This window comes from Cololabis saira, chromosome 4, assembly GCF_033807715.1.
Source record: "Cololabis saira isolate AMF1-May2022 chromosome 4, fColSai1.1, whole genome shotgun sequence".
NCBI classification, from domain to species: domain Eukaryota; kingdom Metazoa; phylum Chordata; class Actinopteri; order Beloniformes; family Belonidae; genus Cololabis; species Cololabis saira.
Window position 1 is genome coordinate 36,551,522 of NC_084590.1, and position 141,199 is coordinate 36,692,720.

Genomic DNA, 141,199 nt, shown 5'->3' on the forward strand with positions numbered 1-141,199 from the left:
CTCAGAAAAGAAGAGAAAAGAGAAGAAGAAAAGAAGAGAAGAAGAAAATAGAGGCCTCATAGATTCTCTACACCAGGGGTGTCCAAAGTCGGTTCTCGAGGGCCGCAGTCCTGCATGTTTTAGATGTGTCCCTTTTTTTATCAAACCGTGATACAAGGAGCTCGGTCATCAACAGAACTATCCAGACTCTGATGACAAAGGTGGTGACGACCGTTAATTAGAATCAGGTGTGTTGATGCAGGGAAACAACTAAAACATGCAGGACTGCGGCCCTCGAGGACCGACTTTGGACACCCCTGCTCTACACAAATATTTTAAAAAGGGGGTGACGGTGAAGCTGGAATTAATAAAGTCAGCGTAGAGCAAGGTAAGAAACAGTGCAGCCAACATTTACCAACCTTGTAACTTAACCTAACTGGCTAGCTCTAATGTTAACGTCCATTAGCTTGTATAAAAACCTGAAGAGCAGAGGGAGAGGAGAGGAAGAGGAGAAGGAGAGATCCGGGCACAGGGGGGCCCATCTTAGATTATTTTGTCCGGGCCCCGGCAAGACTGTCAGCTGGCCTGACTGTATGTGTGTCTTTTACATCAACCTGCAGAGACTAAAGATGCAAATTAGCCACTGGCTATAATCTAGCATATTTACATGAAAATGTTATTATTAATATGTACTGTCGGTGGTTCTTTTCCTCTAAAAATAAAATACAAATACTTATGGGTGAGCGTGGTAAGAGGAGGTGTGAGATTGGGTGGTTTTTCAAGAGCCTCCCTAGAGCCTACTGCACCCTAATGCGGCCCCTGCGCCCTCTGGTCCATCTATGGAGTGTTACATCATTGGCACAGACTCCCACCTTCCCCAGTGATGACGCAGCCCGTGGAGAGTGTGTGAGGAGGAGGAGGAGGAGGAGGAGGAGGAGGAGAGAGGAGGAAGGCAGGGAGGGTGGGAGAGAGGGAGAGGGAGAGGGAGAGAGGGAGAGGGTGTCCCGTCTGCGCGGATCTCAGACAGACAGCAGGCAACAGCTGCAGCAGTAGGTTCGCGTTGGATTTCACTGCATTGCGATTTGAAATATCAGTCATTTCATCCACAAAACCCCACGCAGAGCAGCTCGACTAAGCAGCCAAATATCATTTGAAGAAAATGGTTGATCGCGAGCAGCTGGTGCAGAAAGCCAGGCTGGCTGAACAAGCTGAGAGGTATGATGATATGGCAGCTGCTATGAAATCGGTAAGTCCACTCAAAAGGAGATAGTAATTAAGATTTGTAAATGTGTGTGTGTGTGTGGTATCACGGCTCCATTTGCGTAAAGGCGCGTTGCGCAATTTCGACTTTGTGAGCTGTAAATCTGCGCTCACTCCCCCTCTGCACTAACAGCACTACAACTGAGAACTATTGTAAAATAATGACAATAATAATTAATGATGTCTTTATCTCACTGTCGCCAGTTAAAGATCAGCTCCCAGTCCCCTTTTTCAGGGCTTGAGTCCAAATCATCAGCTCTTTGGGCGGTGCCTTTCTGTCGCCTCTACCTTTCAATGCAAGGATATTGCAATGTAATGCATGCAGGCCTGACTTCATCTCTCATCTAATAAGAGCCTCGCATCACATTAATGCTCCTGCTCTGTTGCATTAACTGCCTTTTTTTCCTCCTCTTCCACCACCCCACCACCCCTCCCTCCATTATGCTGAATTTATAAGAACCTCTGCTGCTGGGAGCCATGTGAGGTTGCTCGGGAAAAGCAACTGCTGCCTCCTCCACCTCCTCCTCCTCCTCCTCCTCCTCAACCACCTCCTCTCTTTGTCAAATCAATTAACACGATAATAAGACTCCACAAATGTTCATTTTAATGCTACTAAACGAGGCTTCGGGGGCATCATCTTGAGCATGATTGCTTTGGAAAATGCTCCAATAAGAGCTGGCCCTTCCTTTAACACACATGCAGAAGGATCTCTCTCTCTAGAATATTCTTTGTCATACTGCAGTGTCATTTTGATCAGATTTGATCAGATTTTCTACCATTTGACGAGATTTCTCACGCACCAGTATGGCTCCATGTGTGAATGTGCAGTGCGTGTGTGTGTGTGTGTGTGCGCGTGTGTGTGTGTGTGTGTGTGTGTGTGTGTGTGTGTGTGTGTGTGTGTGTGTGTGTGTGTGTGTGTGTGTGTGTGTGTGTGTGTGTGTGTGTGTGTGTGTGTGTGTGTCAGGACAGATGTCCAGCAGTAATTTAAAAATCATTTTAGGGTAACGACCCTGGTTAAATAGTGCAATATGTGATGTGAAGAGGATGACAGGGCTGCCACACATTGTCTTTCTCATTTCTTATTGGCCAGTGCTCAGGAGGGAGCCTTTGTCTTCTTCTCCTCCCTCTCTCTCCTTCTCTCTCTCTCTGGGCTCTCTCTGAGCTCTTAAGACATTTTGCTACTGGATGCACCAGCATGTTAAAAAAAAAGAAGAAGAAGAAGAAAAAACCGCTGTGTCACAGCAGCTCTTACTGGAACCGGCAGCATCCCGAGCCCGCATTAGCTAGGCTGACCATATTTTGATTTTCAAAAAAGAGGACACTCGGCCCGGCCACGAGATAGCCTACTTAAATGATACTCGCAGTTTACTCAAAGTCAAAGATTCGTTATCATTTTAATATATTTAAAGTTTATATGTATGGATATAATATTCAGTTATATTACAAAATAATATCTCTCAAAGACGGAAATTCGGATAGGCTTCTCAGAAGTCACTCAACTTTTTTATTATGTCTAAAATAATAACAGTTACAGTCAGTACTCGAATTGTAAAAAAAAATCAGGGGGGATGGTGGATTTTATCATATGGGGACAGATCATTTGTGCTGATTACAAATAATATAATAAATTACAAATAATAGCAGTGACCAAAACACCTGCAGAAATACTGCAGGAATGACATAGCACCTTCTGTAAGCTTTAAATATCCACTGGGCTTACATCAAATACATCAAAACACAACAATAAAAAACACTTTTCTGAACTTATCAATATGACTCTGTCCTTCACAGGATAAGTAAAATGGATCACTGCAAAAACTCAAAATCTTAACAAGAATATTTGTCTTATTTCTAGTTAAAATGTCTTATTTTAGTTAAAAGAATCTCATTAGACTTAAAGACTTACAAGACTCATCACTGGAAAAAACATCAATTTTCACTTGTTTCAAGTAGGTTTTCACTTAAAATAAGTAGAAAAATCTGCCAGTGGAACAAGATTCTTTTGCTTGTAATGAGAAGATAAATCTTGTCCCACTGGCAGATTTTTCTACTTATTTCAAGTGAAAATGTACTTGAAACAGATGAAAATTGTCAAATAAGTTATTTTTCTGCTGTTATTTTTCTGGTGATGAGTCTAAATGTTGAAATAGCAGTAAAACCACCTCCGTAAACTGATTTATTTATTTATTTATGGTATTGATTTATGGTTCCGCGTTACACCAACGCAGAACCTACGCCGTATGGTACGCGGCGACGCGCACGTACGTTGGGCATCGCCGCGTACCATACGGCGTGGGCTCTGCGTCGATTTAGCGCAGGACCATAAATCAGGCTTTACGAGTGAACGTCTCATGAGGGCGCACACACAAACACACACACACACACAAAAGGAAAACCGGACATTATCATCAATTTATAAAACCCCCCCGGACGCCCCGGACAGGACGTAAAAAGAGGACATGTCCGGGGAAAAGAGGACGTTTGGTCAGCCTAGCATTAGCTCACACCCTGATTAAAATCTCTGCTCCATCGGAGGAACATTTTGTCTCATGTTCCTCGGGAGAGAAGTAGCGAGCTCTGGCGGATCGTGTGTCATCAAGGGTTTCTGGTTGCAGGAGGTGGGATGGTGTGTGAACAGGGAGGGATTCCTTTCCCTTTAAACAATCTGCCATGTCAGTGCGGTCCAGACTGGGCCCTCTTTTTTTTTTTTTTTTTTTTTGCAGGGGTGTGTATGCTCACTCTCTAATCAAAGGGAATCCCTTGCCATCGTGGCCAGAAGGGACTAATGGCAGGCTTTCACCTTCATGTTCCTCATGAAAAATGTATGTGGAGATGCAGCTGCTGGACTCAATGATCTTTCATTTAAGAAGTGACCAGCACATGTCTCCACAAACTGTGGTGACGCATTTACCGACAATGCAAAACCAAAAGATCCTTAGATGGGGTAGTTTGTGAGGGCAGAAATTATTTTCCAAATACCCTGAATAAAGTTCTTGACGGTTATATCGTTGTAATGTCTTTGTAATGTTTAGAAAGGTGCCAAGGAAGTACTTAAAATTACAACTCGACATTAAAATATGTGTTCCTTTTGCGTCCGTACATGTAGCAGCACTCCAGCTGGCACGTGTGAGCGTTGTGATCATTATATTTAGTGTTGGCCTATTTGTTCCCTTTATAAAAAAAAAAGCTAATGAGTCATTGGATCAATAGGAATGCAGCTCATTCGACTGTAAATGTCACACAGTTGTTCCCTGCAGTCAAACGGGGTCATTGGGTGTGTGAGAGTATTAGAGCAGGCATTGTGAAGGCCACTCCGTCTCTATAGGTGGAGCACCCCTCCCCATCCGCTCGTCATGACGTGGCTGGAGCCATCGCTGTGCTCCTCTGACTGAGCAGAGATGGAGAAATCAGAGGAGCAGCTCATGATATCGCACTAGCCCATCGATGAGGAAGCTTTTCACTTACGAAAAGTGACTAAATCTGCTTCACGTCTTGAGTGAGATGGCTTTTTCGAAGTTAAACAAGATTTGTCATCACGGTTATTGATCTGAGCACTTTTCCAATCAAAACCGTGAGTAATATAAGCTTTTTATAGCCCACGCAGCCTCTTTAATGACCATTCGGCTGTCATACCGATGCACCCATGTCTAAAATTAACGGTCCAGCTCAGAGTGATGTCACAGCGTGGGGCTTTAAACAGGTAAAAAGGTCAGTTTGAGCCTGAGAGAAGGTCACTGGGACACGTGAAACGCCGGTGCAGTGATGGTTTTCACTTACACTGCAGCTGCCTCTGAGTGCTCGTGGGAACATCTTAGCTGTCTTCAACCCCCCCCCCCCCCCCAACTAACTTCAATCATATTATTTCGCACTAACTGGCATTAGCTGTACACGTGGCAGCTGGATCTACTGACTCTAAATGAATGGATTGCCATGGAAACTGGATATTACACATTAGATGGGGAATATTGCTCATCTTCTGCTGTTTGACCAGATTATTTCATGAAATATGGATAATGCGCTGTCAAAATGAGTACAGAAACTAATTATTTTCTTTAACTAATGATCTCATCACTCTTTGATAATTTGACTTGTTTAGTTTAGTAACCCTCCAGATAAATGATGCTTTAAATATATTCTCACGGGACGATATTAGTTTATTGGAATCAGTGGAAGAGACTGGAAACAAAAAAGTGGTAGATGAAATGAAGGGATGCTGCAGTTGGTGTTTTTTTTGGAGTCTTAACCAAAAGATTTCTAGTTTCCCAAAAGGAAAAAAAATAAAATCCTTGTGAGAGTTTGTATGTTCTGTAGAAGCAATGTGGCGCTTGTGATTAAACAGTCTGGACTCTCCTTCTTCCAGGTCACAGAGCTGAATGAGGCCCTGTCCAACGAGGAGAGGAACCTCTTGTCCGTAGCCTACAAAAATGTGGTGGGCGCCCGGCGCTCCTCCTGGAGGGTGATCTCCAGCATCGAGCAGAAAACCTCCGCCGACGGCAACGAGAAGAAGATCGAGATGGTGAGGGCCTACCGGGAGAAGATCGAGAAGGAGCTGGAGGCGGTGTGCCAGGACGTGCTCAACCTCCTGGACAACTTCCTGATCAAGAACTGCAGCGAGACGCAGCACGAGAGCAAGGTGTTCTACCTGAAGATGAAAGGCGACTACTACCGGTACCTGGCCGAGGTGGCCACGGGGGAGAAGAGGGCCACGGTGGTGGAGTCGTCGGAGAAGGCCTACAACGAGGCTCACGAGATCAGCAAGGAGCACATGCAGCCCACCCACCCCATCCGCCTGGGCTTAGCTCTCAACTACTCTGTGTTTTACTACGAGATCCAGAACGCCCCGGAGCAGGCCTGTCATCTGGCCAAGACCGCCTTCGATGACGCCATCGCTGAGCTAGACACCCTCAACGAGGACTCCTACAAAGACTCCACTCTCATCATGCAGCTGCTCCGAGACAACTTGACACTGTGGACAAGTGACCAGCAGGATGACGAGGGAGGGGAGGGCAACAATTAAAGATAAACCACACGACGAAAAAAAAATTATGAAGGGCCGGTGGACTTTGGCAGCCGCTTTTGCCGATGATACTACCGCAGCAGCAGTTCTTTATTTTTCCATGTGTTTAAAGAAAAGAATCAAAAGAGAGGTGAAAGTGGAGGTTAAATCTTAGTTTAAATATATATATATAGAAATATATATACAGTTGAAAGGGGCCTCCGTCTTCTTGATTTTCTCTTTGACATTTGCCAAAACCACTGATATGTCAGTCAATCAGCCTGAAGTGGTTGTTGTTGGATTGAAATGGCGGCCTCACACTGGCATAGGAACTGATCTTGTTCTGTCAAGATAAGCTGCTTACTTAGGTTTTTGCGTGATAGGGATGCATTTGAGTCACTCGTGAGAGAAAATGCTTTAATGGGAATGCCTCACAAAACTAGTTTGCATTGGTTCCAGTTGTAGACCATATACGGGAGAGGGCCCTGAACGCCCCTCACGTTACACTCACACTAACAAAGAGAATGTTTTAAAGCAGTAAAGAAAAAAAAAAAGAAAAAAAATCCCCCAAATTTGACGAGATGAATTAGAGAGTAATTAAAAAGGAGACTAGGTAACGCACATTTTACTCCTTTCCCTCTGTCTTAAGCGTATTTGGCATCTTGCAGATAAGTCTGTCGTATGTCACTGGAACCATTGATTCTTTTGGAGGTGAAGATTACAAAAGGCAGAGACTTAAAATAAATAAATAAATAAAAAAATTACAAAAAAAAAGCAGCTTCAGAGTTTGTGGTTTACTTCTGTATTTGTTTTATTAAATGCACTTGCCTACTATACTGTTTCTTCAGTGTAAGATGATGACAACAATTATATCAATTATTCAATATTGTGCATGCTGGTGATGTATTTATATACAGTAGCTTGACTTTATTAACTTATACTGTTGGTGTTAAGTATTCATATGACTGAGAAAAACAGGCTTTGTCTGATGTTGATTTCTAACTTCTAATTTATTTCAATTTGTTTATGGTTTTTGATTTGCTCTACCAAAATGGTGATCGTAAAAATTGACCTGTAATGGGCGTTGCTATAGTGACATGCAAATATATGTATTTAATTTGTTAATTAAAGAAAAAAAAAAAAGACGAAGCTAAAAAAATATATATAACTCACCAGTGCTCACTTAATCTTACCAACTGGTGTTTGTCACATTGAAGTATGATTACGATATATTTTGTTCATTGAACAGTATTTAAGTACTTTTTTCTGTCATGCTATCCGGTTTTAATAATGGTGACGTTTCAAAGCTCAATGTTTCTGTTATGAAGTCACATACATGGACCATAATTTATTTCTGACAATACACCTTTATTTTGTTTGTTTTTATACCTTTTAGCTGTTCCTGAGTGACATAATATCTTGAATGTGAGTCATTATGTAGCAGTTGCACAAGAACCGAAATAATAGCTATGATAATAAAAAAGAACATGTCTAAATTATACGTGCACCATTTCCGTGGTGGTCCAGTGTATTGTTGTATTGTCACCCATGAGTTCATTTGCTATGAAGCGAAAAAAAAAACACAAAAAAACCCACTTCATAGACCGTTTTAAAGCTTCGTTTGGCGAGTGCTTTCTTTTAGTGCCTGTAACATTTACATGCATCATTTGCAAGTTAATCTTTAACAGTAAAAACAAGTGTATCCGCTCGTATTTTAAGTTCCTGGAAGCATGTGCCAGAGATGCAATCATTTCCCTTCAATGGTTCCTCACTTATACGTGTGTCTGCTTTCTGTACGGCACATAGATATGAATATTCAACACCAATGCGCACTAATAGAGTAAACATTTCAATAACGTTTGATTGGTTGGGTAATTCTCCTCTGCAGAACAAACTTTAAACACTACGAAGCTGCTAAAGAGCATAAAAAACTTCTGAATGGATTTATCGTCATCATGCTGCTACTTCTATAGATTACTAATATATTATGGATGGCAGTTTATTTTTCCAAACAGATGGTTGTTTGGAGGCTTTTATTTTACTTTATTTTAGATATGATGGCTTATGAGAGAAACCAAAAGCCTTAAGGTCAGTCCCACAACCTTACTCATGTATGCCAATTATGTCACCATCATGAGTCAACCATGAGCTCACAGTATGTCACAGCTGCTTTGATTTATTTTTAACATTGTGAAGAGTTGACAGTCTCCAAGGCTCGCCAAATAAACAGCATGAAAAGCCAATCAGAGCCTGTAGATGTTCCTTCTCTTTCATTTTCAAGTTTTGTCTGTAGCATTAGTGGAGGTTTTTATTGCTTTTACTGTTTGAATGTTTTTGAGAAAAAAAAACCCAACAAAACAACTCATGTCAGGAGACTTTCATTGCCAAGAGGGCACACATTGTGTTCCTTTATAAATGAATTTAATTTTGTTTTTTCTTATCTGTGGTTTGTGTTTTTTGTTTAAGTTTTCATTATTTTGGACGTTGGTCCTTTTTTTTTCTTTCTGTGTCACGATGACAAGCAGCTACAGTACAAATTATGAGGTAAAAAATACAAAGGATTTGGTTCGAACTTAGGAGCTGACCTTCTGGAAACTAGCAAAAGGGAGCGATAGATGAAAAAAAAAAAACATGTATGCTCTTTTGGTTGCCATCTGTTGCCCATTAAAAGTAATTTTGTTTATCGTTATCGTTTATCGTTATCATTCTATATTTTCATTTCTGTCTGTGATGCAGCCACGTAATGCCGTACTACAACCGACGGGGCTCCTTCCTCCTCATCCTCCAAAGTTTCAACATTTCTGCCCACAAGTTAAAACAGGAAGTCAGCATGACCTTACGTAACTCATTGAGGATCACGTAACTCTGCGTGTGGCGTGTGTGAGTGTTTGCATCCATATAGGTGGGTGTTGTATGTATAGCATGTGCCTGCACTGATGCATGTGTCGAGTGTCTGCGGGTGAATATGTGAGATGGAGTCTGCTGTAGCTGCAGTGCAGAGACGCTACCAGCTGACACAGCTTCCACAGAAAATCTTACACGCGGCTGTTTTAGGGCCGCCTCAATGATTGTCAACTAAATTAGAGTTTAGGTCAACGAGTATCTCTAAAATAGACGAGGAAATTTAAAATCACAGCAGAGAGGGGCTTCCATAAGATAATATCCGCCGTATCATAATCACTAAGTGTCGCCATTACTTCACCTGCTCGATATGTTATCTGGAATGGTTGAGCTTATCTGGGCTGATATGCAAAACTATTGTATTTAAATGTGGGAGTCACACCCCTGCGCTGAGTGATGAGCTGAAGTGACAGGCTGATGGTTCCCCCACCCTCAGACTGCAGCCTCTTGCTGCAGCTTGCTGCACTGAACCTTTCATGAGATGAAATTCTGTGCTTTGAAAGGTCCTCCACGCCAGCCAATAGCTGACAGGCTCACCCTCCACGACCACCAATCCCGTTCCTGTTGCTAGGGCTATAATAAGTATCCCACTATGAGCCCAGCTCCTTGCTGCACTGCTCAGACACCTATTGCATCCTGTAAAAAAAATAAAGAAAGCTCATCGCACACGATGAGGGATGAGGAATCAGAGACAACCTATCCTCACGCTGGGGCTTTAATGCATCGCAACACTTACAGGCGCATTGCCATGATGGTTATTGGGAAACTCTGGTGACATTATACAACCCAAAACACTCAGGGGCCCACTGATGGATGTGTAATTGAATCTCCAGCGGCTACTAATTGAATTCTGTGCTTTTCATGTCAAATTCGTTCGAATTAGAGCAAAGCTAAACAGATATATGTAATAGAGTTATACAGTTTATGCAGTTCACTGTATGTCAAACATACATATATATACAATTAATTCAGATTTTTTCATCGATGTAATCAACGTGCATCCAAGGAGAAAATGATTTTAAAAATGGTTTAATCTACAGGAAGTGGAAAGTTGTTTAGCTTTGCTTCTTTTCCATCTGTATAGTGAATACTCGATCAGATCCTCACATGAGGGAGGCCAGGATGACAACGCACAAATTATCCTTGAGGCATATGTCACCAGCAGCAAGTGCTCTCTAAATCACCTGGACTGAATTTGCGGTTAAGCGTCCGTGCACAGCCCAGTGAAATGAAAGAGCACATACGTCTGATGAAGCATTAAAATTAAATACTGGACGCTGTATATGTATTTCACTTCAGATAGTTTGGTTACTTTGGTGCATTTTGAATTTAATGAACTCTTATCAGCCAATGCTAGCAGCCATGTAGCTCCACAGGAGACGTGTGGGAGACTCATAACGCTGTCTGGCCGGTATAAAGTCCACTAACCGGCCCAGTCTGTGAAGGAACTGGTCATGTTCTGATCATTTTCAGTGCTCTAATATTAGTTCCTGCTAGCTCGCCTCTTGGAAAAGCTTTCCACCCAGCATATCTCCAAAGTCTGTAATCATTTCTGAATGACTCAGCAGAAAATGAAAAAGGCGAGGCTCATCCTGTAAATGTGCAGGTTGGATTCAGGTTTTTCTGATTGATTACATTCTTGGAGGCTTGTTGATGGACAGAGCCACACAACTCCTGCTGCAAGTAAGATATACGTTTGCAGCATATCAGTACATAATCAATGCTACATTTCCTTCATTCCCCATAATAAGGTAAAACTCTGACTGAATCAGAAAATGTCTGCAGCAGCTCAGAAATTGAGTTGAGATGCCGTTACACATTTTGAGTAAACATTGCAAACTTTCCTTTAAGAGATAGTAAATTAAATTGATCAATATTTTGCATGGGATGCATTTATACGAGACAGAGCACAGACGTGTGAGACTCAGCAACTGATCGTTGCATTTGTTTCCACTAAAATACACACTTGCTAGATCCACTGAGATGGGAAACATACTTGGTCTTTACTGCACAGTCCTAAACTTCCACTTTTAAATTGACCACTGAGGCTCTTGCTCTTGTTGATGGGTGATGCCGGGAGGAAATTATGTCATCTATGACATCATAAAGAGCTTATGAAGGAAGCTCTTTTACAACTGTGAAAACAAGTATTTTGTGCACAGTAACAGTTAAATATATATTTACCTTTTTGAGCCTTTGGTCACATTTGCAATGATATTCATCATAATAACATTGTAGATAAATCAAAAACACAGAAAAATAAAACATAGCCACTTTAAACACCACATGTTTTGCATGTCACATACTGAGTAAAAGTAAAACTCAGCCCCTAAGATTTTCACTACAAGATGAGGAAGGATGACATAAGAGAGCTGCCTCATGTTCTCTTCTGCTAATCTGTATGTTGCTTTCATTTCAATAAAAAAAAACCTTGATTAATCTCCTCTATTAAACCTTTGGTCACTATTGAGTATACTTCCAAATGTATGTGGCATCAACATTCAAAAGGTCATTCGTCATCTTCAAAAAAGCAGATTATGCTTAATTTGTGTCCTCCGTGTCCTATCCAGGTGACTGCAGTATCCCCAGCTGTGAGAATCTCTGCATGAATAGATGGGGAGCACTACCACTCATTCATTTCCTTTTTTTTCCCTTTTTCTTTTTTTTTTAATAAGAGACTTGCTGAAAGAGCCTGAAAACAAATCTCGTTCATGACAAGTAACCTGACAAGCCTCATTGCATCATCATGTAGTGACCTGATACCGTGTGCATTCACTAAAATCATCAAAAGTCATTGCTTGAATGGTCCTTTTTGGTAAATCTTGTGAAGATTTTAACAACTTACTTTTAGTAAATGAACAATTAGGTAATTGTATATTATTACAATTATAATACTTGTGCAAGAATAAATATTGCAATCTTACAGAGATTAAATGGCCAGTGGCCAGGTACACAAGCAATCACAGAAATGAAGCATGTGATGGAGGCAGAGCAACAGCCAGACAAATTTCAACAAAAGATAGCAAAAATGGTGTGCAGTGGAGAAGTAATGACAGTGAATGAGTGTTGTCAGTCTTGCAGTAAAAAAAATTAACAAACAACGTATTTATCCAAGTTGCAAGTTGCAATTCTGCAGCCATCTGGATGGTTTGGAATAGTTACCCGTGGACGGTCCTGTATCAGCCCGCCAACGTCCTATTTTAATTGGTTTGGTACGATCGGTACCAGTTTAAGCAGCTTAGAATGTGAGGAGTACCAGAGCCTTTGCAAAGTGAATGGGTAACGCTCCACCTATTCTAAGCCTACATATTTGCTACAGATTCTTTCGTCATTTTAGTTTGAATATTTCTATTTGAATAAAGCAAATGTGAGACCCTCACAAGTGGAGTAGTTTTATTATTTTTCTTGAAAATGTTATGCACTTAAGAGTTAAAAGTATTATTCTGTACATTTATTATTTTTCTTATTCAAATGGTTATTCAGCCAAATAATATTGGTAGTAATTCACTATAGATCACTAGGATGGGAAATGGAACCTTCCTGTGGTGCTGCGTGTTTCAGGTGCTCCCTCTATATGGGTCAGGGCATTTCCGTTTCCTCCTCAGAGGAGTTTTGGAACGCAACGCAAATGGTTCAGTGTTCTTACTGCCTGTGATCTTCACCTCTGTTTTTCAGAGACCGTTAACAGCGAGACACTGACCCAACAATTCAATATTGTGACGTGGTACCCGGCCCAGCTTGGGACCCGTTACACAAACATTGTAACGAGGTCAACTTGACCCTTGACATTATTATATCGGTTTAGAAAGTAACCTGAAATCTGTCGTCAATCTTCATCCAGAGCTTCACCAATACAGCAGTGGAGCCATTTGTCATTACATTTAAACAGGGGCGTCAATTGGGTAAGCCAAGGTATGGCAGCCGCCACACCTTGGCTTCAAGGGAAAATGTAAATGTTTGTTTTTTTAATACATTTATGGAATTACTCTGTGTCTATTTGTATTGATTATTCTATTACTTAATACATATAGAACAACTACAAATGCAAATCAGAACAACCTGATCGATTTCACTAGTTATTATACACTGCAAAAACTCAAAATCTTAACAAGAATATTTATCTTATTTCTAGTTAAAATGTCTAATTTTTAGTAAAAAAAAATCTCATTTCATTTAAGACAAGACTCAAAAACAACCATTTTCACCTGTTTCAAGTAGATTTTCACTTAAAATAAGTAGAAAATTCTGCCAATGGAACAAGATTGTTTTGCTTGTAATGAGAAGATAAATCTTGTCCCACTGGCAGATTTTTCTACTTATTTCAAGTGAAAATTTACTTGAAACAGGTGAACATGGTCAAATAACAAGTAATTTTTCTGGTGATGACTCTTGTTTTAAGTGTAATGAGATTTTTTGACTAAAAATTAGACATTTTAACTAGAAATAAGACAAATATTCCTTTTTTTGAGTTTTTGCAGTGAGTGAGACTGCATTTGAAAAAGTTCCAATTTTCGTGACCACACAGATCAGCTACATAGTAGACTTCTGTGATGAGTATTTGCTGGATGTGTTGATTGATACTCTAGTTAAGTTCTGTGACTCGTAACCTTGCCATACCTTAGCTTCCACTGAATTGACGCCACTGCATTTAAATAAAGATGCAATAGTATCAAATAAACACGGTGGATGATTCTCACTGAAGAATAAAATAACGTAAAGTGTTGTCGTGGTTTTCCTCAGTAAAGGCTTCTTCCACCACTGAAAATCTGCAATATAAAACAATGAAACTGAGACAACTGACTGACGCTGCAGGAAACGTTTGCTGTGTCCTGACTGGTGCAGGGGAGAACATTCTTCCTTACTGCTCAAACCACGAAGATGCAAAGATCCTGTTGTTCGCATTTAGGTCTGGTAAGAACAAGGGCGTTGTTCAAATCTTGCGAAAACATTTGAACCTAAGAGAACCAGTTAGGCTTTTCAGCAACATAGCTGATCCCAAGTACGCAGACAACCGATTCTTCACAGAGAAGCAGCGCCTCAAAAGACCTGTGACAAACATCAGAAGAGCAGCCACAAAAGCAGAGCACTCCAGCTGAGATAGGCTGAGCTGTGAAGCAGAAGAAAGCAGTCTGGTTTAGAGCGTTTTACTACTGGCACTAACAAGCCTTTGACCTCATGCAGATCACGCTCCCGGCAGCAGCTGATGAGCTATTCATCATCAACCAAACCATAAGGCTGTCATGGCTAGTTTTTTCGGGTGCCAGGGCAAAGCTGGGAGCTCTGCGGTCTGTCATCAGCAAGACAACATGCCAAACACTGACTCACAACAATTAACACTTTGCTGAAAGACAACTCGGAGGACGACTGATGATGCTCTGTGGTTGTTAAGGCCAGAAGCTGAGAAGTTGCAGCTCATGACCAATCGGTCATTATTAATGAAACCTTTGGATTACTGTTATATTGATTCACCGTCCCTCCGCGCCAGCGCCTGACACGATTACATTACTGTATATTTCTGAGCAGCTCCCTGCACCGACACTTTGAGCTTCAGAAGTTTATGATTCAACATAGTGTGATCTGCACCTCAAAGATGCAAAGAAGATAATAGCTGCAAGGCTCCAGAAATATCAACCCATTAGAGGCACGAAAGCAGAGAGAAAAAGAGAGATGGAGAATAGGAAGGGACTGAGAATAGAGACGGATCTATAAATAGTTTTCCCTGCAGCCTGAGAGTAGACAGTGAGTAGACCAGAGACATCAATGTGACAGCCTCGCCACTATAGACGCTGTGCCTCCGTATAGATCCTGAGAGTTCACGTCTCCAGTTAAAAGAGCCTGATTCATCAGTTTTACTGCCAGCCAAGCAAACCGATGCAACGGCATGAAATAACATGATTCCACTAATATTCGCTGTTTTCTTGAAGTTTATCCCACGATGATGCGACTATTGTTTCTTGCCGTGTTAAATTATGATAAGATGCAGAAGGCTGCTGACTCTCCCTGGCACAAAGACAGCTGATATGCATGACTGCTTCGAGATGAATTATTCAGACTAACTTTAACACTTTGTATAATTTATCAGAAAGTCCCACAACGTTCAGCCGAAGGTTTTAAAATGCTATTTTAGGGAGCACTTGTCCCAAAACATGCCAGGATACATTGCAACTCTCCATCTGGCTGCTGCACAATAAGCACTGCAGTCTTTTCAGTTTTGCTTCCCGGTTGCTTTTTCTTTCTTTTTTTCTTCTTCTTCTTTTTTAAACCCCAGATGTGATTATTCATAACTACAAAGAGTTGTGTGATGAACAGAAGTTTGTAAAAGGTGAGTCTAAAATAAATTCCTCCACCCTTCCTCCCCGCCCCGTTTCTCTCGGTTACATCACTCTGCATGTTCTTTCAGGGCCTCGCGTTACAGGACAACTGCAGCCGTCAAAAATAACACGCATGCACCGAAAATTCCTCGTTTCCTCATCGGTTTTTGATGTTTTTAACTCTTTAACGACCAAAGGAAGGTGGATGAACTTGTGCTCACTTCCTGCTGCACCTCTCTCTTTCAGTAATTATTTCAGATCCTGCAGGGCTGTGAGCTGTAGCCGAGCAGAGCGAGGATCCTCCAGCGATCTCATCGTCAGAGGAAGTGGCCCGTCTGACCTTTTTGTGTTAAACCATCTCACAGAAGGCTGATTGTGTAAGTGTCTGCGGCGAGGAAGCCAAAAAGCACATCAAATATGCAACCTTTTTCTTTTCAATTAGCACTTCTTGAAATAAACATGTCTTTCTATTTTCAGCATCTGTACCCCAGAAAAGCCATCGCTTCTGTCTACAACAAACGTCCAGCCGGTGCCAGCTGACGCCTCGCCTCGTTTGTGGGTCCGCCGCTAGATATCTGAGCTGGTGACTCATTATGTATGTGGGCACAGGGGATTCCCCACAGTGCAGGAAAGAATTGAGAGGGGAAAAAAACTGAAAAAAGCTGCTCTTACTTTGCAGCTTGGAGGGGATGTACAGTTCAACTGACAGCAGGGCAGTCGACTGAGACGTGGTGAATAACAGGAGCCGGTGACGAGGAGCTGGCTGAGACCGGAGAGGCTCAACACAGTTTTGTGGCTGTAACTGAGGGTTAACGGTTAAAGTAAGGGGTTGGTGTTTAGATAAACACTGAGGCTGAACTCGTTGGCTCTGAACGTGGAAACTGAAGGGAGTCTGGATGTGGGCGCGGACGCTGAAGCAAAGTTTCCTCTGACCACTGATGAAACAATGACACCACAGTTACAGCACCACAATAAAGGCTCTATTATGCATTTGAAAATACATTAGAGGAGAATAGAGGAGAAGAGAATAGAGCAGGATGTCACAGAGCTGTGGGAGTTAAAGAAAAAGAGCAGTCATACAGTGAAGTTACTACTCTGCATGAAAGCTGTATTGTGCTGTTGCATGGCAACTGTTTCCACAGAAATCTTTGCTCAGAAACACTCCTCTTTGAGCGTCACATAACTGCAGCGAGCTGAAAAATGAGCTGACTGCAGGAATATAAATGAAGCATTTTAGCTTGCAGGGGCTAAAGAAATGTCTTTACGGGGACGTAAAGACTAAATTGGTAACGTTTAGGTTTCACATGTTGTTGTATTTCACAATATAAACCTTTTTGTTCTGTCATTGTACTGTCACATGGACCTGCTCAGGGTACAGGTTATTTCTTCACTTTGTATATGAACAGTGATTATTAAAATATGAACTAAAAAGCACAGATCTGCCAGGACCGAGCTCCATCGGGGGTCCAGAGGAGCCTCAGCGAAGTCAGCTAAGCGTCCACTGGCCAGGGATCCAGGTGGCGCCTGGTTGGAGCTCTGGCAGGTCTCGTTTCAGCTCTCACAGTACCCGTTTCAAATGGCATTTTGGGAGTGACATCAGAAATGAGGAGAAGACAGATTCAGTCAGAACCTAGCACGCTAACATTAGTCAGGTTCCGTGCTTAGCATGAGCTAAGAAAGCTGAAATAGCTTGATTGTGGCGACTGATGAAAGGTGGGCCTGTTTCACCCATTTCACCATTTTTGGATTAACGAGAGTTGGGCAAACTCAGTTTCTGCTAATATGAAAATGTGCAGAGTGACGAAAAACAGGCTTAAAACAGACTCTTCAGAAAGCCTTTGCATGACATCACGGGGGTTTTCCAGTTCTTCTTATACAGTCTATGGTTTATGCTGTTGATGGAGAAATTCATAAATTAGTCTGCAGGTACTCTGCTTCAAAGACGTTTACTGGAACTATTTTGTTTGGCCTTCACTGAATATATTCCTTTTATTCCATTTAGTTAGCTGGAGAAATGTCATTAAAAATACTTTGTAATGAACATATTAAAAAAAACTAACATCAACGCAGCTTCTCTGTGTTCCGACTGGCATAGTTTCATTTATATTTTTCTACATACCGTTCCTGACACAACCGTCCACATTTATCCTGGTTTGGGACTCACCGTACGGGCTGGTTGTGTCCATTGCAAGACAATTATTTATTATTTATTATCTATAAATCAAATTAAGTAAAAAATTAAGTAAATACAAGTCCAAGTACAGGGCTTTGCAGGGAAACAACCTAAATCAACATTTTAGCCAAACTAAATCTAGCAAGAAAACAAAAGTGACGGAGGACAGAAGATTATTCCTCAGCAGATGGCCCTCCCACCCCGACACAAGTGTGACCTTCAGGGTGTCTAAATGCCAAAGGTGGCAGATGTTAGCTATTGATTCTCCACTTCATAGCTAGACAGGCACTGTTAACATTCACATGGGACATTGACCACATGGGGCATATTGATCTGCTGTGATGACAAAAGAACTCATTGATAATCCTGGGCTAATCAGCGTGCATGATCAGACACATAATCTGTCACACGTGGGCATCAACTTTCTAAAGCAAACAACTTTGAGTTTCAATTCAGATTTTTAATTTTAAGACACTGATTAAACAACCTTCAGACATTAAAACAGTTCCAGCTCTTCTGGCTAGTTAGCATTATTGAGGAATTACCTTTTTCTCTGATGCTTAAAGATTTAGCTTTAATGTTGAATGATACCTTAAATCAGTGAGACTCAAAAACTACAAATTAGATTTTACTTGAAAATTATCATCTTTCTCCAGCTGAAATGTGGTACACACCGATAATGATTGTCAAATGTTTGTCCGTGGTGGGAATACAGTTGTATCACTTTTATCTTTTAGGATAACGAAAAAAACACCGGACCACCTTCAAATGCATCCTGAGTGTGTCTTGAAATGTGCAAACCTTGTACTGCAGTTAGTCACTTGTGATGGGATTTCCTGGACACATTTCGCAACACAAGGTCTGACCAGTGTCAAAGAAACCAAATAAACTGAAAACGACAGCCGGGGTCTGTGCTGGTGTCTGTGCTGGTGTCTGTGCTGGTGTCTGTGCTACTGTGCTATGGACGGTGTCTGTGCTGGAGCCACTGAAGGTGATTATGCAAAGAAGAATCTGAATATGTGGCAAAACAAACTGCACATCTGCATCAAACAAAGTGTCAATCCGGTTCAATGCAGCAGTACAGGAGATCACTCCTATCGAAGCTGTCACATTTTACATTTGGTCTTTATAGTAACTCTTCAATGGACAGACAGGATTTTTTCCCCCCTTTAAAGTATTATTGAACTAAACTTAACTGAAATTAATGTTACATCAATCTACACTACATTTGACTCTTCCCTTCTAAAAGCGTCCACATCTGTCATCCTTGTACATTTACTTTTAAAAACATGTTTTACTTATTTAGAATTATGCAGAGTTGCAGTCATTTGTATCTCAGTTTTTCATATATATAGGGCTCCGTCTCACACAGTCAGCTATTGTTCCACCTACTATGCCCCCAGAGAAACCTTCAGCCCACTCAACCCAACTGTAGCTCGTCTCCCTGAAGACGACCAAGTGTGAAACCAAGCTGAAACGCGTGCTCATAACCACCACATGCTATCTGAGCCACTAACCCTGTGATGGTGAACAGCAGCCGTACTTCTGCTCAAGGATTTCACATTTTGCATCATCATGCCTCTTCTGTCTCATCCTCAGTAATGAAACGGCTATTTCTGCAGCGTGAATAGGGTAGTTAAGAAAAGAGGGTTCAAACACCATTCACAATGTACAAAATATCCTCACAGAGAACATGTTGCTCTCTATAAACGGTAGTACAACAGAATCCCAAACAAATGATACATAATATTAGGTTTAATATTATTTATTTGTTTTTAGATGTGATTGTATTTGTCAAAGCAGTGTCCCTGCAACTGAAGTCCTGCTCAAAGGCACTTCAACAAAGTTGGAGCTTTTATTTTCTTCCCAATGCTGCCCTCTTCTGGTCTGAAGACTGAAGTGCAGGCATGCAGGAGACGATACAAGAAAGAATATGAGAAATATCATGAACGTATTTTTGATTTAAAAAGGGCTTTAAATACCACTCAAGAATAAATACCATGAGTCTCAAAGAAAATAAACAGACCTGCTGAAAAATAAAATAAGACTAAAACCGTTGTGTTTTATAATCAATTTAGACAAAAACATATTCACAGTCTGGTTAAATGTATAACTTTTTTTAAAACTTTTATTCTTAACTGTTGTAGGAAAATGTAAAAATATCTTCTTCATAATGCATATTTACATTTTTGAATCCATAAAATAAACTATACATTCTATGATGATGTAAATTGCACCAATAATTTCAACTGCAACAGCTTATTAAAACAAAAACAACACAATGACATCTAATCGGATTTTTAAAGAAGTCGTGTGTAGTTAAAGCACTATAGATCTATAATAGTATCTCAATCCCAAATCCTTCTGGAGAAAAGTGGAAAAAAGGGACCGTTGTGAAGTGACCGGAGCAAGCAAGAAGCGAAAGATGAATGAACAAGTGTAGAAAACACATAATACTGCACTACCACTGTCATTTTAGTCTGCACTATCTTGAAATGCTTCGTCTTCGTACAAGTCCTCCAGCTCTCCGTCTCTGCTGCCCTCCCTGCTGGCTTTACTGTGGATGAAAAAGCTTGTTAATGGATTTTAAGGTCTTGTGTAAGTTTGGAGATGAGAGAGAGATGAGGAAAGGGAGAGGGGAGGGGTGACACTGGACTAATGCTGCCATCGAGAGCATGTCCTCGACGACACAGCCTGTCAACTTTCATCCACTCTACCCTCAAGAGGACAAAAGACAGGAAAGCAAAGACAAAGCACTCGATCAGAAAATACTTTTATTTCAGGTGCAGCTTTGTTTTGTCTGTCTCAAATCCTCTAAAGGTTGAACAAACGACTGGTGAGCTGCGCTAAGCACAAAGCATGTGAGCTCAGCCTGCATGCTTTTAGACAATTTACCTCAAGAAAGGATGAGACAGAAGCGAAGACCCCTGTAAGCCCCAAGAACCACTGCAAGAAGGAGATGTGATGTTCAAGCGAGGGTTTATGATCTCTGTTAACCAGCAACAGCTTTTCATTAAATATGTATAAATATGTATTAGTGCCTCTTTGCCTTTGAGTTACACGTGAAAACAGTCTGTAATATTTGCATAGTTACGGTCAAGTTGATCACAATGTTTCTTTTATTCTTTTATCATTATGCAATAAACTGAGCTGCAAGTCTGCTTTTAAACGTTTGCTATTTTACATGAACATGAAGAAGATACGAAAGAATTATTGAACTTATTTTATATGATTTTTTTGACAGTCACATTATAGATTCTAAACATTACTTCTGTTGGTGGGTCAACAAAACTGGCAGTGAGCGCCGCCACTCTATGAAGCCGAACAGCCACATTATGCAAGGGTAAATATAGTATTTTAAAACGTTATAGTTATCATAAAGACAGTTACAGAACCATCTGGGTCTGTATGAGAATGAACTGTAAACGTAAATTTGGTATTTTAAGGCCAAAGACAGTGAAGTGGGAACTTTAACACAATCGAATATATCAATATAAAAACACCTTGCTCTTCTAAGTGAAATGCCAAATGTTTTAAGGCTCATGAGCAGCGACAACAAAACCGTTATCAAATTCCCAGCAGCTGTTTTCAGTTGGACGCCACCTGTGCCAGTGGGATTGTGTGTCAGAGAGAGGGTAGTGAGCGTGCTGCCGGTGGCTGTGAGTGCGGAGGAGGACGTGGCTGCAGCGCCACATCTCCTCACGTGGAGGTGTAATTAGCTGTCCCCCTCACACACCACACCATCTGCTTATTGTGAAACAAACGAGCTTATCCCAACAGGGCCGCTGCTTTTATCTTCTCTGGTTTGTGTTGCTCATTTAAGGACGAAGGCACACAAACGTAAAAGCCTGTTAGGACTCCGAGGTAAATGAATAAATGCAGTATGTGAAAGACACTCCACATGTGGAGTAGGAAGCCGGTCTATTTTTAATATGAGTATCAGCCTGCTGCTTTGCTTTGTTAGATGCCTAATCGCAGAGCTGGCAGCCGGGCAGAGCGAAGCAGACGGGATTTGCAGAGAGGGCCACTTACGTAAGGAGACCTCCAGGGGCGGACATGGACCTCTCTGCTCGTCTGCCCTGAACCTCGAAGGGATTACTGAAAGAGCGCTTCCTCAGCATGGACTTCACAAGAATCTGGAGTGGACAGAGAGAACATAAAGGACCATTCCACTTGAGTCAAAAAAAGGAAAATAAATTAGGCATTGATTGAAAGCGGTTTAAAATATATATATATATATATATATATATATATATATATATATATATATATATATATATATATATATATATATATTAAGATTTCTCCTTGTACTTTAGTGGCATCTCGTAGATCTCGTAGATGATCCCAATCCAGTCGTCGATAGTGGGGGGTTCTACTTTCAACCATTTCCTTGTAAGACATTTCTTACTGGATGCCAACAGTATAGTCAGCAGTTTTTTGTCTTTTCCATTCCACGTTTCGAACATTATGTCACCCAAAAATAACGTTTCACAATTCAATGGCATGGTTACATTAAACATATTCTCCTCATGCATCTGTATCTCCTTCCAAAAAGGTCTTATAACTTGGCAGTCCCAAAAAATATGGAACAGTACATTTTAAAGAAAACCCTGTGAGTAATCCGCTGAAAGAGGAAAATATAAATGATGACATCTGACAGAGGGTTAGGGCCGGTGTCTCCTGGTCGCCGGGTCACAGGCGGGAGACGCCACTCACCACGGTGGAAAGGCTGGGGATGAGTTTGACGCTGTTCTGCACCTCCTCGTCGGTGACCTCCACCTCCGTGCAGTGCTCCTCCTCCAGAGGGAGAAGGTTCAGGCCGTTCTCCGTCACCCACGGGTGGAGCTGCAACCACAGCGCACACTTATAAACGCGTCCGTTATTGGAATGTGACGTAACTGTTCTCAGGCTCACCTTCACTTCAGGGATGGTGATTCTTGTCGTGGGGTCTTTCTCTAGCATCTTTTCAATGAGGTCTTTCAGTTCACTGCTTATCAACGGACTGTTAACGCAACGGAAGGGACGAAACACATGAAGACAAGACTATAAAAAATAACTACGTTTTCAGTCACTTCACACAGTTGATTTAGTTTTCTGCTAATTTAAGTGATTTTGAAATGAAGGACTCATAATGTTATGAGAGTGTTTGCTTCCATCTAGGGCTGGGCGATATGGACCAAAAGTCATATCTCGATATTTTCTAGCTGAATGGCGATACTCGATATATATCTCAATATTTTTTCTGTGCCATAATTGGGGTTTCCCCCAAAGCATTATAGCATAGCATCTCTGTTAGCTTAATTTTTTTCTGAGGCAAACCCTTAAAAAAACAGTCAGTTTTAATACAATGCCTCGTGCCAAATGTCACACAGTACATTTATTAACAGAGGTCTGCACAATATCAAAAATGTATAAAACAAATGAAATAAAAATAAACTGCCTGCATATATAGAATAAAAATGCTTCTTGAATAAAATAAAACAAATATCCCTTTCCTGCATAACAATTAAATTAAAATACACTGTGCAATTAACACAATGTAGACAGTAACAGGAAGACTTTTCCACTGACGTTGACAGTTGTGCAAATAACAAAACATTTGTGCAAATCTCAAATAAAACATTCAAGTCAATTTGTCACAAAATAAGCTATATCAAAATAAAAAAAATAAAAATTATTATTATTATTTTTTTTTAAATCGATATAAACGATATTGTCTCGTACCATATCGCGTTTGAAAATATATCGATATATATTAAAATCTCGATATATCGCCCAGCCCTACTTCCATCCTTGATTCTCATCCTTTTTTTGAATTAATGTCCCCTCACCTCATCTTGTTCCTGTTGCTGCCCTCTCACCCCCATCCCCTCCTTTTGCATCACCACCCTCAAACACGCACACTTGTCCCTTATATCCTCCAGATTTATGAGGAAACTACACACAGTGACCTTTGAGTGGACCCGTGTGACACCTTCCTCCTGGAGCCTCGCCCCGTTCATTTGACCTTTCAAGTGCACCAGGTAGAAGATAACGTGACAGAAACACAACATGTCCCTTAAAGCAGCATCAGCATCCAACCAAACTCTAGGACTGTTGTGATTAACTCAGTGAGCATCAGCACACAGCTGGAGACGCTGAAATGCCTCATCATTACGGTTGTCTGAGTCAGCCATGCGGTGCATGGGCCTTCATTTGATTTATGGCTCAGATTGATTAATGTAGTTCATCAAGATGAGTAGTTATTTATCACCAAGCAGCCACATTTGTATATGTGCAGGTGAAGGATTAAACTCAGATCTAACTTGCTCGATCGTGCACTTGATTTCCGCAATGTTGTTTGATTGTAATTCGATATCAAAGCTTCAAATAGCAGCTGAGCTTTCGTGCATGTAGATTGGTCGTGCAGTGTTGACGTGCTGTCAAAGTCCACTCTTGCCTGTCCGCCGTCACTCTGACAGCTCTCGTTGCTGCTTAAAGGGCTTTGTTCATAGACGTTGCTATGGAAACCCTTTACCAGCAGTGTGTAAGAAGAAGTCAGAGCACCAGCAGCATGAAAATATTAAAATCCTTCGCATAAAGACATTGGAAGAAATTGACAGAAACTTAAAAGTTGTGATGAATAACTGCAACTTACACCCAACATTTATGCTTGAATGCCTCTTTTTTAGCTACTTCATTCACAGCAAAAGGATGGACAAAAAAAAACTGCTTTTACTTTAAATGTAACACTTTCATTACCACAGGCTGAAAAATTAAGTGGACATGGATAAGTTTGATGTAATTTGTGTTCATTTTTTTTTTCCTGTCTCATAATAAATCAAGAGGAGTAAAGTTAATGATTGGACTTCAGTTTGTGAGTTGGCAGACAACGAGAACTACTAAAAATGCTTCTTTGGTCGGAAAAGACGGGACCTGTGACACCACGTAAAACACCTAACCTGTCAAATGTAGCAGAGGCAGTCTGACAGCAAGAGCACGTGTGTCTGTCCATGAAAGTGGCTTACAGGTGTTTACTAATGTTGCACAAGCTGCAAGATGTTTTTTTTGTTTGAATTATGTTAAATGCTCCACATTTGAAATAATTTTGCTTAGCAGTAGGCTACAGCAAATCCCCATCTCCAAAGAGCTGAATGGATACACTTTTATTTGAGCCTAAAACACAGAAACTTTAGAAAGTCAGTGCCTTTTACTTGAGAGAATGTGTAAACCTGGAGACTGCTTACGTGTCTGGAAACTCCACGAGTTTGTTCTTGATCTTGTTGTGCAGAGAAACAATGTACTCATCATAAAAAGGGCACTGCAGAAGGATAAACAAAGTAAAAGGATTCAAACGTTGAATTTCCGTGTTATTCTGGCCTCTAACTACAGGAATCCTGCTGCGATCTCACCGTCCCAAAGACGAAACAGTACAGCGTGACTCCCATGGCCCAAACGTCTAGGGCCTGTGGAGCCAACACACAAACTGTGACATCATAGAAGCAGTATTAAAACAACCCTAAAACCCACGGATGGCTGTGTCACCTTTCCACTGAAGCTCTGCTGGTGTTCGGTCATCGTCTCCGGAGCCATGAAGGCCGGCGTCCCCGCCGTGCTGTACAGGAGGGCGTCCGTCCCCTCAAACTCGTTGCTCACGCCAAAGTCTGCGATCTTGACGTGACCGTCGTCGCCCAGCAGCAGGTTGGAGGGTTTAATGTCTCTGTGGATGATCTTCTGGTAGTGCACTACACAAGAAAGAAGATCAGCTACTGTTAATTCACTAAAAAAAAACACCAAGCTCTGTCAAGATTAAAGGAACATGTAGATTTGACATGCATAATGTTTTCTCTATGAAAAGTCAATTCTAATATTATCTAAAAGCAGAGTCAGTGTAAATGTTTGGGTTTCTTTAAGGTGGCGCTAAGGTGAAAAAAGTTAAAAACACAAACAAATTGACTATAAAACACTTTAAAGGCAAGGTAAGCCATTTTTGCTTGACATGATGTACGTTGATATTTCAGCTCAGGAGGAAAAGCCTCCCAATCATGAACTATCCCACCCTAAAAGTAGCTCTTAACAGGGAGTCCTGCTTATCAAATAACGTGTTTACTGAGTTCCCCTCTTATCCATTCACTTCTGTTTATCCCTATTTGGGTCATAGGGGAAGCATCTTGAGTACTGAGTACATCCAAGATTCATCCCCTAAGGCAGTGGTTCCCAACCTTTTTTCCTTGGAGCCCCCCCTACTTGTGTCTAAGACCAGCCAGGCCCCCTGACCCATACGCACTAGCACCAAAATAGTCTTTAAAGGAGCTTGAGGCCGGATTGAGGCAGGATTTATGAAAAAAATTCGTATACGTTTTAAGTTTTCTAGTAATAATGTCAGATGAAGCTGCAATTCGTGCCCAAATTTCCCGCGCTGTCCTGCGGATGTGACGTCACTTGACGCTGCATGTACGTTCTCCCCATTCTCCCGTGCCGGCTTCACTGTTGGCTGCAGTACCCCCAACGGCCGTCGTGGTGAAGGGTGGCGCTAGAGAGTCTCATTTCTTAAAAGGAGCCTCATGCTCCTTTAATACTATTGAAAAAATGAACATTAATTATCTTTTTTTGATACATTTCTCTTTGGTTTACTCTGTATACATATGACTTTGTTTTTCTCCAATGTCACCAATGTATAAAATACGCACAAAAGGACATAAAAGGACAGAAAAATATTTCTGAAAAATGTTTCTTTTAATATTAGACCAACATTTTTTTTTTTTTTTTTTTTTTTTTTTTTTTTTTATTGATCTTTTTATAGGAAACAACATACAATGAAAACATGGAAATCTGTAGTCAAACACACGCATTATACATTGTCTCCTTTTTTTTTTTTTTTTTTAAAACACACAAAACCTAACTAAGGAACAGAGTCTCTGTAGCGTTAAATAATAAATAAACAGATGAGCAAGAAATGATCAAAGGAGGAAAGTAATGTATGAGCAAAAATGCATACAAAAAACAAATGCAGTGGTGAATGTAGATGCCCATAAGTGATATCCCATTAACTGGAAATAAATAAAACATAAAAAAAAACAAATTAAGGAGATGAAAAGAAAATTAAGGGAGGGGGGGGGTCAGTCGGTGGGTAGAGTCTTCAACGCGGTAAAGTGGTCTATGAAAGATTGCCATTTGCGAACGAATTTAGCTGCGTTGCCTTTTAAAGAGTATCTCACCTTCTCCAATTTAAGAAAAAACATAACATCACTAAGCCAAATAGAAATAGACGGGGACTTGGGGGATTTCCATAGAAGTAAGATACGACGTCTTGCTAAAAGGGATGTGAAAGCCAATACTTCTGACTGTGTGGGGCTGATATGTGAGGAGTCAACAGTGAGTCCGAATATTGCTAAGAGAGGGGCCATAACAACTTTTTTACCCAGAACTTTAGACATGATCACAGAATAATCACTCCAAAATTTCTGTAACCTAGGACAGGAGAAAAACATATGACTTAAATTGCATGGAGAACCCTGGCATCTGTCGCATAGGTCTGCAACATTCGGATATATTTCCGATAATCGGGATTTTGATAGGTGGGCTCTATGCAGCACCTTAAATTGAATAAGTTCAAATCTAGCGCAAGGCGTGCTAGATCGTATGCTACGGATAGCTTTATCCCACAGCTCCCCTGTGAAGTCAAGGCCCAACTCTCGTCCCCAGCCCTCCCGAGCTTTATCTACAGAATGATCATCAAATGTCATACACAGTGCATATATCTTAGATATCAGAGACTTTTGACTGAGTTTCATTGTTAGAAGATCATCCCACGGTTGGTTAGCAGGAAGGGAAGGGAAGCATGGAAACAGAGCAGAGGCGCAGTGTCGAAGCTGGAAGTAGCGAAACAAATGGGAGGCAGGCAAATTGAACTTTGACCTCAGATCTGAAAATGTGGAAAAGATACCATCCTTATATAGATCCCTGAAGTGCTTAATGCCCCGGTTGTACCAAATCATAAAAGTGGTGTCTACTAGTGATGGAGGGAACAGATGATTCTTAGTAACAGGTGTATAGATGGATGGAGAAGCAAATTTAAAGTGGCGCCTAAACTGTGACCAAATCTTAAGGGAGGAAAGCACCACAGGGCTATTTGTAAACTTAGAGGGATTCAATGGTAAAGAGGAGGAGAGTAGGGCCGTTACAGAGGATGAAGAGAGTGACTGAGCCTCCAATCTGCACCATAATAACTCAGGAGACTGAAGCCAATAAATTCGTTTGTGAATATGCGCTGACCAATAGTAAAGCATAAAGTTTGGTAGTGCTAGACCCCCATTAAATTTAAATTTTTGGAGAAGCGAATACCTCACTCTGGGTGTCTTACCGGCCCATAAAAAGTTGGAAACAATTTGGTCAAGTGATTTAAAAAAAGATTTTGGTAGAAATAAAGGAGTGCATTGGAACAAAAAAAGAAATTTAGGCAATACAGTCATTTTCACTGTGTTAATTCTTCCTATCAGTGACAATGGTAGGGAGTTCCACCTCTGTAAGTCCGCCTTCACTCGAGTTACCAGTGAGGAAAAATTAGCGGTGAAAAGAGAGGGCAGAGTGCGGGTCACATTAATCCCTAAGTATCTAAAGCCTGACGGGCTGAGTTTAAAGGGGATATCAGATTGTTTGAGTTGTAAAGCAGAGGAGTTTATGGGGAAGCATTCACACTTGTGAAGATTGACCTTATAGCCGGAGAAGGATCCATAATTCTTCAACAGAGATAATATTGGTGCGATGCTGGTTAAAGGGTCAGATACATATAAAAGGAGGTCGTCTGCATAAAGTGACAATTTAAGTTCCACATTGGACCTAGAGACTCCGCGAAATAGAGGAAGAGTTCTTAAAGCAATTGAAAGTGGTTCGACGGATAGAGCGAATAGCAAAGGGGAGAGAGGGCAGCCCTGTCTCGTGCCACGTGATAATGTAAAATAAGTGGAGTAGTTGTCATTGGTGTGAATGCTGGCCTGAGGGGAAGTGTAAAGAAGTCTAATCCACGATATAAACCTGTGTCCAAATCCGAATTTATGAAGTGTTGCAAAAAGATAGTTAAATTCGACATGATCAAAAGCTTTCTCAGCATCAATTGCGATAACAACTTCAGGGAGTGGAGAAGAATCTTTAGAGAGAATCACATTAAGAAGTGTACGAACATTATAGAAGAGCTGGCGTCCCTTGATGAAACCATTCTGCTCCTCAGATATGATGCTAGGAAGGATCTTATCAAGACGAATTGCTAGTGCTTTGGCTAAAATTTTGACATCTACATTCAGTAAAGACAAGGGCCTATAAGAAGTGCATGATTCAGGGTCCTTGTCCTTCTTCAAAAGGAGGGCAATAGACGCCTGCATTAAAGAGGGAGGCAATGAGCCATGATCAAGGGACTCATTGTACATTGAAAGTAAAAGAGGGGCTAATTTGTCTTTGAATTTTTTGAAAAACTCAGCTCCGAACCCATCGGGACCAGGGGCCTTGTTGCTTTGCGTAGCTTCAATGGCGGCAGCAATTTCTTGCAAGCTGAAAGGAGCATCGAGGCCATTAGCCACATCCAAATTAATAGTAGGGACAGTGATATTATCAAGAAAGGAGGTCATTTCTGCTGTGTCAAGTGGAGATTCTGACTCATAGAGAGAGGAGTAGTATGATTTAAAAATTGTGTTGATGGCGATTGGATCGGTGGTAAGTGTGCCATTAGAATCTCTAATGCTGGGAATCAGTCTCGACGTTGCTTGCCTTTTTAATTGGTGAGCCAATAACCTGCTTGGTTTATCGCCGTGTTCATAATAGTTGGCATGAGCGCGTAATAGGAGCCGTTCAGAATCGGCTGTCGCTATAAGATCGAATTTTGACTGCAAATCAAGCCGTTGTTTCAGTAAACTCGGACTCGGGTTAACTGAGTTTAGTCTGTCTGTGTCCTGAATTTTAGATGTGAGCTCCTGTAATTTAGCCCTGCGGATTTTACTGGCGTATGCTGAATAAGAGATAATCTGTCCTCGCAAATATGCTTTGAGTGATTCCCATACTAGCGAAAAACTGGTAGAATCTGTTTTGTTTAATGCAATGAAATCATCTATTGAAGCAGATATAGAAACATTAAATGCATCGTCGGATAAAAGCAATGGATTAAACCTCCAGGGAGAAGAAAAACGGGGGCGCTCAGACCATGTTATATTCAAAGTTAGAGGGGCGTGATCCGAAATAACAATTGGGTGGTATACGACAGAAGTAACTTTGGGGAGAAGAGAGCCATCAACAAAAAAATAGTCAATACGTGAATATGACTGATGTACTTGTGAAAAAAAAGAGAATTCCTTATCTCCAGGATGTGAGACCCTCCACGGATCAACAAGCCCGTTCTTGACTGTAAAATCGGTAATAGATTTTGACATAGAGGATTGAGTCAAAGTACGAGGATTCGAACGGTCCAAAGAAGGATTAATAACACAATTCAGATCACCGCCCAGTATTGTAATATGCGTATTTAAGAAAGGGAGGTTGCCAAACAGCCTATCCGTAAAATTGGGGTCATCAAAATTAGGGGCATATATATTCACCAACAATACAGGGTTACAGTATAGAGTGCCCGCAACAATAAGATATCTACCATTCTTATCGGATATTGTCCTGGAGACGGAGAAATTGACTCTTTTGTTGATCAAAATTGCTACTCCTCTAGACCTAGAATCAAAATTTGAATGAAAAATATCACCCACCCAAGCTCGTTTGAGTCTGAAATGATCTTTATTTCGCAAATGAGTTTCCTGAAGGAAAGCTATGTCAGTGTCCAGGCGTTTCAAATGTGAAAAAATCTTTGATCGCTTAATTGGATTATTCACACCTTTCACATTCCAGCTAGTGAATGTAATGTTTGATCCAGTATCAGGCTTGCGCAGATTACGATCGTTCATAGGCATTCTCTGAGAGAAAATAAGACCGACTCACCCACCACCAGAGGAGATATAAGGAAAAGAGGTAAAAGGGAAAACCAAAACAAACAAAACTCAGGAGTATATACATACCTACAGAGACAAAAAGCCAACATCCCATAACCCCCGCCCACCCACCCAACGCACATTAGATGATCCCATCCCCAAACGATGGAAACAGCCGTGCTGGCTTCAAAGGAAGCCATTCTCGAAAAGAGATGCTTTCGACTATAAAGCTAAATACAAAAACAAAAACAAAATTAGCTCCTGCAGAGTTAAAACCTTAAAAAAAAAATAAAATAAAATATGAGGCATATGAAACCATCAATCTGAGGCATTCTGACGATCGCTGTCTTGTCAGGGTAACAACAAACGTAAATTAAGGAGATCTTTGGCCTATAGAACAATAATATATACATATATGCACTCACACACCCACACAGACACGCACACACATGCACACAATTTAAGCAAAGACAGGGGTGTGTGCATATTTTCTAATCAAGGCATCATACCATAGAAATGATTAGGCCATCAATTTAAAACGGTGTTGTTCCCATTGATAGTTAGAAGAGAAAAGAAAAAAAAATTAATAAATAAATAAAAAATAAAAAATAAAAAATTACGACATAAAGTCCCATTTTCTGAATTGACTCAGTCACTCACCCCGGGCCAGAGTCCCGCACGGACATCAAGCTGGATAAATCGTCCCAGAAAACTAGCTGGTAGTCACTTTTTTTATTTTCCTGATGAATGCCAGGGCTTCATCTGGCGACGTGAAGTCCCGCTGCTGGCCGTCATGGGTTACACGCAGCCGTGCGGGATACAGCAATCCATACCGGACTCCTTCAATCTCCCGCAGCTGACGGCGCACGTCATTAAAGGCAGCGCGCGCCCGCGCTGTCTTGGCTGTGTGGTCCGGGAACACGGAGATGCTCATACCCCGGACATTGATCTGCTGCCGCTCTCTCGCCTTTCTCAGGATGTCAGCGCAGTCGGTGTAATAATGGAGCCTTGCCACTATTGCGCGGGGCCGCTCCCCGGGCTTCGGTCTCGGCATGAGGGTGCGGTGCGCTCTATCCACCACCGGCTCTGCGTCGAGGGAGAAGGCTTCCGCCAATAGCCTGGAAACACCGGCTGCAGATGAAGAGTCAGGATCCTCCTCCGGGACGCCAATAATCCGTACGTTCTGCCGACGAGACCTTGACTCCAAATCCTCGCATCTGTCCTCCAGCCTCACATATTCTTTCGACAAGTGATCCACTTTTTTCTGGAGAGCAACGATGTCGTCTGAGCAGCTTGAGAGCGAGAGCTCGATCCCAGCGACCGTGGTCGCGAGACCCGCGACGTCCGCCTTCATGGAGGAAATACTGCCAGAAAGATCGGCTTTAAGAGAAAGCAGCTCGGACTTAATGGACGTTAAATTCTCGGTAAGTGCTGCCTGAAGCTCTGACCGAAATATAGCTGCAACATCATTGCGGAGAGCGGAGAGGAGTTCGGTTTTAAGCCGGCTGAACTCCGCAGCTGGAACCTGCGCAGCGCAGGTGCTCTCCGGAGGAGGAGAATCACCGCGGGGCGAGGAGACAGCATGAGCAGCAGGCCGCGGGTTAGCTGGAGGGTTATTCCCCGCTTTAATGGACTTTGGAGGCATTTCCGTGGTAAGTTGTCGAAGTAACCGCGTTGAAAATAATTTAGTTAAAACCAAAGCCGTGGGAGTGATGCAAAAAGTGCCTATAAATGTTGAATTAAAATTAACTCTGCAGGAGCTCCGCTAATCACGTCTCACCCCATGTACAGCTAAGCCGGAAGCCCCTAGACCAACATTTTTTAACATTTTTCCTTTAACAACCTGTCGAAGTAGATTAAATGTTGAATAATGATATAATAATAAGGAATGAAATCATTTCCTGTGTTTGTCACCAGTGTATAAAAAACACAAAAAATATTCAAGACATTCATAAATTATTCCTAACAATGTCTTATGAATGACTCATTCACAAATATAATTTTTACAACTGCATAATTTCAAAGCAGACAAAGTTTCGCGCCCCCCCAAGATCTCTGGCGCCCCCCCAGGGGGGGCCCGGACCCCAGGTTGGGAGACACTGCCCTAAGGTGTCCCACACCAGCTAGAGATATAATCTCTACTGACTCTTGCTTCCCAAGAAATCACTTTGAAACATAAGAATCCACACATATGCAGTCACCGGGTTCATGATTGGATCATTATTTAATTTCTGTCTTTAAAGGATCTTTAAGGATCTCTATTAAAAGGATGAGGCGACTTACAGTATTCTATTCCCAGGACGACGTCTCTGAAGTAGAAGCGAGCCTGCTCCTCCGTTAGAGGGGTTTCTGTGGGCACCTCCATCACCGGCCTGGTCCACATGTGAGGGGCAGCCAACAACATCTGACATCAACACTTCACCGCATCTCATTACAGCTTCACCACTTCCTACGCTTATACACTGATGCAGAAAAACATACCCTTTTGTCATCAATTCGAAGGCTTAAAGACAAAACAATGGGATTTGAATTACACCTATGATGAAACATTATTGCAGCTGCAAACAGACGAGTGATTCCCTACCCATGTGGAGTCCGTCTTCATCAGGATCATCGAGCACCTGTAAGACATTAACTCAGCTGTATTCTAGTTGTATTTTTCTTATTTTATTTGTACAAAAGAAATCATTATTGTACTTGTGAGGGCTTTAAAGATAGATTTCACTTTTCTTTCTTTGCTCTCTTTTTTGCCTGAACTGATGTGATGCTGAGATAACACCAAAACGACCAGTTAGTAACCAGTTCAATCATGCTATGACTTTCCTGAACATGTGTTGAACTATGTCCTAATATTTAAACTTAATGGGCTGAATATTCAAAGCTAGAGTGTAACTGAAATGAATCAGGGTTAGGGAAAATTAAAAAATGAAATAAAAAAGAGGTCTGTTTCTTTGACCTACTCTGGAGCCTTGGGTTTCCACTCTACAGGCCTTCATTTTTCACCAAAACAAAGGAAAAGCTGTTTTTTCTCCCACCGTGTAACAGGTGTGAAGAAGCCCAGCTTCCACGTGCAGAAAACTGTCATTTAGTGTTGTAGTTTCTCTTTAAATTGCAGCAGCTTGAGACAAAGTCCTGGTAGTAGGATATAATGTTGAGCTTCCCATCACCATGGAAATCCCTATCTGCCTATCAGATCTAGCAGCTCAGCAGCAGCTTCCCTGATTTGTAAGACCTGATTTCGTAAACTCCTACAGACGATCATCTCAAACTCTTAAGACCGTAGGAAGACACCAGAGGCTAATTGCTGAGCCGGAAATCGCTTGGTCTCGTTGAACGTGTTGCATGTCCCACTGACCTCCACCAGCTTGACAACGTTATGGTGGTCCAGCTTCTTGAGGATGGCGATCTCCCTGTACACTCGCTCCAGGGGCATCGCCCCTTTGAGCGGCGTGTCCTGGTTTGACCCTGAAGGAGGCGGGCGGCCTGGACGTGCACAACCACACACTCAGCGTTTAAATAGGTACTCGTAATGTGTGGACATTTCACGAGGTTAAATTGTTACTCACGCAAAAATCCACACAGCCTCATCAGCCTCTTTTTTGACACCACTTTCATTGCCTAAAGAAATGGGATCAAGTCAATGACGATTGTAGACACGAACAGACGGTATCAATTTTAAAATAGCGTGAAAGCTTCAACTTACATAGTACTGTTCTGAGTATTCATTATAAGCCAACTTCACCACTCCATATGAACCCTGCAGGTTGGAGATAAAAGATCTTTACACACCATCACTCATGGATAAATGGTTTGCATCACACTGATTGATCACCTTTCCAATCTCCTTATTCATTTTATACTGGTTTAGCTGGACACAGTCCTGCAAAGGTTAAAGGGAAAGTTTAAGTCTCACAAGTATTAAGCTGAATTATGACAACAACTTCCAGTTTAAGACTCCTCACATCAGCGTCTGTGATGGACACGCGCTTGGTCTCAATGGTTCGCTGTCGGGCCATGCGGCTCCCTTTCTCCTGCAGCGATAACTTCCTGTCTGAGAGTGGAGCTCTGCTGCCGCTGCTGGTCCTGGGAGGCCCGGACCTGTAGCCGTTGGGCGGGGTCATGCGGCTGGCGCTCACATCCATGGAGGCCACCATGTCGGACAGCTCACCGTGGTGCTCAGAGTCCGGCTCTGCCCTGCAGACGGGCTCAGCACTCATGGTGGGAGGTCGGGTCGCGGTTCCCTCACAGCTGAACGACCCGCAGGTGACTCGGTGGAAGTGTTGGAGGATGCATCACTGCGCTGAGAGGTGTGGAGACAGGAATGGAAACGAGAACCAAAACTAAATAGGTGCTGATTTGAAGGACCGACAGACAAGAATCCAGATTCAAAACTCCGGAAAAAATGCATGAAATTCATTCTCTGAAGATTCATTTTCTGAAACCAGGATTTTTGTAAAAGCTGACCAATATCCTGGAGGTGAAGTGGATTTGAGTGTCTTCTTTTCCAACATGCTACATAAATTAGTTTCATTGTATGTTTACAGGTTTTCAGGGGTGCTATTGTATTTAATAGCAATTGTGGGGCGGACTGGCCCCACAAGCAATGTCACAGATCTTTATCAAAGCAGACAACTGTGGGACAATGACGAGGAGCATGAGCAACCAAAATTGTAAAATTAGAAGATGCAGGACAACATTTGGTCAGTCATCCCTTTCAGTGCTGGGTACACACCTATGGAATTCTTTACCACCAGAAATAAAATCCCAAACAGAATTAAGGATGTTTAGCGCCAAAGCTAAACATTGGCTTAAGCAGCAGCAGAAATGCGAACATTAACTTCTCTCAAGTCATTGTCAGTACAGTATTTTACTAATGTTTAATGTATTTAACTTGTGCATTTTTTAATCTAAATTTTGGAGCTATGTTCATTTGTTTATGATATCTGTTCCCTGCATTATTCACTGTATTTGTATTATTGTATTTTGTATTCAGTATCTTTTATCCTTCTTTTGCCTGACCAGGGACAAAGACTGCAAATTAGCTGAAGCTAGACGTCTTGTATGCATCACATTTTTCATTCTTTGTGACAATGTTGTATGTATCGTCCCTGTTAAATAACATTAAAATAAAATAAAATAATATTTATTTTTTATGAATATTGTATAAGGTATAGGTCTAGAAGCAACTTCACGGACGATAACAGCTGATCAACCTCATGGATGATGGAAGACATTTCTATTTAAGTGATGACAAACACATTAAATGAGCTGCTAATATTTAATCAGCAGTATTTGCAGCTACTTGCTAGTATTGATTTATTCTTCTAGACTTTTTTTCATTATTAATTATTTTCTTTACTGATTTTAAATAGAGCTCATATCTGGAAATGCATTGTTAGTTATTCAGGCACCAATTCTTATCAATAAAAAAAAAAACGTGTGCATTAAATAAAGTATAAACATAAAGTTTTTCTTTAATGTGAAAAAGTGCACCACCAGAAGCCGACCATGAACTACAAGCAACAGATATTACTTTACACGTGCACATGCTGTAAGACAGAAGGCCCACAGAGACGTCACCGCTCCACCTCATCCGACCTTTAGTCAAACGGCCCACGTGGGCCTGTTATGTATGAAGGCATCGCTCGTGTGCTTGTTTGCTGCTGTGCATCCCAGCCAGTAATCTTATTAGCATACAGCTGCAGCAGAAACACTGATAAGGTGTAAGGACTTTTTTCCTGAGTCTCAGGGAAAGAGCTTGTGTAATTTATAACATTTTTGACATCTTTGCTGTATTAAAGGCCCTTCTAATCCAACTCAATCAACCTCAATCTCAGGACTCTGAATTTACGTTAGGGACAACAGCAATCAGCTATTTAATAAGCAAATATGTTAAGTTAAATGTCTGCTGTAGGAAGGTATAAAGGGGATGTTTAATATGCAGTTTAAACAAGACTCTTTTAGTCACATAGATGGTTAACAGAGCTTTGACTTTTGCCAAATGCAACACAAGTTTGAGAATGAGAAAATGAACAAAAATAAAGGACATAACAGATTTCATCTTATGAGAACAGTCGAGCCTTAGGTAACATTCACCTCCCTATGAGCACAACTCACTCTTCCTACAACACGGTTCAAAGAACTGAAAAGCCTCTTATGTAACTTAGTGGAAGGCTTTAAAAGACTTGTAAATTCACAACATCTTTAAAAAACACTGGACTAGAACATAAGGCTCACACACAGCCTTTGAAAGTACATCCTGTTGCAAAGTGTCAAAAGGTGTTTGTTTAAACACATTTAAGGTTCCAGCATCCAAAAAAAAACAACCAAAAAAATGCTTAATGATTAGCAGAATTGTATTCATTATCCAGCCTCCTATTCACAAAATACACTGTGGATAAAATATGTGAAATAGTTTACTCACACAGAGGAGAAGTGTGGTCTTCAGGGCTGTTCAGGTGAGTGTGCATGTTTTGAGGTGGTGGAGCTCCTCTCAGTCTGCAGGACTTTCACTGAAGAGCGTCCAGGGACATCAGCAGAGCGCGTCTTAGGGATTAACTCTGGCCGCATATAGATGAGAGTTATTCTGAGGATGGCTGGCCAGCTGGCCCTGTTGACGGACGGGACAACACTAGACGGACACACGCGGGTCACAGCGCTACCACACACACTCTTATAAATGTCTTATTATGTCACTTTTTTTTTATCCAGTAGGGGCAACATCATAATTTCTACAAATTGTAGCACATTTATTTTATTCAATAATTAAATAACATTTGAGGCAAAATACATTAAATACATGTATTAACTACAATACAGCCACAAAGAAGTGATTGTTGAGTATCATCATTATAAAAAAAAACAATATTACACAAATTAATTAATTAAAGTATTTTTCAATTGAATTGGATTGAAATTGAACATTTTTGTTGTTATAAGCTTATGCATTGCGAAAAGATATCATATCTGCAATATTATAAGAATAGAGTATTATATTAAATGTGATTGGGGTTTTAAAACATTAAGTCTATGCATGTTATGCATTATGGCCACTTTTAAACCACTTATTGATATTAGCCTGTGGCAAGTATGGGGAAGTTACAGTTCCTTGAGTGACCACTGGGGATCTGACCCCAAGAATAAAACAATCTTTATTGAATCCCACGTTTAAATGCACCACTGTGCAGCAGAAATGTACATATAAAGCATGGTATAAAAGGAAAAACAAACAAACAAAAACAAAAGGAAAAAGAAAGACCATAAAAAGATAATAGGGAGAGAAATTCCCTTATCTGGTCAGATATTCCTACAGGAATTCAACCAGTTCAAACACTTGGAGACACTTACTATACCTGAACTAATCGTAACCAAACTCTTCCAGTGGCAGAAACCTTCTTATTTCCCGCAAATCTCATTCAAATAGTCTTTTTCTGTCTGAAATCATTTGGCCTTTTGAAGTTTGGCTAGATGTTACAGAAGAGTAATAGGGTCAGGCAGGTGAAAAATAAAAATATTTTAGAGGAGGAAGATTTTTTTTTTTCATTGTGCACTTCGAGAAAAAAGTCAAAATGTCGAGAAAAAAAGTCGAAATGCCGAGAAAAAAGTCGAAATGTTGAGAAAAAAAAGTCAAAATTTTGTGAATAAAGTTGAAATGTCGAGAAAAAAGTCGAAATGCCGAGATTAATGTTGAAATAAAATTTTGAGAAAAAAGTCGAAATGTTGAGAAAAAAGGCGAAATTTCGACTTTATATTTAATATATATATATTTTTTTTTTAAAAAGTCTCCTGCCTGGCCCTAATACTCTTCCGTAAGATGTAGTTGATGAGCCACCAAATATTAAAATGGCTAGAAACTAGCATCTTATGGTACCATTATGCAATAACCATATGTGTAATATCAATATGTGCAATAACCATATGTGCAATATCTATGCAATATCTGTCTGTCTACCTCACACTCATTCTACCTGCTTTTTTTGCACTTTTTGTGTACTGCTGCTAACACGTGAGTTTCCCCTTTGAGGGAGTAATAAAGGACTATCTTATCTTATATTAAAATCCTGCGTCTTGATGATGCAGAATCGCGGGGTTTCCGACAGCCTGTGAACGCAGCACTGCAGCTCGTCCCGCGGGATGACGCGCTGGAGCGGCAGACAGGACAGGACAGGACAGGACCAAGGTGGAGGTGGATGCTCGGTGAAGGTGCAGGTAGGTGCTCGGTGAAGGTGGAGGGTCGTCATGTCTCTGCTGGTGCAGCTGCAGCTCGGTGCCTGGAGGACCAGAGAGCTGCGAGAGCTGCTGGAAAACGAGGAGAGAATAAACCACATCATCAGCAGCAGTGAGAAGGTGGGCAAGGATGAAAATGGCAAGGATGCTTGTTGTAAAGTTTAATAATAATTGGTGCATGAAGTTTATATTAAGTGCAAGGACCTTATTTAAGAGCCACAACATAAATAATATTTGTAAAATAAAAAATATTGAGTGTGACTATTTGTATGTCAGTATTGGTTGTGTTTGGTGAAAATGCATCATACCTATGTTACTTGTCCATAAAAGATTTTGGTTAAAAGGTCTCTGGGTTCATGGTCTCTTTACATGTGCTGATTTCCAGCTTCAGGGGCTGCAAGAGACTGCTGACAATTTGCTAGTTTCAAATCAAAAGCTGGCAAAAGCCAGTCTGTCCCAAAAACCCAAACTTAGAGATGCAAAGTTGATACTTGCAACAAAGTACAAGGAGCTGGAAAAACTTAGAAGCCTCATCAACGCCAAACGGGAACAACTTGGTGAGTTTTGGAACAAGATTCTGGTTTAGTTTACACAAACATTCCAATATTTTTTATTCCATTAACATCAAAAAAACATTTGTATATCCTTTTAGCCGAAAAACGCATCCATCATGCTTTGCAGTGCCTCCTGCAGAAGATCAATGATGCAGAGATGGAGAATGAGGTAAGATGATAGCAGGAGGTTTGTGATTATTTGTTTATAAATAGTCTTTCTGTTGCATTAGAGGCTCGACCTTGACCGAGTCAGCCAGTCTGTTTCAGGTTTACATCATCCTGGTGCTGTATCCTAGTTTTAGCCAGGCTTTTTTTATCAGGTGTTTTTAGGTCCACGTTCAGAAAACTGGTGCCAGGGGACCTCACGGTCACTTTAATGACCTCTAGATCAAAGATGCTGCGGCCTGCAAAACAAGCCCAAATTAGCATCCCTACCAGCTTGACAACTGGTATGACATGTTTGAGCTGATGTGCCGTGTGTGGTTTTGTTTCTTCTTTTGACAAATGTGCTGCTGTACATTATGGTCAAACACTACTTTGATCTCATCTGTGCAGAGGAGATTATCACATCCTCATTCTTGTGGTTTGGTCAGATCCAGCTTCTCAAACCTTTTGGGGTACTTTCATGCTCTTTTTCAAGCAAGGATTATAAGGCTTTTGCCAGTAACTCTTCCAAACAAGGCATAACTGTAGTGTCATGATCTTCAAGCTGTGATGAACCTGTTTTGGGTGTACTTTACCTTTCACCCAGTCAGAGTGAAGACAGACTCCATCGGACTCTCCTGTGAACTTAATTGATGTCTTTAATAACCTCCAAGATTGATGGACACAGTAACTATTGCTTCTTGAAGATCATTGCTGAAGTCTTACCTTGTTTGCATTGTATAAAAACATAAATGTTCCAGACCTTTTATTGAGGGACTCACACTTGCTGATGATCTTTTAATGAATTCCATTTGACAAGTGTTTGTTATTTACCCTCAAAATTCAAATTTTAAATTTTTTGTTACCCTTTTAATGAGTAAATAAATCACATTACAGGATCCTAGTTCATGACTACTAGAGTCAGTTGCAATATGCAGATTATTATCTGCTTTTGAAACTCTTGAGCTTGAGGACCTGATAATCCTGATTCACTGAGGTAAGAGGATGTACTTTCTTTTTCACAACTGTAAGTCATTTAGCTGCCTCGGGTAATAAATGTATGACATGTAGCATATAACACATGTTTTCCCACTTAAGAGAGTAACATTCAAAGCAAATGCAGCTTCTGAAATGAACCCTGAGCAGATGTTTGTGTTTCCTCTCACAGACGTTGTTCCAGAGATTTGCAGACAGAAATATTTCCGCAGATTCCTTGGACTCCTTCCTCGGTGCTCGGAGGCTCCACCACATCAGGTTGGTCCTGGTGAAGAAGCTCCAGGAGATACTCAGACACGAGGAAGAGACCACGCTCAGTGATGTTTTCCCGGAGCATTTCTTACTATCCTTCCCAGGACAGATCCACCCGCTCTGCGGCCTCAGTGCAGCCGTCGTCTTACCCGCCTGCTGCCACCCTCCGTTCCTGCTGCCGCTTGGCATCCACGCAAACACTGCTCTGCGTCTTCAGCACTCACCCTTTTGTCCCGATGATGACGATGATGAGTTTCCACGGTCAGGACTGCACAAGCGAGGCCTCAGGTGGCCAGCGAGGCCCGCCCGTCTTCAGCCGCTGACGGTGCAGCAGAGGAGGCATCCACACAAGTAAAGACGGTGGCTCAGATTTGGGCTTATTTCTTTCCAGGTTTTTCTTACGTTAATGCTTCAGCAGTGTATGTCGTGAAAAGATTTTTTTTGTTTTTTTACCGTTTAAACCTCTATTAGTAGACCCATCCTTTATCTAGACCCACTTCTTGCCATTCAGGCTGACGGGGGTCTGCTGGAGCTGATTCCAGCTCTCTTCGGGTGAAAGGCAGGTGTTTATGTTCATAAGGGCTTATAACTGTCATCAATATGTAGTAGTAATGTGAATGTTGAGTGTTTAAAGAGAAAAAATAAAATAAGTATCTGACATTATCTGTTGTTGCAGCAGCAGAGCAGGACACGGTGTGTTTGCTTAACAGTTTCATAAAGGAGACATCAAAATCAATCCCACTTCATTGTTAATAGTGGCTTAATATTTTTATTTTTGGATAATTTATACACAGAGTGACTCAGCTTTGTGGGTATTTATTGGTTTAAAGACTTTCAGCAGCCGGGTCAGGACTGAACACATCAGTGTTTCCTCTGAACTTGAACAGCTCGCTGAAATCCAATCTCTACGGTTGTTTGTTTGCAGAGACTCCTGCCAAGGGCGGAGAAGCATCATCATCAAGCTCTCCTTTACTCTAAACTCTCACTTCCCCCTGTCCGTCCGCACATATCCCTCAGGTTTTTGATAGAAGAGCTGCGGTATTCATCGAATATTCTGCTCTTATGTGTTTTGGCTCCATGGTGGCCCACCTGTGCCTGCCCAGAGGTTACCCAGGGTGCACCTGGGCCCAGTGCAGCTGACCAACTCAACCATGAAGACGCCTCACAGGTGCTGCAGGAGATGATTAGTGATGTGGTGGTTGTTCGCAGGCTTTTGTTACGCCACAGACTTCAGTTACATCTTTGTCAGCGACCTCTTTTGTCCCACAAGACTTAACTTGGGCAATTTTCCTGTCTGTCAGCTGATTGTTTTGTGCTTCTCACCTCAGTTTCACATCCGTGCTTTGTTCAGAGAACAATCTGTTTATTTCAGCCCTGAATAACGTGGAACAAAAAAAAGTGGTCACACAATTTGGGTCCTATCGAGATTGAAAAATCCTTCTCACAGCTGGAGGTGCTTTATCTTCAGATCGCTCCCCTGGAAGGTGTAACGTAAAGACGATTGTAGACATGAGTATCTGTAACTGCACCCGGTCGTGGAGCAGGTTTGGAGTGACAGACCCAGAGGTTCATTGTGAGTGAATCTGGGTCAATGTTTAACTGATCTCTTCCTTTTAAATGATTTTTCTTTTTAGTTATGACACCAAAACGTTGTTTAATTTATGTCACTGATGTGGTTTCTGTCATATTTTAACAGTGCTGTGCTGTGATGCATCTTGACACATAAATCTAAATAAACTCAACACAGACGGCTGAAGGAGAGAACAAAGTTTTATATCTTTATTAAAACTTTTAGTTAAGATCTTTAATGATTTTCCAATAATGTAAGTCAATTGATTATTGACGATGTAACCACAGCTTAGAGCTTGTCACTTGTTTGCATTATATATGATATTACTCTGATGGCGTACAAAGAATTAAAATATGAGTTGGTTTTCATTAAATCTGGATAATCTTAGCTTGTTTGGAAAATGTCAACAGTAAGACAAAAGGTTTTTGATATTTAAGGACCAAATAACCTTTTATTTCAAAATACTGTGTTCAGTAATTGTTTAAGTTTAAGCAGTTTCAGTTCTTGTAAATGTAAACATTGTGAGGGAACTGTTTTATACTGAGTAACAGGAATACAGAAAAAGCAGAAGACTCACAAATGACTGAATTCAGTACATGTGTGAGTAAGAAGGCTCATCTCGTTCTCTGACAGCTGTCACCCACCTTCTTGTAGAGCGGTGAAAGGCTCAGAGAAAACAAAGACGTTCACCTAACCTAACCTCCAGAGTTCTCAGAAACCAACCTGATGGCGACTGTGGGAATCTGTCGATCCTGCAACCCACAGTGCTCACAGGATCTGTTTCAAACGTACAGTAACACACGCCATGCAACATGGGCTGTGTCCGAAATTGCATCCTTCCACCCTAATGAGTAGCAAAAACAGTATGTGAGATTTTTTAGTACGTCCTAAACATTAGAACGTACTCAATAGTATTTGCTATCCATACTCATTCCGGAGAAATGTATTAGTGTGGATTGATGGACACTAGCTAAGCAGAAACTTCCCACAATGCAATGCAGCGGTGTTTGGTTGCTAAGTGATACGTATATGTCATAAGTATAATATTCAGTATAATAATATTATTATATAATATTAATATTATAATATTCGTATATAATAATATTATATAATGTCATCTTGTTTCGGCCAGGATAAATGGGAAAGAGCGGAGCGGTGCTGCTACTGCTGCTGCGACACATCACTTCCTCCCAACGGCAGGAAGTGACGTGTGGGCTCTTAATAGTACGTCCGAATTAATGCAGACTACTGATATTTACTCAAAAGTGTGCCGAACTTAAGTATACTTTTTAGTATATACTGTTTAGTATGGCATTTCGGACGCACCGACGGTCTTTGTTCATGCGCTGTTCATGACTGGAGTTCTTTTGGTGCCATGAACTGGACCTAAAATATTCTACATCATTAAAATAATTTCAATACAACCTGTACTCTTGCACGTCTTTGAACAGATTGTTCTGTTGTCTTTTCAGGGCCTAGAAATAATTGCAGATGATGCTTGATCACCATCTTTGCAGGTTTTAACCTGTTGGACAGTTCTAATAGCAATGTTCGTAGTTTCAGCAGCGATCTCCTTCATGGTTTTGTTTGCTTAATGCAGACCAGCAATGTGACCGCTCTGAAAGTGAGCAATATCTTTTCCACGCACATACACAAGTTGTGTATGTAATTCCCATCTGAGACATTTTTATCACGGAACCTTTCGGACACATAACTTTGATTTTTTCTTTTTTAGTTTAATGCAGGTGGTGATTTTTATTTGGAGTTTGTTTTTCTTTGCTTGGCAGTGCATTTGTACAAAAAATTGTATTATTCATTATTTTAGCCATTCGAAAAAAACATTTTAAATGACTTAAAGAGAGCAATTACTTCAAAATTGCAATGAAAAATAATTTAAAAGTGATACATTTTTATGGTCATGATTATTTGGCCTGTTAAATTTGAAGCCCTGATTGCAAACTAAAAGAGTCTGAACTCAAAACTCAAATAATAAAACCTGCTGCAGTTCCCGACATGTCGGGTGTGGTGATGACACACAACACCTCACCCGCATATTAAACTCTCCCTCAATCAAGTTTCTTTCAATAAATGTTCACTTTCAATGAACTAACAAACAGGAAGCTCCACATGTTCCTGTTAACATTTTTTAACAAGTTTTACTCCTGAGGATGAACGGGTTATGGCCCAACTGTGTTACTGATTAATGCCAAACCAGCTCACACAGGTCTGAGAGGAGACTCCCAGGCCCGCTGAAGTCCTGCAACAGCTCTCTTAAACTGCTCGTAGCTCACAAACATCACAATGTTCCAGGAGCCCAGACGAAGAAACGAGGGCACGAAGCTATAAAAAGAATCAGGTGATCAGATGACAGGTTCTGCATTGCCGGTTGCCGATAACTACCCTACTCACCCCTTGTAGAAAGCCGAGGGTCCCTCCCTAATCAGCATGGTCAAGGCACAGTTCATGGCGCCGCCGTACTGACCCGGTACAGAGTTCATGAAGCGCGTTTTTACCACATCCACGGGAGATGCCACGATTGTGGTGCAGAAGCCCGCTGCGAAGCCTGCCGTGAAGTGACATGGCACGTCGTCTGCAGACAGAGCAGAGCCCGCTTCACTTAAATCCACTCAGACTGTAACATACGTAAAGGGTGAGGTGCACCTACTGTACCCTTCATCAGGCTGTTCTTCAGCAGCAGCTCCTTGATCATGTCATAGGTCACCAGCTCGGAGCAGTTCACGATTGCATTGCGGATTATGTTTGGCAGAGAGCCTGAAAAGACAAAGTTTTCTCTATGTTCACGCAATGAATAAAACAACCTGAAGAACACAGACGGAGACCAGTAAGAGAATCAGAACCGTACCGAACCACTGGAACTCTGAACATAAGAATAACGGTGTGAGCTTTGCTGGGTGTAGATTTATTAGAAAGTGTAAGTAAGGCACAAATATCAGCAACAGAGATCAGTGAGATCATCACCAGTCTTTCACCAAGAATGTTATGAACCAAAGTAAAAGCCAGAGCTTGTGTGACAGGTTGAGAGGTACTGGCTAGAGATAGTCGGGCTCACCTCCACACATAGCTTGGGCTCTGGAACCAGCTCCTTGAAGGGGGCTGGACCCTCCACTAGTCTAGAGTTGCCCAGGGTGAGAGGCGGAGAGCTGGTGTGGGCTTGGTTATAGCTCCCCAGCTCAACCGGTCTCTTACTGTTTTTTGTGCCTACGGGCCGAACGGCAGTGCGGAGTACCCGGCCTTCTTGGAGTCCCTGGGAGGAGTACTGGATAGTGCTCCAACTGGGGACTCCTTTGTTCTACTGGGGGACTTCAACGCTCACGTGGGCAATGACAGTGATACCTGGAGAGGCGTGATTGGGAGGAACGGCCTCCCCGATCTGAACCCGAGTGGTGCTCTGTTATTGGACTTCTGTGCTACTCACAGTTTGTATATAACAAACATCATGTTCGTGCAAAAGGGTGTCCATCCAGGGACACCTTAGGCTGGAGGTCGATGATCGACTTTGTTGTTGTTTCATCTGATCTTCGGCCGCATGTCTTGGACACCCGGATAAAGAGAAGGACCGATCACCACCTGGTGGTGAGTTGGATACGCTGGAGGAGGAGGAAGTTGGACCCAAAAAGTATTGTGAGGTTCTGTTGGGAACTTGTGGCCGAGCCCTCAGTCAGGGACGTTTTCAACTCCCACTTCTGGGACAATTTCCGAGGGAGGCTGGGGACACTGAGTCAGAGTGGACCATGTTCTCTGCCTCCATTGTCGACGCAGCAGCTCGGAGTTGTGGACACAAGGTCTCTGGTGCCTGTCGTGGTGGCAATTCCCAAAGCCAGTGGTGAACTAAGGAAGTAAAGGATGCCGTCAGGCTGAAGAAGGAGTCCTACCGGGCCATGTTGGCCTGTGAGACTCCTGATGCAGTTGACGGGTACCGGCAGGCCAAGCAAGCCACAGCTCAGGCAGTCCTGGAGGCAAAAAACTTGGGTTAGCAAGGAGTTCAGTGAGGCCATGAAGGAAGACTATCGCTCGGCCTGGAAGACATTTTGGCAAACCCTCCGGCGCCTCAGAAAGGGGAAGCAGTACTCTGCCTGTTTACAGTGCAGATGGGGAACTGTTTACCTCGATTGAGGACATTGTTGGGTGTAAGGCCCACTTCCCCAATAGGGGGATCACACTTCTCAGCCTCCCCGGGGAAGTCTACGCCAGGGTACTGGAGAGGAGAACTCGGCCAATAGTCGAAGCTCGGATTCAGGAGGAACAATGTGGCATTCGTCCTGGTTGTGGAACCCTGGACCAGCTCTATACCCTCCACTTGAGGGTTTATGGGAGTTTGCCCAACCAGTTCACATGTGCTTTGCGGATCTGGAGGAGGCATTTGACCGTGTCCCTCATAGTATTCTGTGGGGGGTGCTCTGCGAGTATGGGGTCCGGGTCCCCCTGCTAAAGGCTGTACAGTCTCAGTGCGACCGGAGCAGGACCATTTCCCAGTGCCTGTTGGACTCAGGCAGGGCTGTGCTTTGTCACCAACTCTGTTCATAAGAAGTCTGGACATCTCTGCTTGGACTGCTTCCCCCACGCCCTGCATCCAGATGAGCGTATGAGAATGAATACCATTGTATTTTCAAGATTAACAAGTTACGTAGGTAACTGCAGTTCTGTGAGTCGAAACAGAACACCATTTGACTTTTCTTTACACGAATGAAGATAAAGATTTAAAAAAGCTAAAGATTAAAAAAAGATAAAGATCTTTTAAGTCAGAAAAAACACCCATGAATATCCCTGCATAAAGACACTACAGTTGTAGTATAATATATAAAAATGCACAAATTAGATAATCTTAATGAAGTAATGAATGTTGTTCTGCCAAGGAATGTTTTTGTGATATTTAAACTTTCTGCACACTGAAATTTTAAACGTCTCTATTTAGAAATACCTTTCCAGAGCCCTTTGAAGCCCTCGTCTCTGGCTATGGTCCTGTAGGCCTCAGTTGTGCTGCTGTATCTCTTCACAGAGCCGGCCTCAGGCCGCCCGACCTGAGCCTGGAACCTGACCTTCACCACGTCTGTGGGCTGAGCAAACGCCACCGCCATCGCCCCGGTTGTGCAGCCTGCCAGCATCCGAGTCCCAAGTCCAGCATCTGTCACACAAACATTTATGATACTAGACAATGTTTTAAATAGGAAAAAAACTGAATCAAAGCTTCACAGCCAGCTTTTAGTTTAACTACTAAAAGGTATACAGCAATTATCTCAAGTCTTGTGGATCAGGGTGATAACATGGCCTGCAGGCCAGAAAGTCTCCATGGTTACAAACTTTTAAATCAGTGACATCACAGTAAGAAAAGTGTACCAGATGAGGCATGAACACACATTGTTCAGTGAAAGAGGAATCTGCCCTGTGCCCTACCTACTGGAAGCATTTCAGCAAAACAAGTTCACACTATGCTGAAATCTGTGTTTTTCCAACAAGCACCAGGATTTTTATTCAGAAATACAAATGAGACAATCTGTTTGGAAATTACAGGATCAGGATGAGTTCTTTGGCCAAGCCAGTTGGCCGACGTTCGAATCGGTCTGTTTTCCAACAGGATAACATAACAAAAGTTTTGCAATTGTTTTGGCAAAATATTATCGAATTATGCAGAGGTGGAGCATGGTCTAACTTTGAAGTGACTTTGGATGAACCTGATCCAGAATTGTTTTGTCTTAGAGGTCTTAGAGTTACGCAGTATCAGACTTTTAAAGTGAAAGTGCCTCTCTCTGACACTTGGGGTCAGTATTTCCCATTTTGCTGTGTTTGTTGTGCAACATCTAAACGGGATCAAGAAAGCAATAAGATGGTGAGTTAAAGCAGCACAATGTAACTTTCAGCTTTTGTTGAGTTTGGCAGCTCCTTTGGACAAAAGCGGTAGTGCTTTACCAGTAGTGTGGAAGGGTTCCTACCATGCTCCTCAAAGTTACATAGTGCCAGTGAAGGCGATACAGACCCCTCAGACCATGACAGAGGTGTCATTAAACCTGTTGTAAGTTGATGTACCATCACAATGACTCTGGAAATATTATATTAAGGTGGAAAAGTTACATAGTGCTGCTTTAAAGGAAATAATTGCATCTGCAATGATCATATCTAATAAAGTAGTTGTGATCAGTGACTGAACGAACCCCGTAACACACACCACACTTGCAATTTGCTTTAAAGTTAAATATGAGCTGTAATGGAAGAAAAACACATACTTTCTGATCCACCTGCGTAGAACTGTTTCATGGTGTCGTAGAGGCCGATCCGCACTGAGGCGAAGCTCATCTGTCTCTGCAGACCTGCCACCAGCCCGTTGTACAGACCCTTCGGCCCCTCAGCCTTCACGATGGTGACGATGGTGCCAAACACACCGCTGTATTTTGCCCTCTGGCCTTTCACTAAAGGCCTGGATTCTCCTTGGATCTAAAATAAATTAGCAAAGTATTACAGAAAACAACAACAACTTTGACACAGATTGTAAAGTGAGTCAGGAGTGTGTCAAGAGCAAACATCTGCATGATTTAAAAAAATCTTTTACATTGGCAACACTCACTTTTACAAAGATAGGCCTACTCATGACGGGGCTTTATATGAAATTTAAGGTTTTAACAACAAGAGAAGCCGTTTCAGCTTCAACAATCACACATTAATCACCCATGCAGAAGTTTCTATGGTTACATTTCGTGTTTTATGACTCAATAAGAGCTTGGACAATATTCAGATGAGTTAAAGTTCTTATAACTCTGATTACAAAAAAGACATTTTTGAATAAAAAAAAACATAATTTGATGCCACCTACAAAACAGTACAGGCAAGAATTTAAATTCTGAAATAGGATTTTTTTTAAAGGATGCTGTCTCACCTGCAGTCGGACTTTGGCCGTGTCCAGAGGGAAAGTGACCAGATCAGCCACACAGCCAGCTGTTCCAGCTGAAAAGACCTTGACAGCAGCTGGGGGCGCCAGATCAGAGGTTGCTCCTTCTACCATGTTAAAGATCTTTAAATATCAAGACACTTATAAAAAGAAATACAAAAAAAATAAAAAATGCAATTAACAAAAATATAAAAAAGTTGGCATAAAGTCAGTTTAATGCCAGTGTAAGCTAATGAATCCCACATCAAGTGCCAGGAAACAAAAAGTTTGTCTTTAAAAGATAAATCCTCTCAATCATTATGCATAAAACCTTCCAAATGATCATGTCACCGACTACGACACGTCCTGAAATGACAGTCCAGAACAAAGGCAGTGTTTGACTTGCTACGCAAATACCTGACTGCTGTTTGGTCCACACTCCTCTGCTCTGATGACTATGAATGTCTGCGGTGCCGCCCTGCTGGAAAGAAGGAAAGAAAAAAAAAAAAAAAAAAAGAAGCAGCATATGGTACTGAAATACCCAACGTCTCTTTTATCGCCTGCAGCAATGTGTTCTTTTATTTTACATTCTCATCACGATTCATCAGATTGGAAACATAAATAAGTCATTTCACGGGTTTGACAGACGGATGACTAGTCTCAACAGCTGCTCTAACCTGGAGCTGCAGGGCTGGTTTGATGGAGGATGTTTTCAGATCAGAGGTTGTTTCTGCCAGACTTCAACTGTTTGATAAAAATTAGATTAAAGACTGCCGCTTTCCAATTTTCTTAAAACGTTTTAAAACAATTAATTTCACTTTCTAGCAACCGACAGCAGCTTAAATGTTCAGTAGCAGCAAAACAAAAAAGTCTCCACTCGTAAAAGGATTCAATATTTATTTAGAAAAATACAAAATATGATATTTCATTTACACGATTGTGTTCTGGACCGAGTAACCAGAAGCACAGCTAACTAGACTCATCAAGGTGAGCTGCAAATATTTTTACAATCCTCTCCGTCGCTTTCTTCATGGAGGACGGGGACATGTCGGGACGCTGTCGAGGACCTGTGCGAGGGCGAGCACCGGGATTGTCTGAAGAGCTCCGGCTCTGCAAAGATTCAAAATAAGAGCCACAGCATTAAAACTGCAAAGAGCCTGAGAGTAAATGAGTACAAACTATAAAAACAAGACATTTGCAAAGTTAAAAACAAACACGTTCATATATTTTAGGAGTCTTGCGATAGCTCATGAGCCGCCACTCAAACATAACAAGCCTTTCTTGCTCGAACAGGTGAGCACAGCGATTGCTCAATTGTCTGTGAGCAGTACAGCAAGAACGATCTTTAGATCTGTGACATGCTCCGACAGGTGATACCAGGTGTGTCTGCTGATTCCCCAGCACGTCCTGGGCTAGCGTGATCAACATCACTAGTCGATTTTCTGCCTTATGACCTGGAGTGTTTCCTCTGTTTCCACACCAGTAAAAACATGTAACGTGAGGGCAATTACTGATACCATCATTTTCCTGTCCTTTGCCAAACCTGTTTGACTTTACTTTATGATTCAACATCAAGAGTTCATGTTAGAGGGAAGTGAAAAGTACAAGAGGGGTGGAGGGGAGGGGGTGAGTGTGTATGCAGAACTGGGTATAAATACTTACAGGACTGCTGGGTGACTGAGAGAAAGAAGGAGCTAGGCGAATGACTCTCAACGAGGCCTCCAGTTGGTGAGAGGAGAGGAAAAAGTTCGGGACCTCCACAGGGTTTGAGCTTAATGCAGTACGTTAAAAAAATAACAAGAAGAGGTGTGAAAGAATGGTGGTATCCTACAAGTCAGTAACAAAGATTCATGTGTTGAAATAAAATAGATGTCTGCAACCGAATTTTCTTTTGTCATCATTAGAGATCAAATATTAAATATTCTGAAATATAAACTCCTTTTTTCAAATAAAGCAAAATCACAAAATACAGCTATATAATTTCTTCCATTTTTTTTCTTTTTGAATATATATAAATCCTACCTATAAAACTCCTAAATAATCTTGATTTTCTTCAGCTTAAACTTCATTAATCAAGCATTTTTATCCATTATCATATTAATTCTTCTATTAAAAATTAAATGATCCTTTGAAGGTGTAAAAAGCACACGGCAAACCAAATGTCCTGTAACAGCAGTCTAATCTAAAGCAACAGCCAAGCAAAAATTCAGAGATTAAAAGAGATCTTTTTCCTGATTCCTCCAGAAACAAATGAAACACAGCAAAAACAAATATGACAGAATATAACAAATCCGAAGGATACGGTTGGAGCTGTGCGTCTTCATTGTGCAGGGGACCTGAAGCACTCGTACAGGTGCAGGGCTCAGTTGGGAGTGATGAAGCTGGATCTCCTGATGTTTCGTCGTGACTCTTTGGTGTGTCCGATTGTATGTCATTGTCACCTTGTAGCGTCCTTTCATCATCTCGCTCTGAATCCGACGCGTCTCCTGTTGATCCACCAGAGCTGTGGTGGGGATCAATTTCCTGGTGTTTCCCACCTAATTCCTGAGTTTCCAGACGTAACGCCTGTCTGTTGTTGTCTTCATCCTCACTGCAATCAGACTCCTGTAGTGCCTCCATGCTCTCCACGGAGGCCAGGTCCGGGTCTGATAGGATGCTTGTCCAAGGACTAGTTCTGTCTGTTAATGAGGTCACCTCATTTAGAGGCCTTGGCTTCACCACAGTCTCCTCAAAATCCTCATCGTTCTCTTCACAATCATCAGTTTCCACATCGTGCCTGAAACCAGTTTCTTCTTCATGTTCCTCTTCAGACATGTCAGCGCTGCTGCTTCGTTGGTCCCTCTCCTCCTCGGGCTCCGGGTCAGGCGGGTCTCCAGACATCTCCGTGGGCAGCGATGGGAGAGGAGACACGACCTCCGAGGAAACATCGATCACTTTCTGTGGGCTGGAGATGCTCGCAGGGATGATCTGAAATCCATTGTGTTCTCCTGGAGAGTTTGATGAGCTGTTCTCTGTGGTGGAAGGAATTGTTTCCAAATGTTGTCCTTTTAGACCTAAATTATGATGCAAATGACAAAAAAAGTGTGATTAAAACTCAATCAACAGCAATTGTTTTTGTTGGAAAATAGGATTCTTTGCTTTCTTGTTTGTTAAAAAGAAGAAAAAAAGAAGCAAAACTTAAGCATTCCTTCTTGATGCCGTTTTTTGGTTGTATTGTGTTAGAATACTGAGTTTTAGCTATTTAGCTTTTCCCTTGTGCAAACACATTTTGCTAGAATTTGTTGATTTGTCCCCATTTATGTCTGACACTGTAATCATTAGCAGAAATTTGGTAAAGGAGCTCACCACTGATGATGTCATTGACTTCTCCAACTAACTGGTTGGACTTGAGAAGCAGCTGACTTGTGTCGATCTCTGAGCCCCTCTGTTCCTCCTGTTGGGTGTGACAATCCAGTTCAGTCAAAGACGGGAACGTAGGAGTAGAAAGTTTACGACTGAAGTATCTCTGAATGTTGTCGAGTTCGCTCAGTTTCTTCCTGTAAAAACAAAGATTCACATGAACATTTATTACCTGTAATTTCAGGTGTACAAAGCAAACAACAAACGGTTTAATTAAATACCTGAGTGTTGAGAACAAATATGAGCTGGAGGGATTGATATCACCAGTTGCACTGCTACAAAGAGAGTGAGAGGACACTTGTTCTTGCAGACTCTGATGGTAAAGTCGTACTTTGTCCATGTGCTCTGAATGGCGATCAGTCTCACTGGCCCTGCAACGATTGTTACAGTAACAGGTCCATAAACTGGCAGACTGAATACTTCAACATGTGAGGCGGGAGTAAAATATATGTGAGGTCCAACCTTTCAGAGAACAGCTGCTCTGTGTGGTTGGGGGATGAGATCTTCTGTTCTGTGTATCTGCTAATGTGGGAGGGAAAGCTGTTGTACACGGCTGTGGTTTGGTAGCTGAGAGGAGCCGTCTGGAACAAAGTCTGTTAATCAAAACACACACTGGTTTATCTCTGGTTCTAAAAAGGCATCAAGTTTTAGACAATAGGGGGGGGGGGGGGCAATACTGTGCTAAAACGTTACTTTGAAACACATGTAATAATGCTAGTAAAAGTGAAAGAGAATAAAAATTGAGTTTTTCACAGACACAGATATTGGAGGTTGAAGTCACTAATCCAGATACTCTAGAACATCTATCTTCTTCATTCTCTAACAGCTGGCTCCTCTTGTCACCTGTTTTTGATCGCAAAACCCTCCTCCCCGCTGTCAGGAATTGAACGCATAAACATGTTCATGTTCAGTTTTTTTGCCTATGGGTTTATGCCACTGAATAGAGAGAGGCTGAGTAAAAACCCACCTGGTGCTTTCCTTTGATAAGAAGTGGTCGATCCTCCTGCAGGAGGCAGAACGAGTCGGCACATCTTTTCACAGGTTATTCTAGCGATTGGATTTCCTCAGTTTTCCTCAGATTTCAAAGTAATTTTATTTGCGATTCGTTTCGGTTGACGCCTCTTTTGTAAACGATTTCTAGAGTTTTATCATAGATTACTGCATCCGTGTCACTGATCTACCCAGACATTAAATCTTCAACACAAGCATCAAGCAATTCCTTGATTTCATTGTCATGAATTTTCCTGGCATCTCTTTTTTATTCTGATGAACTACGCTGCTCAGTGTCAGCGATACTCCACACAGCAACTATGCTGACTGCTTCGTTTCAGGCTCGAAATACACACCATTAATCATTAGTATTACCATTAATCATACTAAAAGGCTACAGAGTCATATGCCGTACCTGCTTTAGCCTTTTGGATGCAATAAGATAGACCAACTTGCAAAATTAACGTATGCCCTGTCTCTGAAAGGGTTATAATGCACTGTTTGACATGGTGTGTAAGCTTAAAATTAACAAACTGAAAGAGAATATACTAGGCCTGGGTGATAAACCAAAAATTTACCGTTATTGACATTCACGTTGATGACCGACATCAATTTTCCCAGGTCAGTAAATTTGGTGTTTTGATAAAAGAAAAAAAGAAAAGAAACCTCTTTTTTTTTTTTTTACTGCTTGTGCTGATAGGCTATTTTCATTCCCCTTTAAGACGGTGTGCATAAACACGTGACTCCATCCATCCAGTCTGAAGAAGAAGGGAAACCCAAGAAAAATGCTGATGATTCAAACGAAGAAGCGGCTGACATACCAGGTCTGTTTAGTGTGAGACTCAAGCATTTCAACAAGTTCTGATGCTTTAAACGCCACACATGCCATTTCTCATGCTGAGAAATTAACTTCAGCACCCAGTTACTCCAACAGCTCATCTTACAAACAAGTCACGGGACGCTACTGTGCGCTGAGCTCTCAGCTCAGAGCAGCTGTCGGGAGTTACTGACCAATCAGCCAATCAGAAAACAGAATTTTTAATGTGCATTTATCGTTATCGAGCTAAAACTGCTCAATTTATCGTGATATTGATTTGAGGTCATATCACCCAGCCCTAGAATATATCACTGTCTATCTTAGTGGAGTCAGATGTGGGTAAGGCAGTAAACTGACCTCTTTCTCCTTCTTTCAGTGAGGATATTTTGGATCAACAGCGGTTCATTTAAACTACCTCACCATACTATGACCGTGACTTGAATTGACTGTTCATGTAAACATACTGAATGTAAAAAAAACACTCACCGATGACTTTTGGACAGATTCTTCATTCACAGTTCTTCTGCGCCCACGCAGGTCTTGGACTCCTCTGAGCGGGGTGATGGACACTTTAAGCTGGCCATGACACTGACCACTGAAGTCTGTGATGTTGTACCAACCACACACCGATGGAAGACCACAGAGTAAAGGCGACAGGTCTACAGAGGCAAATCCAATCACCCTCTCCATTTCTGTGGAGGCAAAACAACCAAAGACTGAAGTAATGCATCATAAAGATCAACTCATGGAGTCAAATTGCTTCACTTACCTCCTTTGTGCCAGACTTTAAACACAAGAGATTGCTGTGGATCAACCAGCAGCTCCTTTGAAAGCCTGAAAATATAAAGCAAATACATCCGTCTGATATTTGATGAACTACAGTGCCAGCTTTAATTTGAAGTCAGTTATACAACCGGACCTGCACTCGTGCTGGTGGTCCCAGACAGGACAGTCAGTGTTGGATACAACAGCCGTGGAAACTGGTTCGGCAGAGTCAGCAGTGACATATGAAACGCAGCAACATGGCGCCCCTTCACTGCGATCAGTCAAAGGACAACCTGTCAGAAAAACACACATATATCCTCTTGTTATTTTAACAAGATGTATACAAAAAGAAAAAAAAAACAAATAATAACTCAAAACACATTCACCTTTCAAATTCAGGTGCATGGCCTGTTCCACAGCCACAGTCGAAGGAAAAGAGTCATCCAAACTCATTTCTGTGTGCTGCACAAATGTGATGTCTGGAGTGGTTTGGGGAGATTGTTTCTTGTGTCTGCTTTGTGTGCTTGATTTTCTGGGTGTAGTTGGAGAGAGTTCCGGCTCTGCTGCTTCCACCTCCTCTAAGAAGAGTTCCTCCGGACTGTCAGAGTCCCCCTGGGTGTGTAGTCCAGCAGACACCTCCATGGGAACAGAACCTGCAGTCAGCATGATGTGCACCCTGAGAGCTGCACCTTGTAAATCTGCTGCTGAGCGCATGAACAGCGGGTACACTCCTGCAAAACCACAAAACCTCTTACACACTGCGGAAGGAATTTCAGTAAAGTTGAGGTTATTGTAAGATCACTTTGCTATGAATCAGTTCATACCGCTGAGAGTGAGCTTCTGCTTAGACGTCTTCGCAAGTGAGGACAGATCAACAAAGGCTGAGCCCACCAGGCGGTCCGAGTCACTGGGCCTTCTGGTTTTATTTTTCGAGAAGGCGGCCCACACCTGCACCTCCAGCTTCTCCTCTCGCAGATACCACATTAGAGGGCGAGTGCACCTCAGCTCCACTGTTCTACTTCCTTCAAAACTTACATGGGCCTGGCTATCATCTCCACCGTCTTTGACAGATGGGTGTTTCAGTCGAGAGCAGAAGGCATCCTGGTCGTAGAACTTGTATCTATAGTAGCAGTAGGTGGAGCGCTGGAGCTCCCTCAGGCCAGGTACGAGTAAACAGTGAGTGGGAATCCAAGCCCGGGGAATTGAAAAAGTCACTGAGAGTTTTTCCGAGATTTCTTCCCAGGATTCGTCGTCCTCCTCCTGGCCGATGTCATCGTGAGGAACCTCCCAGCCCAAACTCTGGGCAGCTTTGATGGCCCTTTCCCGATCTGAGTGGTGAGCAAAGCTGATGGAGACTTCGAGGCCCCCAACCAAGATGTGTTGGTGCTGAGAAGGTCTTCCCTCCCGAGTTAAATACAACCCAAACCAGCCAGAAATACCTGGTTTAAAAAAATAAAGAAACATAATGACTTCATCATTTATGGTAAAAACAATATTGTTTATCCAGATGTCACTAAAGATCCTCCATGCCTGTTCTCTTGTGGATGAGATCACCCAAAGGTACTTTCACTGTGCCCAACATCACCTCTTCAGGTCTGGGTAAATGTTCTGCCACAGCAGGGAAAAGAAAATAATATCAAAAACAGTTAAAGAAAAGAAACACAAATAGTGTAATGGAAATAAAAATAAGTAAGCATGCATGTCATCTTTTACTGTGGGGTTGAGTAAATCAAACTAAGGCTGATTAAACCTTTGTAATTGTCTTTGGTCCAGACGGTAAAGACAGCAGACGCCTGGTCCAGCTGCTCTGCCAGGCTGCAGGTTTCTCCGCTGCTCATGTGAAGCTGCAGATCACAAGAAACCTCCATGTGGTGGTCAAATTCAGGGCAGAACGTCCTGGCTGCAGTGCGAGTGCACCTCATCTCACTCTCGGGCAAGAAGGAAAGTTGAACCGTGACGAAAGGGTTCACGCCTTCACCGACGAAGTGCCCGAATCTTTTATCATGTTCTGCTATTGTCCTGAAATAGGGGGAACACAACAGAAATGTTTAAGTGCTATTTATGTGTTAACACATTTATACTGAAAAGAGGAAACAAGAAAAACTTTTGTTTAGAAGAAATTACATTTTGAGATATCCAGTGAAAAATAATGAAGCCAAATGCAATTAAATGTGGTCATTTAAAAAGGAATAATCAGTCGCAGCATCAAATCTAGAAATTAACAATATAAAAACAATATTAAATATAGGAATCATCCCGTATGTCTAGATGCTGTAAAATAAACCAAAGCACACCCTTGCATTATCCTCCTGTCCATAATTTTGGATCCTTAAAAAGATATCTAAGATAACAGATTAAATAGACAAAATACCACTTTTTTTGTGAATTCCACTTTTGTGCTCGATACAAAATTAAAAACAACATGAATCTGTCCAGAAGTCAGAGTAATGCTTTTACCTCGCTGCTGCCTTCAGACCACAGGCTCTGTGCACGTTAACCACGAGCGTCACAACCCGCGAGGCAGCCCCTCTCCCAGCCTGTCCTTCAGTTCTCACAGGCCGGTGCTTATATCGAATGCAAACATCCAGCAGTCCTGAGCAACAAAATAGATGAGAAATAACGTTAAGAAGCTCATTGTGTGTCTATTATCCCGTTAGAAGTGTGTGTGCATGTGTATGAACCTGATGGATGAGGCTGAAATCCTGTGGGATCATCCATTCTGGGAATCAGCGGCAGGGAGAACATTTGAGCCTCGTTAGGATGTTGTCTCTGCATGGTGACCATGGCGCACAGCTTGGAGAGTGGAAGCATTCCTCTGGCGACGAGCTGATCTCTGACATTTGGATAATAATATCTAGAAGATATATATTACAATATTCAATCACACCAGCCCGTCACTACACATATGCCAAGAACAAGTTTGTTCAAAACCAATATCTGTGGTTTTCGTCCCGGTCGTGGAACACTGGACCAGCTCTACACCCTCCACAGGGTGCTTGGGGGTTCATGGGAATTTGCCCAACCAGTCCACATGTGCTTTGTGGATCTGGAGAAGGGATTTGACCGTGTCCCTCATGCCATTCTGTGGGGGGTGCTCAGTGAGTATGGAGTCGGGGGCCCTCTACTAAGGGCTGTCCGGTCTCTGTATGATCGAAGCAGGAGTCTGGTTCGCATTGCCGGCAGTAGATCAGACTTGTTCCCGGTGCATGTTGGACTCCGGCAGGGCTGCCCTTTGTCACCGGTCCTGTTCATCATTTTTATGGACAGGATTTCTAGGCGTAGGATTTCATCTCTGCTTTTTGCAGATGACGTTGTCCTGTTGGCTTCATCGGACCGGGACCTTCAGCATGTGCTGGGGCGGTTTGAAGCCGAGTGCGACGCGGCAGGGATGAGAATCAGCACCTCCAAAACCGAGGCCATGGTTCTCCACCGGGAAAGGGTGGCGTGCCTTCTCCGGGTGGGTGGAGAAGTCCTGCCTCAGGTGGAGGAGTTCAAGTATCTCGGGGTCTTCACGAGTGAGGGAACGATGGAGCGGGAGATTGACGGATCGGTGCAGCGTCCGCAGTTATGCGGTCGATGTACCAGACCGTCGTGGTGAAGAAGGAGCTGAGTCGAAAGGCGAAGCTCTCGATTTACTGGTCAATCTACCCCCTACCTTCACCTATGGTCATGAACTTTGGGTAGTGACCGAAAGGACAAGATCGCAGATACAAGCGGCCGAGATGAGTTTCCTCCGCAGGGTGGCTGGACGCTCCCTTAGAGATAGGGTGAGGAGTTCTGTCACCCGGGAGGAGCTCGGAGTCGAGCCGCTGCTCCATCACATTGAGAGGAGTCAGCTGAGGTGGCTTGGGCATCTGTACCGGATGCCTCCTGGACGCCTCCCTAGGGAGGTGTTCCAGGCATGTCCCTCCTCCCTAGGGAGGTGTTCCAGGCATGTCCCTCCTCCCTAGGGAGGTGTTCCAGGCATGTCCCTCCTCCCTAGGGAGGTGTTCCAGGCATGTCCCTCATCCCTAGGGAGGTGTTCCAGGCATGTCCCTCCAGGAGGAGACCCCGGGGAAGACCCAGGACACGCTGGAGAGACTATGTCTCTCGGCTGGCCTGGGAACGCCTCGGACTCCCCCCGGAAGAGCTGGAGGAAGAGCTGGAGGAAGAGCTGGAGGAAGAGCTGGAGGAAGTGTCCGGGGTGAGGGAAGTCTGGGCATCCCTGTTGAGGCTACTGCCCCCGCGACCCGGGAACGGATAAGCAGTGAAAAATGGATGGATGGATGGATGGAAAACCTTTATCAGTGACTAGTGACTAGTGACTAGACAAGTACTTTAGCACTTCAGTGTTGCATTAAACATTAACACCAAAGATGCATGGTTGTGGCAGTAAGCAAAAACAAATCTCTTTCAAAAGTACTGTACTTCACAAAGCTTCGGGTTTGGCTGAAGACAAAGTAAAACACCCAGTTCAGAACAATATGTATCAGGAAGTCCTATGTTGGAGGGATTTGAAGTTTATAATCAGCATTTTTACTTTGAAATGCAAGATTTCCTTTTTATTTAGGTGAGCCTGAATGAATCAGCTACAAACCTGCACCACACTTCAAACTGGACGCCTCCTCCGCTGCTCAGGCCCTGACTGGACAAAGAGCTCAGCAGGAGCCTCTGGATGGGAATTCCCTCAGGAGCCAGAAGGACGTGAGTCTCAGCATGACCAAAAACCGGGTCAGGAACACAAAGCGTGGTGGTGGTACGAAACGGCTTCAGGTTCACACCTGTTGAAGAAAGGTGATTTACGATGAACAGACACGTCTTGGGTTGAATGTTTTTCTTTGCTCAAACAGAAATGGTCTTACTACTCTCGATGAGGTCTTGGTCCACATTTGCAGCAGCATCCCCCTCCTGACAGGGGAAAGTGTACTGGATGTAGCAGTCGGCCTCCCCCCACACCGTGGACTGTAACGGTGTCAGCCCGCTGACCTTCTCCACTCGAACCATAAACACATGCTCTCTCATAATCTCCACTTGTGGTGTTTTCAACTGAAAGACAAACACAAACTTGTGAAAGGTGGTGAAAGAAAGCAAACACTGCGCTCTTTTTCATGTCTCCTCCGTGAGAAGGAAAAGGACAAAAAAGGCGTGACATTCTTTGCTTTATACACACAGAACACATATAGACATACTGCACCTGTGCTGTTATGTAACATTGCTTTTATGAGAGGAGGGCGAGATACTGAGCCTTTTCAAATGACAAATGACTCTAGAAGATTGTAAATATGTTTGCTAACCATTATATAAACATTTATGATTTTAAATATTACACATCCATAAGTGAAACAGAAAAAAGTTACATGTTTCTCCAGTTTTGCGGTGTATAAATAAAACTGTACTGATGACATTTTTGACTGCAGTGTAACATTTTATAGTAAATAGCTTATCCCTTTTTTCTATGAACAGCTTGGAAAGTGCTTCCTATGACCAAAAATATGTCTGAAAGAGGACAAACAAAATACAAGCTGCAAACATTTAACTCTGACCTTAGTTTGAGAATGTGGCTGAAGATCAAGTAGATGAACTGGTCTGACTAAGTGAGGCAAAGGGTCACACTCTTCATCCCGTGTGCGCTGAAGGGAAACAATCTGCTCTGATCGGCCCATAGCCAAAACAACCCTGAGGTTTCCTCTGCAGCTACCCGAGAACACATCGATGATGGGCATGTAGCAGTCCACCCCTAAAACAGGGTACTGCGCCTGGAGGAGGAGCTGGGTGATCTTTGGATCCCTGGAAAGAAAAAGCACATGTCAGGTCAATTTCACAAGGTTTGCTTAATTTGTGGTGATTGTTGGAAGATCAAAAGGCAAGCAGCATTTCAGGTAAAAGAAAATAATACCAAACATGTGTAGGTGTACCACAGCGCCCCACAGAGGACCATGTATGTCTGATATGCTCAAGAAGTTGAATTTAATAATAACATACAGCTACATTTGCAGGTTTTAGGGCTGTAATACATAAGATATTCATAATGATTTTATTCATCTGTTGAAAGTATTATTAATTATTCATTTGTTAATAACAGAGACGACTTTTTTCCCCAAACATTATAAAACCGATTTCTGTTAAAAAGAAATACAAAACTAGCTCTTTCTGGACTTACTTGAATGAAATGTAGAACTGGTGTAGAGGTAATTTAACCAGGCCGAAGAGCACGTCTTGCCCAGGGCTTCCTGTTTTCTGCCACACTTCAATCACTATCATATTATTCTTCATACGTTCCAAAAGTTTTGATGTTAAAGCCACAGGCGTCACCTAAGTAATAGAGATGGGAAAAAATAATAAGACATTTTGTAAGGTAATTTTTATTTAAACTTTTATAAATAAAAAAAAAAAGGTATAGGTTATCAATGCCAGCAGAATTAAAGCAAACATTATCTGGCTCACAAATAAAACAATACAAGACCCAATGATCAAAAGCGAGATGCTCAGAAAATGAGATATTTTTCATTTAAAGACATTCTGGCAGATTTCTCTGAACTTCTTCATCAATTCAAATAAACTGAATAATACATAAAGTGAGGGGGCTACTAACCTGAACAAAGTTGAAAGTTGGGTTTGTTTGACCCCAGCTGACCACAGATCTCGCTGTCTCATCACACCAAAACAGCTTACAGTTCAAGTACACGTTTGGGGCCTGCAGAGGTCCACAACTGAAGTTTTTCCCATCTGGCACCATGAGTAAAGCATGCAGCAGGACCTCAGGGTCCTCCTCCACTTGTGGCGACGATTTAAGAGGAGATATTGGAATCCCACGATGTGTAGCAGGTGCTTCCGAGGATCTCTGAGGAGTCCAAACTTTCAGCCTTGAACCTTCTAAGCAGCAAGCTGATGACTCCTCCTTTCCAGTGTTAACATATTGAGGTCTAGAGATATTTTCTCTTTCTAGATTGGGTGGGACTATTGAAGGTGATGCATCTCTGCAAGGCAGCTTTTTACTTTTCTCAGGCTGGAAATCTTTGTTGTGTTTTCCAAGTTCAAAAGACACCTGAAAAAAATACCAATAATTCCTTTTCACATTTTATCAGGTCACATTTATTTGTCCTGAGTTAAGAAACGAGAAGAAATTTCACCTTTAGAGGTCCAATTTCCTCTGTTTCCTTGTTGTTCTCCAAGTTCTGGATGGACAAAACAACAGCCTGACTAAGCTGCCTGGTCTGGAGCAAGGAGACCAGAGGGTAAACTGCTGTACCGATGGCAACAGGCTGCAAAAACACAAGCCAAATGTCAATCAAGTGACAGCATTTGAGAATTTTCAGAGGGTATGAAAATGTGAATGATAGTCGCAGTAATATTATTCTCTTATAAAAAACAGAGAAAATGTTTAAATTAAAAATTCGACACTTAACAGTGCAGGGTCTAAATTTAGGGGTCAGAGTCAAATTGTTAATTCTGAACTAAAGAAATTAGTGACCTTTAGTCCACCACCACTTACTTTCTTTTGGTCACTTCTTCGTGAATAAATCTTGAAAATAAGATCAGTTTCCCACCAGTGTTTAATTGCTGCTGTGCTGAAGTGGACAGGAAACGTGGCGATCTGGTGGAACTTCACAGCTAATGAACACAGAGAAGCAAATGCGATTATAAAACTTCAGTAACCACTATCGGAAAAGGTGGATTTCATTCAAACATATTCTAGCAAGTTGTACCTTCTCCTGTGATCTTTCTGGACACAGCTCTGACCACCTCCCCATCTCCAGCATTGCGGTGATCATGCTGATTGGGAGCCAAAGTCGCTGGAAACACGTACTCAACAAAATACGTACTGGAAAGACAGGAGTCAACATGAGAATACATAACTCTTCTATTTCTAGATAAAGTGAACATCATTTTAGAGGTGTTGTCTACCACTTCTTGCTGGTTAGTGGTGGAGGAGGTTTCCCTTTATTAGAAGTATTTCTGGGTGCGGTGGCTGAGCTGCTGGCAGGTACGGTCAGGGAGCTGATGGTCACTTTCAGCAGTCGGATCGAACTCAGCAGAGCCAGCTGCTCCCCACTGAGTGCAGGGTGAATACCAACTTCTGCAGACGGCTGTAGATCTGACGTTGGACTGGACACAGCCAAAACAAGCTTCAAAACTGTTGTCTGTGTTATCACATTGTCTTTAACACTCATATTTGTATCAATAGGAGCACTTTAAAGGGGATTTATGGGGAGCAAATTGCTTTTTGAACCAAACAACATATAGCACTTGTTAAGTCATGTCTGCCTGGACATCGTTCAGTAAGACGTTGAAATGTGCAGCATAATAATAAATCACAGTCACTATCACTATGATCAACATTTCCCTTAAAAACCTTTTTTCCCCATTCAATATTGTAGGCAGGATTAATGTTTACGTACGAGCCCAACACCCGAAACAATCAATACCAAAATGTACTTATAAACTTCGATAAAACACATTCCGCAGTTAACATTAAAGATACGTTATGGGGTTTAAACAACCTTGGGTCTATTATTAGATGACAAGGAGTGTAAATTTTGGCCAGGGATCAGAACGACATGTATGTACTGTAAGTAGTTTTGAGTTAGGACACAATATGTGTTTAGTGTTAGCACAGGGAGAAATAGACAATCTAATGACAGATCTTGTGCTGTTTTAACTCCAGATGTTAATTTAAGTCAACAATCTTAAGGATAGCCTACAAAATGAGGAATGGAACAGAAGTGAGCCTCAGGGTTCATGTAGGTTATGTGAGGGATGAATTATGACATGATTTTATATTACTGCAGCATACATACAGTATCGGCAGTGTAGTGTTTTCCCAATCAGTTTTCAATCTGTTTGGTGACGACAAAAAAGTGAGGTTGCGCTGTAACCTTGTAGTTCTTTGGTCAATGCATGTAACACATTTCTCACTAGGACTTCAGAAATATAAGTCACTTCATCAAAAAGAAAAAAAGGTCATAACACATTTCCTTTAAGTTGAACACACGACTTTTAACATAGATGCCAAATAATAATTTTGCATTTTTTAATGTGACTAAACATAAAGGAAGACAGAAGATTGGACGTCCTACACCCCAAATAGCGCCATGCAAAAACTGCTCTTTAACTTTAGATGGATGTTAAGGCTCTTACCCGTCATTGATCCTGTGTCCAGTGTGGTTTAGCTGTTTCGGTTGATTTTTACTTGGGGACATTGTTCCTAGGACCTCCTCCTCAGCACCATCCAGCCTTGCATCTAGATTCTAAAAAAACTTCAATGAATCTTCTGCCACACCAAAACAGACAAAAATATGTAAGAGACTTATCTACTTACAGGAGCTTTGTAGAACAGATTTTCCAGTAAGCTTTGATCATATAGTGGATCATTGAGCTCGCTATCTGCACACAGACTGCTGTGGCCAGATAGGGATTCAAGGGAGAAACCTTGTACATCCCAGAGAGGTGGTAAAGAAGTTGAAGAGCTGGGGAAAAAAGGCAAAAAAAATATTTTTATTTGCCATTTTCACTGTTTGATCAACTTTAAATATAAATCCAGACACAAGTACCTCCCAAGGAGGAGATCCACAGCTCTCTTGTCCATGTCAGCAGAGTAGCCCAAGCCACAGTCTGTAACTATGGCAACATCATCAGAATGTTTCTGTGATGAATCAGCGTGAAGAATATCTTGAAGAAACAAACCTGAGGTAGAAGGAACCAACCTGCCAACACAAGTATAGAATTAAACAAGAATGTCTGAATTAGGAAATTAAAAAAATAGTTGCTGTAGTTTTTTCTTTTTTTTATTAAACAAACACTGACTTGTTAGTTGGTGGTTGAATGTTGTCCTTTGGGAGAGGCAGAGGAGTATCTTTGAGAGCTGAATCCATGTCACATTTTAACATTGATACTACCATTGCATTTCTGAGTTTGTTTCCACGGTCTAGAATGACTGAAAGAGCAATATATGGGATGTTTTGTCAGAAATAAAAATAAATCTGGATTTTGGGTTAGTTACATGTGTTATATGGTAATCCTGAAACCAACCTGAAATTATGTCATTGTTTGTTTGTCTATGAAATGACTCTTGATCAGAAGAATTCACAACAGCTTGATTGTTAAGAGAGTTGTCTAATGTAGACATCTGATTCCCCGCGGTCTCTTCTTTGTCTTCCTGACCATTTTGGTAACATAAGTGGTCCTTCTCTCTGAAGATATAGAAATAACATAAAGAGTAAGATAACTATTCTCGCAGAGAGAGAACACTGTTGGTATCTGATAAGGACATGACCTCCTAACCTCAGTGTCTTTCCACTCTTCCCAGCTGATTTTTTCCCATTGACTGCTAGATGTGATCTGTGCTGTGAGGTACCAGTCCGTGTGGTGACTTGCAGTCTATCCCTGTTGATATCTATGGCGGGACCTGGACTGCAACTGTCATAGGCTTCTGTCAGAGGCTCCAAATTCAGGGAAACCTAATAAGAGTAAGAAAAATGTTGGAGAAAGGGTTCTCAGGAAATTATCATTTTTGTATTTGTAAGTAATTAAACAGAGCTAACTTTGAATTAAAGTTTCCACTCACCTGAACCTCTCCTAGCTTTTCAGATGTTGGGGATAAAAGAGTGTAAAATCCGTTGACTGGTTGTGACAGAGACACACGGGAGATACCGGCAACCTGAGCCCGAGCAACAGGTAAATGATCTTGTTTTGACAGAACTTCAAGCACCAGAAAGCCCATATCTGTTAAGGTGCAAAGATGTGAAGATTTAATCACTGTCACAACAAAAACTCAAACAAATGCGTAATCTTAATTACCTGTAAGATATGAAGTGAATTGTTTTGGGCCACAGCGAATGGGGAAGCGAGCTGTGGTCTTGATAGTCTTTTGTGAAGGCTGTGATCCATCTCTTGGAAAGAAGTGTGTCCCATTGGATGACTCTCCCCACCATCGTAGCCTGATGAATGTCGGAGGTGGAGGCTTGTGGACTGTCCATATCACCCGGCTTATTGTCACAGACAGGAAACATCTGAGATGGCCTTCAACAAGAGGAGGGAGGCTCGTGGAGGGGGACACATCGCTGGGGACTGAGAGAGTGGGTTACAGTACAAAAACCTTATAGTAGCTCCCCTAGCCGGATTTATCAATATCATTTTTAAGTCGATAATGACCCAGGTATGATTGCAGTAAAAGTGCAACAGAATATTAAGATAAATAAATACATAAAACCTTGATTTACACACAAAGGTTTTTTTAATGGAAAATATAGGCAAGGCAAGTTTATTTGTGTAGCACAATTCAACACAAGGTAATCAAAAGTGCTTTACATAAACATTAAAAGCGGCAAGGCACAATTAAACAGTAAATAACAAATAAAATGAAATAAAATAAGAAAAGAGGTAAAATAATAAAAAGCACAAGTTGTTAAAAAGTATGGGCAGTAGAGTACAGCAGGTAAGTATTTAATTTAAGAATACAGCAATGTGTTTAGCTCTGATACATGAATTGTCATGTATATTTTCCAAAAGCACTGTCCAAGAAAAATGATATATTATATTAATTTACACTTAATTGACCCAGTTAAGTACGTTATTGTCAAAGATTGTCAATAACTCTTAACTGAAACGTATGTAAATTAGAATTACAATTTAAAGAAAATGATTAGTGAGGTCCAATCATTGTCAAAAACACAAAAAAAGGCAATACAAAATAGAAAGGGGAAGATACTATTTACTTAAATCAAGCTCGTAATTTGGAGTCGGATAATAAAGTGACACTGACATCCATCACTAGCACAACATTAGCAGCTAACTAAGCTAAGTTTACCTTTGCTTTTGCTGCTTCCACTTTTGACAATCTTTTGTTTTCTGCTCTTCATCCCTCAGCTCAGTAAATCCAACCTATGAATAACAGCCTGGCTAAAGCAAAGTCTGTGGTACCGCTGGGTTTCATGTTTGTAATTAGTCACCAGTAATAATAATCGGTTTAAAAGCGCTAAACAGACACAAGCAGCAGCGCGGAAAACTGTCTCCCAGCAACAAGAGTCTCTTCCGCCTCCACTGTCAACGCCTGATGCATTCTGGGTAATGGTGTTTTTAGGAGAAAAAACAGGCGTCAAGTTTTAGTAACATTTTTGTGCTTTCTCAATATTGATTGAATAGTATTTATTGCAGTAGAATGCTTTCCATATTTATATAAGTATCTGTGCCTAAAAAAAAATCCATATTTAGTCAAATTATTGCACTAAATTGACAACATTTTACCCATTTGAATAACATATCCATCTCAGCCATGGAAATATTTATGATTAACACTGATGAAAATAGAATGGCTTAATTATATAAAAAAGTGTTGTTTTAAAGTGAGCGATATTTCTGTAATTCAGCATTAATTAAGACCCCATTAGTTTCAGCTAAATGTAATTATTTGTTCATTATATAAGAAAAGGAGACAGATTTTAATACTATTATAATTCTATGTTTTGAGGTATCCAATCAAGATGGATGGGTGGATGGACGGATCTACTCAATACAATGCTTTCGTGGCTGACCACTTGATTTGCTGGTCTAAGCATAAATAGTTCTGGATATTGGAGGATGATCTGAAAATGACTGATCCTCAAAGTAAATTATTAGATGGTAAATGGATGGAAGAAGTTTTATTTCAAAAAGTCACTGAATATACAGAATAATGTTCAGATCTGAAAATTACTGTTGAAAAAATGGCTGAAAAAGGCAACTGAGTGGTGAATTAGCAGGCAGGCAAGTAAATGAGAGTCATGGCAAGTGGTCTGAGAGGAGAAAAGAATAAGTACAGAAGATTAGACCTGCATGAAAAAGCAACAAAAGTTTTATTAGATAGTCTCGGCCTGAATGTTGCGAGACTGGTGACAAATAACACTGAACAATGAGTGGTGAGAAGACCAAGGTAAACATACTGAACAGTGATGCGTCACCGAGTTACAGCTTTGCAAGGCGGGTGAGAGGTAACCAGGAACCACCCAACCCACCGGGAGTGTTTTAGGAAGACATCCAGTGTGTTTGTGAATTGAATTATTTGGAATCACTATGAACTACATCAAATGCTGTTGATTCAATAAACATTGAGTCAACAATGTTACAATAAAATCACAATAGATTTCCGCAGAGGTGTATAATCCAGGTGACATAAAGTAAAAACCCTGCCATGTTTCTGGATCAGCCTGTACATTTAGAACAGGGGTTTTCACTGACCTACCATCTACCTGCAGAGGAGCTGGTTTAGTGATTGGTTGGAACAACTGGTGGATTGGGTTTTTACTTTATGGACCTGGATTATACACCTCTGGATTTCAGTCTTAAATAAGTGTATTTCTGTGCTTGTAAGAACCTCATCAAAGTGATGCAGAGATCAAAACAAGCAAAAACAGTTGACCTATTCTGTAAAGATGAACACAATGATGCAGAGAAACACAATTGCACTCACGAAAATAAAAGGAAATAATATAAATAATTTCAACATTTGATTTAGTTACAAGACAGTACACATTTTAAAAGTAAAAAAAAAACAAAAAAAAAAAACAATCCATGTTCACGCCAGGGATACCCAGCAGTCTTTTACAACACCAGCAGAGGGAAGCACTGTTTTGTCCATAAATAAAACACATCTTGAGAAGGAAATTAAAAAAAAGTCCCTTTTTCTTTTTTTTAATCTATTTGATTTATGTAATCAAATAGTTAGTCAGTCAGTATTCAAAACAAATCTATATCTCCACAGTACACAGACAGCAGGGAAGGGAGGCAGGAAGATTTCAAAATTATTCACACGTTATTAAGTCCACAAAGTTTTATAAAATGTGTTTTTCCATGTGCATAAACAGTGTTTGTCTTTGGCAGTGCCATGAGGAAGACCTGTGATCTCATGTGTCCTTACGATTGGATGGACCACACCTTAGCAAAGCAACAACAGATAGAAGGGAGGCCTGCTGAGACTGTGTCTGAGGAGTGACAAATTCAGTTCTGGGGAACAATAAAGTTTATGTTGGAAGATAGAAGTGTAATACAATGACTCTAGAGCTGCTTTTTTTTTACTTTCTGGTTTGTTACCAACTAGACCACTATCTTGAATTCATATGGTAAAATTGGTCTATTTCTATGGTACTGGCCATTTTTTGCCAAACTAAAATAAACAAACTGTAATGTCAATGCTATATATCTCTAAATAACACTGAAAATAAAATTGTTTCAGAACAGCATGACCTATCTTTCATCAACTCCTTTGGAATAATGAAATAATGAAGTCCTCCTGTTCAGTGGGAGCACAGGAATGTCCAGAGGGGAGCCAGAATCCAGAGATCCTTTCCTTGTTTATATATTAAGTTAGTGTAGAGACCATTTGAGTTAGAAAAGGTATGCCTCTGTAGTCAGTCAAAGGTATTCTACTGAGATTTTTGCTTCTCAAACAGGACATCCCAAAAAGTTATGTCGTCATCTCCTGCTCATATACTACTCATATACTACTGTATATGACCCACTGTCTTATGAGATGGATTATAAACAATTTCAGTTCAGATATCTGAGACATCTGGGAGGTGTTGAATATGTTTGTGGGTTCAGACAGACTCCAAATCACCAGGGAAACGGATGCTTGAAGCTCAGTGTGAAAATGATACTGGTTCATTTGTGCCATGAGTCAGTTACATGAGGAAATGAAGGTTTACCACATTTCTACAGTCAGCTGGGAACCAACAGACAAACTCATATATGTGACTGGTTGGTTAGACTCAGTCTGGGCCTGAGTTTGGAGAAAGTCACCCTGCCAGGCGCACAGAGAAACATGACTCAGATTATAAACTTCTGAAACAAGATAACATCTTTTACCCCGGGGAACACATGCTCTCTATCAGCTTGTGTTCGTCATCCTTTAACGCATTGTAGCATTTAAAAAAAAAAAAGACAGCTTTTCACATTCACTCTCAAAACTATAACATATTGAAGATGGTTTTACACATCTTGTGATTTAATCGAGCATATTATTAATGCATTTCAAAGTTCAGTTGCGAGAGTCATTTCAAATGTGATTTCTTTAACGGCAGACTCTTGAGTGGCCCCTGCACTGGAAAAGGCTCACGTTAGTTTTCAACAAAAGCAGGAGTCTTTCCATTTGCAGGAACTGGCCAGCAGGAGCATTTTGCCGCTAGAGATTGACAAGGAAAATGCCCCACTCCTCCTCTATGTCCATGGCAGCCGCGTTCACCGCGCTTTCCAGGCTTCCTGGGGTCCAGGGCTCCATTCATGAATGTGGATCACTCCCTCGAGCGTCTCAGCTCCTCTGCCTGTGTGCTTACTTTGTAGCTCTTGCTTCCCCTCCACCTGCGAGTGTGCCTCGCAGTGAAAAAGGCTCATATTCTTATGGGCCTGCAGGAACCTGTCAATCTGAAGTCCCGTCTCACTCTTCAGGATTCAGGCTGCAGCGGTGTTGGAACTCTTGGCCGTACTCGTGGATCCACTTGTTTGCCACTGAAACACACAAGCACAGACCAGAAGTATGTGTGAAATGCTTAAAAAAAATAAAAATAAAAGAAATGCATGAATAAAACTCCTTGCATTTGTTTTTTTTACTTTTGAGTCATTCTGTTTTAATAGCCTAAATGCATCTAAATCAAGTTTTGCTATTTAAAAAATGCACCTCCTCCACATGCTTGTCTTGTCTAGTCTAGTTGCCTCCTGATGATTAATATTGCTCCGATATTTTAACTGGCCTGTAGGACACATTTGATGTTCTAAGCCAACAAGCAGCAGATGTTCAGATTCAGCAACGTGCACCACAGAACATGTGGTGAAGCTCGTTAGGATTTCGACCACTTGTTGTGTTGTAGGACCATTATACCTTTTTATCCCTCTCTTGTTAACAGCATCATCACCGTATCCATCGAGTCTTACCCCATTTGTCCCCAATAAGCACCGGGCAGCCGGCGTGCAGGGTTTCTGCATCCCCCCGACCATTTCTGCGGAGGTTCCACCAGAAGATGGCAGCGTTCTGTGACGTGAAAATATGCATCAATTTCTTTGAATAAGCAAGAAAAGATTTTGTTGTAAACAATGATTTCTATTCAACAGGGTGCATTATTGATTAATCTACTTTTTTTTTTCTGTAACTTAATTGCCATGAGAGTCGTTTATTTTTGTCTAGACGTGTAACATTACAAGAACAATAAACTTGAGAGGAATTCATTCCCCTTTTTGACCGAGAAAACTACTGACGGGTTTCATGCAGCACAAGCTCATTGCTCGTACATCTGAGACTCATTTATGTCAACAAGTGACTTCATGAGGATCGTGTTAAAAAGAAAACACAGAGCCAGTGTAGGATGTGCGTGATTTAAGAAACGACTACAAACTAAGATTTAAGGTAGACATGAAGCTAATGAGGTCATTTTCTCCTCTCTTTTCACTCTTCTTTAATCGTCATCTGTCCCATGTGGTTTGGGAAGCATTCATAACATTTATTTGAAACTGCGTTTCTAAGTGCTTCTCATTTATAAGCCCACTGGAGTTTTAAATCGTTTAAGCACCAGAATATAAATGCCACATTCGAGGATATGTCCAGCAGTGAAAAGGACCAACTTCTTAGTGGTTTATCAATGCACACTGGTGATGTAAATGTGTGAAGCTGCAGAGGAAATGAGACCAACCATGCCCTCTGGGGAGGAAAATAAATAAATGAATAAATAAATAAACTGTCTCCCTTTTGTACCTGTCCAGAAATTCAGATTACATCAGCACAAAGTTCAGGCAGGATTCTGAAAATGAACCAAATTAAACCGCCACCAGCAGCAACCAAGCAACGACCTTAAGATTTAATGGAAACACTATCTGCTTTAATGAGGTAAAAGTGTCTCTGCTTTGGGCTGTAATTTTCTAAAGTTTAAGTCCTTTAGGAGACGACGTTAAAGTAGTGAACATTTATGACTGATCAATCATTTCTAAAAATGTGGTTGTGGGTTGCGCTTTGACACGTAAATATAAATTAATGGACGAAAACAGATGTCTTAATCCCTCCGCTGCAGCTCATTTCACCAAAAAGGCTGCCTGTGCATAAACAGACCATACTACAGGTGGTTTACAAAAAATATAAGCGAAAGTCTCACATTTCCTTTTGCTGTGATGCGACCATTACTGCTGCAACACAGACAACATGAAGACAAAAGATGCTTTCTACAGCTTCTTTTTTTTCAAACATTTGCAGGTGTGTTTACCTTGACAACAGGAACACTGAAGTTGGCGTAGATAAAGGCTGTGGACCCGCCTGCCTCGACAGAGCTGAGCTGTGGAAAACAAGACTGTTCAGGGCTGTTTCTCAGCTTTATATGTTCATGTCATGAAAATTAATTCTGGTTTAGAGGTGATTATTGCCAAATTACTGTCAAGTTAATCTCAGTTGAAAATAAAAAACAATGAGATTTGTTACAAAATGAAGATGGATTACATAAATAAGACTACACACTTGGATGAGACCCAAGCGACAAGATACCATGATTTGATTTTAGTTTGCTGCATGAGACAACAATGAAATTAGTTTCTGTCAGAGTTTCTCAGAATGGTTGTTTTGGGCCCTGCAGCACACATGGCAATGACCAAACCTATTTACTTTTAATTTAGACTTTGGAACAGCCAACAGGAATGCGTCCAAGAGCCTCTGGCTGCGGTCCAGCCGAAGCAGGGTCATGAGATTTCACTCACGTAAATCATGAAGGTTGCCACACGATTGCCAGTTTTCAGCTTGAACACGGGGCTGGAAGATGACTGGTTTCATGGAAAAATGAACGGAAAGCAAAGGCTTTTAAATCAGCGACGTGACCTTCATCAACAAGCAATTAACAGTCGAATAACCAGAAAACTATATGGCTTACTGTAGCATGGTCAAAATGAGGTTCATAATGGCCACCAATCCCATAATTCACCACTTGGAGGTACTCTCCATATGGGTGTGTCACATTGAGACCTGTGACGATGGAGATCCTCTGGTCCAGCTTCCCAGCAGTGCAGTTTGCTGAGATCTTCAGCCATGCGCTACAAATGAGACATGCTGGTGAGGAGACAACAATAGTCTGCGAGCATTTCAATGGATTTGAAGCAAGTTTTTACCTTTTACTGATTCGATAGTCTGCTGTCGCTTGTTTCTCCCCAGCTGCCACCACAGATCTCCTTAACTTGAAATCAATGACAGAAAAGAAGCTATATTTGTTATTGTCACAGCAGCAAAGACGAGTTCAAAACAAAGTTCACATTTTACCTTGCAAAGACGAGCAACTAAAGAAATGGATGTGAGAGATATTAATCTCTCACAACGAATAGCAGTTTTGAGTTTCATTACACAACTTATCAAAGTGCACAAGACATTTAAGACTGGAAATCCACCTTTTAGAAGGATTAATGATCTAAGAGTGTCTGCCTCTCTTTATGAGATATTGGCAGTCACCACGCCTTCTGCTGATTTAAGCTCCCACATTAACTGTGTTTTATGCAGAAAACTGGTCATATAACATTAAATGTAATTCATTTTGCATGTGAAACTCTTGATAACATCCAGAGAAACAGCATCTTATGAACAAAAAGGGGAAAAAAGAGATTAATCACTTTAATTGTCAGTGAATTGAAGATCAGGAAAGCCAATAAACTGGCATAACTCTTAACTCAGAACAGATGTGTGATGTTGCGGAGTAATATTAAAACGCTCTGCGATCCAGCAGAGCAAAGTGTAAACTATGCTGCTCAGCACCGCAGGCCTGTTTGCAGTCAGCCCACAAGCTGACATAATGATGAAGCAAGTACAGGGGTTTCCATCTGAACAGAGGATGGAAAACTCTGAACAAAGCCAAAACTTCACACAGGAGTTAAGTAAACCCACCAAATATTCTCTGAAGCCCCAGAGTCAGCTGAATGTGAGCTTTGAGGAAAACACACTGAAGATTGTCTGTTAAGTGACATGTTTAGATGAGGATCGGGATCATTTTACAGCAGATCTCAGATGGATTAAGTTTGAGGATTTCAGCCAAGTTTTCAAGGCAATGTTCCCTTCTCTCCTTTAATGGTTGGATGGAGTCATTAGAGTAGGAAAATACTGGCAGTCAGAGAAGCCCATAACTGAGCAATTTATTCAGCAATATTCCTTATGTATATTGTTTTTATGTAAAACATCTTTATCTCTTATAATATAATATGACATATGCCATCTACATCATTCATGTGTGCAATCAAGGCCTTGTAGCATAATTTTGCCTCCTTTTTAGTCATCTTATTGGAAACTCAAAGTGCATCAGTAATAAATAAGTATAAGGAGACATTCTGTGCTACAGCTCTACTTGAAGCATTTTTATGTGATGATACGATTTTATGTGCATAAAATGTGCTTTCATTACAGTGTTTTATTAAATGAACTCAATGTTCTCAATATTTTTTTTCTTTCTCTCTGACGGATGGAATTGGGCCACATACTTTTTTTGTGGACCTTGGTCATTGGATGCAAAAGTCAAGAAACCAAATACCACAGAGAAATTAATAAAGGCGGATCAGCAACTAAGAACTATTGTTCTGATCTCAGTCAATGAAAATCAGCTGCAGGGTCATTGCCATAAGAGAACTAGCATATTCTGTAAGTCAGTGTCAAAGAGACAGGAGAAATAAAAAAACAGAACAAACAATAACTCTGTGGGCAGCGACGCAGGGATGTATTATGGTTACAATAAACAAAAAAGAATAATCTAATAAACAAAAAAAACAAGGTGTAATTGAACAAGTTTAAAAAACATATGTGAATCCTCTGCTTGAGAGTCACAGTCTAGATGCAGTTTGTAAGAGAACACAATTAAGATCATTAAGTAAAAATAAATAAAACTCGGAAGCAGATTTTCCTCTACATTTGTTCCGTTTCTTGATTTGAACTATAGACTAAAAAATTATTACACAAACCCTGTTTGACATCACCAATAGGTTTCCTCAATAGTGATTCTGTTGCATCATCTCCTAACGGTCAGTGGCTGTCATCCACAGACTCACAGAACCATAGTTACCTACGTAACTTCCATTGAGAAGTCTATTTTGTGGGTCAAATTGGTGGAACTGACTCCAGCCTACTAAATAAAAAATTGGCAAATGGGTGGAACCAACAAGCAGGCTAACCTGGAAGAGCCAAGGGGATATAAGTGGCTCGGCCGGCTGCCTCTGAGCTACAGTCCTTCAGTACAGCCCTTCTCCAATCAGCCCACGCTCATAAAGACATAAGCACCCGAGGCTGCTAAGCCTTGCTAAACCAACTGCCTTTTTCTCCATTCTGTACCGGGTATGTACGTATGTTTACATCCATCATATTAGACATTTTAACATCAGGGTCAATGGAAACTGACTGGAGCCAGCCTCTAGTGGTCCTTTAAGGAACTGCAAGTTTTGAGATCTGAGCATTGGCGCCACTTGATTTGAACAGACTAAAACACACTATCTTGATCTCTGAAGGCATAAACAATGGGAGGCTTCATGTTCAAAATAGTCAATAAAACCTGGGTAAAAAAAACAACAACAAAAAAAAAAAAATGGAAACTTTAACAATGCTGCAGTTGATGGTAAAGTGTGACATGACGGAGACACATGGGTTAGTTCTTCAGGTGATGAGCACTTACTCCGGGTTGGGCGAACCTCTTGATGTCTTCCGCCTCCGTGTCAGTGACAAAGTCGTGGTAAAGGACCACGTAAGGCTGCAGGCTCAGCACCTCCCGTTTAACAGGTAGCAACAGCAGCGCAGGATTGTTGTTGGCGAAGAAGTCGCAGAACAGTCTGGGGTTTTCAAAATGCATCGGCTGTTAGGAGAAACAGGCATTTGAGCTCTATAAACAAGATCAAACACAGTTAATTTTGCCAAATAACATGGCTCTGCCACATTAGCTTAAAAGTTGTAATTTAATTCAGAATCAGAATCGGAATCATGTTTATTTGGCTAGGTTAGGTCAGACAAGACATGCAATTTGACTCGGTTATTTTCGCTCACTCTACAGTAAATAGGTAATTGTGGCTAAAGAGAAGAGATATCACATTAAACTGTGTAAACAACTACTTGAATCAGCGCAAATGACAATGAAACACATGATTGTTTTTACTTCTGGTTATTTTAGTGATGTGGTTTGCAGAGCTGTGTATTGTTGGAGAGCCCAATGAACATCAAAGGATGTAGACTGCTGACATTTCCTGAAATGTTGTTTTTGATGGCTTTATAAGAGAAACAGCACATGAAAAACGTTCAGAGATTTTATAGGAATAGTTTTGATATTTAGTGGGATACTTAGAGAATGTTGTTGGGATTAAAGGGACAGCTCTAAATTGGTTGAAATCAGGCATCTATCTGACAGATACCAGTTTGTTCATGTATGTGAGGCTTCTTCAGTACAGACGAGGGTCTGCTATGGAGTGCCGCAGGGTTTAGTGCTAGGGCCATCTTCTTGTTCAGTTTATACATTCATTATTCATTGCTATGCTGATGATACGCAGGTCTATTTGTTTATGAAGCCAGATGAAACAGAACTGTTAGCTAAACTTCAGGCATGTCTTAGGGACATCAAGGACTGAATGTCCGGAAATGTTTTACTTCTAAATTCCGATGAAACAGAGGTTATTATTTTTGGTCCCAAGCATTTTAAGAAGGGATTAGATTGGGTTGCGATGGCCTCCGGTGCTACTCTGCGAATGATTGGTTTTATTTTTTGATCAGGATTTGTCGTTTAAATAGCATTTTTTTTTTCTATACCTGATTTTTTTACCCATTTTATCACCCAGTGCTCTTACCTAAGTGACAGTCATGGGCACTGTTTGGCTTAAGGTTTTTTCTCCCACTAGGGGAGATTTTACCTGCCATTGTTTATGTAATACTTGCTTCTGATGATTACCTGAGAGCCCTGGGTCTGACAGAGTCTCTCATAAGTTTCTCTGGTCCGTAAATAAGTGGACGTAGGTCTCTCCAGTCCCTCACTGCTGGGTGGATTGGCAGCAACCATCTTCTCATACTTCTCAACATTGTGCAAAACCCGTCCGTTTGTTGGATCTGAGAAGAGACATGTGTAAACAGTCGCAGATTAGTGGTCACCGAGGCATAAATACGGGGCACGAAGAGGGTTTTTCAATAAATTATTTTACCACGATGAAGTAACTCGTGAGACAGATTCAAAGCGTAGGAGACGTTTCCTGTCTGAAACATTGAGAGGACTTTATTTTAGTGCAATTGATCAAACATTTCATGATTGCAATTTTTTGCTGAATTTCACGTCATCCTACTTTAAAGTGCGAAAAAGCGAGATGATCGAGAGCATCTTCTAAAGTTCCCTCGTTCTCAGGGCTCCACTCCCCTCCGGCTCCCCTGAAGAGGCGCACCGACTCCTCCATCCACTGCACTGAGTGGTAATAGTCCTCTTGCTCATAGGCCACCTGTATGTGACAAAACCATTGACAGATCATGGTAAGGGGATGGTTAGACAGAATCTGGCCAGTTTCTTCAGTCATGCCGTTCAGTTGCCATCATTTACGCTGTGGCGGCTGGAGTGTTTGCTTTGGAGAAGTTCTTAGCAATGTTGAAAGGAGAGGTAAAACACACTGGATGACCTAAAACTGATAAGACATTAGACATTGGTGCCCTGAATCATCTATAACTGATGGTCAATAGGTGACATTCCTCTCTCTCTTTTACAACTGGCTGCAGCACTTTCCATTTACACTTGTTTTATTGATTTGTCATTGTCATTGCATTGAACATTGTTCTCTCTCATGCCTCACATCTCTGGACTAATCTCTCAGTGTTTTTCGGTCTTCTCTCTGTCATCTCAGACCCCTAACCAGTTGAGGTAGATGGCCACCCTCCCTGAGCCCGATCCCCTGGGAAGTTTCTTTCTCTTAAAGGAGCTTGAGGCTCCTTTTAAGAAATGAGACTCTCTAGCGCCACCCTTCACCACGACGGCCGTCGGGGGTACTGCAGCCAACAGCGAAGCCGGCACGGGAGAACGGGGAGAACGCACATGCAGCGTCATGTGACGTCACATCCGCAGCCCAGCGCGGGAAATTCGGGACCGAATTGCAGCACATTTTGCAGCACACAGCCTGTTCAAGGCAAAGGAGAGATACACTAGAGGGCTCATTCTTTTGGGTTTGGAACGCTTCATCTGACATTATTACTAGAAAACTTAAAATGTATACGGATTTTTTTCATAAATCCTGCCACAATCCGGCCTCAAGCTCCTTTAAAAGCGACAGGGGACTGGACCAAAGTGAAAATTTGATGCAATCTGTTGGGTTCCTTAGCCAGGCTGAATCCACATGAGATGAATCTGGACTTTATTGGAATGAATTTGATTATACTTGATGTGATAAAGTAGGTAAAAACAAAATAGTGCCCATTACAACAGGGTGCATGGTGTGTGACTCCTCCCTTCACAGATTATACCCTCCAAAAAAGCCCACAAACAAAGGTCTCTGTGTACCAAAACACAGAATGAAACTCACCAATATGCAGATGTATCTGTTCCAACACTGGTTACACTTTATATTACACCCTTTAATTTTGGAGCTGTCAGTCTCTCCAGGGACATGCTGAAAGAGCAATTAACTTTTGAAAAAGTTCATAATCAAAAGGAAAAGGAGCCTGAATGGATGTTATTGTGTTAATGAGATATCCCTCTATTCAAACAGCTTCAAATGTCTCCCCAATGAAACTGAGAAGCTAGACAACATCTGTAATCAAACAAAACCACTATATAAAACCTTCTTAACTACAAACCTTGAAAATTAAGCCTTTCTATTCTCAGAACAACTCAGCAAATCTCAGCTTTCTACAAAAGTTCAGGCCCCATCTGCTGCTATAGTTCCTCACTCCTCCTCCTCACTTCTGCAGCAGGCTATAATGTATTTTCCATGCAAGTGCCCTGCACTTACACATCACTGTATGAAAACAGTGGAATATATTATGGAGAAACCTCGTTTTCCTTCTCTACGGGTAAAGTATTGAATCCATCTTCACCATAAAAGGAATAGCAGGCATGCAATGGGAAGAATCCCACGCTTTCCAGGCTCCCTGTCTGGACTCCCACCACACAGACCAAAATGCAGATCTGAAAAAAATGCATCCAGACCTTTGGAATGGGAAATTAAGCAGAAAGGGAAACTTTACGTTCATAGGTACTTTACTCCTTCTATTTTATGCTATCTCGTATACCTCTCTTGCTAATTGTACTTAACATTTACAGAAGCAGGCACAATCTGGACATCATGCACCATCAGTACTGACTAACAATCCTTTAAACAGTTGCTGGTGCAGCAGCTTTTCCTTCATAACTGCTGCATAAGGCTTCAGATTTTGTGAGGTTTTTGACATGCATGCACTGGGCTTTTGAGGTCTGTCCACTGAAGTCAAGTTTGGCAGACTGTGAGGACAAAATTTGACGAATTTACTTGTTATCTAATTTAATCTATATCTCCTCATACCAGTGACAACTGATTTTTTTCCTTCTTTTTCGGGGGAGGGGGGGCATTAAGAGGGGACGCAAGTCTTAGCTCAGGATCCGGTTGACTAAACTATGAGCTTTATCTAAAGCCTCGGATGTTGATGCATCCTATGTGAGTCATTTGAAGAATGAGTCCTGAGTGAGAAAGGATCCATGATTCACCTTCCCAACCAAGAAGCAGTCATCCCCGGACAGCGAGACGGACACCGCAGGCATGCAGACATCAATCGCCTTGCCATTGGTGACTCTTTGAAAACGACCCCTCACGAGACTGGAGACTTGCAGCGCGTACACATCCTGCAGCCTCATGAGCCCCCTCGCAGCCCCCTGGAGGTCCTCCGCTTGGGGCAGGTCGGCCTCTTCCATCTCATAGCTGAACCTGAGAGCTGAACAGCAGAGAGTCAAAAGATGAAGTGGGGAGTTTGGTGATGACAGCTGAGAGGGGGAGGACGAGGAGTGTGCTCAGATATCATAACCAGATGTATCTTTGAAGGAAAGGAGGCAAACGGCCAACCTTGTACATTCTCTAGAGCCTCGTTGCTGTAGACGACATTCAGCCACTCAGAGCGCAGGCGCTTGATGAGGGTAAAGGCCACCAGTGGGTTCGCCATCGCGGCCGCCGGGCCTTTGTAGAGATCTGTGTGCAGGTCAGACACTTTGGCATAAAAGCTGTGTGAAAGATGAGACTGTGATTGTAAAAATGGACTCAGGCGGTCATCACGAGGAAAGAGGGAGTACAAACAAACCACGATTGGTGCTTAGGCAGAAAACAAACTGGTGAACACTTGATGAAGATTATGATCTCATCTATTTAGCATCAAGTTCAACTGAACATTCAACAATTTGCATTAAGTCAAGGAAGATGAATATGAAATGCAATAAAGCTACTGTTCAAAATAGACAAAAGGGGACTTCCGCATGAAATCAGCTTTACTACACTGAAGGCATTAAACATAATTTACAAGGTTATATTTTTTCTAATAATTACAACCAACTGAGTTCCATTCACAAATCTCCTGGACAGCTTTATGACCACATAAACCAACACATGCTGTTCTCATCCTGTCCATCTAAACTAAAACAGACAGAACTTTTTATTTTATTTTTCACACTATCAAAACTATTTTATGCTATTGATAAGCAAAGGTATTATCCACATCAAAACTGTCTCCAGTGTCACCACCCAGGGGCGTCAATTGGGTATGGCAAGGTACGGCAGCCGCCACCTTGGCTTCAAGGGAAAATGTAAATGTTTGTTTTTTAAATACATTTATGGAATTACTCTGTTTCTATTTGTATTGATTATTCTATTACTTAATACATATAGAATAACTACAAATGCAAATTAGAACGACATGATCGATTTCACTAGTTATTACACTGCAAAAACTCAAAATCTTAACAAGAATATTTGTCTTATTTCTAGTTAAAATGTCTAATTTTTAGTCAAAAAAAATCTCATTACATTTAAGACAAGACTCAAAAACAACTATTTTCACCTGTTTCAAGTAGATTTTCACTTAAAATAAGTGGAAAAATCTGCCAGTGGAACAACATTTTTTTGCTTGTAATGAGAAGATAAATCTTGTCCCACTGGCAGATTTTTCTACTTATTTCAAGTGAAAATGTACTTGAAACAGGTGAAAATGGTCAAATAACAAGTTATTTTTCTGGGGATGACTCTTGTTTTAAGTGTAATGAGATTTTTTGACTAAAAATGAGACATTTTACCTAGAAATAAGACAAATATTCCTGGTAAGATTTTGAGTTTTTGCAGTGAGTGAGACTGCATTTGAAAAAGTTCCAATTTTCTTGACCACACAGATAAGCTCCATAGCAGACTTCTGTGATGAGTATTTGCTGGGCGTGCTGATTGATACTCTAGTTAAGTTCTGTGACTCGTAACCTTGCCATACCTTAGCTTCCACTGAATTGACGCCACTGTCACCACCACTCACCGTCGGATGTCCGCCAGTCTCTCCATCTCGTGGTCGATGTAAGTCCTCAAGTAATCAATCAGTTTCCGTTCAACGTGGATGGCCAGCTTCACATTCAGCAGAGATGTGTACATCTCCCCCACGCACATGGGAATCACGGCTGCAACCACGAACCCCCAAAGAAAGTAAACACATGCTGGACGTTTCATCTCCGAGCACAGCCTTCTCGTTTCTCTGCTCCTCCGCTTTCTGCGTCTCTCTCCCAGCTTTGCCGGCAGCTGCTGCCTCCACTTCGGCTGATCTCAAGCCTAAATTATGGTTCCGCGTTACAGCAACGCAGAGCTTACGGCGTAGGGTACGCGGCCACACACACCGTAGCCTCTGCGTTGGTGTAACGCGGAACCATAAATCAGCCTTCAGATCGGCGTTTCTCCCCCTGTTCACGGGGCAGACCTGCAGTCCGGATTCATCGGACAATTAGTTTGTCTCAACGATACAATACCAGGAAATCATTGGAGCTGCGGTCTGTTTCTGATTTATTAAGCTGCTTTTCATTTTCTTTCTTTCTTTTTTAATATGACAGTCAGGGAAACTCTTGCACGCGTTTTAGTTTTACGTCACTGTTTTCCATTCACAAAGAAACTTGACTGGAATCCAAGGAAATAATATCCCTGCCGCAATTAATGACTCTTGTCCCTAGTATGAATGACGCCAGATTCTCCGATTTTGTTTTTTAAAACCACACTCCAATCCACAAAATTGTCTTAAATTTACGAAAAGAAAAAAAAACAACACTTTTCCAGCCAGCATCTTCATGTGGGATCCCCATCTGGGTTAAAACCGAGCTTTTGGGGTTGAAATGGGCAAGTAGCAAGGGCCACACATGATTTCACTATGCCAGGCCTCAAATAAGAAGCCTATGAAGGCCAATGAGGGATGCAAGTGAGCTAAACTGAGTTTGAGGTAAAAATGGGTGAAACTGGGGGCGTTCCACTTTAACCAGCTGCACCTAAAACACTCAGAATTCACATGGACCAAGACAGTCAGGGCCACCATGGAGCATACAACAAACCCACTTGGGACCCATATGTGCAGCCCAGTTACTAGAGACTGACTGATCTGATCCGACATCAGTATCAAGTCCAATACTGATGTATTTCACTGATCAGTTATCAGGATCATGACATCAATCAGAAACAGTGGATTGGGGTAGCTTTATTTGACCAATGTAAAGTCCTCATAAAATAATGGCTGAGTTAAATTTTGAAAAACTGATCTGAAAGGTTTATTATTTATTTGATGTTCCTTTGTGGTATGCCATCATTTGAACTCGTGTAAAAAAAAAACCCATAAACGAGCAACCTTTTCGGTTTAACCTCTGTTTCATGCAAACAAGGTCACTCTATGGTATAATTTAAGAATGTGTTTTAATTTATATTTCTATTTAAATACGGTATATGACTGCGTGAAAACGCTTCGCTTCAATAAAATAAAAGTAAAAATGCTTCTATTTGAAGTTTGGATTCACAGCGACATCTGCTGTCAACATTTGTGAACAACAAGTGCAGCCTGGACGTCACATCTTCAGCTTGTAAAACAAAACAAAAAAAAATAACAAAAAAAAAATAGACCCAAGAAGATATTTAAAGTCAATCAATCTGTAGTAGTAACACTGCAAAAATAAAATGCACAAGCTTATAAATGTGCATAAATGTTGGGGTCTGTGGGTGTTTGTTTGGATGTTTAGAGCAGCCTTTCTCAACCGGGGTGTCGCGGCACCCTGGGGTGTCGTCTGACTGTTTCAGGGGTGTCGTTAAAAAATTACCTATTCTGACATTTCATATATAAATACCATATTTCCGCGACCATACGGTGCGCTGTGTGGAAAGGCATACCCTCAGTTTTGTGTGTCATTTCTGTATTTAAAACACACACACGGCGCACTGACCGAAAAAGGCGCCGTCTACACACACGGAGCGCCACAGAACACACACACACGGTCGGACATCCCTCCTCGTCTTACAGTTCACGCCAGCGAGAACTTGTCCGGGCATTTAGCTTGTTACTCTCCCACTTTCTTTTTTCGCCTCCTCCGATAAAACTTTTATTTTCTTGGGTTTTTCCGCTGCTTCGGCCATGACACCAGCTTCTGCTGAGCTCTGCGCTCCACGCCCCGCCCAGCTTTGGTCTCCACTACGAATCGGGAAGGAGGGGGAAGTGACGTATGCCGTAAAGCAGTCAAAGCCGTAAAAATGTGTACCGTATTTTCACGACCATTCGGCGCACCGTGTGCAAAGGCGCACCCTCAGTTTTGTGTGTAATTTTTGGTTTTAAAACACACATACGGCGCACCGACCCAAAAGGCGCCGTCTACAGACATGGAGCTGCACACACGCGCGCCACAAAACACACACACGCGCTGCAGAACACACACACAAGCACACGTGTGCTTATTTAAAAATAGAGCTGGAGTAAAACTTTGTTTGATTGTACTTTATTTCAGTTTTTACATTAATCGAAGTCTCATCCTCTGTTTCTGCATTAAAGAGCTCCGCTAAATCAGCTGTGCCAGTCCGAATTTCCTTGCTGTCAGAGTCACTATCCGTGCCGTGCGGCGCCTCGGAAATGCCGGCTTTTGCGAAAGCTCGCAAAATAGTCCCAGCAGACACGTTAGCCCACGCATCAACAATCCATCTGCAAACTGTGGCATAACTTGCCCGGCGCTGCCTTCCACTCTTGGTGAAACTGTGTTCCCCCTCAGTCATCCATCGCTCCCACGCCGCTCGCAGTCTTAAGGCTGATTTATGGTTCTGCGTTACACCAACGCAGAGCCTACGCCGGAGGGTGCGCGTCACCGCGTACCTTCCGGCGTAGGCTACGCCGGAAGGTACGGCGTAGGCTCTGCGTCGATTTAACGCGGAACCATAAGGCTTCACATTGAACGGCCGGTTCTCACCGACGTCCAGCGGTTGGAATTCCTTCGTCAGACCTCCCGGAATAACAGCAAGCACAGCGTTCATATTTTTCACTTCTTTTTTTACATTGTCTGTGAGATGGGCGCGCGTAGAGTCACAGATCAGCAGCGATGGTGATGTGTGGAAAAAACCACTGGGTCGCCGCACATAGACCTGCATCAGCCACTCTATCATCATCCCTTCATCCATCCAGCCCTTTTCATTTGCCTTTATAATGACTCCGGCTGGAAAAGTCTCTTTAGGCAAAGTCTTTCTTTTAAAAATCACCATAGTTTCTGTCCATCAGCGTGGCAACCAAGCACAACAGTGAACGATGACTTCTCATACCCCGTTGTGCGGATCACCACCGTACGAAAAGAAGTTTAGGCCTACTCTGGTGCAGTTATCGTGTTCAAGTTATTGATACAAAATAAACCGGACTTATGCATTTACAGTCAGAGTGATGCAGTGTGGTTTTTAATTATATTTCATTCTGGGGTGTCGTGAGATTTTATTCACTTTTGAAAGGTGTCATGACTGAAAAAAGGTTGAGAAAGGCTGGTTTAGAGGTTGAAAGCAGCCCACATTGTAAATTTTTATTTATATATGAATTTCCCTGTGATGGACTGGCGACCTGTCCAGGATGTATCCTTGCCTCTCTGCCTCTCGCCTGAAATTAGCTGGGATAGGCTCCAGCAGACCCCCGTGACCCTGCAAAGGATAAAGCAGGTATAGAAAATGGATGGATGGATGATATATGAATTGTCAAGGCATCTGGAAAATATTTTTAAAAAGAGGTGATTTTTTTCCTTAGATTAGTGTTTCCTTATGTTAAAATTTGGGAGATGAAGATGTATAAAATAATAAAAAAAGAAAAGAATAAAAAGATGATGATGCTGAGAACTCTGTTATAAAGTTTATCTACAAAGTCAAGTATTTCATCGCATACTGCAGAGACTCTAAACTGTGCTGTTTGTGCCATTTTAGACTTGCTGATTCCCCTTTTGTGATATTTTATTTGGATTTGTAAACATATATATCTCATCTTCATGACAAAAAGCATGCGTTTTCTTATTGTTACACAATTCTTGTCAATTAAGTAACCCACAGGGCTGCACTTTGACAAGTTCCACAACTATTAAAGTAAGCTGTCAAGCAAACAACCAAAATATACAGAAAAGGAGGCTTAGTAATTGATTTGGATGTCCAAAAGCATTTGGTGATTCAGTTTTACAGCTAAGGAGTGCTGTGTCACCGTTCACCACGTTCACTGGCAGAATGAGACGATGAGCTCCAGAGCAGCTGTCAGACTGCATTTATACTAAATCTACTGACACGATTGAGGTTTTCTTTTTCCTCCTTTTTTCAGTCCTCTTGGCAGGCCTGCAGCCTCTGTCTGGTTTATGTTTAACAGACGCGACCCAGTAAAACTTTCATATGTGCATAAAGGAAAGAGTTAAAAATAACAACTTCACAGTGGCAGAAAGAAGTTGCATCAGTTCTTGTTCATTCTCAGTGATCTTGTTATTTTCAAAGAATAATGCAAAACAAATTGTTTTAGAGATGAAAGAGAAAAGCTAACTAACAGAGTTTCAGCTGGTTGCACTAGATTCTACTCAAGAAATGCAATTTAACACCTGTTTGATGAAAAAATTAAAAGAGAATCAATTGAAGCAATATTAACATTTATGTGGAAGAGGAACAACGAAGATCAACAATGTCTTCTGAAATCTGTTACATTAATGAAATGATGAACTTTGGACATTTTTGGAGGGTGGGGGGTCCATCGATCAAATCTTCTACAGCTGCCATTTGGAGGGGATATATTGATGGCCAGAATAAGCAAGAGGAATAATGGTGTGCTTGATAACAATTAGGAACTTAGAATTTTAGGCAACACAAATAAATACATTTTGAAAAAGAACCGGAAAGTTTCTCAACTTTATCAGCCAACACAGCACAATCCTATTTTTGTTGGTCTTAATCTAGTAAAAAAAACAAGAAAAGGGCCGTTCTGCACCTTTTAAATATGTATTTCTTCAATTAAGAGGCAAACATATCTGGTGAGGTTGTTAATAGAAAAGAAAACTTGCTGGCAGTTAGTGTTTTTCACATTTTTTAACCTCCTGCCACACCTCTGAGACATGTAAGATCATGAATTCAGCATAACCAGAAGATTTGAGTTAATCTATTTTTGAGACCTGAACACCTTGAGTTATCTTTTGACACTTGCAGATAATGGTTCAGTAAAAGCGTAATCACCAGGCAACATATGGTTTGACTTTTATTGAGCAACAGGTGAGGTTTTTTCCAATCTGGCCTCTGAGACTCTGGTCTCTGAAGCCGTAGATGAGCGGGCTGAGGACGCGTGGGACAAGGATGAAACAGAAGTAGTTAAAAAATGCTATGTCTGAAGGTAGCCATTTTATGTGCTCATCCATGAAACTTTCAGTGAAGGGGTGAGTGAAGGCCAACATGCACAGCAGCAGCTGAAAGCCGTGGAGAAGCACCGTGCGCATGGCTTTTCTCACAGACTGTCTGTCCTGCCGCAGCTTCCTGGTTTCCAGCAGGATCCTCACATACGTGAAGAGGATGATGACTCCCACCACTGCAAAAAAGAGCATATTCACAGCAGCTCTGACCAGGGCCTGGATCGGGGATGAGTGGACAACAGCAGTTTTGCAAACCAAAGGAGTAGTGAGGACATCCACGGCAGGGTTTTGTTTCCCAATTGGATACTCAATGATGGGGAAAATGAAGCTGATGAACCACAGAGACATGATAATTATCCAAATACGGTCTGAGCGCCAGGCGGTCGGGCACTGCAGGGGATACAGGATGGCAACATAACGCTCCAGTGACATTGTGGCCAGGATCAAGGTTGTATTTTGGAAAGTGGCAGTGGAAACAATCAGTAGGGGGACACAGTACACAATGGGGAATCTAATGTCACCCATCACGCAGAGAAAGAGCAGCACAGATGACAGGATCTGCAGGGTATCGTTGATCAGCATGTGTGCAAACAGGATGTAACGTGAAGTGTCCATGAACTGCCTGTGCGAGGCGAAGATCTGCAGCATTACCGCGATGCAGCAGAGGTAGATGCAGAAGAAGGGGATCACCACACACACCTTGATGATCACAGACAGGCTGTTTGGAGATGTTGCATTGACAGGGAGCTCAGACAGGTTTAGCATTTTTTTAATTTCTGAACTGGAGCGCACCTGTTTAAGAAAAACACAACTTAAATATGAATTTACACACACATACAAGATGAACACACAAAAGCAGTTAGTACAGTTAGAACATTGATTTTTTTCCTCACCTGTGAAAGGGCAGATATATTTTTAACATCCTAGAAGCATGTCCTCTGTGAGGAACCTTTCAGGAATGAATTTCCTTTTTATCTGACTCATCTGACCACATTTCACTGTGTTTACTCCGACCTGATTCCCCCAGAGGTCTAATGTTATCGTCATCAGCAACAGATTTCAGAGGGGAGGAAGAGGGTGTGAAAACTTTATTTACTTATTTTTATAAGAGTTGCAATTGACCATTGATAATAATAATAATAATAATCAAAAAAGAGGATATTCTGTGTTTATTATTCTGTCGCAGGGATTTTCATGACTTCAGGCTGACAATAGCAACCTCATGGGCCTCCTGTATGTTCATGTAAAGCAATGTAAAGCAATGTAAAGCAAATAAGAACAGGTTTAATATGCTGTAGTTAATGGGTTTGTTAAAGTACACCACAGAGCGACCTGGACATCTCATTACTGGAGCATATTCATTTGATATTACTTTACATATCCATCATCATTCATTTCTTGTAACTTTACAACCACTGCTGACACAGTTTATTAGGAACGTTAATACAAAACTATGACTCAGTAAGACCTGGTGCAGTAATTTTCCTTTAAAAAATTGTTTTCTATAGGGCATTCCAAAGGGAGGATATATGTTTTATGTAATCCTAAAAGTTTTATTGTAAATGCAGAAAGTGCTGGGTTGTTACACTGATAGTGGGATTTAGTAGACACATTACAAAGAAGTTGAAGGCTGAATTAAGTAATTAATACAGGTCAAAAAGACATATTCAAACTTCTACCTGGTATCGTACATGTAGAAAATGTAACTTATGACCCATGAGGGAAGTTACATTCCTCCATAACACTAATGATTTATATAAATATCTGAGTAACAGCTCAGCATATTTCCCCTTAATCTCGATATTACATTTTTTTTCTGGTGTACAACATTGCCAAACCGCTTTCCAAACTAAAAAAAAATTATATTTTATTGTTGTGGACTGATTATTTTTTAGCCTTAATCCTTGAACTTTTATCTTTTTTTTTTTCATTTTAATTAACTATATTGTATGTCAGTGTGCATTGGTCTCCCAGTTTTTATTTTTTTGGTCTCCCAGTTTTTATTTTTTTGTTTATTACGCTTATTTTTCAGTCAAAATGTCAAAGCACTTTGTATTTCATGTATCTGGATGAAAGGTGCTATATAAATAAAATTTGATTGATTGATTGATTGAACTGAAACAGTCACACCGAAACAGACTCGTAAATCCTGATGATTGCATCACCGTATCGCCTTACCCGGATGCACCCATCCCTCTGGAAAAAGGTAAATGTGAACTCCTGAGACCTTTTTAATTGTTCCAGTCTAATCTATACACTCCTGAACAAACAGAAACATTTTGTTTATTGTTGGTTGCCTCATCACTTCCTTTGTGTCAAAACTTGAAGAATTACTGGTAACTATAAATTATTGCTTGTTATAATAGTTCATGCTGTATAATCACATATCTATAATTTCAAATCCATTTAAACATTTTTTTTAGCCCACACTATCAAAAAGAGCCCAATCCCAAAGAAAACCTCTCCAGTTTGCTCTATGTAGGAAACCATTTGTGTAGTACCGATAGAGTCCACGTGCATCTGAATCTGCTGAAGAAGTCTGAAGTGGTTAAATTTACAAGGCTGGTCAGTCTTTGACCTTTTAGGAATGCGATTGAACAGTGGAGCCTATTCTGGCAAGAAATGGGGGTTGTCATATTGATTGCTGGAACTGTATCGACTGTGCTGAGTGGGCTCTTTCAAGAACACTGGGTCAGTGGTTCCAACTTTGCTTCATACAATGCACTTTGAGAACCAATGAGCAAAGCAATTAAGTAGTGTCAGCATTTTAGCTTTAGTTTCATAATTCATGGCATTCAGTGTGGAGACTTTAGAGGGAGTTTGTAAGACTCAAGATGTCTTTAGAGTTGCAGTAAATTCATCACTGTGGGGTAATGGAGCTTAGTCGACAAATTTCCGTCTTCATTCCTAAATTAATACAACAAGTGACACCAAATGAACAATGCCCTCTACACAGTGCTGTTTGAAAGGTATGTCAAACAAATTGAACCAATGATTAGTCAACTGAAGTGGTTTTGTGTCTTACTTTTTTGTCGGTACTAGGGACTCAAATATTTAAGACTTGACTGCAGGAAAAAGCTGACTTTAGAAAACAATGTGTGATATATTCATTTCTGCGAGAGCTCCAACCAGGATTTTCAGGTTTGGCCTTTACAGCTGTTTGGATGTTTGCAGACGTTTGGTTTTGTGAAAAATCTAAACAAACACCTTGAAATCCCTGATGCATCACAAAACAGGTGGTACATTTGGTGTACCACATAATCTTTTTTGACAATGTTCCAGTGTCACACTCTTACACAACACTCAGGTCAGAGATCACAGTGGACATTTGCAGGCATGGTTTTTAGAGGTAAAGATGATGCAATCTATTAAAAGTGTCTGTTTTTAACTAAATAGTAGTGCTGCATTGTATTGAAATAATTGTGCATGTTTCTCTATCTCCTGCACCATTTAAAAGAAAATGTTGACAAAGCCTTTAACAGATGGGCTGATGATTAACATCAAGCTTCTGAGCTCAGTTGGGCAAAGTGAATATTTTTTTATTTGTTTGACAAACAAGTGACGCTGTTGGGAACAGCTCACTGCTTTCCGTCAGCTGTTTGCGTAAGTTTTGCGTCAATGGAAAAGTTCACAGAGTTCACAAAGGTCACCAAAATCTACCAAAAACACTCTCTAACCCACCCAAACTCTACTTATTTTTGGGCTATCAGAATTAATATTTATGCCAAAAACACAAGCTTTGGTGAAATATTAAAGGAAACAGAATAGAGCTGATTAAAAAAAAGCTATTTTCATCCAAAAAAAGAAAAATAATATAAATGTACAGCATGTTCAATAAGAATATGAATAAAGAATAGGAATATGGATTTATTACATTGCAAAAGCATATCCTTATAAAAGTTAATAATGCCTGTCAAAAGAAAATTAGATGACTATTAAGACTTTTTTGATAGATTAAAGAATTCTAAAGAAGGACATTTTTCCTGACCTATTGATAAAGATATTTTTCTTTTTTTTCTTTTTTTTTTTTAAGTTTTTATACCTGATTTTTTTACCCATTTCCTGGGCATTGCTCCTCTCTACCAACCCCAGGAGGGCCTAACTGAGGTCAGGTCTCCTCCTTATCCTGAGGAGTGAGCAGGCCGCTTCTTTTCACCAGACAGGGTGGGGCTTCTCCAGCTGGACGTAGCGCATGGAAGGATGACGTTATTCCGGCCAGATCCTCCCCACCCCATCTGGCGCCCCGGCTGGCCAGAGGGGCCTTGTACTGTATAGCCCAGGACTGCTGCATGTTTTTGTGAGGGCAGCTCACATTAGCTACCCAAGGGAACACGGGGAGAACATGCAAACTGTGGGGTTGGCGAAAGGCCCTTTCGCCAACCCCACCCAGGGTGTGGGCGCTGAAGTCATGGGGGAACTTAGCATTCAGCGCAGCGTACCCCGGTGGGAATTGAACCACCGATGCTTTGCCGATTCAACACAAAGAATTAAAATATGATACAATGTTAATTTGAATGTATTTGAAATTTTCCAACTTTTTTGGGCCTCCAAAAAGTGTGATATTTTTTAGGGCTCTTTATCAGACTTTTAACAGCTCTAAAGCTGTCAGCTGGTCAGCAGTGTTTTAGAAGTCACTGTGAACAATTAAGACTAGAGTTTGCAGTTTCGCAGGTGCAAAATGTAGGTTTGAAATATATATGCTGGTTGCATATAATAAGCCTTACCCTGTTAAAGCACATCCATTTTTTTCCTTTTTCTTATTCATGTTTCTTTTGCTTTCTCAGAAACCCCTCCCCAGCACAGACATGCACACGCACGCAAAGAGTTGGTCAAACTACAACTGTCCGGCTCTCTTGGCTGCACTTATCAGTGGAACTTTGCAGATAAGGGTAATACGCACATTCGCAGGCACAATAAACAGATCAATGCCGCTTACGTAACGAATGGGGGCTGCCTCCTTACAAATACCCACAGGACGAAACAGTTAGCACTCACTGAGCAGAATCCAAGCTTTCTGGCTTCAAGCAAGATTTCTTCCTTTTATTTCATAGAACCATTGAAATCATCATTGAAATTCATTTTCAACTAGAAAAACCTGCAGTTAGAAGATACTTTCACGCATTTTTTAAATAGGTCCGTCAGTGCACCGGAACTGATTAATTTTCAAAATGCAAGCTGTTCGTCAGTGTTCGAGGTGTGCAAGATGTGCTGTTGGAGGACTTCTGCGAAACCAGACAGATATTTCACTGCTGCAAAGGAGAGAAGGAGCCTGCATCCGCTTCCTGAGGTTAGTTATGAATGGAAAGCATTGATATGAAGTTTACTTGTAAAAAATATAGTTCATCATTGAATTCAATCATTGCTTATTCATGAGTTTGAAACTGTAGTTCTAACTACTTGTCATTTTTCTGCAGCAGTTCTGAGATGAGGAGGCTTGGAGTCCAGAAGGCTGGGGATCAGACAAATCCAACACAGACCAGCTCCGCGTCTTTAAGTGTTGGCCAGGGGATTTGGGTGAGTCTCTTAGCTCTTAACTCAGATCATCTAACAGAGTGCACCAGACCTCTGATATAAAACTAACTGCACCAATGTTGCATCTCCTAGACACCTTGTTCCAAGGAGTTAAATAACAGCTGCTCTCCCCTTTTGTCTTTTTTAAAGCAAGTGGAAAACCTCTCACATAGCTCACTGATCAAGAGGGCCGCCTCGCTGGTGACAGAAAGTTCTGGCACTTTCCTCACGCAGGCCACCTCTGCTCTCACTGATGCCCTTGCAGATTACTCAAAGGTAAGCTTCTGCTTATGTGAAACATTTTGGCATATATGACCATTTTAAATTCATGAGTTTAAATGGCTAAGTAATACATACTGCTAAATTGAGAAATCTGTGCTGAGTGTGTAGAGGGAAAAGACTTTCTGGTTTTCTGCACTGTCCTGATTTTTCTGCCTTCTTCCTGTTTGTCAACAGGCCGTGCACTCACGCATCGCTTTCCAAAGACAATATTTGGCCTCATTGGGGAGAGTGAATCTAGCAGAGGAGGAGTCCCTCCAGCAGGCAATTAGAAGCTGGCGCGCAGAGGTTGGTGTGCTTTCAGAAAAGTTGTTGAGAGTCATTGTTGAAATTACTTCAGGCATCGATCTTCTGACATTTTTCTTCTGTTTCATGTAAAACCCAACCAAACCTGCATTTATAATACTGTGTTTTTGTCCCGTGTTTGTGCTCTGTCAGGCTGCTGAGAGACTGAACCAATGCAAATGTTACGAATCCACATGGAACAATGCTGTCAACCTGTGTAAAATGGCAGCTGATGCAGCTTACAGCTCAGGTGGGTGCAATATGTGGCTCAATTAGTTTACTTCGACTTGCTGAATGTTGCCATTTAACTAAATTTGGAAGATTTACTTGATTCATTTCTCAGGAATTTGACAGTGTGTGCATGCATCTCTGTGTTTGCAGGGGCTCAGAAAGCGTCCATCTCGGCCAGAGCAAACATTCAGATGGCCCAATCGCAACTGGAGGAGGCACGGAAACTGTCAGCAGAGGCTGATAAGAAACTGGCCGAGACTAAAGTAGAAGAGATCCAGAGGATGGCAGAGTATGCTGCTTTCCGAGCAAACAGTGAAGAGCATGAGATGCATGAGGCTTATCTACGAGAGGACTAAAATAATTGTCAATAAATAATGCAAAACAGCTAATGATCCATAAATTAAGATCTGCATTAATCTAATGAGAAGCAAGTCTTATTTTGAAATTAACATTAGAGCGCTGGGTAGCTTGACCGGTACAGAGGCCGCAGTGCTTGTGCTGCTGGCTCGGCTTCAAGTCCGGTCTGTAGCCCTTTGCTCCATGTTTGGCTCTCTTCCCTGTCGGAAAACTGTCAACAATGGTGTCTAGAGCCTAATCTCAAAAACAAATAGCACTTTGGACTTATTTACAGTGTATATATACTTTTTCTTTTTTTTTTCCTCGATATCAGCAAATTGAACTAAGGTATCCTTTGAATATGTTATACCGTAACATTTTTACATTGTTATGGTCACAATATACACGGTTGCCTAAGAAGTTGAAATAAAATATTTGTTTTTGCATCTTCTCATGAAATGATTGCAAATAAAGAGAGGATTAGAAAACAGGAAAGTTTCTGAAAACAAAACTATTTCAACATTATAGCAACAGTGTAGGTTGATGTAAAAAAGCTGTAAAAAAAATACATTTTGTTTTTATAAAACTGTTCTGTATAACTATGTATTACTGCTTTTCACTGTTCACGTAAAAACAAGAAAAAAGAAAAAAATAAACGTGGTAAAAATCAGAAGCATGAGTATTTGTTTTAATATGTTTGTTATGGCTCTATATTCCTGACCATTTTCCACTATGACATTTCCCTGATGATCATCTTCACAAACAAAAAGAGCAAGCTTTCTATATCCATGTTAATCTAATGGCATTAGAAAATAAATGTCAACGAAATCAATACAAAACAGAAAGATGTTAACTGTCCCTGACAAATTCATTACAAAAATTAGGTACTTGAGTAAGATCATCATTTAAAAAAATACAAATAAATAAAAGATAAACAACCATTGATAAGATGGTTCAAGCAACAGTCGATTTTATTTCTTAACATGAATGTTAATGTCATTATCTGAGGTAACATAACACACAAATTCTTACATTTTTTTAAATAATGATCAAGAAACAATGATGTTTCAATAGTCATTCATTTTAGGAAAACTAAATGTTAATATTAATAATATATTAGTTTAACATCACAATATCAGAAACCAAAAGCAAAACATGAACATGTGTGAGCATGTGGAGGTTCTGTCATGAGTTTGTGGTAAAGACATACACAGGAAACGGGTTGGTTGAAATTAAGGACATTTAAAATTTTAAAAACTAAACCAAAGCACTTCTGCATAAATACTTTAGAGTTATGTTTTTATATGTCAGTACTGAAAGGCCTGCACGTTACATTCGTTGTTTCAATGCTGCAATGACAATAAAGAAATCTGAATCTGAATCTGAGTTTATCTGTTAAACTCGAGCACTGTGCTTTTACATCGGCGAATGTTGGGACATTGTTTACTTTTGTTTTAGTGATAGGGCCTTTTTGTTAGTCTTTTCTTGGAGCTCAACAGAATGACAATAAACAACACACACTAGTGTTTTCAAAAGGAATTATTCTCATTGCACTCCTTCGTAATTCCTACAATAGAGTTCTATATTCAAAATGTTCTATATTCAATAACATTCACTAATAATGACATTGAAAATATAGACAGACATTATAACATGAAATAGAATAGGTGATAAAAAGAGGTGTGCCACATGCTATTTGTAGTACCACAGCTTGGCTTATGGTAATGCTGGGTAATGTAGTTTAGAAGCCTCTTGAAAAAAAGATATATAATGCAAATGTTGATTTAGAGTGTATGCACTTCACAGCGGTGCTGCTTCACCAAAACTAGCATTAAAACCCATCACAAAGAAACATCTGATAAGGTTTATACAGTTTCACTGAAGACATTTGTTCTTTATCAAGTTCTTCACAGTCATCCTAAACTACATCTGAACTGTCCATGTGGTCATTTTTCATTTCAGCTATGTGACCATGAGGTTTCATGTTGTGTTCAAGCGCCAACACTCTAACCTCTGGATTTAGGCCAAATTTACAGCCTGGTTCTAAAAACAGTTTTGGTCTTCAAAGCTAGATTTTGCATTTGTGAAAACTTGATGGAGGGTAAATGTTTCTGCACCACATGAGGTAAATTTATATAAAGCAATAAACATACATATGTGGAACTACTGGCATAGACTTTTGACTAGAGGCTAGCTGGCATCGTTTGTTCATTTGTGTTATGTAATGAAACTCAAGATATATTTCTCGCATTAGTAAAAGCAATCTTTCTTTTAAAAAAGCTACATCCAAAATAGCTTTTCAGTGCAAGAAGAAATATTTCATCCTTGAGGCCATAAATGAGAGGATTGAGACATCTTGGAGCAAGATAAAACATTACATAGTTAATGTATCCCACACTTACAGAAACGTTATAATCAATTTGAAGCAATGCATTGTCTATTATGGGGGACCAGAGCTGAAAGAGGCAGAGCAGCAGCTGGAAAGCATGAAGAATCACAGTCCTGAGCCCTTTCTTTATGGACTCGTTGTTCCTTTCTGATGCAGCTGTTGTGCCCGCCCATATGCCCATCTGAACTCTGAATTTATAAATGATTATGTATTCATGATTGGGTGAACATTTTCAGAACAGTAAAGGCCGAAAGCTATAGTCAGTTTTATGAACCCTGCTGCCAACGTCTGGTCATCTCAGCCCGGCCCGAGATAGCAAGTTTATGACCCCAAGAGGGGGGGTCAAAACAGATCAAAGCCAGCAAGGAAAGTTTCTGCCAGGGAAACAGACTCCCTGGGGATTTACGACCCCCGCTGCATGGCAGATCAAAAGCAGGACAGCAAAACCCAGTAAACCAGGCCTCGGTTTGCTGCCCCCTCGGGTGCTGCCCCTTTGAACAGAAGAAAACTTTGAAACCATGGTCAACCCCCCAAGCCTAAAACCGGTTTAAATGTGCCTCCTAAAATGGCAACCGTTGCCTGAACTACAACCCCCAGCATGCCTTGCGGGGGGGGGGTGGCGCCTACAAGCGCGCGCATCCAATCGCAATGAGGCACCGATGACGTCACTGCAGCGCGCGTAGGATCAAAACCCCTGCCGCTGCTTCTTTTTCTCTTCTCTTCCCATCACCCTCTCATCCGAGCTGGATCGTTTGGCTCTGGGCCAAGATCCCATCTCCCTTTCTCCCCCCGGCTGGGGGGAGGTGTAAGGCCCCATCGGGCCGCTCCGTTGGACCTGCAGCCCGTTGAAGCCGCGGTGCACGGAGCCACCCCCATCAGCTCTCGGTCTCAACTTTTCATCCAGAGTCCTGCTTCACGTGTCCCCGGTCCCTGGGAGCTGGAAAGGGGGGGGAAGCCGCTCCGAAGCTCGGCCCCGGCCCAGGGTGAGACCCGTTCCTCTTTCCTAACTTCTCTCTCTCTGCTCTTAAACTTCACCTGAAAGGACCTGTGGACAGCCTGCCCCGCGCAGAACCGAGACGCATCTCGCCGCCCGTCCCGGGCCACGCGCTCAGGCCGACGGGCACCAGCACTCAGAAGAAGTAGACTGGCCCCGCGCGCCCCCGAGACGACGTGATAGCCTCCGGACCGCGGCTGGAGCGCCGGCTGCTTCAGCTGTACCCCCGTCCTCTCGTGATTCCAGAGTCAGGAGGAGGAGCGGGAGAGGCGGGAGGACTCTCTGGGATCGGACTCCGACCAAAGACCCGGCAGGAACCCCTGATCGGCACCCGGAGACCCGAGGAGGCGTGAGGTTTTGAGACCTGGGTGTATGAGTTTAACTGGGAGTGTTACAGAGCTAAATCTGTGTTCAGAGCTGAGATTACATCAGCATCATTATCAGAACGGTTTTCATTAATTTGTAGTCACTACTTTCTGCTAGTCATTCATGTTTGATTATTTGGTAGTCGTTGTTTTCTGCCGTAGGCACGTTTTAAATGCTGCGTTCGCCATCCGGTCCGATTGCACGTGGCCCAGAGGGCGCGTCCATCTTTAAAAGACCACAGGAGCCCCGTTGAACTGTAGATGTTCTGTATCTTCGTTATTATTGCTTGATTTCTTCTTTTTTTTTTTCATTCCATGCATTTAACGTTTATGTTTCATTTTATTGATTGTTGTTTTTCTAGTTAATTAATTGTTTTATGGATACTTAAGCCATTTCTGCCATCAGGTTTATTTGGGTGTTGCGTTTATCATCTTTTGACACCCGTATGTAAATAAATTCTGATTGATTTCTTTATGAGTGGTTGTGTTATTTCATGCAAGATTTGGTCACAAATTGATTTGTTTAAGCAGAGCCTAGTGTTCGGATATCACGCCTTCACTGTTATTCTGTAAGATTTGCTGTTCTGCAGGATAATTCAAATCATAATGAGACTGATTTTCTGCTGTTAGTTATCGAATCCCACCGGAAGTAAGGCCCCGGCGGTGGTGCCCCTACGAGAATTATCATTTTTGATAATACAATTTGATAAATAGTCAACTTTATTAATTATTAATAATTCTTTAATAGAATTATCATTAGCCTTGATAACTGGACAGCCAAGCTACCTGTGAGTTGCACAACATAAATGGCGCCCCAGCGTGAGGCTCTCTAATAACGATATTTGTGACCAAGTTGTATGAAATAACAGAACATTAATTTTGATCGGGAAAGAAAATATTTTTATTTTTCTTCCCCCCTCATTATCTGATTCCTACGGTTATTTTAAAACCTGTGAATGGCAACCTCGCCTCACTAAGGGTTGGTTGCTTTGTTAAGTTCTTTAATTTTATTAATTTGAACTTTTATTTTTCATCACACGATTATTAATCTTGTGATTGATTTCCTCTGCAACCTTGCTTCACTGAAGGTAATGGTTGGGTTTGCTTTAAGTTCTGTTAATTTTATTAACCTGAACTTTTTCTATCACTCAATGTTTGTGAATCTGTTTGAGTAATTTCCTCTTGCAACCAGGTTCCATGGAAACTAATGGTTGGCTCGCTGTAAATTCCTGATTTTTATTAATCTGAACTTTTATTGAGGGATCACTATTTTATTAATCTCTGATTAATCCCCTTTTGCAACCATACTTAACTGAAGGTGATGGTTGACTTAAGTTCTTTAATTCTATTAATTGAACTTTTGCTGATTACCCCATGTGAGTTATTAATCTTCTCAGATTAATCTCTACTGTGTTTTAAGTTGAATCTTTAATTTAAAGTTATTTAAAGATTCCTCCCTTTTAATTCACTTTATTAATTCCTTTCAGTTGGGTCTTGCTTCTAAGGTTATAACCAATACCCCAGTCTCTCAGGGTTTGTTATCGGTTTAATTTCTTCTAATCTGGGTGATAACGTGAGCTGACTTCGTTAATAAGTGTAATCTCTTGCCAGAATCCCAAGCGAAGCGCTGGGGCCTGGACCGTGAGCTGAGGTGTGGTTATTAATGGCAGAGAGCTCATCGCAGTGGACGGAGAACCAGCAGAGGTGGACATGCAGGCTGATGGAGATCGACCGACAGGCAAGTCTGTTCTTAGGCTGGACCCAAAAGTGGTGAGCCCGGTCATCTCATCCCCTGAGCCCCCTGGTCAGACGCCACCATGAGTAAGCCAAAAATTAATTACCCGAAAGGAGCTGCGGCCCTTCCCAGTTTTCACTGTTACTGACGCTGAAGAAGCAGCTCAGCGTCTTCTTAAAGTAAACCAGAGGAGAACAGATCACGATTAACAACCAAGGCGCAGACGCCGTACCTCAGAGCGAGGGGGGTCCCATGTTTGACCTTTTTTTTTTTTTAGCAAAAGAACACTGAACAGCTGCATTACCTTGTATGCAGCGGCCCCCTCACAATTTTTCTGACCCAGAAGTGGAAGCCCGCTCCACACCTGAAAGGGGGGTAGGATACTTTGGGGCGTTAAAAAAAAAATTCACGCCTACACACAACTTTCAGGCTTCCACAGCCAAACATAAGTTAATGTGTGTTTTTGGTCGCCTAGCAATTAATCAAAGAGTGGTTAAATTGTTAGCTTTGGATTTTAGGTACAGTGTACATACTGAAACCTAACTAACCTCTCCTTTTATCTTTCGTTTACCGCACTGTAAGAGTGACGTCACTGTGTTATGTAAATGAATTGTGTTATTGCTTTGAATATGTTTTTCTTTTCATATTTTTGTGCATAACTCGCCTAGTGGACTAACCAGGCTAGCCTCACGCCCCCAACCAGAGTTTATGACCACATGGACTGTTGCACCGTTGTTAGATTCGACAACCAGACCCTGCATTCCGGTCGTCGATTCGAAGGGGGGATGTTGTGCCCGCCCATATGCCCATCTGAACTCTGAATTTATAAATGATTATGTATTCATGATTGGGTGAACATTTTCAGAACAGTAAAGGCCGAAAGCTATAGTCAGTTTTATGAACCCTGCTGCCAACGTCTGGTCATCTCAGCCCGGCCCGAGATAGCAAGTTTATGACCCCAAGAGGGGGGGTCAAAACAGATCAAAGCCAGCAAGGAAAGTTTCTGCCAGGGAAACAGACTCCCTGGGGATTTACGACCCCCGCTGCATGGCAGATCAAAAGCAGGACAGCAAAACCCAGTAAACCAGGCCTCGGTTTGCTGCCCCCTCGGGTGCTGCCCCTTTGAACAGAAGAAAACTTTGAAACCATGGTCAACCCCCCAAGCCTAAAACCGGTTTAAATGTGCCTCCTAAAATGGCAACCGTTGCCTGAACTACAACCCCCAGCATGCCTTGCGGGGGGGGGGTGGCGCCTACAAGCGCGCGCATCCAATCGCAATGAGGCACCGATGACGTCACTGCAGCGCGCGTAGGATCAAAACCCCTGCCGCTGCTTCTTTTTCTCTTCTCTTCCCATCACCCTCTCATCCGAGCTGGATCGTTTGGCTCTGGGCCAAGATCCCATCTCCCTTTCTCCCCCCGGCTGGGGGGAGGTGTAAGGCCCCATCGGGCCGCTCCGTTGGACCTGCAGCCCGTTGAAGCCGCGGTGCACGGAGCCACCCCCATCAGCTCTCGGTCTCAACTTTTCATCCAGAGTCCTGCTTCACGTGTCCCCGGTCCCTGGGAGCTGGAAAGGGGGGGGAAGCCGCTCCGAAGCTCGGCCCCGGCCCAGGGTGAGACCCGTTCCTCTTTCCTAACTTCTCTCTCTCTGCTCTTAAACTTCACCTGAAAGGACCTGTGGACAGCCTGCCCCGCGCAGAACCGAGACGCATCTCGCCGCCCGTCCCGGGCCACGCGCTCAGGCCGACGGGCACCAGCACTCAGAAGAAGTAGACTGGCCCCGCGCGCCCCCGAGACGACGTGATAGCCTCCGGACCGCGGCTGGAGCGCCGGCTGCTTCAGCTGTACCCCCGTCCTCTCGTGATTCCAGAGTCAGGAGGAGGAGCGGGAGAGGCGGGAGGACTCTCTGGGATCGGACTCCGACCAAAGACCCGGCAGGAACCCCTGATCGGCACCCGGAGACCCGAGGAGGCGTGAGGTTTTGAGACCTGGGTGTATGAGTTTAACTGGGAGTGTTACAGAGCTAAATCTGTGTTCAGAGCTGAGATTACATCAGCATCATTATCAGAACGGTTTTCATTAATTTGTAGTCACTACTTTCTGCTAGTCATTCATGTTTGATTATTTGGTAGTCGTTGTTTTCTGCCGTAGGCACGTTTTAAATGCTGCGTTCGCCATCCGGTCCGATTGCACGTGGCCCAGAGGGCGCGTCCATCTTTAAAAGACCACAGGAGCCCCGTTGAACTGTAGATGTTCTGTATCTTCGTTATTATTGCTTGATTTCTTCTTTTTTTTTTTCATTCCATGCATTTAACGTTTATGTTTCATTTTATTGATTGTTGTTTTTCTAGTTAATTAATTGTTTTATGGATACTTAAGCCATTTCTGCCATCAGGTTTATTTGGGTGTTGCGTTTATCATCTTTTGACACCCGTATGTAAATAAATTCTGATTGATTTCTTTATGAGTGGTTGTGTTATTTCATGCAAGATTTGGTCACAAATTGATTTGTTTAAGCAGAGCCTAGTGTTCGGATATCACGCCTTCACTGTTATTCTGTAAGATTTGCTGTTCTGCAGGATAATTCAAATCATAATGAGACTGATTTTCTGCTGTTAGTTATCGAATCCCACCGGAAGTAAGGCCCCGGCGGTGGTGCCCCTACGAGAATTATCATTTTTGATAATACAATTTGATAAATAGTCAACTTTATTAATTATTAATAATTCTTTAATAGAATTATCATTAGCCTTGATAACTGGACAGCCAAGCTACCTGTGAGTTGCACAACACAGCTTTGGCTGCTTTCATTATCTTATAATAAGAGAAAACAATGGCGGTGCACATGATTAAGAAGTAAAACTGGCACAGTGCTGAACTTAGATGATGCTGCCACATGTACACGTAGAACACGTCCCCTAAACAAATCTTGTTTTCTATGTAAACGCTTAAAGACACCGATGCAAAGAATACAGAGAAAATTGCAATGGTGGGAACGGAGCTGATGCCGTGAATGATGATGATGCAGTGGATCGTGCTGCGTTTGGAGCACAGCTCTGCATGTCGCAGAGGCATGCAGATAGCCACATAGCGCTCCAGAGTCATGGCTGTCAGGGTAACCGGTGTGACCAGAGTGTACAGAAACAGAAGTACAGAGATGATTACACATATCCAGATTTGAATGGCACACTGAAAATAGCTCAAGAAGAGCATGATATCAGTAAGGATTAATATCAAACTGTCAGACAACAATATCAGTGCAAATAAGATATAGCGTGCACTTGTGTGGAAAGACTCCTTCTTGAAAAAGGTCGTAATGAGCAACATGTTTATGCAAAGAAAAACATTCACCAAAGTCTGCACAATAATAATATCTTTGGTAATCTGTTGTTCTGTAAAACCACCAGCCACAGAGTTGTTATCTGCCATTTATGTTTTTAAGCAAACAAAAGTGAGCACAAAGACAAATGTTTCATTGTTAAATAAAAACCTTCTGTGAAATTAAATACAGTAGGTAAGCCCCAATGAAAATGTCGAAATGCAGAATGAAATAGAGCAGTTCACAAACCCTTCATGCGCTCCCAGAGATAGATATTTTCTGCTGTCCCCTAAGCATCCTTCTGAGAGACAGGTGTGCGTGACAACTTAAATATAATATCCAAGAGGTAAATGACATGAAAGTTTCCTTTCAGGTTTCATCAGTGCCATCTGCAGCTTGCTCCCCCTCCCACAGTGGGCTCTCCATCGAGGATAAATTATCAAACATTAAGTTACTTTAAGGGTGCTTCCAAAAGGATGTTGTTATAAAAATTGCATTTTCTCTTCTCTTTTTCCAAGATTTTCTCACACACAACATAAGAGGTCAAGATTTTAAAAGTGTGGAGATGAAGGCACAAATGTGATATTGCAAGTTTCGTGACTGTGTGTTGAGGAAGACCCAAATGCAGGAGAATAAGGCAGCAGTAGTTTCAAAACAAGTCCTTTAATGAAACCAACAGCTGAACATACAGAAATATCACAGTAACTCAAACTCAAACATACATCCAAGATCAGGACTAAAGACCATCAGGAACAAATACAGAGCCAGGAAAAAACGCTTCCAGGAGACAGGCAGACGGAGCAGGGAGGAAGAGAAACCAAGACAGTATAGGGACAGGGCTGTGGAGACACATGTCCAAACAATCGGGGATAGAGGGGAACAAGGGAAGTCAAACAGGAGCTTAAGAAACCAAGAAATCGACTTAAAAAAAAAATTGTACAAAATGAGGAAATCCAGGAAAAACAGGAGAAATCCAAACCCTAACTCAAAAACCCTAAACTGTGACAAAAAAGAAGCTACTGTACAGATCTGTCTCACAAACATGATTTAAAAGTCCTTCCAATCAAATCATCATGGCCCAATCATGACATTAAAAATGAATCAATACACAAACCTCTGTATTACATAAAATTTAATCAACAGCACAATTCTACATTTCAAAGCCAGGTAAAGCCTGAGTCGATCTTGTGCTGCCACACAAAGAATCAGTCTACACACACGTACGCACAGTTTTGAACATCTGAAATTTTGTTTTTGCATACGCAAGAATTCCACGGACGGATTCACCTTAAAATCCACGCACTCTCTGTACATAAGGCCCCAGATGACTGGTGAAGGAGAACCTGTGTCTGGCATGGCCCAGGATTGTGTCAAAGATCTGTTAAAATTATCAAAATGTATAGTCAGTAACACACAAAAAACATAAAAATAAAAACTACCAGCGTGGGCATGAATGTGACCATGATCTACTCTTGAATCTGCTGTCTTAAAGTTCCAAAGTTGGCATTTTGTTATTCATGCAGCCTTACACTGTATCCTTGTGAGTATAATTGTACTAAAGCTTATGCTGCACGTGGAAATTCCCACAGTCTTCAGGAGGTGACTTTCATCCACTGTGCAGATTTTCAGATCTGTGTGACCTTCGGAAGTGTCAAAGGTCACGCTTTTCGGCCTGCAAAGGCTATTTCGTGTCTTTTTTTGCATAGTTCACTAATGCTTTGAGCTTAGAGGCTGAAATTCTAGACTCTGTATCAGGAGGTGACTCTCATCCCCTGTGCCGAGATCCAGACCCATGCGACCTTCGGAAGTGCCAAAGGTCACTGTGTGTGGTGCCTTTTTCGGGCCTTTTTTGTGTGTTTTTTGAATAATTCACTAACGCTTTGAGCTGGGAAGCTGATTGATTGACACTGTGATCTCGGCACAGTGGATGAGAGATCTGAAAATCCGCACAGTGGATGAAAGTCACCTCCTGATACAGAGTCTAGAATTTCAGCCTCGTAGCTCAAAGCATTAGTGAACTGTTCAAAAATAGACACGAAATGCTGCTGACACCCCGCCCCCCCTCTGGTCATCCCGCTGCTGCTTCCACCTGCCTGCTGTGTGCTGCTGACGTCCCCGACTCCCCCAGTTTGGCCTTCCGCAGGAGGGTTCCCCCTAATGAGCCTGGTCCTGCTCAAGGTTTCTTCCCTCCTAAAGGGGAGTTTTGCCTTGCCACTGTTTGGCTTAAGGTTTTTCTCCCACTATGGGAGTTTTTACCTGCCATTGTTTATGTAATAATTGCTCGGGGGTTTATGTTTATGTTCATGTTCTGGATCTCTGGAAAGCGTCTAGAGACAACATCTGTTGTATTAGACGCTATACAAATAAAATTGAATTGAATTGAATTGAAATAGGCCTCATAACAATACATAACACACCTCCTGTGCCTACTGAGCATTAATAACATGTCATAATCGAAGGAGAACTAATTAAAACGGATGTCCTTAACATGAACCTATTGTATTATTGAATTATCAAGGACACTTTCGTGTTTTTGTGTTTAGAAATGTTAAAATAGTTATATATAAATATAAATAATAATAATAATAATAATAATAATAATAAATGTAATATTCTAAAGTCACACTTAAAAGTAACTCCACTTCTCTGTCACTCCAAACGAAAGACTCGTTCTGTCTTGGAAGTAAAGCCTGAATTATGGTCCCGCGTTAAATCGACGCAGAGGCTACGGCGTAGGGTACGCAGCGATGCGCGCCGTACGGTGTGCGTCTCCGCGTACCCTACGCCGTAGCCTCTGCTTTGGTGTAACGCGGAACCATAAATCAGCCTTAACTGGAAGTTACACGTGTCATTTGTTGATGTTTTTTTCCAGGATTCTGATTGGCTGGCATGATGCTCTCAGTGGCTTAGCTGAAACTAAAGGTTGATGTCTTTAGACACAGATTTAATTATCAATCACTTTTAATTAACGCTTGCTCACATTCACATTCTGTTTAATTTTGGAATAAATAGTTAAAACGATTTTGTCAAGCAAAGCGGACTGGCGTCGTCTCTATAGCAACGGTAGCTGAGGATTACCATTAACCACATCCGGGTCCCTACCTACTAACAACCAGCCCCGTGATTGGCTGAGACTTACCAAGCGTACAAATCATTACTGGGCTACTCAAACAATTTGTTTCAGTTATCCATAACTGAAACAAATGGCTGGTAACTACTAGCAGGCTACTAGCCCCCCACTAGCCTACTTATGGGACTAAACGCCTCATTCAATGGCCTGATACCAGTCAACGGCCCACGAACGGCGCATCTGTCACGTGTCCAGCATCCCCCTCGTCACTATGACGTAGAGGGAATTCCCAGAGGGTGTTCCAGAATCTTGAAAGTCAGTGACTTGGTCGCAAAAGTAATAGTCAGAAAAATGTATTTATACAATTCAAGGGCTATTATTGTAATCCCTCTACGTTTTTGTACTTTGGAACAAGTAGGCAGGGTTCGTTTTTATGTGAGAGGAGTCGGGAGTGTAGTGTTTGGTTGTCATGGTGATTTGGTGATTACTTGCCCTGGGCGTCAAGTAGTGCCGCAGCGTAAGCGTCCTTGTTGGACGCATCGGGGGTAGCGGAAAGGTGGGGGGAGGATATAAAGCGAGACGACGGCTACTAGTCCCCTATTTAAGTTTTTAAAATATATATACATCTCCCAAAAATGTCAGACAACTAGTAGGCTACAGCCACAGAATATATGGGAATTATAAACGCATGCATGCAATGCATTAAACTAAAAATATATTTTTCAAAAAGGCTGCTGTCCTTGCAGCCCAATTCCATCCGCATCACAGGACACCTCCAGCTGTAATCACCGGCAATTACTAATCTTTGTATTCTATATTTTTAAGTCATGGACTTTAAATCCGTCAAAAATGTTTTATAACGGCCAGAAAAGTCAAAGAAAAGTCTCTTTCTGGGCGTGACGTCACGGCTGACGTCACAGCCGTGTCCGTGCATTCCACGGATGTATTATATTAATATATATTATGTAATTATATTATATTAATACATTAATAATATATGTAATACTATACATGTAATAATATACATTAATTAATATATTATATTAATACATATTACATTAATACTCTCGTCATTGCCCCGGGGCATGATGGGAGGCCCCAGAGCATCATGGGAGGTGACTCAACTGCGCATGCTCTATGGGCCAGTGTATGCGGAAGTAAACCCGGAAGTCAGAGATTTTTTCGGCACATGCGCTGGCTGAGCAGAATGCATTGAAATGAATGGGCGGCCATTTTTGGCACTGTATCCAGTTATATAATAGATCCATGGCTGGGTGAGCAAATTGCATTGAAATGAATGGGCGGCCATTTTCGATGTTCCGTCCAGTTAATATTATAGATCCATGGGAGAGAAGCAGCGTCGGCCAGTCAAACCAGGCTGGAAGGCAGGAAAAGAGTGCGATCAGTGGACTGAATCATGAAAAGTTAAACGCACTCGTTCTCAAGCGCTAGGGTAGACCGTCCCTCTATGTGGGAAAATAGAGAGCGATGTTCCCAAAAAGATGAGGTGATCAAGCGGGGGTTTGTTCTACGTCTAGGAAGGCGAGCAGGAATCTCCGTCTGCATTCAGCCTCCAGCACCTTGGCCTCTCTGCCGTGCGTCGTTCCCCAGCGCCGCATCTGTTTCCCCTTTTTATCACCGCTGTCTCCACCTGAGAGCCTTGATTGCAGGATTCGCTTCACCTGTGAACAGAGCACAACAAGGGAAGACACACCCACCCCTGCGCAATTGACAGACAAGTCCCAGTTCAATGCTCTCTCCTGCACATACAGTTCACTGTCCAGATGTTTACAATAAAAAAACTGTTAAAATCAGTTCAGTCGCTGTCAGCCGCGACATTATCTCTGAAACAAATAATTGTCAAAATCATAGTGAACCTTGAGAGAAGTGAAGGACACGATGGTGCTGTATTCAGCTTAAATAAAAAAGACATCTCCAATATGTGCAGCTGATATAATTCTTTAATAATAATTCTTTATTTTTAAAAAGGGACAGTGTACATTGATCAACGTTTCCTTGCAGAAAGTAAGAGTTAGCCGAAAGGCTAATTTTCATCGGCAGTCCCTTCACCAGATGTTAATAGACTTTTTTGAAAAATAAAATAAAAAATGCACAATAGACATAAACACAAATACGGCATGCATGACATATCACAACAAAGACAGATACAGTGCAAAAATAGAATAGAATAAAACAAATGAATAAAAGTAGCCTACAGTACAAATAATATGAGATATTTCATGTCGTAAAAAATCAATTAAATCAGTTGACCATCTGTTATGGATTTTTTGGATGAATTGCAAAAGGAGAGACTAATCATAACATTAAAACATCATCACACACATAATCTCAACTACCAAAATATCAGTGTATCAGTTATTTTCAGGATTTTCACCTTTTGTTTCAGGAATGGAAATATAGAGAAACTGCAGGAAAACACTTTTAATTTGAAAAATGTTTGTTGTACAAACCACGAAGAGCATAGTTCTTCAGTGACTGGAAAAACAACTCATCCCTGAGACCATAGATGAGAGGACTGAGACATCTTGGAGTTAGAATAAAGATAATGTAATTAATGTACCTGACGTGTTTATACAACATTAAATCAATTTTAAGCAGTGCAGTTTCTATGAAGGGGCACCACAGCTGGATGAGACAGAGCAGCAGCTGGAAGGCATGAATAATCACAGTTCTGAGCCCTTTCCATGTTGACTTTTTATCTTCTCCAGATGCAGCTTTGGCCACTTTCATTATTTCAACATAAGAGAAAACAATAATTATACTCATAACCAGGAAGAATAGTTGACACACAGCTGATCTAAGATGACTTTGCCAGCTGTACAATAGGAACGTCTCCACAGAGCATATTCTATCCTGGGTGTAAAGCATGTGATCTGCTGTAGCAAAGAAAATGGAGAGAACCAAAGTGCAGGGAACAGAGCTGATGCTGTGAATGATGAGGATGAGGTGCAGAGAACCCCGCGTGGTGCACAGCTCTGCATGTCGCAGAGGCATGCAGATGGCCACATAGCGCTCCAGAGTCATTGCTGTCAGAGTAAATGGTGTGACAAATGTGTACACCGACAAAACAATGTACAAAATAAGACACAAGCACATGTGTATGCTGACATTAAAGTAGCTCAAGATGACCATGATGTTGGTTATGAATAAAATCAGGCAATCGGACAGCAGGGTCACAGCAAATAAGATATAGCGCATGGTTGTGTAGAAGAGGTCCTTTGTAAAAAATGTTGCGATCAGAAAAATGTTGATGCAAAGAAAAATTCCAACTAACACTTGAACTAAAAGCATCCGATTATCGACCTTTCTAGCACCAGTTAACGAGTTATTCAATGCCATAAATATTTTTGTTATGAGCATGTAACTCCTTTTTCCCTTGGCGTTCAGAATCTACACCGTGGTTACACTCAATAAAATAAAACAGGTCCTAGGTTCTCAGCTTAAGATGGTGAATTCGCTGGGGTTCTCAGTTGAACAAGGGACTTTAACCTTAAAGTGGGAATAAGGAAATAACTAGCGCGGTGCCTCCACTGAAAACTTACTATGCTATGTGAGCACTGGCAAAAGGTATGTAAGCCCTCAGAAAATACAAAGAAATCTTAAAATAGGGTTAAACCACAATATGTAAAGGGTAATACACATACATTTATTTTGTTACACTTTTTATCCAAACCAATAGTCTTTTGTTTTATCACCAGAACTGTGAAATAAAGCAAAACATGTATACACCTGATAGGGATTTTTAGAAAACCCTACAAGCAGATACTCACAGATTTACAAACTGTTGCAGTTTATGCAATGATAGCATTTAAATAAAATGACCTGACTAAACTGTGTCTAAATTATGCACAGATTCTTCTATGACACAATGTTTGAAAAGTCTTAACAGAAGCACACAAATGACCCTGTTTACTAAACCAACTCTACACACAACACCATCCGTCTATCTCATAATGTTGTGTATCATCCCTTTATGAAGGCAGCGCTAAGACCTAAGGGACTACACATCAAAACATGATGTAATCTACTACAAACACAATTTGTAACCTGTGGATACGACCCTACGCCTGGAAAAGTTATGAGGCTGTGTAAAATGTAAATAACAGAATACAGTCATTTGCAGATCTCCAGCTAAATTCATTTTATTCATAGAACATAGGAAATATACTAGACACAGAATGTGAGGAAATGTACCATCTTACTATGAATACTGGCAATTATGACCAGGGTGTAAATCACGATTTCTTTCTGAGAGAGATACAAGTAAAACGTGTCGAGGGTGACACAATGAGAAATAATCTGTGTATGGAACCATATATTTAAAGTCAGTACCAATTAACCCCCCCCCCAAAAAAAAAAATCAACAAAAAAGTTTAGACTTTATTTAATTCAATTACGCCTCTTTTGTATTTCTTCCCGGTTCACTGAATATCATTTAACTTATAGAGCAGTGCTCTTCAGGATCCCTTTCCTGCACCTTTTACATGTTTCTTCATCTGCTTGCAGGGGCACGGTGATGCTTTGGTGAAAGGGCCTTTTAATGTGGCTACCCTCACAAAAACACGCAACAGTCCTGGGGACCAGATTGGCCAGATCTGGCCAGAATAACGTGATCCTTCCACGCGCCATGTCCGGCTGGAGAAGCCCCACCCTGTCTGGTGAAAAGAAGCGGCCTGCTCACTCCTCAAGAAGGAGACCTGAGCTCAGTGTAAGGCCCTCTCGGGGTTGGTAGAAGGGAGCAATGCCCAGGACTGTCACTTAGGTCGGAGCACTGGGTGATAAAATGGGGAAAGAAAAGCGGGACAAAAATAATGTAAAAAAATAAAAAAAGTTTCTTAATCTGCTTGACCTCAAGGTCTACACAACTCTGTTAATTATCCACAAATTTGAGGCAGCTGGGAAACATCTAAACCATCCATGGTCCTGGGTCCTGCAGGTCTTGATTGAGAAGCAGATCTCAAACTTTAAAGGGGACCTATTATGGCATCTAACACCTATTTTAAACAGGCCTTGAATGTCTTAAAAACAAGCTTTTGATTGTTTTTGCTAAATAAATTAGAAATTCAGCCTCTAGACCATGTCTTTATCATCCCTGTCAAGGTTGACATCCCCCCCTGCCTTCAGTTTCTGTCTTGCCCCGCCTGTGTCCCATCTGCCCTGATTGTGTCTGCACCTGTGTCTTGTCATGTCTCGTTATCCCCTCAGTATATCTTGTCTTGTCATTCCTTTGTCCCCTGTCGGTCCGTACTGGTTCTTCCCTCCATGTGCTCCTGGTCTTTGATCCCTGTTTGTTTTGTGTTTTTTGATCCTGCTCTGCAGCGCCTTGTTTTTGCCTTTTTGTGGAATAAATCTTTTGTTTTTGAGAACTCCTGCCTCTGGCCTCCCTCTCTCACCTGCACTTGGGTCCTCGACAAAACCTAACCATGACAATCCCAGTCTCTAACCTCCTTATCTATGCAGGATCCTGAGTGGGGGGGGAGGCTATGATAATGAGGCTCTGTGCTGATTGGCTGCCTGAATGACGTGATACACCGCTACGAAGAAATGGCGGAAGCTCCAGCGGGGGAGTTACACCGTGTCCTAACTGCATGCGATGCGAGCGAGCATCAGCGACAAAATCAATTCCATTGCTTTATTTTCTATTGGACTGTCCTAACTGGCCACGTTGCGCAGCGCTGCTGTTGTGAGCTGAACATTTGTTGGATGTCCTGTGTTGGGGTCGCCCATATGCCCATGTGAACTCTGAACTTATAAAATGTATGAACACTTTGTGAATGTGTATATTCAACTTTGAAACGGCTCAGCTGAAAATCGGCTGTAATGTGCCTCCAAAAATGGCCGACCTGAACTACAACCCCCAGCATGCCTTGCGTGGGGGGGGTGGCGCCTACAAGCGGCGCGCATCCAATCGCAATGAGGCACCGATGACGTCACCGCAGCGCGCGTAGGATCAAAACGCAGCGCTGCGCGTTCATCTCTCTCTTTTTCCTTCATTCAACTGGCGGGTCAACACGTCTTTTTGGCTCCGGGCCAAAGGGACCACGACCTTCCCCCCCCCTAAAGGGGGGGACAAGAGGAGAGGTCTGCAGCGTGGTCTGGCCGCAGGATCCAAGGACCCACGGCGCGCGCCGCTTCCCTCTCTCCTTTTTCCTCTCTCTTCCAACAACATCTCGTCCTGGAACAGCTGGATCTTTTTGGCTCCGGGCCAAAGATCCCATCTCTCTCTCCCCCCGGGCTGGGGGGAGGCAGGAGGCCCGCACCGGACCGGGCCCTGCGGGGTCCGGCCGTTGAAGCCGCGGTCCCGGGGAAGGCTCCGGCTTCCACTAAACTCTGTCCTCTTAAGTTTCACAGATCAAAGCTTCCGACGCCCACGCGCTCCCGGCAACCAGATCGGGACACAGCTGCGACTGAACGCTCAGACTGAAGCCCCCCTCCCCGCTCCGAGCCCCTGTCTGCTGACCGCGCAGGGATCGGGACGGACGGCCGGCGTCTCGCCGGCGTGAGCTCTCCCGGGGCCCGGACGGCCACGCGTCGGGGACCGCCGCGCAGGGAAGCACGGCAGGAGAGACCGGTCCCCCGCCGCGCCTAGGAATGCGTGTGAGCCTCCGTTTTGGTCCGGAACCACGGCCCTGCCGCTGTCTAATCCGTTTCAGGGGAAGGGACGGCCCAGTCGACAAAACCCGCAGGCACCCGATCCGGATCCCAGAGGAAACGTGAGCCCGTGAACGGCAGATCAGTAGGACTAAGAACGGTTCAGAGCTGTGTGAAGTCGTGACCTCTGTTTATCAGTAACTTAAGAACGTTTTCAGAGCTAAATCTGTGTTCAGAGCTGAGATTACATTATCATCATGACTGTTGTCATTAATTTGTAGTCACCACTTTCTGCTAGTCATTCATGTTTTAAAGCGCCGTTTCGCCAGTTGATCACGGTTTAAACACCGGGATCACCATCCGTTCTAATTGCACGTGGCGTGGTTACAGTTCCGCCATCTTTAAAATACCACAGGAGCCCGGCTCCTCTAAACACTGCAATATTTTAAACTGTACATGTTCGTGATATCATTTTTATTATTGCTTTGATTTCTTTTTTTCATTCCATGCATTTAACTTTTCATTTCATTTTTATTGATTGTTGTTTTTCTAGTTAATTAATTGTTTTATAATACTTAAGTTCTGCCATCAGGTTTATTTGGGGTGTTGCGTTTATCATCTTTTGACACCTGTATGTAAATAAATCCTGATTGATTTTTAATGAGTGGTTGTTGTTATTTCATGCAAGATTTGGTCACAAATTGATTTGTTTAAGCAGAGCCTAGTGTTCGGATATCACGCCTTCAACTGTTATCCTGTAAATGGTAGTAGGATCTGCTGTTATGCAGGATAATTCAAATCATATGAGACTGATTTTCTGCTGTTTAGTTATCACAATTCCTCCGGAGTAAGGCCCGGCGGTGGTGCCCCGACTAGAATTATTATCATTTTGATAATTCAATTTGATAAATAGTCAACTTTATTAATTATTAATAATTATTAATAATATTCATTAATAGCCTTCGATAACTGGACAGCCAAGCTACCCGAGTTGCACAACACCTGCTTCTATTTTCTTCCTGTCGTTCGCGTTGAAAGCAGGTTGAAAGCGCTGTAGGAAACGGTCATGGATGAGGAACGGCTGATCCAGTTAGTTGAAATGAGAAGTTATCTCTATGATACCTCCTCATTTCACAACAAAAACCTCAATAAAGTGGCAGCTGGCTGGAGGGAGATCGCCAGGGAGCTGGAAATTTCTGACCGTTATTTTTGTGTGTTTTGTCAGGATGCTGAGCAGACGTTAATTTCAGTTCAACAACAGCTCCCCCACTGTCATCGACACCTTCACCTCCAGCTCCACCTCCACCCCCTCCACCCCACACACAACAAAGCTCATCCCAGAGCCGACCCCCCGCTGTTCCTGCACTCTGCTCTACCACTCCACCCCCCTCCACTGTTCCTGCTCTCTGCTCTACCCCCCCACCCCCCTCCACTACCTCTGATACACCCCCCCCTGCTCCAGCTTGTCCCTCACAACCCTCCAGGTGAGGAATCAGCTCAGGAAGATGAACGCGAGGAAGGCTGCGGCATCAGCTCCAGGCTCCTGAAGTCCTGTGCAGACCAGCTGTGCGGGATTGTTGGACACCTGTTCAACCTGAGCCTGAGGCTGGGGAGGGTACCACCACTATGGAAGACATCCTGCATGGTACCTGTGCCCAAGAACCCGCACCCCAAGGACCTCAGCAGCTTCAGGCCGGTGGCTCTGACATCCCACCTGATGAATCCAACATCTCCGCCCCATGGTGAGCCCAGCGATGGACCCACTACAGTTTGCATACCAACCTGGCATTGGGGTGGATGATGCCGTCATCTTCATGCTACATCGTGCCCTGTCTCACCTGGAGAAACCTGGGAGCACTGTGAGGATCATGTTCTTTGATTTCTCCAGTGCATTCAACACCATCCAGCCGGCACTTCTGGGAGACAAGCTGGAGAATGCAGGGGTTGACAGTCACCTCACATCCTGGATTCTGGATTACCTCACCAACCGTCCACAGTATGTGAGGACACGGGACCACACATCGGACATGGTCGTCTGCAGTATGGGGGCCCCGCAGGGAACGGTCCTGGCGCCGTTCCTCTTCACTCTCTACACTGCTGACTTCTCCTACAACTCACCAACCTGTCACCTACAAAAGTTCTCTGACGACTCTGCTATCGTCGGCCTCATCACTGATGAAGATGATAGCGAGTACAGAGAACTGTCCCAGGACTTTGTGGACTGGTGCCTGCAGAACCACCTCCAGATCAACGCGGGGAAAACCAAAGAACTGGTGGTGGATTTCCGCAGGTGTAATAAATCCCCCCCGACACCGGTGAACATCCAGGGAAAGGGTTAGGGTTAGGGTTAGGGTTAGGAAGTCAGCCATTTTAAATTAATTGTGTAATTTTGGCGCAATTTATGCCATTCCTTCGGCAATTAATACGGCCCGAACCGTATCGTGAACCCAGATGTGTTATACATCAAAATGTGCGTCTCCATCCTGCGACTACCCGCATTACTTTTCTCTTTCAAAAGTGTTACCGTGGCGACGCTAGACGCAAAAACCCGCGCCTCCCCTTCATCTGATTGGTCCATATTTGATAGTTCTCCAAAAGTCACCAAATTTTGCATGCAAGCCAGGCCTGGCGATGAATTTCATGGTTTGCATTAATGGGCATGGCCTAACAGCTCAACAGCGCCCCCTAGAATACTTTTCTCTGCCATAACTTTTGAATGGTTTGACATAAAGCGTCGTGAGTGGTGTCATGAGACTCGGTATTGAGTCCTTGACCATAATTGGTGAAAATTAGCCCCGCCCCTTCTTCTGATTGGTTGTCCCTATTTCCTGCTATAACATTTGAATGTTTTGACATAGAGAGTCGTGGGTGGTGTCATGGGACTCGGTATTGAGTCCTTGACCTTTATTGGGCTGAATTAGCCCCGCCCCTTCTTCTGATTGGTCGTCCCTTTTTTCTGCTATAACTTTTGAATGGTTTGACATAGGAAGTCGTGGGTGGTGTCATTTCTGATATGCTTATGGGGGACGGTGGCCGTGAGTGCGAGGGCCCGTTCATCGCTGCTTGCAGCTTTAATTATTATTATTATTGTATATACCAGTCTACTGTTTATAGTGTGTTATTATTACTGTGTGTTAACTATTTCTATTGATGCCTCTTGTTTTTTGCACTATCCCCTTTGCTGCTGTAATCTGCAAATTTCCCCTCTGTGGGACTATTAAATAATTTCTTATCTTATCTTAATTTACCGTTAACTTCTGTTAATGTACTCTAGCTACTGTTAAACCGTTGAGGGAGGGTAGTTAGTGTCGAGCCACATTGTCATGGGAAGCTCCAGCCCCTACCCCCTACAGGGCTTTGAACTGGACTCAAGAACTTTTGTTGAGACTCCAATTTCCTACCCCATGTGAAGGTCCCGACACCTCGGAAGTTGGCTCAAACAGACAACTGGACTCAACAACTTTTGTTGAGACTCCAATTTCCTACCCCATGTGAAGGTCCCGACACCTCGGAAGTTGGCTCAAACAGACAACTGGACTCAACAACTTTTGTTGAGACTCCAATTTCCTACCCCATGTGAAGGTCCCGACACCTCGGAAGTTGGCTCAAACAGACAACTGGACTCAACAACTTTTGTTGAGACTCCAATTTCCTACCCCATGTGAAGGTCCCGACACCTCAGAAGTTGGTTCAAACAGATTTGAATCAACGAGAGCACCCTATGGGGTGATTTGGAGGTCTGTGACAGTCATGACAAATGTCTGATAATGACATTTGGCCCGAGTCACATCCGACTGTAAATTACTTTTTGTCCCTCGCCTGATTGGTGTATTCTTGCTTTAACTTCTTGTATAAGAAGCTTGTTCCAATTTCACTCGGTGTCAGCCACCGAACCAGACACTGTCTGTATCTGTCAGCTGAACGCCGGCTAGAATAAAATCTCTCAATACCACAGCGGACTCTTGAACTGGACTTTGTAATATTCTTCAACAATTTGGCGCCGTGACCCGGATTGACAATAGACCTTCGATGGAAACTCCTGTTCCAGAACAACGGCGCAATCAGCGACTCTATCTAAAATTTTAGAGGTTAGGGGATCCACTTACAAAATCCCAAATTATTGTTGCTGAGTTGTTGTCGAAAGTCTGTGAATTGGAGTGCCGGAGAATGGTTGACGTCATCCTGAGATTTTAGGTAAGTCCGCTGTGTGGTTGTGAAGGTTATATTTTTTGTTATTATTTTGTGTTATTGGGAAGGTTATTGTAGAGATGTTTTTAGGAACGCTGACAATTTCATAACACTTGAATCTGATTGTGTTGTGAGAATGTTCTGCTTCTCCTGCCTTAGAATTGACTAGCTCTTCTAAAAGGTTTAATATCTCGGGTAACATTAAAAAGAAAGAAATGGCCAGAACGAAACGGTTGGTCTGAGTACCAAAACTAAGTCCAGTGGGACTTGCATATGCAGGACGTGAGGTCCATAAAAGTGTTGGAACACTGAGTTATTTGTGGAAAACGGATATATATGTAGAAGAACTGGTTTTATTTTATAAATGGGGATGACTAGCTCTCCCAAATACTTGAGATATATTTCATTTCAGTAAGAATCGACTTGCTCTCCTTACATTAAGCCGAATGATTTGTAGGCTCAAGTAGACTGATGGTTGGAAGAATCAGAAAGTGATTTGTGGGTAAAAGTAAGTGTAATTGAAGTTTTTTTCTCTGGGAGGGATCTTACAGAAGGAAAAATGGGAAGTTTTCTCAGTAAAGAGTCAGAGGAAGAGTTGACTGGTCCTTCTAAATACATGTACGATAACTACGGTACCAATAGCACTAAGTTTGTTAAAACATGGGTTAAGATAACTAAAGACGACGGTCTCTTAAAATTTCCCCCGAGTGGGACCTTTGACCGGACTAGATTAGAAAATTTAAAGGAAAAATTAAATTCTCAAACAAATGGACAAAAGCACTTCAACTCCTTCAGATTTTGGAGGGATGAAAGCAGACGCCGTAATGCAGAATCCCAAATAGCTTCGCTTACGGATCAGAACAAAAAGCTGATGGCTCAATTAGAAGAGTGTAAAAACGCAACGCAGACAAAGAAGGAATTAGACCCATTAACCGGGTCCTCCACAAACATTAAAATAAACAAAAACAATCATGCCACAACTATGTACCCTGTGAAAGAATTGGAAGAACTTAAAAACACAACGCAGACAAAAATGAAAGTGGAAAACCATTTAAATGATCAAATCAAAAACCTTTATCCGGTAAAACAGATTAAAGAATCAAGTGACGATGACACTTCTGATGATGACTGGATTTTACAACATCCCAAGTCTGAAGACAATAGCCAAAACAGTGAAGAGGAGTGGGTTGTGAAAAGAGGCAGAAAACCAAAGAAAACACAATCAGTAAAATTAGCTCCACTGATCACAATGGGAAAAGATGTTATCTACAAACCTTGGAGCCGAAGAGAACTAAAAGCGATAGTAGGAGATTTTCCCAAGGATGTCAGAAAAAATAAACAAAAATGGCTAGATGAATGGGAATCAGTATGCACAATATACACACCTCACATGCCTGACATAATGCAACTGTTAAAGCTAACTTTGCCACCTGATTTGAAAAGCAGAGTACTTGATGCATGTAGAATTTCCTCTGATCCTACAGCTGTTGCCAAAATCACACCAGAAGAAGCTCAGACCCTTTACAGCTTCATCACTTTAGCAGTTCAAAAGGAAGTAGTACAAAAAGTGGATTATACTCCTCTCACAAAACTTAAACAAGGAAAAGATGAGAATCCCAGGGAACTCTATGCTACAATGATGTTGACAGCAAAAGAAAATTGTGGTTTGTCACAAGATCAGATTAATGGACTTCCTCCAGGTTACTTGCAAGATATATTTGTTAGCTGCCTTCAACCAAAGGTTAAGGCTAAAGTAGTACTGACAGTTGGGTGGGCGGGGAAAGCAATGACTGAACTAGTGGAAATAGCTCAACACCACTGGGACAACACAGAACAAAAGGAATCTAAAATGTATGAAACGCTAATGCTTGCCCAAGTGTCTCACTACACAGGCGGAGTACCGAGAGGAGGACGCAGCGGCAGAGGGATCAACCAAAGATGTGGACCAATGAATCACTCACACCACAACAAAGGTCACACGTCGCACTTCCCAAACAAAAACAATAGGAACTGCTTCTGTTGTGGTGAACCAGATCATTGGATAAAAGATTGCCCCTATAGAACATCCCAACCTAATTTTACCCTGCCTATGGTAACTCCATCAAGTGATCACATGGAGGTCCAACAAACCCCACAGCACAATCCATAGAGCTGTCAGGACAGTGCCCAAATTGAAACAGAAATAACTTTAACAGTAGCTCCACTGATAAAACTAGCAAAAACAAATGAAGAGCCTAACTTAACAATAGATGTAAATGGAAAATCTACATCATTTCTGGTAGATACAGGAGCTTCTCTTTCAACTTTAAGACCAATCACTTCTACAAATTTGAAATCATCTAAAGAAACTGTCAGAGCTGTGGGGGTTGGAGGGATTCCCATGTGTTTACCTGTCTCTGAGCCTACTACAGTATCTATAGGCCCGTTTACTGAAAGCATGTCAAACTTCACAACTTCTCACTCCTTTCTGCTGTCAGATACCACACCTGTAAATCTATTAGGGAGAGACTTGTTGTGCAAACTAAATTGTACCATTTACTGCACACCAGACGGTATCTTTTTAGAGACTAACCAAGATAACACAACCGCTGTACTAGCAGCTCTGATAGATCAGAACCAGCTGATGGATGCGGAAAAAGGGAAAACACAGGATAGAATAGTGTCCAGCGTGCCCCCATCAGTATGGTCTTCTTCTTCTAATGACATTGGTTTGATCAAATCTACTGAACCAGTACAGATATTGCTGAAACAGAATGTCTCTTTGCCAAAGATTTCACAGTATCCTCTTTCTCAGGAAAAGAGAGAGGGCATCCGCCCTATAGTTCAATCTCTGTTAAGCCAGGGAATAATAGTGCCGTGTGATAGTCCATGCAACACGCCTATACTTCCTGTTAAAAAACCAGGTAAACCAGAATATAGATTTGTACAGGACCTACGAGCTATAAATGAAGTGGTACTCCCACGTTTCCCTTTAGTTCCAAATCCTACTACAGTTTTGTCGTCAATACCTGCCAATTCCACCCACTATACTGTGTTGGACCTTTGCAGTGCATTCTTTTCTGTCCCTCTACATAAGGATAGCCAATATTTATTTGCATTTACATATGATGGACAACAATACACATTCACCAGATTACCCCAAGGGTATACTGAGTCACCTACAATTTTTTCTCGTGCTCTAAATAATGACCTCAAAGACGTGTCATTTCCTGGAGGCTCCACTCTGATTCAATATGTTGACGATTTACTTTTAGCCAGTCCCTCTGCCCCTGCATGCGAAATGGACACAGTTACCCTTCTCAACGCTTTAGCTGTCAAAGGCCACAAAACCTCACTTAAGAAAGCTCAACTGTGTCAGAATGAAGTCCAGTATTTGGGACATACACTATCTGGCTCCACAAGGGTCCTTACTCCCTCCAGAATAAAATCTATAATAGAAATGCCCAAACCCACAACTATGTCACAGATGAAGACATTTTTAGGTATGACGGGCTATTGCAGACAATGGATAATGGATTATGCATCACTTGCAATGCCACTCCAAGACATATGCAAACCCTCAGACTGCACTCAGCCCTTAACCTGGTCACAACAAGCTGACGATGCTTTTAACAAGTTAAAACAGGCATTACTATCTGCCCCTGCGCTCGGCCTTCCCGACTACAATCAACCATTCACTCTTTTTGTACATGAAAAATGTGGATTTGCCCAATCTGTTCTCACTCAACGTCATAACTCTGCTTACAGACCTGTGGCGTACTTTTCCTCTAAACTGGATCCCGTCGAGAGAGGGCTTCCACCTTGTCTCAAAGCCGTAGCCGCAGCAGCACTTGCTATCAACAAATCTGCTGATATTGTTTTAGGGTCACCACTAACAGTCATGGTCCCACACGATGCACTCACCCTGATTACCAGAGAGGCACATAGACATGTGACAGGGACAAGAGAAGCAAAATACGTACTAACTCTCACTGCTCCACACATTACACTAAAAAGATGTTCTATCCTTAACCCTGCTACATTACTTCCAACCGAAGATGATGGTGAACCCCATAATTGTATGGATGTCACCTCATGTTCATCTAAACCTCGTCCCGACCTTTCTGAAACTCCACTCTCTAACTCTGATCTTGTTTTCTTCACTGACGGCTCTGCTTATAGAGAAAATGGAATACCATATGCAGGTTATGCAATTTGTGATAATTTCTCAACTGTTGAAAGTGCCGCCCTGCCCTCCTCCAACTCCGCCCAAGTAGCTGAACTATATGCACTGATGAGAGCCTGTCAACTAGCAAAAGGTAAAACTGTTACGATCTATACAGATTCCAGATATGCTTTTGGTTGTGTACATGATTTTGGTATATTGTGGGCGAACCGAGGATTTATCACATCTTCGGGGACACCCGTTAAACATGGTCAATTGATTGGTGAACTGTTAGAAGCGTGTCAACTACCTTCATCTATTGCTGTTGTTAAATGTGAAGCCCACACCAAATTCAAGGACCCTGTTTCACTAGGCAATGCTTCGGCTGACCATGCAGCAAAAGAAGCCGCCAAATTTGGCTTACCTGTCCATGTAAAGCTCTGCCCTTCTATACCCGCTAACGATCTGGCTTCTCCTAATGATGTAGCCCTCTTACAAGAGACTGCTGATGCGAAGGAGCACAGATTGTGGCTTTCCCATGGTTGTAAAAATGTAAATAATTTGTGGGTCAGCAACGACGGCCGCGTTGTTGCACCCACATCTTTGTACCCGTGGCTAGCACGCATGTCACATAGTTTGTCACATGTAAGCAAAGGGGGAATGTGTCAGATAGTGTTGAAAGACTGGTATGCTCCAGGATTCACATCCTATGCAAGAAAATATTGTGAACAATGCCTAATCTGTCAACAACATAACCCAGGGAAAACAGTACAAACAACATTGTCAACACACCCCCCCCCACGGGGACCCTTTGAAGCTCTGCAAATAGACTTTATTCATATGCCAAAATGTGAGGGATATGAAAATGTTCTTGTATGCGTGGATATGTTTTCAAACTGGCCTGAAGCCTGGGCTTGCAGGAAGGCGGACTCTACTGCTGTAGTGAAATGCCTATTAAAAGACATTGTTCCACGGTTCGGCATTCCACACAGCATCAACTCAGACCGAGGTACTCATTTCACTGGACAAATAATGACTGAACTCTGTAAATCACTGGGTATTAAACAGAGACTGCATTGCCCATACCACCCGCAGTCTGCAGGGCTAGTTGAAAGACAAAATGGCATCTTGAAAAACAAACTAGCCAAACTGTGTGCTGAAACTGGGCTAAAATGGACAATGTTGTTGCCTTTGGCCCTAATGTCGATGAGGTCAACACCCGTTAGGAAGCATAAACTCACACCTCATGAAATTATTACGGGTAGACCTATGACTATACCAAGTAATTCAGTTCTATGTATGAAAAAGATGGACCTCCATGCCATGGATGAATCCATGATATCATTCTGTTCTGCTCTAACTTTTGCTGTCCAGTCAATCCACAGACAAGTAAAAGCTGTCCAGTCTCCTCCTAGTGACAAACCGTGCCATAACCTCCAACCCGGCGACTGGGTCTGTGTCAGGGAGTTCCGACGGAAAAACGCCCTGAAACCTCGCTGGTCTAAACCTCAACACGTCCTGCTCACCACCAACACCGCCGTCAAGTGTGAGGGGCGTCTAATCTGGATCCACGCATCCCACTGCAAGAAAACAACTCCTCCGCCATGCACCGGAAACCAGCTGGTACCATCTTCTTCCTGGGGGTCTTCGTCCTCACCACCGTCGGAGCCAGTGAAAGAAACCACGCAGGCTCGGACAGCCCAGAAGTAGATGAACTTCAACACCCCAGACTTCGACGACTGGCAGAGGAGCAGGGGAGCAGCGCAGGCCACAGAGGCCCAGAAGCAGATGCATTATACACGCCAAAACACTCACATCTGTCGCAGGAACAAAACAGACACCCTTGCAAACACCACAAACGAGACCTAACCGTTTACCAGGAGAAAATAACTCCTAAAATATATGAAACACAACCCTCAACAAACACATACCTCCAACTGGCAAAAATGGTTGCTGAAAATAGCCCACACCCTGATAACTGTTATGTGTGTGGGTTCATTCCACACAGCACAAAAGAAGGACTCCCATTAATGACTCTGCCCATTACTTCATGTGACACCTGTTACATTTTGAACCTCAATTCCTCTTATGGGCATTGCAAATGTCACAAACCCCCCCAAATGAGACAAATGTATTGTGATAAAATTCACACTAGCTGTTATTCCTGCAGCACACCGATTCCTCTCACCCTCACCATGATCCCAAAGACATTAAAGTGGTGTGTTGAAGGCAAAGGAACTATCCACCTAGGAATATCAAACTGTGACTCCACATACTCTCCTTCTGAAGAACCGCTTGTTAAGCCTAAAACAAGCCAAAATCCACTGCCCGATTCCATTAAAGATTATAACTACCTTGCTACAATGGTTAATCGCTGTTCCATACCTCTACCAAAAGGTGTTTACTGGATTTGTGGCATGAAGGCTTACGAATATCTTCCAAACGATTGGTCTGGTATATGTGGTCTGGGCCATGTGGTACCAGCCATGAGAATCGTCGCTGTACCACCGAAAGTTCGCATTGTTAAAAGAGAATTGTACACTCACACCCAGACACCATGGACAAGATTTTTTGGTGCCCTCGTTCCAAATTACGGAGTCATGGCAGCTTTGGATCAGATAAGGGACCTATCTCATGCAGTTGAAGACTTAGCAAATACCACAGCAAAGGGCATGTCTATGCTTTCACAAGAGATGACTGCTGTAAGGATGATGGCCTTGCAAAATCGTGCTGCATTGGACTACTTATTAGCTTCTCAAGGGGGAACTTGTGCTGTGATTAAAACTGAATGCTGTACCTTTATACCTAACCACAATGCCACCATCCAAGAAATAACAGATCACTTGAAAAACATTGCTAACACATTACATACACCTGTCACGACTAGTTTGTTTGGTTGGTTTAGAGAACAGTTAGGACACGTTGGTTACTTGATATTTGAATTTGCTTTATTGGGGTTTGTACTCCTAATTGTTATTTGGCTTCTGATTACATGTCTAAGGTTCACTTGCAAAATATGTATGGCTCAAACTACTACTACAATCATGTACTCCACTGTAATTCCACCTCTACCGTCAGTGGAGGAGGAAAATTCAGACTTTCTGTTCAAAATTGGGATTGACTGTACTTAAGTGAAAAAAAAAAAAAAAAAAAAAAAAAAAAAAAAAAAAAAAAAAAAAAAAAAAAAAAAATTGTGAATTGTCGAGCCACATTGTCATGGGAAGCTCCAGCCCCTACCCCCTACAGGGCTTTGAACTGGACTCAAGAACTTTTGTTGAGACTCCAATTTCCTACCCCATGTGAAGGTCCCGACACCTCGGAAGTTGGCTCAAACAGACAACTGGACTCAACAACTTTTGTTGAGACTCCAATTTCCTACCCCATGTGAAGGTCCCGACACCTCGGAAGTTGGCTCAAACAGACAACTGGACTCAACAACTTTTGTTGAGACTCCAATTTCCTACCCCATGTGAAGGTCCCGACACCTCGGAAGTTGGCTCAAACAGACAACTGGACTCAACAACTTTTGTTGAGACTCCAATTTCCTACCCCATGTGAAGGTCCCGACACCTCAGAAGTTGGTTCAAACAGATTTGAATCAACGAGAGCACCCTATGGGGTGATTTGGAGGTCTGTGACAGTCATGACAAATGTCTGATAATGACATTTGGCCCGAGTCACATCCGACTGTAAATTACTTTTTGTCCCTCGCCTGATTGGTGTATTCTTGCTTTAACTTCTTGTATAAGAAGCTTGTTCCAATTTCACTCGGTGTCAGCCACCGAACCAGACACTGTCTGTATCTGTCAGCTGAACGCCGGCTAGAATAAAATCTCTCAATACCACAGCGGACTCTTGAACTGGACTTTGTAATATTCTTCAACATTAGCAAGTTCAGCAAAATAATATGGCCTGTTAGAGTTGAACAACAATTAATAACAGAACTGCATATTATCGATTTCAGTGTGGACAGAGAGTCTCCGATGTCACGCAATGCGACTCGATAGTCGGACGCTCGCATGCAGTTAGGAGACGGTTTTATAGTTGTGGGTGGTGTTTCACGCATCGGAGGCCAACCTATGTAAATCGCATTTTGGTTACGTAACGAAACAGAGCAGAGTCTGAACGGCTCGTAGATCCACATCACACTGGATGGCTCATCCGGGCGGCTGTACAGACACTGCTGAATTTGGTTGCTTTCCTCCTCTGAGTTGGCAGGCTGAAGGGAGACCACTTTATATATGTTAAAGTAGTTAATAACTACAGGCCAATCTTTAAATTGTGTGTTCTATCCAAGGTTCTTGAAAAGTTGGTCAGTGAACAACTTAAAGAATTTTTAAATGCTAATGGTCTTCTTTCACATCATCAGTCAGGTTTTCGCAAACAGCACAGTACAATAACTGCTGCTATTAAAGTGGCAAATGATATCATAGAGGCACTAGATGGCCGAAAATATTGTGCAGCTCTCTTTATCGACTTATCAAAGGCATTTGACACTGTCGATCATGTTATCCTGGCAGACGGACTCCACAAGATTGGCTTATCTGACCAGGCTGTAAACTGGTTCTCAAATTATTTATCAGGTAGAACACAGTGTGTCCAGGCCGCTGGATCTTCTTCCTCCCTTCTTCTTGTTCTAAAGGGCGTACCTCAAGGCTCCATACTAGGGCCATTGCTGTTCACAATTTATGTGAATAATCTTTGTGATAATCTGGCTGATGCTGTGTCTCATTTTTATGCGGACGATACAGTTATTTATTGTTCATCTTCGTCAGTGTTACAATCCCTTGAGTTCTTGGAAACTGCTTTTGATGCTGTTCAATCCCATCTGACTCAGTTTAAACTAGTATTAAACGCAGATAAATCGAAGACCATGCTTTTTTCAAATGGCAAGCAGCTTCCATCTCACCTTCCAAGGTTGTTAACTGTTCAGGGGATTGAAATTGAATTGGTCAGTTCTTATAAATATCTAGGCATTCTGATTGATGACAACTTGTCTTTTAAATCTCATATTGATAACCTTGTTTCTAAGCTGAAACTATGCTGCTGCCAATTGTCCTTCTTTGCCTGTCCGTAGACTCTCCCACTGGCTGACTTTTATTAATAAATCCATTTTGGGACCCTACATATTTGTGCGTGCACATGTGTAGAAACGTCAGCCATTATGGCCTGCGCTCACAGAACTTTATTCAAATTCAGGTCCCGAGAGCCAGAATTCACTGTTCCCATTCATGTCTAAAATTATAGAAAAAGCTGTCCTCAGTCAGGTTTAACAGTTCCTTCACAACAACTACCTGTTTGATCCACATCAGTCTGGCTTTAGGCCGGGCCACTCAACTGAAACTATTCTCCTGTCAGATAGTGAGTCACTATGGGCTGCTAAATCCGCTGGTCTATCGTCAGTACTCATACTGCTTGACCTGTTCGCTGCCTTTGACACGGTCAAACACCACATCCTCAAAGCTTGGCATTTCAGGATCTATCCTCTAGTGGTTCATGTCTTATTTTGCAGGAAGATCCTTCTGTAACGGGTATGAATTGAACCCAATCGCAGCACAAATGAACCAGGTTCAAAACAATCCTCCAAAAAAAACCAAGGACAACAAGGATTAACCATTTAACAAAAACAATCCACTCAAAAGGAGGGACAACCAAGCGCGATCAGGAAAACTCAGAAAAGAACACTGGTTTCTAGGAACCAAATGAAACTTGCTACACACTTGTAGGATACACCTGGGTCAAATACACTGGCAGAATGCAAGGTGGTGAGACAGCGATCACAGAAGCAGTCCACGGACACAGGACATTAAATAAGCTTGAAAGATACAGGTTTATGGGGGTCGCAAAGGCATGGATCAAAAATTATTTAGAAGACCGTTATCAATATATTCAGATAAATAATGAAAAGTGTCGAAGAATAATATAAAATCCAGTTCAGAAGTCCGCTGTGGTGTAGTGACTTTTATTCAGTAAGCTGGCGGTGAGCAGACCGACACAGATCGGGTCTGAGTTGGTGTGCCGACCACCAATGGTTGAAATCACGACTCTTTATACAGTAAGTTCAAAGCACAAAAGGCAAGAATCAACAAGCCAAGGGTGAAAGACAAAAAGCAATTAAAGGGTATTTACAGTCAGATGTGATCTGTGGCCAAATGCCGTCCTCGGGCATTCGGCATGAATATCATTCAGTTGGAAACTACCCCATAGGGTGTTCTCGATATTCAAGTCTGTGGCCAAATGAGTTGGTATTAACATATCAGTCAGTCAGGAACTCCGTCATATGGCATTCCCGTGGTTCAAGTCTGTTCAAAGGTGTCGGCTCTGCAGGGGCTAGGAAGCTGGAGTTTCACGTCAGCCACGGTGTCACAATGCCTCACCAAAAGTCTGAGCAAAGGATGGTGACATGTGGGGTACTACAAGGCTCAGTATTAGGCCCAAAGCTCTTCATACTGTATATTAATGATATTTGCAATGTTTCCTGTAAACTAAATTGTATTTTATTTGCTGATGATACAAATCTTTTTTGTTCAGGTAAACACCTAGAAAAGCTAAATACAGTAGAAACTGAACTTAAAAAAATAAAAAGGTGGTTTGATGTGAATAAGTTATCATTAAATATAAGTAAAACTAAATGTATTATTTTTGGAAATCGACCTAATCAAAGTGTACAAATCACTATTGATAATGTGGAAGTGGAAAGAGTTTTTGTTAACAAGTTTCTTGGAGTGGTTATTGACCATAAGCTGTGCTGGAAGCCTCATGTCAACTTCTTAAAAAAACAAAATATCAAAAACCATTGCAATTCTAATTAAATGTAAAAATATTCTAACATTAAACTCACTAAAACTCCTGTATCAATCTTTAATAAAACCATATATAATATACTATATAGAAGTATGGGGACACACATTTAAGACAATCACGAAACCAATATTCTTACTCCAAAAAAAGCAATGCGACTCATGGCGTCCGTATTAATGGTGCCATCGGTGTAAACCGGAGTCAAGTTCTCTCGTCTGATTTATGTCTGACCTGGCAATAAAGCTTTTTCTGATTCTGATTCTGTTTCTGAAACAAAGTTAGATAGAAGCACACAACCAACCATTTATTTATAGACACAAATGAGTTCAAATTCAATGAACTGGTGGACTTCAAAACTGCACAGATTATGTTCAAAATCAACAAGAACATGCTGCCAGACTGTATCCAAAACATGTTTAAAAATCAGAACCAACACCAAACTGAGATGCACTACAGTGGCAGCGGTGGATGTATGGAATAAGTTGGAGAGGGATTTGAAATCAAGTAGAACCTTAACCTTATTTAAAAAAAACATTGAAAAGAAGGATGATTTCTCTATACAAAAGTAATGAGTGGCGATGCTTATTATGTTGATTTTGGTATTCATTTAATTGGTGATTTGATTGGATTATTCAAGGATGAAGGAAACATGTAGACTGCACCTTTTTTTTTCCTTTCTTATTTTTCAAGGAATCTTATCCCCATGGAGGCAATTTGTTTTACTGGCAGGCTTATCTCTTACTTCTTGCTTTTATTTCATTACTTTAAATAATCCTTTTGAGGGTAGGCAATGAATAAGCTTTGCTTCAGCCTACACCTTTTTCGGTCTAGATGTTATTTGTATATTGGAAACTTTTTTGTAATGTTTTCTTTGAACAGTGTAACAGTTTTTTGTAAAATCTATTTTGATGTTTGTCTTATTTTTATTCTTTTTTTGTGATGTCATGACCAAAAATCAACTAAAACTAAGCTAAACACAGAACAAAGCACACAGCAGACAGCACGGAGAACACAGGACAGAACACGCAGCAGCCCCAGTCCACTCTCCTATATAACAGCATCTGTACTCGCCTGTACTCATTTTTCCACTCTTTTTTCACTTCACTCTCTGATCGCCTAGACAACATGTTCATCATTGGAGGGGACCTCAACCTGGTATTGGATTCTGGAGTGGACAGGCTCAGTAACGCAGGGAGTCACAGGAGTTGGCAGTCCGGAAATATTAAGCTTTTTTTTTTGGACATTCTAGGCTCATTGTTACCAAATACAGGTGCAAAATAGTTACTGGAAGAGAGAAAAAATATTTGCAGAAACCGACTTTACGTAAAACCTGTACTTTAACTTTTGTTTTTACAACATTGTACCTTGTTATTACTACCTATATTGTTGTGATGTTAGGACTTTTCTAAATATCTGCACAAAACTGGAAAAGAAACTTGGTTTTCATTTATTTTATTACATTAAATTATTTCTTTATTCATGTTACTGTTGTGTGTGTCTTATCAAGCAATAAAACTTGGGGCAGGTGTTTGCATTTGTGGAGAGGTGGAGCTGGCTGGAACGGTGGGGCACCAAGCTATAATCTTAGCTTGGGCACCAAAATGTGTGGCCAGCTCTGCATGCATTTTGTTGATGTGTGCTCCTTGTGGGTTTCTTTTCTTTGTTCTCCTATGGTGGAAGGTTTTTGTGTTTATTTTGGATTCCTGCCTGTGTAGCGCCGCTTGTCAAAATAAAAAACTTAATTTGACCCTCACTACTGCATCATGCTCTGAAAACCGTTTATAATTCTTCTAATTCATTCTTAACATGTTTTTGTGGAATATTATCTCTGAAGCAAATAATTGTCAAAATCATAGTGAATCTTGAGAGAAGTGAAGGACACAATGTTGCTTTGTACAGCTTTTTAAGAAAAAAACCATATCCGATATGTGCAACTGAATTAAGATATTTCATGTCATAAAAAGTAAATTAAATCGGTTGTTGAGCATCTGTTATGGATTTTTTGGCTAAATTGCAAAAGGAGAGACCATAACATTAAAACATCATCAAACACAATCTCAATCTCAAATACCAAAATATCAGTGTATCAGTTATTTTCAGGATTTTCACCTTTTGTTTCAGAAATGGAAATATAGAGAAACTGCAGGAAAACACTTTTAATTTGAAAAATGTTTGTTGTACAAACCACGAAGAGCATAGTTCTTCAGTGACTGGAAAAACAACTCATCCCTGAGACCATAGATGAGAGGACTGAGACATCTTGGAGTTAGAATAAAAATAATGTAATTAATGTACCTGACGTGATTATACAACATGAAATCAATTTTAAGCATTGCAGTTTCTATGAAAGGGCACCACAGCTGGATGAGACAGAGCAGCAGCTGGAATGCATGAATAATCACAGTTCTGAGCCCTTTCCATGTTGACTTTTTATCTTCTCCAGATGCAGCTTTGGCCACTTTCATTATTTCAACATAAGAGAAAACAATAATTATACTCATAACCAGGAAGAATAGTTGACACACAGCTGATCTAAGATGACCTTGCCAGCTGTACAATAGGAACATCTCCACAGAGCATACTCTATCCTGGGTGTAAAGCATGTGACCTGCTGTAGCAAAGAAAATGGAGAGAGTCAAAATGCAGGGAACAGAGCTGATGCTGTGAATGATGAGGATGAGGTGCAGAGAACCCCGCGTGGTGCACAGCTCTGCATGTCGCAGAGGCATGCAGATGGCCACATAGCGCTCCAGAGTCATTGCTGTCAGAGTAAATGGTGTGACAAATGTGTACAGTGACATAACAATATATAAAATAAGACACAAGCACATGTGTATGCTGACATTAAAGTAGCTCAAGATGACCATGATGTTGGTTATGAATAAAACCAGGCAATCGGACAGCAGAGTCACAGCAAATAAGATATAGCGCATGGTTGTGTAGAAGAGGTCCTTTGTAAAAAATGTTGCGATCAGAAAAATGTTGATGCAAAGAAAAATTCCAACTAACACTTGAACTAAAAGCATTCGATTATCGACCTTTCTAGCACCAGTTAACGAGTTATTCAATGCCATAAATATTTTTGTTATGAGCATGTAACTCCTTTTTCCCTTGGCGTTCAGAATCTACACCGTGGTTACACTTAATAAAATAAAACAGGTCCTAGGTTCTCAGCTTAAGATGGTGAATTCGCTGGGGTTCTCAGTTGAACAAGGGACTTTAACCTTAAAGTGGGAAAAAGGAAATAACTAGCACGGTGCCTCCACTGAAAACTTACTATGCTATGTGAGCAAAAGGTATGTAAGCCCTCAGAAATACAAAGAAATCTTAAAATAAGGTTAAACCACAATATGTACACATACATTTATTTTGTTACACTTTTTATCCAAACCAATAGTCTTTTGTTTTATCACCAGAACTGATGAGTACCTCTTCAATAAACCATCCACATAAAAAATAATAAGTATCTGACTGTTTTTTTGAATCTTTACTGCTCACACTTATGATTTCAGTAAATCCAAAGCAAAAATATCAAATTGTAGTACGCTTGTTCACTCAAGAAATGCAGTACCAGTACCAACCTTGTACCAAAATAATTTTCACAGTTCACACAGGCGATAACAATACCAAAATGAAAGAAAAGTCTAAAACCCAAGCGCTTGGATAATTTCCCCTAACTGTTGGGGCCCATTTGAAGAGTTGGTGCACATAAGGTTTTATCCAATTACAGACGGCAGCTTTAACATTGAAAACCGGGACAGTCCCAGTCTGTTAACACAGACTCGTGCCTGTATCCTGCACTCGGTATCCAATATCAAGTACTCACGCAACCTGTCAGTGCAGAAGTAACATGGCGGTGTAGCCCGCCAGGCCTCAGAGCGATGTCCAGACAGCTGCCCGCCGCTTCTCTCGCAGCTCCGGCCACCAGCGTCCGGCGACACGTCCTCGTGTTCTGGCCCCGACTCGTCTGCTCGTTCCGTCCTCACCCACACGAACGTCCTGTTCGAGTCTTTTCTTTTAAACCACAAAAGTTAACCTTTTATAATTTTCTTAAAGACCATAAAATACTTTGTAAACATCACCATACATGAATTATAAAGTTAATAAATGAACAATATTTATTTTAATAAAACTATTGCAAAACATGAAAACACCAGCAACCACCAAATGAAGTTCTACTCTATTTTCGATAGAAACCCAGTGAAATAAAGCAAAACATGTATACACCTTTTAGGGATTTTTAGAAAACCCTACAAGCAGATACTCACAGATTTACAAACTGTTGCAGTTTATGCAATGATAGCATTTAAACTGTGACTAAATTATGCACAGATTCTTCTATGACACAATGTTTGAAAAGTCTTAACAGAAGCACACAAATGACCCTGTTTACTAAACCAACTCTACACACAACACTATCCGTCTATCTCATAATGTTGTGTATCATCCCTTTATGAAGGCAGCGCTAAAACCTAAGGGACTACACATCAAAACATGATGTAATCTACTACAAACACAATTTGTAACCTGTGGATACGACCCTACACCTGGAAAAGTTATGAGGCTGTGTAAAATGTAAATAACAGAATACAGTCATTTGCAGATCTCCAGCTAAATTCATTTTATTTATGATAGAACATAGAAAATATACTAGACACAGAATGTGAGTGTAGCAGGGCGAGTGCTACGGGGGCCCGACCGACAGGATAGAGGAGGACACGGAGCTTTGTGCAGAACCCTTTTTATTAGACCAGAAGATCCAGATCACCACTACACGCGTGCAGAAGCACCTTCTACCCCAGCATCAGCCACCAGCAGCTACTCTGACCCCCTTGCTGCTGTCCAGCTCTGCCTTATAAGGCAGGCAGGGTGGAGAGCGGCGGCCACTCAGGCGGATGGGACACAGGTGCCTGTGTCCCATCAACCTCTCCACCCTGCCACACACCCCCAACGCCAACCTCGCGCCGGGGTCCGTCCGGCCGAGCCTACTCCCTCCCCCCCCACCCCCGCCCCCTCGGAGCGGGAGAGGAAGCCCGGAACCCCCCGGGCCTTCCTGGTCGGGAGGCCGCCCTCGGCGCCGGGCTGACCAGTGGGACTGGTCGGGGGGTCGCCCGCTCTCGGGCCGGGCCCATGGTGGCCTCTGGCCCGACGGTGCATCCAGGACCACCCCCTCCTCCGTGACACAGCCCCGCGCCAGCTGCCGGTCCGCCTTCAGGACCGCCTCCTCCTCCGTGACGCAGCCCTGCGCGGGCTGCTGGTCCGCCTCCAGGACCGCCTACTCCACAACGCACTGCTCTGGCCGCTGGTCCGGCCCCGTCTCCGCGGGACCCGCCGTCGCTGTCGACTCCGCCTCCGTCTCCCCCTCCGCCTCCGCCGCCGACTCCGTCCCAGGAGCCGTCGCCTGGCGGCCTGCATCGACTGCCTCACGGCCGGTCGGCTGCAGCGCCGCCAGCGCTGCCGCGGCGAACCTCAGGCGTGGAGCCGGGGTGGGTCGCTCCGCGGGTCCCACCGCCTCAGGAGCCGTTGCTTGGCGGCCCGCAGCTTCTGCCTCCCGGCCTCTCAGCTGCGGCGCCGCCAGCTCCTCCCGCGCTGCTGCGGCGACCCTCCGGCGTGGCGCAGGGGTGGGTCTCTCCGCGGCCACGAGCGCCTCTACCCTCGCCAGCTGCTGCTCGCCCTGGTCACGGAGCACGGCTGTCAGGTCCGCCATGGCGAGGGCGAGCACCTCCAGGGCCCGCTCCGTGCCTCTCATCCCATCGGGCCCCACGTTGGGCGCCAGTGTAGCAGGGCGAGTGCTACGGGGGCCCGACCGAGGATAGAGGAGGACACGGAGCTTTGTGCAGAACCCTTTTTATTAGACCAGAAGATCCAGATCACCACCACACGCGTTCAGAAGCACCTTTTCCCCCAGCATCAGCCACCAGCAGCTCCTCCGACCCCCTTGCTGCTGTCCAGCTCTGCCTTATAAGGCAGGCAGGGTGGAGAGCGGCGGCCACTCAGGCGGATGGGACACAGGTGCGTGTGTCCCATCAACCTCTCCACCCTGCCACAGTGAGGAAATGTACCATCTTTCTATGAATACTGGCAATTATGACCAGGGTGTAAATCACGATTTCTTTCTGAGAGAGATACAAGTAAAACGTGTCAAGGGTGACACAATGAGAAATAATCTGTGTATGGAACCATATATTTTTTGGTGAAAGGGCCTTTTAATGTGGCTACCCTCACAAAAACACGCAACAGTCCTGGGCACCAGATAAACCAGATCCGGCCAGAATAACGTGATCCTTCCACGCGCTATGTCCGGCTGGAGAAGCCCCACCCTGTCTGGTGAAAAGAAGCGGCCTGCTCACTCCTCAAGAAGGAGACCTGAGCTCAGTGTAACGCCCTCCTGGGGTTGGTAGAAGGGAGCAATGCCCAGGACTGTCACTTAGGTAGGAGCACTAGGTGATAAAATGGGGAAAGAAAAGCGAGACAAAAATAATGTAAAAAGTTTGAGGCAGCTGGGAAACATCTAAACCATCCATGGTCCTGGGTCCTGAAGGTCTTGATTGAGAAGCAGATCTCAAACTTTAAAGGGGACCTATTATGGCATCTAATACCTATTTTAAACAGGCCTTGAATGTCTTAAAAACAAGCTTTTGATTGCTTTTTCTAAATAGATTAGAAATTCAGCCTCTAAACCAGGGGTGCCCAATCCTGGTCCTCGAGAGCCCCTATCCAGCATGTTTTAGATGTTTCCCTGCTTCAGCACACCGTGATAAAAGTAGCTGTTTCAACAACAGAACTGCCCAGACCTTTATGACAAGCTAATGATGATGAGTAATTAGAATCAGGTGTGAGGAAGCAGGGAAACATCTAAAACATGCTGGATAGGGGCTCTCGAGGACCAGGATTGGGCACCCCTGCTCTAAACCATGTCTTTATCATCCCAGTCTCTAACCTCCTTATCTATGCAGGATCCTGAGTGGGCGGGGAGGCTATGATAATGAGGCACTGTGCTGATTGGCTGCCTGAATGACGCGATACACCCCTACGAAGAAAATGCGGAAGCTCCAGCGGGGGAGTTACACCGTTTTCTTCCTGTCGCTCGCGTTGAAAGCCGGTTGAAAGCGCTGTAGGAAACAGTCATGGATGAGGAACGGCTGATCCAGTTAGTTGAAATGAGAAGTTATCTCTATGATACCTCCTCATTTCACTACAAAAACCTCAATAAAGTGGCAGCTGGCTGGAGGGAGATCGCCAGGGAGCTGGAAATTTCTGACCGTTATTTTTGTGTGTTTTGTCAGTATGCTGAGCAGACGTTGATTTACCGCTAGCTTCTGCTAATGTACTCTAGCTACTGTTAAACCGTTGAGGGAGGGTAGTTAGCAAGTTCAGCACAATAATATGGCCTGTTAGAGTTGAACAACAATTAATAACAGAACGGCATATTAACGGTTTCAGTGTGGACAGAGAGTGTCCGATGTCACGCAATGTGACGCGATAGTCGGACGCTCGCATGCAGTTAGGACACGGTGTTATAGTTGTGGGCGTGGTTTCACGCATCGGAGGCCAACCTATGTAAATCGAATTTTCGTTACGTAACAAAAGGGAGTAGAATCTGAACGGCTCGTAGAAGCCACATCACACTGGATGGCTCATCCGGGCGGCTGTACAAACACTGCAGAATTTGGTTGCTTTCCTCCTCTGAGTTGGCAGGCTGAAGGGAGACCACTTTATATATGTTAAAGTAGTTAATAACTACAGGCCAATCTCTAAATTGTGTGTTTTATCCAAGGTTCTTGAAAAGTTGGTCAGTGAACAATTTAAAGAATTTTTAAATGCTAATGGTCTTCTTTCACATCATCAGTCAGGTTTTCGCAAACAGCATAGTACAATAACTGCTGCTATTAAAGTGGTAAATGATATCATAGAGGCACTAGATGGCCAAAAATATTGCGCAGCTCTCTTTATCGACTTATCAAAGGCATTTGACACTGTCAATCATGTTATCCTGGCAGACAGACTCCACAAGATTGGCTTATCTGACCAGGCTGTAAACTGGTTCTCAAATTATTTATCAGGTAGAACACAGTGTGTCCAGGCCGCTGGATCTTCTTCCTCCCTTCTTCCTGTTCTAAAGGGGCGTACCTCAAGGCTCCATTCTAGGGCCGTTGCTGTTCACAATTTATGTTAATAATCTTTGTGATAATCTGGCTGATGCTGTGTCTCATTTTTATGCGGACGATACAGTTGTTCATCTTCGTCAGTGTTACAATCCCTTGAGTTCTTGCAAACTGCCTTTGATGCTGTTCAATCCCGTCTGACTCAGTTTAAACTAGTATTAAACGCAGATAAATCGAAGACCATGCTTTTTTCAAATGGAAGCAGCTTCCATCTCACCTTCCAAGGTTGTTAACTGTTCAGGGGATTGAAATTGAATTGGTCAGTTCTTATAAATATCTAGGCATTCTGATTGATGACAACTTGTCTTTTAAATCTCATATTGATAACCTTGTTTCTACAGACAGAACAACAGATCATGTTTCTCATTTTGGGTCCGGAAACATTTGATCACAACAACTTTTTTACCCTTGTTGGACTATGGCGATCTGCTTTTTATGAACGCTCCTGAGCAGTATTTAAAGAAATTAGATACTGTGTATCATTGTGCTTTGAGTTTTATCACTGGTTGCAGCTATCAGGTACATCACTGTTTTTTGTATGCTGCTGCCAATTCCTTCTTTCCCTTTCCGTAGACTCTCCCACTGGCTGACTTTTATTCATAAATCGATTTTGAGACGTCTCCCTACATATTTGTGCGGGCACATGTGTAGAAACGTCAGCCATTATGGCCTGCGCTCACAGAACTTTATTCAAATGCAGGTCCCGAGAGCCAGAACTGAACTGGGTAAAAAGGCGTTCAAGTTTTCTGCCCCCTCAACCTGGAAGGATGCGCAGAAGGACCTGAAATTGGTTGATCTAGTATACTTGGGTAAATTCAAATCAATTTTAAAAGACAGAGAAATTAGCTCTCTCGGTTCCCTGTGACTGCCCCGTCAATTTTACTATTGTTTTACTTTGTTTCCCCGGAATGTGTGACTGACTATCTGTGTTTGTATGTATGTATTGTTGTATTGTTTTTATGCTGCCATTTTGGCCAGGTCACTCTTGAAAAAGAGGTTTTAATCTCAATGAGTTTTTTTTTACCTGGTTAAATAAAGGATATATATATATATATATATATATATATATATATATATATATATATATATATATATATATATATATATATATATATATATATAAGCAAAAAAATGTGTTTTTCTTAATAGGTCCCCTTTAATATTACTTAACACATTTATTCACATTTAGTTTCTTAACGATGCACGGTACTTGGAAGCATAGATACCATAGATCAGTAGTTCCCAAACTGTGGTAGGCATACTGGGTCCTGTAGATCTTGATTGAGAAGCAGATATCAAACTTTAATATTACGTAACAAATTCCTTCTCATATACTTTCTTTGAGTCTTTTTGTGCTTTAACATGTCTGGTATTTCTGAATTCCTTTAGCTGTGCATGGCTACTAACCTCCTTTCTGCATATCTTGTTAAGTTTTTTTGGTGTTAACCAGCTTGTCTGTCTCACTGTCCGAAATCTAGTTCTCGCAATCTTGGAGGCAACGCTTGTTCAGGCCTTGTTAACCAGTGCAGAACTGCTTGGCCTAGGCCCTAGACATAGTTATGGCCCTTCTCCATATCATTAGGAATCAGGAACCAGGGATGGTTGGGTCACATTTGGAGGAACTATATTCTTAAATATAAGCCCTTGGTTAATTACAAAATGATCTATGTTTCATTATCATGAAATAGTGAGTGAGAAATAAATCCTTGTAATTGGCTGCACGGTACTTGGAAGTATAGCAACCATAGACTATAGTAATTCTTTTCCTGGGCCATGGGCAAATTCAATATGTATATGTATATACTAGATGTAGTTTTTTTTAATTACTATGATGTGTTTGTTGTGTGTACGTGGGGGCGTGGGGATTGTGTGTGGGGGTGGCGGCACGTAAAGCTCTTTGTGCTACATTTATGTATAAAAAGTGCTTTATAAATAAAGTTTGATTTAATTTGATTGGCCGCCCTCTCGGAGGAAACGTAAATAAGTTCATCTCTGAAATGGACATGATTCTCTCTGACTCCACTAATTGTACTGGGAGACGTGAACATTCACATTTGCAAAACACAGGCAAATGAGTTTCTGGTTCTCATCCACTCTTTCAATCTCACACTGTTCCAGACTCCTCCAACATGCAAGGCTGGGAATATCCTTGACCTGGTGCTGACCAGAAACTGCACTACAGCTGACATGTGTGTCACACCACTGCACCTCTCAGACCACTTCCTGGTTCAATTTTTCATCTCCCTTCCTCATGTCACTCACCCAACTCCAAAGATGGGTTCCTACCGCAGAAACTTACGATCTCTCAGCCCTACACACCTGTGTGATGAAGTCTGCTCTCACTCACCTCTTCTTTGGATAAACTCTGTCCTCTGGTGTCAAAAACAGCTAGACAGAAACCTCTCAGTCCCCTGGCTTGTCTGCAGAAAAGTTTGCTTCCTACTTTACTGAATCCAACAGAGCATTTTACCTACCATGCATGGGCAATAACTAGGGGTGTAACGATACACTAATCTCACGATACGGTACGATACACGATATTGAGGTCACGATAACGATACGATACGATATTATAGCAGTATTTTTTTAACAACCTTGCATGAGGAACACATGACTGGAAAAAATTTTATTTTATTTTGAAAGACACAAAATACAAAACAATGCTGTGCATTTGCTCTATTGTTACAGTTTGTAATGCTTTATAACTGTTTAAGTTTTAAAGAGAAAGCCAGGCCAACCATTTTCCACAAACTGAACTAAAAGTAATTGTCAGGTTTGCATTATGCATCTTCAGTTTTATACAAGTACAAATATTTAGCCACAAACTGAATAGTTTCTCTCATGTATGATTTGACTTTTTTCTTTTCCAGAAATTTAACAACTAAAATTAAATAAATAAATAAAAGTAAATAATTACATACAATTTTACATCATAAAAAAAGATTGATTCATGCTCACCTTATAAGTGTAAGAGGAGGTTTATTTTTGTTAAGAAGGTTATTTTGGTAATTCAGGGTTCATTATTTTATAAATATATTCTTTATATTCTGATGTAAATCAGGGACTATAATTACACTAGTCAGTTTATCTTTAGTGCTTAGTATGTTTTAGATTGGGCGGAGTGATACAGCACTAGTTGCTGTGTTGATGTTCTAAAATCCTACACTGTTGAGCGGACATTAAAGTACACTCCAACTCGGAAGAAGTTTTCCCGTGTTTATCCTACTCACGACCAGAAAAAGGTTTAATTTAATAAGGTAAGGCTTAACTCTACACCAGACTTAAAAGTTCAGAGCTCAAAACCCCCCAAGAGTCCTGTGATCGGGACCGCAAAAAGGTACTACTTTCTTCTTAGCGTAGTAGGATTTTGGTCCGCGGGTCGAGGCGCGGTCGCCACGCGTGGTCGGATGCGCGTTTCTAGTCAACACAATAGATTAATATTAATAACCCAATATCGCGATACACCTTGTCACCTCCACGACACGTTTCGTGGCGTTTTTGTATCGCGAAATTTCGTGGCACGATATATTGTTACACCCCTAGCAATAACCCACATTATTAACTCCTCTATTAAATCTGATTTCTTTCCCTCCACCTTCAAACCAACTCGAGTCACCCCACTGCTGAAAAAACCCTTCCCAGGTTGAAAACTACCGGCCGGTCTCACTGCTCCCATTTATGTCTAAAATTATAGAAAAATCTGTCCTCAGTCAGGTTTAATAGTTCCTTCACAACAACTACCTGTTTGATCCACATCAGTCTGGCTTTAGGCCGGGCCACTCAACTGAAACTACTCTCCTGTCAGATAGTGAGTCACTATGGGCTGCTAAATCCGCTGGTCTATCGTCAGTACTCATACTGCTTGACCTGTTCGCTGCCTTTGACACGGTCAAACACCACATCCTCAAAGCTTGGCATTTCAGGATCTATCCTCTAGTGGTTCATGTCTTATTTTGCAGGAAGATCCTTCTGTAACGGGTATGGAGTGAACCCAATCGCAGCACAAATGAACCAGGTTCTTCCTCATGTGTTCTCAGCTCTCCAGACAAAGAGGGGTGGCTATTCATTAACAAGAATGTGAATTTTATTGTAAAAGGACACACATGTAGACTCAGAGGGTAGATTTATAAAATTAGTTTTATGCATTTGTTATGTTGAACGGGCCCTTGCGCGTGCAATTTTCACCAATAAAGGTCAAGGACTCAAAACTAAGTCCGATGACACCACCCATGACTCTTCATTCAAAAGTTATGGCAGAAAAATGGAAGTATCAAATATGGACCAATCAGAAGAAGGGGCGAGGCTAATTTGCACCAATTATGTTCAAGGACTCAAAACCGAGTCTGATGACACCACCCACGACTCTTTATGTCAAACCATTCAAAGGTTATGGCAGAAAGTAGGAACTATCAATTCTTCCCTAATTACCCGGGAAGGGAAAAAGATGATGGCTGGGAGTGTAAACAAAATTCAGTTATTTTATTAATAAATAAGGACTCAAATTGTAAAACTCAAAACAATCCTCCAAAAAAAACCAAGGACAACAAGGATTAACCATTTAACAAAAAACAATCCACTCAAAAGGAGGGACAACCAAGCACGATCAGGAAAACTCAGAAAAGAACATTGGTTTCTAGGAACCAAATTAAACTTGCTACACACTTGTAGGATACACCTACAGTAGGTCAAATACACTGGCAGAATGCAAGGTGGTGAGACAGTGGTCACTGAAGCAGTCCACGGACACAGGACATTAAATAAGCTTGAAAGATATGGGTTTATGGGGGGCATGGATCAAAAATTATTTAGAAGGCCGTTATCAATATGTTCAGATAAATAATGAAAAGTTTGAGCAAAGGATGGTGACATGTGGGGTACCACAAGGCTCAGTATTAGGCCCAAAGCTCTTCAAACTGTATATTAAGGATATTTGCAATGTTTCCTGTAAACTAAATTGTATTTTATTTGCTGATGATACAAATCTTTTTTGTTCAGGTAAACACCTAGAAAAGCTCCTAAATACAGTAGAAACTGAACTTAAAAAAATAAAAAGGTGGTTTGATGTGAATAAGTTATCATTAAATATAAGTAAAACTAAATGTATTATTTTTGGAAATCGACCTAATCAAAGTGTTGGACCACCGTCCATATGGTTATGAATTCATGACATTTATGATTGGGTGAATATTTATTTTGGACCAGTAAAGGGCCGAAGCCAAGCTAAGGTCTCATGATTCCTGCCTCATGGTGAGTTTACGACACCTCCAGCGTGGTCTGGAGAACGGAAAAACCCCATGGACACCAGGATTTGCATATGTGACCCTCTTGGTGATAAGGCACCACACTTTGATTGGACAAGGACCCCAAGCTGCAGGAAGGGGTATCAACTTCCTGTATGCAGCTATAAAAGAGAGGACCCCCTCTCTCCGGCCTCTTCTCTCCTTTTTGCTTCTTCCTTCTCACCCACAGGTCTCTGCTGTAACACCAGGGAGCCAGCCAAGGGCCGGCTTTCTCCTTCGTGAACGAAGGAGCGTCCGTTTTGCAGCGCTGCACGAGCGACCCACGCAGTTCCGAGCCCAGAAAGCCGAACTAGGGACCCTGCATTGCCTCGACGTGAACGCGACGCCGATCCGAAGTTGAAGGAAGCCAAGTGCTGTGCCCAGCTGCTATCCCATCATCCAGCCGCTATCCCCTCATACGCAGCAAGGACACAGGAGGGAATGATAGCCGCTTTATCAGGATCACCTGCTGAGCGTAAACACCCAGCTGTTCCCCGAGGAACGCTGACTGACCACCCTTTTTTTTCTTCAAATGCAAAGATTCACGTAAGAG

General features: G+C 42.0%; 12 protein-coding genes across 16 annotated transcripts; 4 read left to right on the plus strand and 8 right to left on the minus strand.

The window, feature by feature from the left end:
- The first annotated feature begins 964 nt into the window (after positions 1 to 964).
- Positions 965 to 7,734, plus strand: ywhag2 (3-monooxygenase/tryptophan 5-monooxygenase activation protein, gamma polypeptide 2). The gene is made up of 2 exons (XM_061719641.1): positions 965 to 1,225; positions 5,600 to 7,734. Exons 1-2 carry the CDS (start codon positions 1,139 to 1,141, stop codon positions 6,254 to 6,256), a joined length of 744 nt encoding a protein of 247 aa, XP_061575625.1. The 5' UTR covers positions 965 to 1,138; the 3' UTR covers positions 6,257 to 7,734.
- Positions 7,735 to 19,406: 11,672 nt separating this feature from the next.
- camkk1b (calcium/calmodulin-dependent protein kinase kinase 1, alpha b) lies at positions 19,407 to 37,196 on the minus strand. 3 transcript variants are annotated; one of them, XM_061719644.1, is made up of 17 exons: positions 36,986 to 37,196; positions 34,524 to 34,856; positions 34,394 to 34,441; positions 34,265 to 34,318; positions 34,128 to 34,179; positions 33,917 to 34,044; positions 33,146 to 33,182; positions 33,043 to 33,064; positions 32,845 to 32,933; positions 25,148 to 25,347; positions 25,015 to 25,068; positions 24,850 to 24,923; positions 22,538 to 22,625; positions 22,340 to 22,468; positions 21,653 to 21,756; positions 20,516 to 20,566; positions 19,407 to 20,177 (listed from the first exon to the last, which is right to left on the minus strand). In XM_061719644.1, exons 2-17 carry the CDS (start codon positions 34,776 to 34,778, stop codon positions 20,096 to 20,098), a joined length of 1,467 nt encoding a protein of 488 aa, XP_061575628.1. In that variant the 5' UTR covers positions 34,779 to 34,856; positions 36,986 to 37,196; the 3' UTR covers positions 19,407 to 20,095. The 3 variants fall into 3 exon arrangements, with proteins under 3 accessions (XP_061575628.1, XP_061575627.1, XP_061575629.1); XM_061719643.1 differs by having other exon boundaries at positions 34,524 to 34,861; positions 36,986 to 37,195; XM_061719645.1 differs by lacking the exon at positions 20,516 to 20,566 and having other exon boundaries at positions 34,524 to 34,861; positions 36,986 to 37,195.
- Positions 37,197 to 38,727: 1,531 nt separating this feature from the next.
- Positions 38,728 to 41,549, plus strand: LOC133441899 (vacuolar protein sorting-associated protein 37D-like). The gene is made up of 4 exons (XM_061719648.1): positions 38,728 to 38,907; positions 39,173 to 39,344; positions 39,440 to 39,510; positions 40,654 to 41,549. Exons 1-4 carry the CDS (start codon positions 38,800 to 38,802, stop codon positions 41,086 to 41,088), a joined length of 786 nt encoding a protein of 261 aa, XP_061575632.1. The 5' UTR covers positions 38,728 to 38,799; the 3' UTR covers positions 41,089 to 41,549.
- Positions 39,187 to 49,632, minus strand: LOC133441898 (dicarboxylate carrier SLC25A8-like). Of its 2 annotated transcripts, XM_061719646.1 has the most exons (7): positions 49,190 to 49,632; positions 48,543 to 48,750; positions 47,243 to 47,446; positions 46,197 to 46,274; positions 44,974 to 45,075; positions 44,713 to 44,893; positions 39,187 to 44,643 (listed from the first exon to the last, which is right to left on the minus strand). In XM_061719646.1, the coding sequence occupies exons 1-7, from the start codon at positions 49,313 to 49,315 to the stop codon at positions 44,520 to 44,522; spliced, it is 1,023 nt and encodes a 340-aa protein (XP_061575630.1). In that variant the 5' UTR covers positions 49,316 to 49,632; the 3' UTR covers positions 39,187 to 44,519. The 2 variants fall into 2 exon arrangements, with proteins under 2 accessions (XP_061575630.1, XP_061575631.1); XM_061719647.1 differs by lacking the exon at positions 46,197 to 46,274 and having other exon boundaries at positions 39,188 to 44,643.
- A 447-nt stretch (positions 49,633 to 50,079) lies between these two features.
- Positions 50,080 to 67,131, minus strand: c2cd3 (C2 domain containing 3 centriole elongation regulator). Its single transcript, XM_061719649.1, has 33 exons — positions 66,937 to 67,131; positions 65,928 to 66,197; positions 65,695 to 65,852; positions 65,412 to 65,587; positions 65,160 to 65,320; positions 64,935 to 65,064; positions 64,682 to 64,834; positions 64,450 to 64,597; positions 64,269 to 64,378; positions 63,036 to 63,236; positions 62,837 to 62,952; positions 62,623 to 62,741; positions 62,261 to 62,392; positions 61,723 to 62,175; positions 61,291 to 61,442; positions 60,674 to 60,917; positions 59,993 to 60,176; positions 59,728 to 59,911; positions 57,833 to 58,005; positions 57,609 to 57,744; positions 56,902 to 57,170; positions 56,682 to 56,759; positions 55,976 to 56,590; positions 55,538 to 55,882; positions 55,306 to 55,444; positions 55,156 to 55,220; positions 54,873 to 55,078; positions 53,042 to 53,172; positions 52,801 to 52,950; positions 52,526 to 52,716; positions 51,483 to 52,233; positions 50,843 to 50,951; positions 50,080 to 50,290 (listed from the first exon to the last, which is right to left on the minus strand). The coding sequence occupies exons 1-33, from the start codon at positions 66,986 to 66,988 to the stop codon at positions 50,150 to 50,152; spliced, it is 6,642 nt and encodes a 2,213-aa protein (XP_061575633.1). The 5' UTR covers positions 66,989 to 67,131; the 3' UTR covers positions 50,080 to 50,149.
- Positions 67,132 to 67,791: 660 nt separating this feature from the next.
- Positions 67,792 to 81,823, minus strand: p4ha3 (prolyl 4-hydroxylase, alpha polypeptide III). The gene is made up of 13 exons (XM_061720408.1): positions 81,580 to 81,823; positions 80,136 to 80,290; positions 79,784 to 80,007; positions 77,406 to 77,555; positions 77,268 to 77,319; positions 77,021 to 77,175; positions 75,764 to 75,940; positions 73,236 to 73,300; positions 73,001 to 73,160; positions 72,831 to 72,893; positions 72,347 to 72,415; positions 71,031 to 71,127; positions 67,792 to 70,607 (listed from the first exon to the last, which is right to left on the minus strand). Exons 1-13 carry the CDS (start codon positions 81,765 to 81,767, stop codon positions 70,537 to 70,539), a joined length of 1,626 nt encoding a protein of 541 aa, XP_061576392.1. The 5' UTR covers positions 81,768 to 81,823; the 3' UTR covers positions 67,792 to 70,536.
- Positions 81,824 to 86,770: 4,947 nt separating this feature from the next.
- or95a1 (odorant receptor, family 95, subfamily A, member 1) lies at positions 86,771 to 87,709 on the minus strand. The gene has a single exon (XM_061720556.1). The coding sequence runs from the start codon at positions 87,707 to 87,709 to the stop codon at positions 86,771 to 86,773; it is 939 nt and encodes a 312-aa protein (XP_061576540.1).
- Positions 87,710 to 91,939: 4,230 nt separating this feature from the next.
- On the plus strand, positions 91,940 to 93,975 carry LOC133442419 (diablo IAP-binding mitochondrial protein-like). 2 transcript variants are annotated; one of them, XM_061720409.1, is made up of 6 exons: positions 91,940 to 92,231; positions 92,359 to 92,458; positions 92,606 to 92,731; positions 92,912 to 93,022; positions 93,173 to 93,269; positions 93,401 to 93,975. In XM_061720409.1, the coding sequence occupies exons 1-6, from the start codon at positions 92,113 to 92,115 to the stop codon at positions 93,604 to 93,606; spliced, it is 759 nt and encodes a 252-aa protein (XP_061576393.1). In that variant the 5' UTR covers positions 91,940 to 92,112; the 3' UTR covers positions 93,607 to 93,975. The 2 variants fall into 2 exon arrangements, with proteins under 2 accessions (XP_061576393.1, XP_061576394.1); XM_061720410.1 differs by having other exon boundaries at positions 92,362 to 92,458.
- Positions 93,668 to 102,497, minus strand: LOC133442549 (odorant receptor 131-2-like). Its single transcript, XM_061720557.1, has 4 exons — positions 101,860 to 102,497; positions 100,272 to 100,282; positions 95,871 to 96,122; positions 93,668 to 93,807 (listed from the first exon to the last, which is right to left on the minus strand). Exons 1-4 carry the CDS (start codon positions 102,495 to 102,497, stop codon positions 93,668 to 93,670), a joined length of 1,041 nt encoding a protein of 346 aa, XP_061576541.1.
- A 5,402-nt stretch (positions 102,498 to 107,899) lies between these two features.
- Positions 107,900 to 108,817, minus strand: LOC133442550 (odorant receptor 131-2-like). Its single transcript, XM_061720558.1, has one exon. It carries the CDS (start codon positions 108,815 to 108,817, stop codon positions 107,900 to 107,902), a length of 918 nt encoding a protein of 305 aa, XP_061576542.1.
- A 7,338-nt stretch (positions 108,818 to 116,155) lies between these two features.
- Positions 116,156 to 125,495, plus strand: LOC133442551 (endogenous retrovirus group 3 member 1 Env polyprotein-like). Its single transcript, XM_061720559.1, has 3 exons — positions 116,156 to 116,263; positions 121,806 to 122,975; positions 125,479 to 125,495. The coding sequence occupies exons 2-3, from the start codon at positions 122,006 to 122,008 to the stop codon at positions 125,493 to 125,495; spliced, it is 987 nt and encodes a 328-aa protein (XP_061576543.1). The 5' UTR covers positions 116,156 to 116,263; positions 121,806 to 122,005.
- Positions 125,496 to 129,358: 3,863 nt separating this feature from the next.
- Positions 129,359 to 130,276, minus strand: LOC133442553 (odorant receptor 131-2-like). Its single transcript, XM_061720560.1, has one exon. The coding sequence runs from the start codon at positions 130,274 to 130,276 to the stop codon at positions 129,359 to 129,361; it is 918 nt and encodes a 305-aa protein (XP_061576544.1).
- Between the last annotated feature and the right edge of the window lie 10,923 nt (positions 130,277 to 141,199).

Excerpts from the sequence above, each read along its gene's own strand:
- LOC133442549 (XM_061720557.1), bottom strand. The coding sequence starts at position 102,497 with ATGGCAGATAACAACTCTGTGGCTGGTGGTTTTACAGAACAACAGATT. Across the intron at positions 93,808-95,870 it reads ACTGAAAAGCTATTTTGGAT|GGAAGAGAGCCAAACATGGA; the intron begins GTAGCTTTTTTA and ends GTTTTCCGACAG.
- LOC133442419 (XM_061720409.1), top strand. The coding sequence starts at position 92,113 with ATGCAAGCTGTTCGTCAGTGTTCGAGGTGTGCAAGATGTGCTGTTGGA. Across the intron at positions 92,232-92,358 it reads GCCTGCATCCGCTTCCTGAG|CAGTTCTGAGATGAGGAGGC; the intron begins GTTAGTTATGAA and ends ATTTTTCTGCAG. Across the intron at positions 92,732-92,911 it reads CCCTTGCAGATTACTCAAAG|GCCGTGCACTCACGCATCGC; the intron begins GTAAGCTTCTGC and ends GTTTGTCAACAG.
- LOC133442551 (XM_061720559.1), top strand. The coding sequence starts at position 122,006 with ATGCACCGGAAACCAGCTGGTACCATCTTCTTCCTGGGGGTCTTCGTC.
- camkk1b (XM_061719644.1), bottom strand. The coding sequence starts at position 34,778 with ATGAGTGCTGAGCCCGTCTGCAGGGCAGAGCCGGACTCTGAGCACCAC. Across the intron at positions 32,934-33,042 it reads TTCGAATTGATGACAAAAGG|GCCGGTGATGGAGGTGCCCA; the intron begins GTATGTTTTTCT and ends CATGTGGACCAG. Across the intron at positions 20,567-21,652 it reads GCCCCTGGAGGTCTCCTTAC|TGGTTCTTGGGGCTTACAGG; the intron begins GTAAGTGGCCCT and ends TCCTTCTTGCAG.
- LOC133442553 (XM_061720560.1), bottom strand. The coding sequence starts at position 130,276 with ATGGCATTGAATAACTCGTTAACTGGTGCTAGAAAGGTCGATAATCGA.
- or95a1 (XM_061720556.1), bottom strand. The coding sequence starts at position 87,709 with ATGCTAAACCTGTCTGAGCTCCCTGTCAATGCAACATCTCCAAACAGC.
- LOC133442550 (XM_061720558.1), bottom strand. The coding sequence starts at position 108,817 with ATGGCATTGAATAACTCGTTAACTGGTGCTAGAAAGGTCGATAATCGG.
- LOC133441899 (XM_061719648.1), top strand. The coding sequence starts at position 38,800 with ATGTCTCTGCTGGTGCAGCTGCAGCTCGGTGCCTGGAGGACCAGAGAG. Across the intron at positions 39,345-39,439 it reads CGCCAAACGGGAACAACTTG|CCGAAAAACGCATCCATCAT; the intron begins GTGAGTTTTGGA and ends ATATCCTTTTAG. Across the intron at positions 39,511-40,653 it reads ATGCAGAGATGGAGAATGAG|ACGTTGTTCCAGAGATTTGC; the intron begins GTAAGATGATAG and ends TTCCTCTCACAG.
- ywhag2 (XM_061719641.1), top strand. The coding sequence starts at position 1,139 with ATGGTTGATCGCGAGCAGCTGGTGCAGAAAGCCAGGCTGGCTGAACAA. Across the intron at positions 1,226-5,599 it reads TGGCAGCTGCTATGAAATCG|GTCACAGAGCTGAATGAGGC; the intron begins GTAAGTCCACTC and ends TCCTTCTTCCAG.
- p4ha3 (XM_061720408.1), bottom strand. The coding sequence starts at position 81,767 with ATGAAACGTCCAGCATGTGTTTACTTTCTTTGGGGGTTCGTGGTTGCA. Across the intron at positions 77,320-77,405 it reads TCGCTTTTTCGCACTTTAAA|ACAGGAAACGTCTCCTACGC; the intron begins GTAGGATGACGT and ends TCAATGTTTCAG. Across the intron at positions 71,128-72,346 it reads TCAGTGTTCCTGTTGTCAAG|AACGCTGCCATCTTCTGGTG; the intron begins GTAAACACACCT and ends TTCACGTCACAG.
- c2cd3 (XM_061719649.1), bottom strand. The coding sequence starts at position 66,988 with ATGAAGAGCAGAAAACAAAAGATTGTCAAAAGTGGAAGCAGCAAAAGC. Across the intron at positions 53,173-54,872 it reads AATCTGTCCAAAAGTCATCG|ACTTTGTTCCAGACGGCTCC; the intron begins GTGAGTGTTTTT and ends TTTGATTAACAG. Across the intron at positions 50,952-51,482 it reads GAAGACGCACAGCTCCAACC|CTCAAACCCTGTGGAGGTCC; the intron begins GTATCCTTCGGA and ends TACTGCATTAAG.
- LOC133441898 (XM_061719646.1), bottom strand. The coding sequence starts at position 49,315 with ATGGTAGAAGGAGCAACCTCTGATCTGGCGCCCCCAGCTGCTGTCAAG. Across the intron at positions 48,751-49,189 it reads CGGCCAAAGTCCGACTGCAG|ATCCAAGGAGAATCCAGGCC; the intron begins GTGAGACAGCAT and ends AATTTATTTTAG. Across the intron at positions 44,894-44,973 it reads GAAGAACAGCCTGATGAAGG|ACGACGTGCCATGTCACTTC; the intron begins GTACAGTAGGTG and ends CTCTGTCTGCAG.